General features: G+C 42.2%; 1 protein-coding gene across 1 annotated transcript; it reads left to right on the forward strand.

Moving 5' to 3' along the window:
• The first annotated feature begins 27,452 nt into the window (after positions 1 to 27,452).
• On the forward strand, positions 27,453 to 119,548 carry LOC139168626 (cytochrome P450 2J2-like). The gene is made up of 12 exons (XM_070754249.1): positions 27,453 to 27,740; positions 40,353 to 40,529; positions 47,022 to 47,163; positions 51,644 to 51,831; positions 94,612 to 94,768; positions 97,746 to 97,895; positions 99,922 to 100,082; positions 105,176 to 105,352; positions 109,469 to 109,610; positions 112,634 to 112,821; positions 115,562 to 115,703; positions 119,358 to 119,548. The coding sequence occupies exons 1-12, from the start codon at positions 27,453 to 27,455 to the stop codon at positions 119,546 to 119,548; spliced, it is 2,103 nt and encodes a 700-aa protein (XP_070610350.1).
• Positions 119,549 to 144,179: the final 24,631 nt, after the last annotated feature.

The following is a 144,179-nucleotide window of genomic DNA, read 5'->3' on the forward strand; positions in this document are numbered from 1 at the left end:
TCACTCATGCTTCCTTGGTCAGAGGAGGCTTCATCGGCAGATTCCATTGGGAGCAAAACAGGCCTGCGGCATGTGGATGTCTCCCCCATGTTCTGTCTGGGTGCCCCCAGACTTCAACACCAACTGAAAAAAGCAGCCAGACACGCTGGTAAAAGCAAAGGCACTTTATAGTTGGAAAAACAAACACAGAGAAAAACCTGTTCTTCCCAACAGACAGGCTATGAGGCTTCACAGCAGAGTCATGACGGCCAGACAATACAGCAGACTTCTTGCTGGCACACACACCACTGTAGAGAATAAGACCCACGTCTTTCCCCCCAAGGTTTCAGCCTTCAGGGCCACAAGCCAGAGTCAGAAACACCAAAGATCACAGCCAGGTCCCAGGACTCCCAAAGATAATACTCCACAATACAGGAAGGGTGGGTCTGCCTTTTCAGCCTTTCTGGGGAGAACCACACCCAAACCCAGCTGTTGCCTATTTAGGGCTGGAAATACCTGGCTAATTGTCCCCTTCGTTGTGCTGCTCTTCTCTGCCTGAGATCGATGATGGCTTGTGCATTTTCATCCAAGGACTCCAGGCTGCTTGCTGGGGAGAGCTCCACCCCGGGGGACTCAGGCTGTTCTCCCTCTCCCTCGGCCTGATATTCCTCCTCCCCGTCTGCCTGGGCCTCCTCCTCCTCCTCCTGTTCCTCATCCTCCCCCTCTGAGCATGGAGCCGGCAGAGGTTCAGCCATTCCCTGAGGAGCCTCAGACGGAATCACAACACCCCACATCCAACTTCACATTCCTTGGGGCAGGAGCTGGGCCAGAGCTAACCACAACACTCCCTAATCCTAGATTGTAAAGCTCTGTTAATGCAACTCAGGATTGTATTGCCCTTTTTGGCTGCTGCTGCACATTGCTGTCTCATATTTAAGTTGTTTGTACACCAAGACTCCATGATCCCATTCGCAGTCACTGCTATTGAGTGTGGTTTCACCCAGTTTATATGTATGACTTTGGTTTCTCTTACATAGGTGTAGGATTTTACTTTTCTCTTCATTGAATTTCGTTTTATTTGTTTGAACCCAGTGTATAAGTCTGTGAAGATCCATCTGGCTCCCGAGCCTGCCCTCTGTGGTATTGGCTAGTCCCGCCAATTTGGTGTCATCTGCAAATTTGGTTAGCTCCCCTTCTATTCCCTCATTTAACTCATTAATGAAGATATTAAAGAGTACTGGGCCTAGGACAGAACCTTGTGGTACCCCACTGCTTACTTCTCTCCATGTGGACTGGGACTTATTGAGGACTCCCTGTTGGGTAGGATTGGTCAGCCAGTTGTTAATCTATCTGGTTGTGTAGCTGTCTATCCCACTTTTTTTAGCTTGTGGAGAAGTAGGTTATGGGTCCACTTTGTCAAATACTTTGCTGAAGTCCAAATATACTATGTCCACTGCATTTCTCTGGTCTATTAATTTGGTTTCTGGAACTAATATCCATTTAGTAACTTCCTTTGCATTTTTCTCGGTCCATTTAATATTTACCTGGATATTTTGGCTCTCCAACCTGAATAGGTAGCTTGAGCCAGCCCTTATAAATTTCTGGTGTAATGTAAGAGGAAGGATTACTGAACCATGATCTTTTTCCAGTCACACAATCTTAAATTGCATTACCAAAGGGAGATACTAATACCACTCTGCAAAGCCTTGGTTAGACCACACCTAGAGTATAGCAGGAGGTTGGACTAGCTAACCTATAAGGCCCCTTCCAATTATAGTAATTTGTAATCTATAATCCATCTTCTGTGAGAACTTCAGGAGGTCATATGATATTATCCAGTAATCAACTGTGGATTTTCTTTCTGCTCCTCAATAAATATATTCTGTTGAGTAGCCGCCCCATGTGGAACCATTAAGGATCCAAAGATTTATTTATTTATTTATTGGATTTGTATGCCGCCCCTCTCCGGAGATCCAAATGTACAGTCATGTGTTTTAAAACAGAGAAGCTAGACCAATTTGTTTTAATATCTTTAAATTGTCTGGAACGCAGTACATGGTACATTCTCATCATAATGGATCTTAAAGTGATTAAATAATGCTTGATCTTTTGGGCCCATCCTAGCACTTAGGTTCCTCTCCCTATATTTATTGTTACTGTAGGGTATTTGTCTCAGTACCCAAGGATAAAATTTGTTTATTTATTTATTTATTTATTTATTTATTTATTCATTCATTGTTTGTTTGTTTGTTTGTTTGTTTGTTTATTTATTTATATGCTGCCCCTCTCTGAAGACTCGGGGCAGCTAACAGCAACCATAAAACAGCATACAATAATAATCCAATACGAAAAACGATTAAAAACCCATTAATATAAAAAACCAAACAGACATACAGACATACCATGCATAAAATTGTAAAGGCCTAGGGGGAAAGGGAATCTCAATTCCCCCATGCCTGGCGGCAGAGGTGGGTTTTAAGTAGCTTACGAAAGGCAAGGAGGGTGGGGGCAATTCTAGAGGGCCGGGGCCGCCACAGAGAAGGCTCTTCCCCTGGGTCCCGCCAAGCGGCATTGTTTAGTTGATGGGACCCGGAGAACACCCGCTTTGTGGGACCTAACTGGTTGCTGGGATTCGTGCAGCAGAAGGCGGTCGCCTATTTATATTTATATTTATATTTATATTTATATTTATATTTATATTTATATTTATATTTATATTTATATTTATATTTATATTTATATTTATATTTATATTTATATTTATATTTATATTTATATTTATATTTATATTTATATTTATATTTATATTTATATTTATATTTATATTTATATTTATATTTATATTTATATTTATATTTATATTTATATTTATATTTATATTTATATTTATATTTATATTTATATTTATATTATTTATAATGATTGATTTCTATCCTGCCCTATTCCTCGGACACAGGGCAGCTTACAACAATAGTCAATACTTAGCATATAGAAATTTACAATTAAAACCTACTAAAACCCCCATTTTTAAAAAAGCCAATCAGTCACATTCAGTCAATCAAACCTATACATTCATTCATCTGCTGGGGCAAGATGATAGACTTAATAGTCCCAAGCCTGCTGGCAGAGATATTATTATTATTATTATTGTTATTATTATTATTATTATTATTATTATTATTATTATTATTATTATTAATTGGATTTGTATGCCCCCCTCTCCACAGACTCGGGACGGCTAACAACAATGATAAAAAACAACATGTAACAATTCAATTTAATAAAACAACTAAAAACCCTTATTATAAAAACCAAACATACACACAAACATACCATACATAACTTGTAATGGCCTGGGGGAAGGAATATCCTAACTCCCCCATGCCTGGCGACAAAGGTGGGTCTTGAGTAATTTGCGAAAGACAAGGAGGATGGGGGCTGTTCTAATCTCCGGGGGGAGTTGATTCCAGAGGACTGGAGCCGCAACAGAGAAGGCTCTTCCCCTGGGACCCACCGAACGACATTGTTTGGTCAACGGAACCCGGAGAAGGCCAACTCTGTGGGACCTTATCGGCTGCTGGGAATCGTGCGGTAGAAGGCAATAGGTCTTTAAACTCTTGCGGAAGGTGGGGAAGAGGGGCAGCACAAATCTCTGGAGGGAGTTTTTTCGGCTGATTCACTGTGACTGATGTAGTAAGCTCTGTGTGTTTGACGATAGCTTTGACGTATTTGTAAGCTGTAATATCTATCTGATATGTGATTGACATGCATATAATGAACAAGTCACATCTGAGCTAGCGTCCTGTAACTGACATGCATTTTTAATTAGCACCTGAAATTTTAAGCAAGGCATCTTTTGCTATTTACTCTTCTATGCTGTGAAAGAAACCTCCCGCTCTGATCCCAATTAATTAATGATTTCTACCTTTTGTCTTATCAGCTGCCCAATTGCTACTAAAAAAAATATGTAACCGCGCTGGTGGCTCCTGTTGGTTCACACCAATTCAGAAGAACCGTATGTTAATTTTCTGAGCAGTTCGGAGAACCTGTTGTTGGAAGAAAGGTTTCCCCACTTTACAGGGCTAATCCTGGAAGGAAGGCAGAAAGGAAAGATTATACTGTGCCTGTATTTCTAACCTAATCCTTATCTTAATTCAATTCAATTCTATTCTATTTATTAGATTTGTATGCCGCCCCTCTCCGAAGACTCGGGGCGGCTCAAAACAATTAATTGCCACCTCGCTGCTTTAAGTGCTTTCAAGTTTCAAGTTTAAAGTTTTATTGGATTTATATGCCGCCCCTCTCCGAAAACTCGGGGCGGCTAACAACAATCATAAACAATGTACAATAAAATCCAATACTAAAAGCAAATTAAAACCCCTTAATATATAAAAACCAAACATACATACAAGCATACCATATATACAGTTGTAACAGCCTAGGGGGAGAAAAAGTCTTAATTCCCCCATGCCCGGTGGCAGAGGTGGGTTTTAAGTAACTTATGAAAGGCAAGGAGGGTGGGGGCAATTCTGATCTCTGGGGGGAGTTGGTTCCAGAGGGCCGGGGCTGCCACAGAGAAGGCTCTTCCCCTGGGTCCCGCCAAGTGGCATTGTTTAGTTGACAGGACCCGGAGAAGACCCACTCTGTTGGACCTAACTGGCCGCTGGGATTCGTGCGGCAGAAGGCGGTCCCTGAGATAATCTGGTCCGGTGCCATGAAGGGCTTTATAGGTCATAACCAACACTTTGAATTGTGACCGGAAACTGATCGGCAACCAATGCAGACTGCGGAGTGTTGGTGTGACATGGGCATACTTAGAGAAGCCCATAATTGCTCTCGCAGCTGCATTCTGCATGATCTGAAGTTTCTGAACACTTTTCAAAGGTAGCCCCATGTAGAGAGCGTTACAGTAGTCGAGCCTCGAGGTGATGAGGGCATGAGTGACTGTGAGCAATGACTCCCGGTCCAAAGAGGGTCACAACTGATGCACCAGGCGAGCCTGGGCGAACGCCCCCCTCGCCACAGCTGAAAGATGTTTCTCTAATGTGAGCTGTGGATCGAGGAGGACGCCCAAGTTGCGAACCTTCTCTGAGGGGGTCAATGATTCTCCCCCGAGGGTGATGGACGGACAGATGGAATTGTCCTTGGGAGGCAAGACCCACAGCCACTCTGTCTTGTCTGGGTTGAGTTTGAGTTTGTTGACACCCATCCAGGCCCCAACAGCCTCCAGGCACCGGCACATCACTTCCACTGCTTCGCTTTCATAAACTCCCAAGATTTTCTGACTGTAGCTGAGCTTCTTTCGTGCCTCTCCCGAGTTTTTTGGGGGATACTTTTATTCCTGGAGCTTGCACAGCTGTTTGCAGAAGAGTTGGCATAGCCACAGAAAAAATAGCTGATAGACAGGATGCAAACTTGACATTCTTTCTGATTTATTTACTACCTTTCTGGGGGCATTTTTCCTTAAATCTGGATGTTTACTTTAGGGGAGTGCTTCTCAATTATAGGAAAAGACTTTAGACTTACATACTGCTTCACAGTGCTTTGCAGCCCTCTCTAAGCGGTTTACGGAGAGTCAGCCTATTGCCCCCAACAATCTGGGTCCTCATTTTACTGACTTTGGAAAGATGTAAGGCTGAGTCAATCTTGAGCCTACTGAGATTCGATCAGCCAAACTGCTGGCAGCTAGTGGTCAGCAGAAGTAAGTTGCAGTACTGCACTCTAACCACTGCACCAAGTTTTCTGTCCACCTCCTCCCCAGGAAGAAGTAAACATTTCACACACACCCAAACTCTTCAATCTGGGCCCCAATGGAATTTAAGTGTTAATATTTATTATTTTACTTATTATAAGCCACAAGCAAACTATTGGCTCGGGAAGGCTGCTCCAGCCACTTACCTGGGAGTAAATAGAAACATAGAAACACAGAAGACTGACGGCAGAAAAAGACCTCATGGTCCATCTAGTCTGCCCTTGTACTACTTCCTGTATTTTATCTTACAATGGATATATGTTTATCCCAGGCATGTTTAAATTCAGTGACTGTGGATTTATCTACCATGTCTGCTGGAAGTTTGTTCCAAGGCTCTACTACTCTTTCAGTAAAATAATATTTTCTCATGTTGCTTTTGATCTTTCCCCCAACTGACCTCAGATTGTGTCCCCTTGTTCTTGGGTTCACTTTCCTATTAAAAACACTTCCCTCCTGGACCTTATTTAACCCATATTTACATGTTTCGACCATGTCCCCCCTTTTCCTTCTGTCCCCCAGACTATACAGATTGAGTTCATTAAGTCTTTCCTGATACGTTTTATGCTTGAGACCTTCCACCATTCTTGTAGCCCGTCTTTGGACCCGTTCAATTTTGTCAATATCTTTTTGTAGGTGAGGTCTCCAGAACTGAACACAGTATTCCAAATGTGGTCTCACCAACGCTCTATATAAGGGGATCACAATCTCCCTCTTCCTGCTTGTTATACCTCTAGCTATGCAGCCAAGCATCATACTTGCTTTTCCTACTGCCCGACCAAACTGCTCACCCATTTTGAGACTGTCAGAAATCACTACCCCTAAATCCTTTCCTTCTGAAGTTTTTGCTAACACAGAACTGCCAATACAATGCTCAGATTGAGGATTCCTTTTCCCCAAGTGCATTATTTTATATTTGGAAACATTAAACATTAAGTCTTCGGAGAGGGGCGGCATACAAATCTAAGTAATAAATAAATAAATAAATAAATAAACTGCAGTTTCCATTGCTTTGACCATTTATCTAGTAAAGCTAAATCATTTATCATATTACAGACACCTCCAGGAATATCAACCCTATTGCACACTTTAGAGTCATCGGCAAATAGGCAAACCTTCCCTACCAAACCTTCCCCTATATCACTCGCAAACATATAAAAAGAATTGGACCCAGAACAGACCCTTGTGGCACACCGCTTGTAACCTGTCTCTGCTCAGAATACTCGCCATTAACAATAACTCTCTAATGTCTACGCTTGAGACAACTGCAAATCCAACGAACTATCCAGGGATTAAGTGCAATCTTCACTAATTTATCTATCAGCTCTTTATTTGGAACCGTATCAAAGGCTTTGTTGAAGTCCAGATAGGCAATATCCACCGCACCACCTTCATCCAACACCTTTGTGACATAGTCAAAGAAATCAATGAGATTAGTCTGACATGATTTGCCTTCAGTAAAGCCATGCTGATTTGGGTCCAATAGGTTGTAGTTTTTTAGGTGCTGATTTATCCTCTTTTTGAGTAGAGTCTCCATCATTTTAACTATAACTGATGTCAATCTAACTGGCCTGTAGTTACCAGCTTCTTCTCTAATGCCCTTTTTGTGGATAGGCACAACACTGGCCATTCTCCAATCCTCAGGAACATCTCCTGTTAACAGGGATTGGTTAAACAAATCAGTCAGGGGGGTAGCAATGACAAATCTGAGATATTCTTTCCCCCTAGGCCTCTACAATTTATGCATGGTATGTTTGTATGTATGATTGGTTTTATAACAAGGTTTTTAGCTGTTTTAGTATTGGATTTTTACATTCTGTTTTTTGTCACTGTTGTTAGCCGCCCCGAGTCCACGGAGATGGGCGGCATACAAATCCAATAAATAATAATAATAATAACAACAACAACAATAATAATAATAATAACAATAACAACAACAACAACAATAACAACAATGACAACAATGACAATAATGACAATAATGACAATAATGACAATAATAACAATAATAACAATAATAATAATAATAATAATAACAACAACAAGTTACAATCATAAGTGGGAGAAGATGGTGATAGGAATGATGAGAAGACTAATAATAATACAGGCCTTAGTGAATAGTTTGATAGTGGTGAGGCAATTAATTTGTTTAGCAGAGTGATGGAGATTTCTCCTGATAGAGTATGGAAAAGGAGCCAGATCTTGGAAAAGTCTCAACCTAAGATGATTATATCATCTCAACTATTCTTACTTACTGTTGTGGTTAGCTCTGGCCCAGCTCCTCCCCCAGGGAATGTGGAGGTGGATGCAGGAGAAACTTCAACATGTCGCAAGCCTGTGTTATTGCCAACAGAATCAGTTCAGAGTTTAGTTTCCTCAGATGAAGAAGAAGGTGGGAGTGACTTGGAAGAGGGGGGCTTGGCACACAGACCAGGCAGTCAATCTCCCTTATCTTCCATTGATTCGGATGAAGACGTCTTGGACCCACAGAATTATGCGTAGAAGAGACCAATTGAGGAAGTATTACAGGAGATAAGAGAGACCACCTGTGTTTGGGAGGGGCTCCAGTAATTAGGGCTGCTGCTATAAATAGCAGCATGTGGGTTAGGCCTTTGTAGAAGAGTATCTGATCGCAGTTCGTCAGGAATCCTATGTTGCTGTTTTCTGGACTTGTTTGTTGATTTTTCACGCCTTTGAAACCAAAGCAAAGCAACGTGTGTGTGTGTGTGTGTGTCACTTCGTTGGGAGAAGAAGGGGTGTGAAGTTTCTTCACAGCTGCTAGCTAAGTACTTAATGACTGCTTAAGGGAAATTGTACAGGCTACCTGGTTGTTTTGGGATGCACAAATCCCAGCAACCGGTTAGGTCCGACAGAGTTGGCCTTCTCCGAGTCCCGTCGACTAAACAATGTTGTCTGGCGGGACCCAGGGGAAGAGCCTTCTCTGTGGTGGCTCCGACCCTCTGGAACCAGCTCCCCCCTGAGATAAGGATTGCCCCCACCCTCCTTGCCTTTCATAAACTGCTTAAAACCCACCTCTGCCGTCAGGCATGGGGGAATTGAAACATCTCCCCCTTGCCCATGTTGTTTTGGTGTATGATTGATTGGGTGCTTGTTTTTTATACATATTGGGGTTGTTTTTATGAATTTTTTAACCTATAACTGTAATTAGATTGGTAAATATTAGATTTGTCACTATCTACTGTTTTTGCCATTGTTGTGAGCTGTCCCGAGTCTGTGGAGAGGGGCGGCATATAAATCCAATAGATCTAATCTAATCTAATCTTTGCAATACAAAAAGAGTGCTTAGTTTATTTTGAATTTTGTGATAAAGAACATTGTTTTGAATTTTCAAACGTGTGTGTGTCTGAAATTTCTATCCTTGAATTTTCAGGAGGCTTTTACCAAAGAGCCCGGCAGAACACTTACTTACTTACTTATACTTACTTACTTACTTACTTACTTATTCATTTTTTTTAAATGCTGCCCTTCTCCTTAGACTCAGGGCAGCTTACAACATGCTAGCAACAGTACTTTTTAACAGAGCCAGCATATTGCCCCCACAATCCGGGTCCTCATTTTACCCACCTTGGAAGGATGGAAGGCTGAGTCAACCTTGAATGTTGATGAGTAAGTTAGTAAAAAAAAGAAAACAGTGGCTACAAAATGGTTACTAATATAGAATTGCACTAATCAATTCCTTCTGGCGTCTTCCCATCAACACCTAGTATCCACAATAGAAACAGAAGCTTGGACTACGTAAGCCTTTGGTTTGAATGGATACTTTGTTTTATGAAATTTATTATAATTATAATTATCCCGTCAGGCAGAGTCCATTCCTGTTAATTGACATTGGATTAGTGAGTGAAGTAAGACTCACTCCACAAGTTTGAGATATCTTTTTTGCATTGTTGCTAAATAAGCTAAATGGTCAATGAACAGGCAGTAAAGGTTATTACTACTCACTTAGATTGCAATGCCCAGAAGGGGTGGAGAAACTCAGTGAACAGCCAGTAATAGCAATGACTCTGCATCCCTCTCCTCTTAAGATCTGTGCTTGCTCTGGCACACTATAGAAGGGGGAAATGACTAAATGTTTATTTTATTTTATTTTATTTTATTTTATTTTATTTATTTATTTATTTATTCATTCATTCATTCATTCATTCATTCATTCATTCATTCATTTGTCCAATACACAATACTGTACATATGAAAGAGAATAGACATTAAGTAATATATATAAAGATAATATGTAAAAAGAGAGTAGAAGATATATGAAAGGAAGAAAATATATATGATATATGAGATAAAGGAAAGACAATTGGACAGGGGACGAAAGGCACACCAGTGCACTTATGTACGCCCCTTACTGACCTCTTAGGAACCTGGAGAGGTCAATCGTGGATAGTCTAAGGGAGAAATGTTGGGGGTTAGGGGTTGACACTATTGAGTCCGGTAATGAGTTCCACGCTTCGACAACTCGATTGTTAACACCCTTGAAAATGTCCAAAGATATTTCACCAGAAGAGCCCTTCACTCCTCCACTCGAAACAGAATATCCTAACCCCCAACATTTCTCCCTTAGATTATCCACGATTGACCTCTCCAGGTTTCTAAGAGGCCAGTAAGGGGCGTACATAAGTGCACTGGTGTGCCTTTCATCCCCTGTCCAATTGTCTTGCCTTTTTCTCACTTATCATATATATTCTCTTCTTTTCATATATCCTCTCCTCTAAGTTCACTTTACCCTTATATATATTACTACATGTCTATTTTTCTTCCTATGTATTTGTGTATTGGACAAGTGAATAAATTAAAAAATAATAATAATAATAATTGTGGAATGACCCTGGGAACTTAGTGAAACTTGAGTCATTCTAAGAGTTCTGCAAGTAGATAACAAAAATATCTGGAGCCCATGAACAAGAGCAGATGTGAGTTTTAAAAAGTCTTTCCAAGGCACTGCTTTCAGGCTATGCTCTTCAGAACGAGACATAGCAAGGCAATCTATGGTTAGGTCTTAAGGAATAAAAAAGAATAATAAAAGTTATAGAAAAGAAGAATAAAAGAATAAATTGGGTCATAAGGCAAAATACAATATCACAAAGGATGGTTAGAGGTTACTCAAGCCACCAGACCTCTATTACGTTTAATGATGCTTCAGAATTGGGCAATTTCTCTTTTAGCAAGGATCATTTCCAGGTGTAGTCAATGATTAGGCAGCTGGCTTGTTGATACTTTTAAATAGGTATTTCTATTTAAATACCTATTTAGTTCTGGACCTGTTTACTGCTTGGATTCAGGACAACTTTCTATCAATAACAGTTGTTACGGAATCTATTACAACAGTCCTTCCTTATTAGCATAGTGATTACACGGGCTTTAGTTGCAAAAGGCTGCATAGAAACCAGAGATGGTTCTCAACAATAAGAAGCCTTCATGAAGACTTTCCATAACTTCAGATCGTGCAGAATGCAGCTGCGAGAGCAGTCATGGGCTTCCCAAGGTATGCCCATGTTACACCAACACTCCGCAGTCTGCATTGGTTGCTGATCAGTTTCCGGTCACAATTCAAAGTGTTGGTTATGATCTATAAAGCCCTTCATGGCATCGGACCAGAATATCTCCGAGACCGCCTTCTGCTGCACGAATCCCAGCAACCGATTAGGTCCCACAGAGTGGGCCTTCTCCAAGTCCCGTCAACTAAACCAGGGGTCCCCAACCACCGGGCCGCGGACCAGTACCGGGCCGAGGGGCATGTTGCACCGGTCCGTGGAGTCAGCAGCTGCCGGCCCTCATGCCGCCACCCCCTCCCTCCAGCGCTTCGCCTCCCGCCGGCAAGAGGCCTCGGGAGGCAGGTTCTGCCGGCCACAGGATGATGGACGGGACAGAGGGGCGGGAAGGACCAAGAGGCTCAAGCCTCTTTTGGCTTCTGCCGCGGGGCGCTTTTGCGTTTTTGGCTGGGGGGAGGCAGGAGGGCCAGCCTGACCCCCTCTCTCCAGCGCTTAGCTCCCGCTGGGCAAGAGGGCTTGGGAGGCAGGTTCTGCCAGCCATAGAGCGATGGCGGTAAAGAGGGGTGGGGAGGACCAGCACCCCCATGCTTAATCCCGCCCCCAACCACACCCCTTTCCGCTCCCACCGGGCCATAGAAAAATTGTCTTCTTGAAACTGGTCCCTGGTGGAAAAAACGTTGGGGACCACTGAACTAAACAATGCCGGTTGGCGGGCCCCTTTTCTGTGGTGGCCCCGACTCTCTGGAACCAGCTCCCCCTAGAGATTAGAACTGCCTCTACCCTCCTTGCCTTTCGTAAACTCCTCAAAACCCACCTTTGTTGTCAGGCATGGGGGAACTGAGACATCTCCCCCGGGCCTATACAATTTATGTATGGTATGTTTGTGTGTATGTCTGCTTAATAATGGGGTTTTTTAAATATTTTAAATTGTAAATTATTAGATTTGTTATGAATTGTTTTATTGTGTTGTGAGCTGCCCCGAGTCTACGGAGAGGGGCGGCATACAAATCTAATTAATAATAATAATAATAATAATAATAATAATAATAATAATAATAATAATTTGTAAACAAAGTTGAGTGAGGTTTTTCATGGTTAATTTCCTTATGCTAAGCTTGGAAGGGTAAATATGAGATATAATCCTGGACTAGATAATATCTCTGTGGCCAAACAAGATTTTTCTGAATATTAGTTTTGATTTTATGAACAAATGGGACACCATGATTTTTATTATGATTTTCAAATAATGCTGGCACATTACCATGCAGCTGTGAGGGCAATCATGGGCTTTCCCAAATATGCCCATGTTACTCCAACACTCCGCAGTCTGCATTGGTTACCGATCAGTTTCCGGTCACAATTCAAAGTGCTGGTCATCACCTATAAAGCCCTTCATGGCACCGGACCAGGGTATCTATGAGACCGCTTTCTGCCGCACGAATCCCAGCGACCGGTTAGGTCCCACAGAGTTAGTCTCCTCCGGGTCCCGTCAACTAAACAATGTCATTTGGCGGGACCCAGAGGAAGAGCCTTCTCTGTGGCGGCTCCGACTCTCTGGAATCAGCTCCTTCCAGAGATTAGAACTGCCCCCACCCTTCTTGCCTTTCGTAAACTCCTTAAAACCCACCTCTGTCGTCAAGCGTGGGGGAACTGAAACATCTCCCCCTGCCTATGTAGTTTTCTGTGTATGATATGACTGTATGTATGTTTTTTATATATTGGGGTTTCTTGTTTTTTAGACTTTTTAAATGTATTATTGTTATTTTAGATTCTAACTATTAGATTTGTCATTATATATTGTTTTTATCATTGCTGTAAGCCGCCCCGAGTCTACGGAGAGGGGCGGCATGCAAATCTAATAAACAATAACAATAACAATAACAACAGTAACAACAGTAACAACAATAACAACAATAACAACAATAACAACAATAACAACAATAACAACAATAACAACAATAACAACAATAACAACAATAACAACAATAACAACAATAACAACAATAACAACAATAACAACAATAACAACAATAACAACAACAACAACAACAACACCCTTTTGGTAAGGTGACCAGACATCCCGTTTTCCGTGGGACAGTCCCGCTTTTGAGCAATTTTCCCCGCGTCCCGCGGCATTTTTTAAAAGTCCCAATTTTTTTTGAAACAAGCCACCGACTGGACATTGCTGGACCTCCGCATTGGTTGATTTTGGGCAGCACGGAAGCTGAGCTTCCTTCTATGCGGCTTCCAAGTTTTTTCTCTGCCAGGAAAAACCTCGGAAGCAGCAAAGAAGGGCAAACCAAACTGCAGTGCACAGAGCGATGTTTCCTTCGGCCGAGGGGCTCATAGCCGAAATGTTGGACTTGTACAACGTCGCCACCAGATTGGGCTGACTCATACAGAGGGAAGGGACCTCAGTGGCCATCTAGTCTGACCCCCAGCTCAAGCAGGAGAATGAAACAGAATCATAGAGAGGGAAGGGACCTCAGTGGCCCTTCTCATTCAGGAGACTGTTACAGAATCATAGAGAGGGAAGGAACCTCAGTGGCCATCTACTCTGACCCCCTGCTCAAGCAGGAGAATGAAACAGAATCATAGAGAGGGATGGGACCTCAATGGCCATCTAGTCTGTCCCCCAGCTCAAGCAGGAGAATGAAACAGAATCATAGAGAGGGAAGGAACCTCAGTGGCCCTTCCATCTCTATGAGTCTTTAACAGTCTCCTGAATGAGAAGGGGGTCAGACTAGATGGCCACTGAGTTCACTTCCATCTCTATGATTCTTTAACAGTCTCCTGAATGAGAAGGGGGTCAGACTAAATAGCCACTGAGGAGTTGCGCAAACTAACCCAGAGTTTCACCCTCCTCGCCAGGGCCCAGAGAGTAGCAAGGGTGCCCCGGAGGCAGCTGACCCACTGGGGGACCCCGCTTGCTGCCACCCTCCAGAGCCGCTGGGCTGGCCTTTGTGCCTGCATCTCCTCCATGAGCTGGTGACTTTGCACTGTGGGCACAACCATTACAAGTGCAGCACCCAGAGTGCCTTTGCCTCTCTGCCTGTGCCTCTCACAGCTGGCAACAGCAAAGGGGAGGAAAAGGAAAGGGAAGTGCGGCCGAGGCACTCTCCCCCCCCCTCCTCCAACAGCCGGTTCGCTGTGCTTGGGGGCAGGCAGATGGAGCGGCAGGTAGAAAAACCCATCCGCTCCTTCCAAGCAGCACCTGGCCCGGCGAATAGGCTCCATCCCGGAATTTTTCCTCCCAGATGGGCCTTTGCCCCGGCGCTGCCAATGGAGTGACTGAGTGTACTCTGCCTCTGGGTCGGCATTGCCTTGGAAGCAGGTGAGAGTGGCAGCGCAGGTGCCCACCATCGACGGAGAGGGAGAGAGAGAGAAGAAAGGAGTAATTACCGTATTTTTCGGTGTATAAGACGCACCTAGATTTTAGAGGAGGATAACATGGAAAAAAACCAAAGTGTCCTCCCAGCTTGGCGTCGTGGCTCCGCTGAAGCACTTGCAATCTGAGGTTTGATTTGTTTAATATCCCACTTTCAAATCCAAAAAAGAAACTCTTTCAACCCGGGTCTTAGTTACAGCTTTCTGGTTTCATTCATCACAATTGAACAGTTTTGGTACCAATTTAACTGCTACATTTGTAGCATTTGGAATACTGTGTTCAGTACTGGAGACCTCACCTACAAAAAGATATTGACAAAATTGAACGGGTCCAAAGACGGGCTACAAGAATGGTGGAAGGTCTTAAGCATAAAAGGAAAGACTTAATGAACTCAATCTGTATAGTCTGGAGGACAGAAGGAAAAGGGGGGACATGATCGAAACATTTAAATATGTTAAAGGGTTAAATAAGGTTCAGGAGGGAAGCGTTTTTAATAGGAAAGTGAAGTTAGTTGGGGAAAATCTGAAGTTAGTTGGGGGAAAGATCAAAGGCAACATGAGAAAATATTATTTTACTGAAGGAGTAGTAGATCCTTGGAACAAACTTCCAGCAGACGTGGTTGGTAAATCCACAGTAACTGAATTTAAACATGCCTGGGATAAACATATATCCATTGTAAGATAAAATACAGGAAATAGTATAAGGGCAGACTACATGGACCATGAGGTCTTTTTCTGCCGTCAGTCTTCTATGTTTCTATGTTTCTATGTTTCTACCTCCAGCTTCTCTGTATAATTCCGCCATTACTTAAAAGACACAGTTTTTCCCCCCTCTGGCGTAAATGCTCAGCATACCCAACAATACTCTATCTCTTCTTCCTCCAGCGCAACACTTACAGTCTCTTTTCTCTCTAGATGACTTCCATCTCTCAGATGCAATCTTCCCATTACGTAGTCACCATGGCTAAGAGCAGCTAGCTGCTTTCGCACTGCTGTCAGTGGAGGTCCTCCATGGGGTATGCTGACCCCCAAACAGACTGCCGACAGGATCCCCTTCTTCACCTCCCCTTCAGGGAGGTTCTGGACCGATTCAAAATCGAATCAGCACCCAGAAACAGTGGGGATTCAGCGTTCCCCTGCAGGAGCGAAAGGAATGCCATGTCGCTGTGGCAGATGACCACGCCCCTCTCATGAACTTTCTCAATTGAATCTATTTTAACTTCCTTTCCTTGTCATGATACTAAAATGCCATCTGGCATCCCCCATCTAAATGATTCCTTCTGTTTTATTAGTTGGGATGTTAAAAATTGATATTGTCTTCTGAGATTCCTACTCCATCTTGGAATCTGCTTTAAATACTATTATTTCTCTTCTTCTGTATGTAAACGTTTATTCCCTATACTATCTCTAATTGCTCTTTTTATGCATTTTACATATACAGTGGTACCTCTACTTAAGAACGCCTCTATTTAAGAACTTTTCTAGATAAGAACCAGATTATTTTTTTGCCTCTTCTTAAGAACCATTTTCTACTTAAGAACCCGAGCCCGGAAAAATCTCCCAGGAAATTTGAGAGCAGCATGAAGGCCCGGCCAGTTTCTTGCCATTCCCCCTTTAATCCCAGCCATCTGGGCTGCCAGAGGAGCGGTGGCAATTAAGGAGGCTTTGGCAGTCCAGAGTGAACAAAGCATTTTCATCCTTGCCACCTCAGAGTCCCTCTTTTTCTTTTTAAGCCTTAAAGTTTTGGATTTTTTTAATTCCCCTCACCTCATCTTCTTCCTTTGGCAGCGACTGCCCCCCTCCTCTTCTTCCTCCTCCTCTTCCCACCCAAATTCTAAGCTTTTATTTCTATCCTAATGGGTTTGCACGCATTTCAGCGACCAGTTAGGTCTCACAGAGTTGGCCTTCTCCGGGTCCCGTCAACTAAACAATGTCGTTTGGTGGGACCCAGAGGAAGAGCCTTCTCTGTGGCGGCCCCGACCCTTTGGAACCAACTCCCCCCAGATATCAGAGTTGCCCCCACCCTCCTTGCCTTTCGTAAGCTCCTAAAAACCCACCTCTGTCATCAGGCATGGGGGAATTGAGACTTTCCCTTCCCCCTAGGCTTATAAAATGTATGCATGGTATGTCAGTATGTATGATTGGTTTCTAAATTGGGTTTTTTTAATTAACTTAATATTAGATTTGTTTACATTGTATTATTATTGTTGTTAGCCGCCCCAAGTCTACGGAGAGGGGCGGCATACAAATCTGATAAATAAATAAATAAATAAATAAATAAACAAAGAAACAAAGAAACAAAGAAACAAAGAAACAAACAAACAAACAAATAAATAAATAAATAAATAAATAAATAAATAAATAAATAAATAAATAAATAAATAAATAAATAAATAAATAAATAAATAAATTTCTTGCTTTTAGATTGATTCCTATGGGAAAAATTGCTTCTACTTAAGAACGTTTCTACTTAAGAACCCGGTCACAGAACGAATTAAGTTCTTTTTTAAAAAAAAATTTAATTGATTTTTCAAGACAAAACAAAACAAAACGAAGAGGTACACAGAAACATACAACATTAAAAAAAAGGAGCCCATACTGCTCTGCTCTTTTCAGAAGTCAAAAAATGGAAATAAAAATCCTATAGATCGTGTTAAGAAAAGATAGGAGAACAAGTAAAGGTAAAAAAAAAGAAAAGAAATATATACTATATATATTATTGCTATTTACAAGGATTTACATAGTTTTGTACCATCTAATAAACAGTATAATATTTATGGTGATATTCTTTTATTCAGCCACTCGTACAACGTATACATAATTTTATAATAGTCGGATTCTTCTTGTCCCTTTAACCGCCTTGTCATCATATCCATTTCATCACAGTCAATAATCTTATTATTTCTTCTTCTTTTGGGATTTCAGCCTCTTTCCATTTTTGTGCATAGGCTATCCTGGCAGCCATTAAGATATATGTATTATATCTTATATGGTATGTAAAAATTGTACATGGTTTTAAAAAGTATACATGGTTGTAAAATGTATTCTGCTAGACTGGTATTTTATTTAAAAATATAATATTACACCATTTGGTTAGAAACATAGAAACAGAGAAACATAGAAGACTGACGGCAGAAAAAGACCTCATGGTCCATCCAGTCTGCCCTTATACTCTTTCCTGTATTTTATCTTACAATTGATATATGTTTATCCCAGGCATGTTTAAATTCAGTTACTGTGGATTTACCATCCACGTCTGCTGGAAGTTTGTTCCAAGGATCTACTACTCTTACAGTAAAATAATATTTTCTCATGTTGCCTTTGATCATTCCCCCAACTAACTTCAGATTGTGTCCCCTTGTTCTTGTGTTCACTTTCCTATTAAAAACACTTCCCTCCTGAACCTTATTTAACCCTTTAACATATTTAAATGTTTCGATCATGTCCCCCCTTTTCCTTCTGTCCTCCAGACTATACAGATTGAGTTCATTAAATCTTTCCTGATACATTTTATGCTTAAGACCTTCCACCATTCTTGTAGTCCGTCTTTGGACCCGTTCAATTTTGTCAATATCTTTTTGTAGGTGAGGTCTCCAGAACTGAACACAGTATTCCAAATGTGGTCTCACCAGCACTCTATATAAGGGGATCACAATCTCCCTCTTCCTGCTTGTTATACCTCTAGCTATGCAGCCAAGCATCCTACTTGCTTTTCCTACCGCCCGACCACACTGCTCACCCATTTTGAGACTGTCAGAAATCACTACCCCTAAATCCTTCTCTTCTGAAGTTTTTGCTAACTCAGAACTGCCAATACAATACTCAGATTGAGGATTCCTTTTCCCCAAGTGCATTATTTGACATTTGGAAACATTAAACTGCAGTTTCCATTGCTTTGTCCATTTATCTAGTAAAGCTAAATCATTTACCATATTACAGACCCCTCCAGGAATATCAACCCTATTGCACACTTTAGAGTCATCGTCAAATAGGCAAACCTTCCCTACCAAACCTTCCCCTATGTCACTCACAAACATATTAAAAAGAATAGGACACAGAACAGACCCTTGTGACACACGGCTTGCAACCTGTCTCTGCTCAGAATACTCGCCATTAACAATAACTCTTTTCTAGAATACTTTTCTATTCTATTCTATTCTATTCTGTTCTGTTCTGTTCTGTTCTATTCTATTCTATTCCATCCCATCCTCTATTCTATTCTATTCTATTCTATTCTAAAGGCTGTTAACAGTATTCGGTCAGATTCAGAGTTACTGATTCTCCATCCTCACTCCAGACGCCTCTTTTGGTGCTTCATCTCCTGGAGTTACTCATTGAACCAAGGAGCTCTCCTGGATCCTCCGCCACGGAGAGGTCACAAAGGCGCAACCTGGTCTAGACCCCCTGATGAAGCCTTATTCCAGGCAGCCACCAGAGACTCAGCCAGCCTGTGGGCAAGCAATTCAGGTATTTCCCCCAAGCTCCCTCTGGAACCCTTCGGTGTCCATTAGGCCAGTGTTTCCCAACTGGTGTGCCGTGAGATATAGTCAGGTGTGCCGCGAAGAAAGAAGCTCAGTTTCTAGTCTCGCAACTTTTTGCGAAGAGCAAAAAGTTGTGAGACCGGAAGCTGAGCTTCCTTCTTTGCGCCTTCCAAGTTTTCCGGCAGCTGCAGTGCCCCGCCCGGCTGGAGCTTCCCTGGCGACGGCAGCAGGTGAGCTTTGGGGCCTGGTGGGAGGGCGGCGGCAGCGGCAGTGGGTAGTAGCCGTGGGGCGGCACCAGGGTGGTCAGCTGTAAGGCAGAGCTCCAGAACGGAGGCACCAACCAGCAGCGGCTGGTCATGCTGGAATTGCGTGACTGGCACTTGCCTGCTGGCTGGGCCGGGACGGAGGCTCCAGCCCCACATCCATGCCCAGCGCAACGCCAGCATGTATGGCATCTAGCAACACATCTAGCCGCCTCCGTCAGTGCCTCCGTTCCGGAGCTCCGCCTCACAGCTGATCACCCTGCCGCAGCCCCACGGCTACTGCCCAATGCCGCTGCTGAGAGAGAGAGGGAGAGAGGGGGGAGAGAAAGAGAAAGAGAGAGGGAGAGGGGGGAGAGAAAGAGAGAAAGCAAAAAAGAGAGAAAAAGAGAGATAGCAAGAGAGAAAGAGAGAGGAGAGAGAGGGGGGGAGAGAAAGAGAAAGACAGCAAGAGAGAGAGAGAAAGCGAGAGAGAGAGAGAAAGAGGGGGAAAGGAGGGTGAGGGAAAGACATAGAGGGAGGGAAGGAGGGAGAGAGAAGGAGGACAAAAAAGAGGAAAGGAGAAACAAAGAGAGATGGAGAGAGAGGGGGAAAGAAAGAGGAAGGAAGGAAGAGAGAGAAAGAAAGAGGGAGAGAGAGCGAAATAGAGCGAAAGGGAAGAAGAAAGATATTTTTTTGTCCAAACTTTTTTTTAGCGCCCCCCCCCCTCAATGTTCCCCAGGATTTTGTAAATGTGAATAATGTGCCGCGGCTCAAAAAAGGTTGGGAAACACTGCATTAGGCATCTGGGGCAGAACCACTTAATCAGCTCTCCCTCTCTGTGGTGTAGATTGCTATCTTAAAGTCCATCCTCAACAGGAAATGATATGACTATGACATGGGAAAATTATCTATACTGCTTAACACCAGATCATTACCCCACTGCCCCACTTCTATAAGATGCAGTCCATTAACTATAATTTTCAAAATGGTGGGTTATGTCCTAGTCTGCATTGGTTGCCGATCAGTTTCCGGTCACAATTCAAAGTGTTGGTTATGACCTATAAAGCCCTTCATGGCACCGGACCAGATTATCTCTGGGATTGCCTTCTGCTGCACGAATCCCAGCGACCAGTTAGGTCCCACAGAGTGGGCCTTCTCCGGGTCCTGTCAACTAAACAATGCCGTTTGGCGGGACCCAGGGGAAGAGCCTTCTCTGGGGCAGCCCCGGCCCTTTGGAACCAACTCCCTCCAGAGATCAGAATTGCCCCCGCCCTCCTCGCCTTTCGTAAGCTACTTAAAACCCACCTCTGCCATCATGCATGGGGGAACTGAGATGTTCTTTCCCCCTGGGCCTCTACAGTTTATGCATGGTATGTCTGTATGTATGTCTAGTTTTTATAATAAGGGTTTTTAGTTGTTTTATTATTGGATTGCTACATGTTGTTTTTATCACTGTTGTTAGCCGCCCCGAGTCCATGGAGAGGGCGGCATACAAATCCAATGAATGAATGAATGAATGAATGAATGAATGAATGAATGAATGAATAAATAAATAAATAAATAAATAAATAAATAAATAAATAGTCTCTGTTCATTTCTCCACCCAAATAACTTAGATCCTAAACATCAACTCCACCCAAGGTCCAGTTTTTTTCAAGCAATTCAAATATTTCTGTCTCCAAGCTCCTCTACCTAATCTCAGAACCATAAATAAGAACCCAGTTCTGAGAATGTATTTTCATCTATCCCTACTATTCTTCTGTATCTATACTGTGATTTTGATAGACCTGGGGGGGGCAGGGGAATTGGAAAGGACATGCCATCATTTTCACCCATAAGGCCATGGTTGTCCACAATACTCACAAAACATAATAGATCTTCTGCAATATTAATGTTTCACCATAGGGATTTTACACAACATACAATCCATCTCAACTTCAGACCAACAATTATATTTGTTTCATAAATTAGAGGCGGGCATATCTCATAGATAATTTGACAGGGTTTTAATTAGCAGAGTATAAAAGGGGAACAGTAGCAGAAAATAGTTGGAAACCAAGAGGGGAAAGCTCACTACCCCAAGTCTTTACAGAAGACGTTCAAAGTTGGAAAAAGTTGGAAGGATAATGTTGATGCTATTATTTTTTATAATCGTCATACTATGCTTGATTCTTTTCTTCCTGAAACAGGCCAGGAAACACAGAGACCAACCCCCAGGACCTTCTTTGATTTCTTTAATAGCCAGAGGACTATTAAAAGGGACTTTATCAGAGAAGACATTTAGAGAGGTATGTCTTTTAAAAATCTTCCATGTTAATAAGAATTTGAGAGGAGAATATTTTGACAAACAAGGTATTTTGGGCCATTGATCGGACTTTGTACCATCGAGATGCAGCCATAAATGGTGTGTATGCTTTTTAGTGGTTGGACTTAAAATTGTTTTTAAATTATATTTAGAAGTTTTAATATTACAGTGTTCCCTCGAATTCCGCGGGGGATGCGTTCCGAGACCGCCCGCGAAAGTCGAATTTCCGCGAAGTAGAGATGCGGAAGTAAATACACTATTTTTGGCTATGGACAGTATCCCAAGCCTTCCCTTAACACTTTAAACCCCTAAATTACCATTTCCCATTCCCTTAACAACCATTTACTCACCATTACTACTGGTACTCACCATTGAATAAGACACTTAGTGATCCTGATATTTATAAACATAATTACTTATTAACAATAATTATTTTTTTTGTTATTTATTTGCAAAAAATATTAGTTTGGCAATGATGTATGACGTCATCGGACGGGAAAAACCGTGGTATAGAAAAAACCTGCAAAGTATTTTTAATTAATATTTTTTGAAAAACCGTGGTATAGGCTATTCGCAAAGTTCAAACCCGCGAAAATTGAGGGAACACTGTATCTGTATGTTTTAATTTTTGGTTGTGAGCTGCCTAGAGTCCCTACGGAGATGGATGGCATAAAAAATTGAATGGATGGATGGATGGATGGATGGATGGATGGATGGATGGATGGATGGATGGATGGATGGACGAATGAACGAAGGAACGAACGAACGAAGGAACGAACGAAGGAAGGAAGGAACGAATGAAGGAACGAATTTTTATGTAGTGGTTAGAGTGCAGTACTGCAGGCTACTTCTGATGATTGCCGGCTGCCTGTAATTTGGCAGTTCAAATCTCAATAGGCTCAAGGTTGACTCAGCCTTCCATCTTTTGGAGGTGAGTAAAATGAGGACCAAATTGTTGGGGACAAGAGGCTGACTCTGTAAACCACTTAGAGAGGGCTGTAAAGCACTGCAAAACGGTATATAAGGGCTATTGCTATTCACAAAATAACAAGGGATTTTGTGTAAGATTTTGTGGCCAGAAGAAAATCCCAGCAACCAGTTAGGTCTCACAGAGTTGGCCTTCTCCGGGTCCCGTCAACTAAACAATGTCGTTTGGCGGGACCCAGGGGAAGAGCCTTCTCTGTGGCGGCCCCAACCCTTTGGAACCAACTCCCCCCAGATATCAGAGTTGCCCCCACCATCCTAGCCTTTCGTAAGCTCCTTAAAACCCACCTCTGTCGTCAGGCATGGGGGAATTGACATTTTCCCTCCCCCTAGGCTTATAAAATGTATGTATGGTAATGCTAGTATGTATGATTGGTTTCTAAATTGGGGTTTTTTAAATTAACTTAAATATTAGATTTGTTTACATTGTATTATTATTGCTGTGAGCCGCCCCGAGTCTGCGGAGAGGGGCGGCATACAAATCTGATTAAATAAAATAAATAATAAAATAAATAAAATAACAGATTAAGGAGGGAAACTCCCTTCTTGTCTAAATGATGGAGTGCACTGGCAACTAAATATTGGGGAGAAGAAGTTAAGAGAGGCGATTATAGGAGTGCACTGTGACGTAGTATATAAGACTAAGTGCTATTGGTATTGCTACGCAGTAATAAGGGCAGCAGAACCTGGTTTAGTAGTAGTGAGAGGGACATAAGTGTGCTGGTAGATCAGGGCCCACCACTTTTCTGCAACACTCCGTGGCCTGCACTGGCTGCCGATCGGTTTCCAGTCACAATTCAAAGTGTTGGTAATGACCTTTAAAGCCCTACATGGCATTGGGCCAGAATACATCCGGAACCGCCTTCTACCGCACGAATCACAGCGGCCGATAAGGTCCCACAGAGTTGGCCTTCTCCGGGTCCCGTCAACTAAACAATGTCGGTTGGCAGGCCCCAGGGGAAGAGCCTTCTCTGTGGTGGCCCCGACTCTCTGGAACCAACTCCCCCCAGAGATTAGAACTGCCCCTACTCTCCCCGCCTTCCGTAAACTCCTTAAAACCCACCTTTGTCGTCAGGCATGGGGGAATTGAAACACCTCCCCCGGGCATGTACAATTTATATATGGTATGCTTGTGTGTGTGTATGTTAGTAAATGGGGTTCTTTTTAAATCTTTTTAAATATTTTAAATTTATTTGGATTTGTCATGATTTGTTGTATTTTGCTGTGAGCCGCCCCGAGTCTGCGGAGAGGGGCGGCATACAAATCTAAATAATAAATAAATAAATAAAAATAAAATGTCGTTTGGCGGGCCCCAGGGGAAGAGCCTTCTCTGTGGCGGCCCCGGCCCTATGGAATCAACTCCCCCCAGAGATTAGAACAGCCCCCACCCTTCTTATCTTTGGCAAATTACTCAAGACCCACCTTTGTCGCCAGGCATGGGGGAGTTAGGATATTCCTTCTCCTAGGCTATTACAAGTTATGTATGGTATGTTTGTGTGTATGTTTGGTTTTTATAATAAGGGTTTTTTAGTTGTTTTATTAAATTGGATTGTTACATGTTGTTTTTTATCATTGTTGTTAGCCGCCCCGAGTCTGCGGAGAGGGGCGGCATACAAATAAATAAATAAATAAATAAATAAATAAATAAATAAATAAATAAATAAATAAATAAATAAATAAATAAATAAATAAATAAATAAATAAAATAAAATAAAATAAAATAAAATAAAATAAAATAAAATAAAATAAAATAAAATAAAATAAAATAAAATAAAATAAAATAAAATAAAATAAAATAAAATAAAATAAAATAAAATAAAATAAAATAAAATAAAATAAAATAAAATAAAATAAAATAAAATAAAATAAAATAAAATAAAATAAAATAAAATAAAATAAAATAAAATAAAATAAAATAAAATAAAATAAACCTCCGGGCCACAATCCACAACTGGGCTATGACCTATTTACAACTGGATCTTAGCCCAGCATGCATGAGTACAGAGTTCAGCTCAGTTTACTACCACACTGTGGGTGTGGCTTATTTTATGAGTGTGGCTTGCCAGCCATGTGACCAGGTGGGAGTGGCTTGATGATCATGTGACTGGGTGTGGCCTAAAGGTCATGTAACTGGCTTAAAGGTGGCCAACTTGATATCACTCACGTCAAGGGTGCCTCCTGGCCTCTCCTTGCCTCAAAGAGTTACAATTTCCCTATCTATTTATTATTACTGGACATCCAAAATATACTATTTAATTCTATGTATATATGCCATATGTGTACATTCATATTACACAGAGGCACATAAAAATATGCATTATCTACTATCTAAATTCTATGTGTATGTACACACACACACGCACGCACAGGTCTTCTAAAATTATACACATTCAACCTCATTTACTGTGATAGACAAAACATACCCAAAGCCCAGAAGCAAATTTTGAACAAAATTTTTCTACTGGTATTGCAAACCTGACCATACCCATAGGAGCCCATCACTGTTTCAGCGACATATGCATTCATGTGCATTGCAGCTCACCACTTGTGCAACTTGAGCTGCATGCATGCACATTTATGCCGACCCGCTGTTCATGCGTTGGTTATGACCTATAAAGCCCTTCATGACATCGGACCAGAATATCTCCGGAATCCCAGCGACCGGTTAGGTCCCACAGACTTGGCCTTCTCCAGGTCCCGTTGACAAAACAATGTCGTCTGGCGGGACCCAGGGGAAGAGCCTTTTCTGTGGCAGCCCCGACTCTCTGCAATCAACTCCGCCTGGAGATTAGGATTGCCCCCACCCTCCTTGCCTTTTGCAAACTCCTTAAAACCCACCTCTGCTGTCAGGCATGGGGAAATTGATTCCCCTGGGCCGTTTCCGCTTTATGTATGGTTAGTATGAGATGTATGATTGTTTTTATATTAATGGGTTTTAAATTGTTTTAATTTTGGATTTGTGTTGTTTCTGTTGTTGTAAGCCGCCCCGAGACTTCGGAGAGGGGCGGCATACAAATCTAATTAATAATAATACTAATAATAATTATGATAATAATAATGATGATAATGATAATAATAATAATAATAATAATAATAATAATAATAATAATAATAATAACTACAAGCATAAACACGATGCTGTGGCACAGATGATCCACTGGGACTTGTGCCGGAACTATCATTTACCAGTGGCAAAGAACTGGTGGGATTATAAGCTCGAAAAAGTGGTCGAAAATGAGCAAGCAAAACTACTGTGGGACTTCCAACTTCAGACTGACCGAATTCTGAAGAATAACACACCAGACATCCTGATTGTGAAGAAAAAGAAAGTATGGATCATCAACATCGCAATCCCAGGAGACAGCAGAATTGAGGAGAAGCAGCTAGAGAAATTAGTGAAATACGAAGATCTAAAAATCGAGCTGCAACGACTCTGGCATAAGCCAGTGAAAGTGGTCCCAGTGGTACTTGGCACGCTGGGCACAGGGCCAAAGGATCTCAGCGGACATTTGAAAGCCATCGGAATTGACAAAATCTCCATCTGTCAATTGCAAAAGGCCGCTTTACTGGGATCGGCAAACATAACTCGCCGCTCCATCACGCAGTCCTAGGTGCTTGGGAAGCGCCCGACTGGTGATGAAATACGAAATCCAGCATAGTGATCTCGTTTGCTGTGTTGCACTGACATTATTATTATTGTTGTTGTTGTTGTTGTTGTTGTTGTTATTAATTAGATTTGTATGCCGCCCCTCTCCAAGTAAAAGTTTGCATATTAATATGCAATTAGACATAATAACATAGGATATTTTTCTTCTCTACTTTGTTCATATTGCAGTTGGCAAAACAATATGGGAGCATTTATTCTCTATGGGGAGGAAATATTATAGTCTTATCTGCATATGAAACTGTGAAAGAAGCTTTGGTTGACCATCCAGAAGCCTTTGCTGATCGCCCACTCTCAGCTTTCCTATTGGCTGTCATCAAAAGAAAGGGTACGTTTTGTCTAAACCGTGTGCATTTACTATACCCGTTAAAGTTATGTTAAGCAGCTGCACATCCATGGTCAAAGTCAGCACAAACACTGGATATTAATGTTGGTAATGACCTTTAAAACCCTACATGGCATTGGGCCAGAATACATCCGGAACCGCCTTCTACCACACGAATCCCAGCGGCCGATAAGGTCCCACAGAGTTGGCCTTCTCCGGGTCCCGTCGACCAAACAATGTTGTTTGGCACGCCCCAGGGGAAGAGCCTTCTCTGTGGTGGCCCTGGCCCTCTGGAATCAACTCCCCCCAGAGATTAGAATGGCCCCCACCCTCCTTGTCTTTCGCAAATTACCGTATTTTTCGCTCCATAAGACGCAGTTTTTTTCCTCCCAAAGTAGGATGAAAAATCAGCAGCGTCTTATGGAGCGAAGATGCAGGCAGGGAGGGGGGGGGGCGCAAGCCCAAAAAGCAGCCGCAGCGGAGGCCAAGTCTCGCTCCGGGCTGTGCCCCCTCCGAGCGCTCGCCGCCTGTCCCTGTCAGCGGCCCAGCCACCTTCACCCGTCTTCGCGTCACTTCGGAAGCCGCTCTGCATCAGCGGGAAGGAAGGCGGAAGGCAAGCTGCAAAGCGGCACTTGGCGAGCGGAGAGGCGCTTCGCTGGCTGCAGGCATTTCGGAAGAGAAAAGAGCCCGCAACATCGGGGGAGGCAGGGGGTCCCGCGCCGCAAAGCAGCCAGAGAGGCTCCCGCGGGGGAAGAAGAGACTAGGGGCCTCCCCTCGGAGGCGGGCGGGGGAGGGGCAGGTAACGCGCACCGCTGCAGGAGGGATGAGGAGCCGAAGCAGCCCCCCGTCCGCCCAGCTGCCCGTCCGGGGATTTGGCAGCGCAGGCCGCTGGGCCCTCCCGCCTGCAGGATCAGCCTCGACAGCCCCCCCCACTCGCCTAAAGGCCTGGCCGGGAGCCCGCGGGCTCGCCCCAAAAGCGCCTTCGCCCCGGAGAGCAGCCGCCGCCGACCTCTTCCTCGCCCGCAGAGTGGCAGGAGCAGGCCGAGCAGAAGCGCCCCCGCCCAGCGCTGGAGAAGTCGCCCCTCCGAGCCCGACGTTCCGGGCAGATGCGGTTGGCGCGCTCCCTATCTCCCTGCTAGCCCACTCGGAATATTCAAAATAAGAAAAGCCTTTGCCGGCGAAGGTTTTTCTTATTTTGAATATTCCGAGTGGGCTAGCAGGGAGATAGGGAACGCGTGCAAACGCCCGTTCTCCCCCGACATTCAATATCACCTTTGCCGCCGGCCCCGCCTCTCCTACAACCCCCTTGCTGAGAGCTCTCAGCAAAGGTGAGGCGGGCAGGGCGTGCGCGCGTCACCGCTAAGAAGAACGGAGAACGAGAGTGAGTGAGAGCAACAGACAGCAAGATAGTGAGAAAGAGAGAGTGAGAGAAAGGGGGGGGAGAGAGAGAAAGAGAGAGGGGGAGAGAGAGAAAGAGAGGGAGAGGGAGAAAGAGAGTGGGAGAGGGGGGAGAGCTAGCAAGAGAGGGAGAGAGAGAAAGAGAGAGGGAAAGGGGGAGAGAGGGGGGAGAGAAAGAGAGGGAGGGAGAGAGGAGATAAAGGAAGAGGAGAGAGAGAAAGGAAGAGAAAGAAAGAAAGAGGGATAGAAAGAGAGAGAGAGTGAGAGATGCTCAGTGAGCCTTTCTTTGAAGTTGCCTTTCTTTCTTTCTTTCTTTCCTTTTCTCTCTTGCTCTCTTGCTCTTTCATTCTTTTTTCTTTCTCTTGCTTTCTTTCTTTCTCTTTCTTTCTCTCCTTCCTTCCCTCCTTCCATTTCTTTCATTCCCCCTCTCTATTTTTATTTCTCTTTCATTTTCTTTCTCTCTTTCTTGCTTTCTTTCTTGCTCTTTTTCTTTCTCTCTTTTACCTTCCCTTCCTCTATTTCTTCTTTTCTTTCTCCTTCCTACCTTCTTCCCTCCATCCCTCCCTTCAGTCCTTCCTCTCTTACTCTCCCCTTTCATAAGTTTCCTTGCTTCCTTCCTCTGTTCCTGTTCCTTCCCCCTTTCTTTCTTTCTTTCTTTCTTTCTTTCTTTCCTTCCTTCCTTTCCTCCCTCCATTTCTTGCTTTCCTTTTCCTTCCTCCCTTCTTTCCTCCCTCACTCCCTTCTTTCACTCCTTCCTCTCTTCCTCTCCCCTTTTTGGCTCAAAATATTTTTTTTCTATTTTCCTCCTCTAAAATCTAGGTGCGTCTTATCAGCAGGTGCGTCTTATAGAGCGAAAAATACGGTACTCAAGACCCATCTTTGTCGCTAGGCATGGGGGAGTTAGGATATTCCATCCCCCAGGCCATTACAAGTTATGTATGGTATGTTTGTGTGTATGTTTGGTTTTTTATAATAAGGGTTTTTAGTTGTTTTATTAAATTGGATTGTTACATGTTGTTTTTTATCATTGTTGTTAGCCGCCCCGAGTCTGCGGAGAGGGGCGGCATACAAATCCAATAAATAATAATAAAATAAATAATAATAATTACAGTCAAAAAGAGGGCTGTGGAAATAATTACTGCCCCTCGCATCCTGAACATAAACTGTTTCAACTCCTACCCTCAAATCGTCACTACGCTAACTTGTTGCTTGTCGTCACTACGCTAACTTTTTTGTGCTTGTATCCTAAGATTTTTATTAATATTGATTGTTTCTTCATTGCTTATTTGACCCCTATGACAATCATTACGTGTTGGTATCTTTTTCTTTTATGTACGCTGAGAGCATCTGCACCAAGACAAATTCCTTGTGTGTCCAATCACACTTGGCCAATAAAATTCTATTCTATTCAATATACAAGATAGCAGATATTGGTATAAACATAAACAAAGTAAATACAGATAAATGAGGACAGTAAGACAGGAACGGGAGGCACAACAGTGCGCTTATGCATACCCCTTACAAACCTCTTAGGAATGGGGCGAGGTCGACAGTAGACAGTATAAGATTAAAGTTTTGGGGGTTTGGGGAAGAAACCCCAGAGTCAGGTAGTGAATTCCAGGCATTGATCACTCTGTTGCTGAAGTCATATTTTCTGCAGTCGAGTTTCAAGTGGTTTACATTGAGTTTGAATCCCGAGTGTGCTCCAGTGGCGGGTTCTTGGAAAAAACTTCCAGAAGACGTGGTTGGTAAATCCACAGTCACTGAATTTAAACATGTCTAGGATAAACATATATCCATCCTAAGATAAAATACAAAAAATAGTATAAGGGCAGACTAGATGGGTCATGAGGTCTTTTTCTGCCATCAGTCTTCTATGTTTCTATGTTTCTATGTTCCACTTATGTGCATACCAATGTGCTGGACACGCATCATGCTGATTTGGGCACTCACACATGTGACCTGCATGCACCCATGCACACATCTCCATGATTTTACTTCCATGCATGCTCAGGAAGCAAAAACACACCAACATCTCACAAGGAGATGCTCGCGCGCATGTGATTTCAGTGGGTTTTTGCTTCTGCGCATATGCAGAAGCAAAAAAATTCCAAACTCTCATGCACACGAGCATCCCCTTACGAGATTTTGCTTCTGCACATGGGCAGGAAACTAAAAAGGCCCAAAAATTAAGAAAAAATGATGGCGTAGCCCGCCAGACTGGCGAAGACGTCACCCTAGCGGTAACGCGCAAATTGCGCAATCTGTCAGCCGCTACCGAAATGGAGTTCCAGGGCATACTGGGAGCAACCCACCATTGCCGTGCTCCTATATTGTTGCAGTTGAAGCTGAAGAAATCATTGAAAGGTAGGACATTGGGGTAGATGATTTTATGAACTACATTTAGATGAGATCAAAGGCAACGTTGCTCTAAGCCAGTGTTTCCCAGCCTTGGCAACTTGAAGAGATCTGGACTTGAACTCCCAGAATTGAAGTTGAAGTCCAGATCTCTTCAAGTAGCCAAGGTTGGGAAACACTGCTCTAAGCCATCTAAGCCCAAAATTTCAAGTCTGGTGGAAGTCTTTTGTATTATGATTGATTATGATTATGATTTATTAGACTTGTATGCCACCCCTCTCCGGAGACTCGGGGCGGCTCACAACAGTGATAAAAACAGTACATGATGACAAATCTAATAATTAAAATCTAAAAATAACGATAATACATTTAAAAGTCTAAAAACAAGGAACCCCAATATATAAAAACATACATACAATCCTATCATACACAAATACTACATAGGCAGGGGGAGATGTCTCAGTTTCCCCACACTTGATGACAGAGGTGGGTTTTGAGGAGTTTACGAAAGGCAAGGAGGGTGGCGGCAGTCCTAATCTCTGGAGGGAGCTGATTCCAGAGGGCCGGGCCGCCACAGAGAAGGCTCTTCCCCTGGGTCCCTCCAGACAGCATTGTTTAGTCGACGGGACCCGGAGAAGGCCGACTCTGTGGGACCTAACTGGTCGCTGGGATTTGTGCGGCAGAAGGCGGTCTCGCAGGTATCCTGGTCCAGTGCTATGAAGGGCTTTATAGGTGATGGCCAACACTTTGAATTGTGACCGGAAACTGGTCTGCAACCAATGCAGACTGCGGAGTGTTGGTGTAACATGGGCATTTTTGGGAAAGCCCATGATTGCTCTCGCAGCTGCATTCTGCATGATCTGAAGTTTCTGAACACTCTTCAAAGGTAGCCCCATGTAGAGAGCATTACAGTAGTCGAGCCTCGAGGTGATGAGGGCATGAGTGGCTGTGAGCAGTGAGTCCCGGTCCAGGTAGAGCCGCAACTGGTGCACCAGGCGAACCTGGGCAAACGCCCCCCTCGCCACAGCTGAAAGATGTTTCTCTAATGTGAGCTGTGGATCGAGGAGGATGCCCAGGTAGCGGACCCTCTCTGAGGGGGTCAGTAATTCTCCCCCCCCCAGGGTGATGGACAGACAGATGGAATTGTCCTTGGGAGGCAATTGTTATGAGCCATTCTTTCTTTTTGATCCTTTTGGTGCAGGTATTGTGTTTTCGAATGGTCACACCTGGTTGCAGCAAAGGAGGATGACTGTTGTTACCATGAGGAAGTTAGGCCTGGGGAAAAGAAGTCTGGAATCCCAAATACAAGCAGAGGTCGAGAGATTTTTGGAGGACCTTGGACAAACAAAAGGTATTTTGACGTGATGTTGGCATAAGTCTAAGTCTGCATACTTTATTCACTAGTTTACAGCTGTTCATTCATCAGGCACCAGTGATGGGCTACCAACATTTTTACTGCCACACTGTGGGCGTAGCTTATGCATTTTGTTTCAACATCTTTCAGTGCAAATTGGGTGCTCTGGGGTGGAGCTCCATTTTTCCTACCCCACTGCATCCCCCCCACCGGTCCGGGCATTGTATTATCCCTGTAGATAATACAATGCATTTACAGTATTGTCAAGACATTTGTTTCACATCTATAGCTATATATATGGTTAATAAACTGCTTATCCTATTTGATGGTGTATAATATACACCGTCAAATAGGATAAGCAGTTTATTAACCATATATTTAGCTGTATATCATCCATAATTTATTTTCAATTTATAGAGAAGGGAATTAGATTGACTGTAGTGTTTGCATGGTTCTTTTAGGATATTATGGTTTTATTATATTATTGGTTTTATTGCGGGTTTTGATGTAGTTTACTATTGTTGTATTTATGTCACTTGTTAGCCCCTCTGAGTCCATTTTGGAATGAGCAGCATAAAAATTAAATGAATGAATGAATGAATGAATGAACGAACGAACGAACGAACGAACGAACGAATGAATGAATGAATGAATGAATGAACATTTATGGATATTTCAAAATTTTTTAAAACTTCCAACGTTAGAGCATTCATAACTGTAACTGTCAGGAAATTTCTCCTTAGTTCTAATCAGTGATGGGCTACCAAAATATTTACTACCACACTGTGGGCGTGGCTTATGCATTTTGTTTCAACATCTGGCAGTGCAAATTGGGTGCTCTGGGTGGAGCACCAAAGTTTGCTACTGGAACTGCGTTCCTGACCGTTCCCATAGGAGCCCATCACTGTTAGGCACCTTAGGGGGTGTTCAGAAGATCACAGTTCAAAGTGTTGGTTATGACCTATAAAGCCCTTCATGGCATCGGATCAGAATATCTCCGAGACCGCCTTCTGCCGCACGAATCCCAGCGACCGGTTAGGTCCCACAGAGTTGGCCTTCTCCGGGTCCCCTCGACTAAGCAATGTCATTTGGCGGGACCCAGGAGAAGAGCCTTCTCTGTGGCGGGCCCAACCCTCTGGAACCAGCTCCCCCCAGATACAGAGTTGCCCCCACCCTCCTTGCCTTTCGCAAGCTCCTTAAAACCCACCTCTGTCATCAAGCATGGGGGAATGGAAATTTCCCTTCCCCCTAGGCTTATAGAATTTATACATGGTATGCTTGTATGTATGAATGGTTCTTTAAATTGGGGTTTTTTAGATTATTTTTAATATTAGATTTGTTTACATTGTCTTTTTATATTGTTGTTAGCCGCCCCGAGTCTTCAGAGAGGGGCGGTATACAAACAAACAAACAAACAAACAAACAAACAAATAAATAAATAAACAAACAAACAAACAAACAAATAAATAAACAAACAAACAAATAAATAAATAAATAAAGCTTTCCTCCACTTTATTCCCTAATCATAGAGTAAATAAACCTCTGATCTTTTTAGAAGCTTTCAGAAAAACCTGTGGTACTAGTGGAAGTTATATCTTCATTGAAGGGCTACCAAAATTTTTACTACCACACTGTGGGCGTGGCTTATGCAGGACACCCTGTATTTTCATTCAACATCTTTCAGTGCAAATTGGTTGCTCTGGGGTGGAGCTCCATTTTCGCTACCCCACTGCATCCCGCCCCCATCCAGGCAGTAGCCCACCGTTGCATATCGTCTATGATATTTGACAACTTGGTTGGTTTATTGGGTCGTTGGTTTATGGAATTCACTTCCAGAAGAGGTCATGACAGCTGTCAGCCTTGATAGCTTCAAGGCAGGATTAGACAGATTCATGGATGCCAAGTGTATTGGTGGTTATTGAAAGGGATAAGGTGCATCTTATATTCCGGTGTGTCTTATACTCTGAAAAATACGGTATGTTGGGTCTACCAGTGCTCATTCGCTTTTTACTCTTAGCATCACTTAATTATCTTTAGTAAGCTCTGTTAGACTTGCTTTTATGTATAACAAGACATTCAGAATTAATATGAATGTTAATGAGAGTTTTATGTTATCAGGACAGCCGTTTGACCCTTCACTGTACATGACACATTTTGCTGGCCGTGTGATCTCTATGGTAGTTTTTGGACAGAGCTTTTCCACTGAAGACAAGGAGTTTGCGAAATTGATAGAAGCCATGCACGTTTTTGAAAATTTTTTAATCCGCTTCCCCCATCTTGTGAGTATCATAATTCTTCGCTTCTTACAACATTTGTTTTATAATCCAACTAATCGCTTTGTCTAAGAAATAAAGCAAAAGAAATACAGTGATACCTTGTCTTAATTGGTTCCGGGGCAAGGTTCTTAAGGTGAAAAGTTTGTAAGACGAAACAATGTTTCCCATAGGAATCAATGGAAAAGCGATTAATGTGTGCAAGCCCAAAATTCACCCCTTTTGCCAGCCGAAGCGCCCTTTTTGCGCTGCTGGGATTCCCCTGAGATTCCCCTCCATAGGAAACCCCACCGCTGGACTTCTGTGTTTTTGTGATGCTGCAGGGGAATCCCAGCATTGCAAAAAACAAGTGCTTCGCTGTCAATGGAAGTCCGGAGGTGGGGTATCCCAGCGGCAGCGGTGGGTTTGTAAGGTGAAAATAGTTTGTAAGAAGAGGCAAAAAAATCTTAAACCCGGGGTTTGTATCTCGAAAAGTTTGTATGACGAGGCGTTTGTAAGATGAGGTATCACTGTATCTCTGCATTGATAAAGAAATATTTATTGATAAAGGCTCATCGTTTATTTCTGGTCAAAAAGGAATTCCATTAATACTAATCAGAAACCACAAGTTCAGTTTAAAATCCCTCCAGTTTAATTTTTCTGATTTTTAATCCCTTCAAAAATACCCCATGACATGACTTCTATTTCTGTTTGTCCCCTTCTCTGGAACAGCTTCATTGATTTAACATGTCCCTTTTGTACATTCAAAATAAGAAGACTTCCAAGTCAGTTTATTTTTTAATTGTTTTTATTTCTAAGATAAGATATTACATAAACAGAAAGGTTTCCCCAGTCCCATGTCCAGTCATGTCCAAAGGTAAGCAATTGCAATAAACTCAATCTCCTTCTTAGTCAAGGGAATTCAAAGTGTTGGTTATGACCTTTAAAGCCCTTCATGGCATCGGACCAGAATATCTCCGAGACCGCCTTTTGCCGCATGAATCCTAGTGACTGATTAGGTCCCACAGAGTTGGCCTTCTCTGGGTCCCGTCAACTAAACAATGTTGGTTGGCGGGCCCCAGGGGAAGAGCCTTCTCTGTGGTGGCCCCGACTCTCTGGAACCAGCTCCCCCCAGAGATTAGAACTGCCCCTACCCTCCTTGCCTTTCGTAAACTCCTCAAAACCCACCTTTGTCGTCAGGCATGGGGGAATTGAGATATCTCCCCCGGGCCTATACAATTTATGTATGGTATGTTTGTACGTATGTCTGCTTAATAATGGGGTTTTTAATATTTTAAATTGTAAATTATTAGATTTGTAATGAACTGTTTTATTGTGTTGTGAGCCACCCCGAGTCCATGGAAAGGGGCGACATACAAATCTAATAATAAATAATAATAATAATAACCAGCATTATCCAAAGACAATTTATGTGGTCATGTTACTTTCTCATTGAAGTGGTGCCTTATAGTAGTGGTTCTCAACCTGGGGGTCAGAACCCTTTTGGGGGGTCAAACCACCATTTCACAGGGGTCACTTAAGAGCCTTGGAAAAGACAAATTTCCCCTGGTGTTAGGAACTAAAGCTTCTATTCTGGTGCATTGGAACATATTTTTACAATCAGACCAATCAGGTGTTTACAGTGGGGTGTCCCTCTGAACTTCCTGCCAATCAACTTAAAGCTCTGTTGTGAGAATCGGGGCTAGACTTATGGTTGGGGGTCACCATAACATGAGGAACTGTATTAAGGGGTCGCGGAATTAGAAAGGTTGAGAACCACTGCCTTATAGGTACCTACCTATAAGAGCCAAAGTGGCACAGTGGTTAGAATGCAGTACTGCAGCCTACATTAGATCACCAGCTGTTAGCAGTTTGGCAGTTCAAATCTCACTAGCTCAAGGTTGACTCAGCCTTCCATCCTTTTGAAGTGAGTAAAATGAGGAGTCAGATTGTTGGGGAAAATACACTGACATTGTAAACCACTTAGAGAGAGCTGTAAAGCACTGCGAAGTGGTATATAAGTCTAAGCTCTATTGCTAAATATTGCTACCCATTTATCTGCTTTCACTTTATTTATTTATAGAAACATAGAAGACTGATGGCAGAAAAAGACCTCATGGTCCATCTAGTCTGCCCATATACTATTTCCTGTATTTTATCTTAGGATGGATATATGTTTATCCCAGGCATGTTTAAATTCAGCCACTGTGGATTTATCTACCACGTCTTTCAGTAAAATAATATTTTCTCATGTTGCTTTTGATCTTTCCCCCAACTAACTTCACATTGTGTCCCCTTGTCCTTGAGTTCACTTTCCTATTAAAAACACTTCCCTCCTGAACCTTATTTAACCCTTTAACATATTTAAATGTTTCGATCATGTCCCCCCTTTCCCTTCTGTCCTCCAGACTATACAGATTGAGTTCATGAAGTCTTTCCTGATACATTTTATGCTTATGACCTTCCACCCTTTTTGTAGCCCGTCTTTGGACCCGTTCAATTTTGTCAATATCTTTTTGTAGGTGATGTCTCCAGAACTGAACACAGTATTCCAAATGTGGTCTCACCAGTGCTCTATATAGCGGGATCATAATCTCCCTCTTCCTGCTTGTTATACCTCTAGCTATGCAGCAAAGCATTCTACTTGCTTTTCCTACCGCCCAACCACACTGCTCACCCATTTTGAGACTGTCAGAAATCACTACCCCTAAATCCTTCTCTTCTGAAGTTTTTGCTAACACCGAACTGCCAGTGCAATTATTTACTTACTTACTTACTTACTTACTTACTTACTTACTTACTTACTTACTTACTTACTTACTTACTTACTTACTTACTTACTTACTTATTCATTCATTCATTCATTTTTTCATTTGTTCATTCATTTGTTCATTCGTTTGTTCATTTATTCATTTATTGGACTTATATGCCGCCCTTCTCCGAAGACTCATGGCGGCTCGCAACATATAAAAAACAATATAAAAAAGTTCTAAGCCCAGTTATAAAACAATAAAAAAAACCAAGTCATAAATCATAAAACCACATTCATTCGCATTACAGTCACACTGAAAGCCAGAGCAAGGTGTTAGAGCTCCACAGCCCCAGGCCTGCCGTCGAAGGTGAGTTTTAAAAGCTTGCATGATTTTGAGCTGCTAGGTAGGCAGGATTTGGAGCAAATAACAGGAGCTCACCCCATTGGCCAGAGTTTGGGTCTCGAACCGGGGCTGACAGTTTTCCAGGTGACAAGCTCAGCATTTTAACTATTGAGCCATTACATCCCCTAAGATATTACGGCAGACCCGGCCCTATGGAACAACCTCCCCCCCAGAGATCCATACTGCGCCCACTCTCCCTGCCTTCTGTAAAGCTTAAAAGACCCATCTTTGCCTGCAGGCCTGGGTCCATTGAAATTTTTATACCTTGCCCAGGCCAATGAATGAATTCAGTTCGTGTGGATTTACCAACCACGTCTGCTGAAAGTTTGTTCCAAGCCTCTACTACTCTTTCAGTAAAATAATATTTTCTCACGTTGCTTCTGATCTTTCCCCCAACTAACCTCAGATTGGGCCCCCTTGTTCTTGTGTTCACTTTCCTATTAGAAACACTTCCCTCCTGGACCTTATTTAACCCTTTAACATATTTAAATCTTTCGATCATGTCCCCCCTTTTCCTTCTGTCCTCCAGACTATACAGATGGAGTTCATGAAGTCTTTCCTGATACGTTTTATGCTTAAGACCTTCCACCATTCTTGTAGCCCGTCTTTGGACCCGTTCAATTTTGTCAATATCTTTTTGTAGGTGAGGTCTCCAGAACTGAACACAGTCTTCCAAATGTGGTCTCACCAGCGCTCTATATAAGGGGATCACAATCTCCCTCTTCCTGCTTGTTATACCTCTAGCTATGCAGCCAAGCATCCTACTTGGTTTTCCTTCCGCACGACCACACTGTTCATCCATTTTGAGACTGTCAGAAATCACGACCCCTCAATCCTTCTCTTCTGAAGTTTTTGCTAACCCAGAACTGCCAATACAATACTCAGATTGAGGATTGCAGATTGAGAAGGCAGAATCAGCACAGGGCAACCTGACAACTCAGGAGGAGGGTGCCTCCACCCCTCTTCACAAGGCCCACCTGTGGAATGAGATCTAAAGAGACTCTCTTGGGAGGAGTGTTTCAGGGGAACAAGTGGTGCCTTTTCCAGTCTCACATGCTGCTACCAAGGTCTGGATACTTGGTAGTGCTTGTCTTGTTTACCTTCTTGTTTGCCCTACTGGCCTGCTCTGGTTACGTGCGAGGTCACAGTGACACAATTATACACCAGGTGCTGCTACAGTCCAAGGGAACTCTTTCTGTGACAAGTAGTGATGGGCGAACCAAACCCGCACAATTCGGGTCCGTACCAAATTTTGCGGTGTTCAGTATGCCGAACACCAAGCCAAAATTTTTTCAAACTTCGGGCAAAGTTTGGGGTCGTGTTCGGCGTTCGGAGCTTTGACATCACCGGCAGGTTGCTAAGGACGCCAAGGTGATCACTTCCTGGATTCCATCAAAGCTCCACCCCCGGAATCTCTTCCTGGGAGGGATTCCTCATTCGGGTTCGGGTTCAGTTCGGGTTCGGGTTCGGCTGAATTTTGCATAAAGTTCGTCCGAACTTGCCAAACCCAAACACCATTGGGTTCGTCCATCGCTAGTGACAAGGGTTCTCTGCAGCCAAATTCCCTGAACTTTATTTTTATTTATTTTACCTTGTTTATTTGTTTTGTCAAGTATGTATTGGTGGTATACAAAGATATAATAATATTTCTATATATGATGCTAGTAAAAGGGAAAATATTATTTTACTGAACGAATAGTAGATGCTTGGAACAAACTTCCAGCAGACGTGGCTGGGAAATTCACAGGAACTGAATTTAAACATGCCTGGGATAAACATAGATCCGTCCTAAGATAAAATACAGGAAATAATATAAGGGCAGACTAGATGGGCCATGAGGTCTTTTTCTGCCGTCAATCTTCTATATTTCTAAGAGAAACGTTAGGACAGGGGACGGAAGCCACTCTGGTGCACTTATGCACACCCCTTACTGACCTCTTAGGAATCAGGAGAGTGGATAGTCTAAGGGTAAAGTTTTGGGAGTTAGTTGAGGATACTATAGAGTCGGGTATTGAGTTCCATGCATCAGCTACTCGGTTACTAAAGTCGTATTTCCTGCAGTCGAGTTTAGAGCAGTTTACTTTAATTTTGTATCTGGTTTTTGCTCGTGTGTTGTTGTGGTTGATGCTGAAGTAGTCATTAACAGGAAGGATGTTGTAGCAGATGATTTTATGGGCTGTATTTAAGTCGTATTTCAGGCAAAGTAGTTCTAAGCTTTCTAAACCTAGGGTGGTAAATCTAGTTGCGTAGGGTATTATGTTGTGAACGGAGGGCTTTTCTAGTAAAGTATCTCTGGACATTTTCTAGAGTATTTATGTCCGAAATTCAGTGTGGGTTCCTGACAGCTGAGCTGTATTCGAGGATTGGTCTGGTGAAAGTTTTGTATGCTTTGGTTAGTAGTGTGAGATTGCTGGAGCAGAAGCTATGTAGGATTAAGTTAACAACTCTTGAAGCCTTTTTGGCGATGTTGTTGCAGTGGACTCTGGCAATTAGGTCTTTTGACGTGCATATTCCAAGGTCTTTTACGGAGTGAGGGTTGTCTGTAAGGTCTTATTCAGCTTGTATTTGGTGTTCTGATTCTTTTTTGCCAATGTGTAGGACAGAACATTTCTTGGTTGAGATTTGCAGTTGCCAGATGTTTGACCATTCAGACACAAAGTCAAGGTCTTCTTGGAAAGTAGCTGTGTTATTGATGGTGTTGAAAGATTATTATATTATAATGTTGAAAAGTTTTCTAAAGTTTTATATCATGATTCTTGATGAATGTATCTTTTCTTTAATGTACCCTGATGCACCAAAGACAAATTCCTTGTTTGTCCAATCACACTTGGCATATAAAGAATTCCATTCTATTCTATGCTATTCTATTCTATTCTATTCTATTCACAGTGCTGAATTATGGCTATACTTGTGGGTAATCTTTGTCCTCTCCTTAATTTGGAAAACAGTTCTGAAGAGCTAATTTATTTAAAGTAGTGTAGGGTTTGACCCCTATGACAATCATTAAGTGTTGTACCACATGATTCTTGACAAATGTATCTTTTTCTTTTATGTACATTGAGAGCATCTGCACCAAGACAAATTCCTTGTATGTCCAATCACACTTGGACAATAAAATTCTCTTCCATTCTAATTTATGAGAATTGATTTATGGTTTCGTGTGATCTTCTGGTTTTGTAATAGGATTTTTTTTTTCTTTCTGATAGATTTATGAAATATTCCCATTTATCATGAAATATCTCCCGGGGCCTCACCAGAAAGCCCTTTCTGCTGCAGAGTTTATCCTTAATTTTGCAAAGAAGGAGATTGTACAGCATAAGGAAGCGCAAAGTCTGCATAATCCACGCGATTTCATTGATTTTTATCTATTTGAAATGGAAAAAGTAAGTGTCTATTTTTAATTATTTATTATGTATATGTAAAATGTTACAACATTAAAAATCTGTCAGAATGATACCTGGAAAAACAACAGAACAGGAGAAAAACATAACTCGGTCTCTTCAGCCTTGAAAGACGGCGTTTAAGGGATGACTTGATCGAAATGTATAAAATCACGCATGGGATAGAAAAGGTGGATAGAGAAAAATTATTGTCTCTATCACACAATACTAGGACGAGGGGGCACTCCTTAAAACTCATAGGTAAGAAAGTGAGGACAAATAAAAGGAAATATTTCTTCACCCAGAGGGTCCTTGGTTTATGGAATTCACTTCCAGAAGAGGTCGTGACAGCTGTCAGCCTTGATAGCTTCCAGGCAGGATTAGACAGATTCATGGATGCCAAGTGTATCGGTGGTTATTGAAACGGATGTCCATGTGCCGCCTCTATGTGGGTTGAGGCAGGCAGGGTTCCCTTGAGTACCATTTGTTGGGGGTCAAGGGAAAGGGAGGGTCTTGCCTTCTCTTTCTGCTCAAGATCCCCATGGACAATTGGTGGGCCACTGTGTGACACAGAATGCTGGACGCGATGGGCTTTGGCCTGATTCTGCATGGCTCTTCTTATGTTCTTAGGGGAAATGATGTTCCACAGCAAAGCAGCCACCTCACCGAAGCCATTTCTGGCAGTTCCATCAGATGTACATCCCTAATAGATGGGGCCAAGGGTGGGGTTCTGGGTTCTGGTACTGGCAGTTTGCTCAGGGACATGCTGCACACTGGGTGCACATTGCATGCGTGTTCATGCGCAGTACTAAAAACAAAATGGCAGCACCTATGGCATAGCCAAGAGAACTGGTTTGGGGGCATGGCAGTCCAGTGACCCAGGCCCTCAAGTTACTAAGAGTTCTATAGAATCGATTCAAACTGGTAGGAATCCACCTCTGGATGGGACCAGTGGCGGGGAACAGCCAGTGAGGTCAGGTGCTCCGTCCTGGTAGGAAATTCCGGGATGCGTGCGCAGCTGTGCGCTCCCGGTGTGCCACCACATGAGATTTTGTTTCTGTGTATGCGCATTTGATTTCAGCAAATTTCACTGGGGTTTTGCTTTTGCGCATGCAGAAGGGCGCACCAGTAAGAGGTAAGAAGAACGGCCCTTCCCTGGATGGGACCTGATAATAATAATAATAATAATAATAATAATAATAATAATAAGAAGAAGAAGAAGAAGAAGAAGAAGAAGAAGAAGAAGAAGAGGAAGAGGAAGAAGAGGAGGAAGAAGAAGAAGAGGAAGAGGAGGAAGAAGAAGAAGAGGAAGAGGAGGAAGAAGAGGAAGAAGAAGAAGAGGAAGAGGAAGAGGCGGAAGAAGAAGAAGAAGAAGAAGAAGAAGAAGAAGAAGAAGAAGAAGAAGAAGAAGAAGAAGAAGAAGAAGAAGTGGCAACAACAACAAGAACAACAACAGCACTGACTGGTATTATTGTTGCTATTTATTTTATTCACAAAAACAGTTAATAATAATAATAATAATAATAATAATAATAATAATAATAATAAGTACTACTACAACAACAACAACGACAACAACAGTCAATGGTATTTGTGACACATTCTTTTTCAATGTTCAGTTGACTGTCATGTTTAATGAATAAAAAATAATAATAACAATAATAACAGAGTTGGGAGGGACCTTGGAAATCTTCTAGTCCAACCCCCTGGTGAGGCAGGAAACCCTACACTACTTCAGACAGATGGTTATCCAACATCTAGCTGTCAGGTCATTTCTCCTTAGTTCTAGGCTGCTTCTCTCCTTGATTTGTTTCCAGCCATTGCTTCTTGTTCTACCTTCAGGTGCTTTGGAGAATAGGTTGACTCCCTCTTCTCTGTGGCAATCCCTGAGATATTGGAACACTGCTATCCTGTCTCATCTGGTCCTTCTTTTCATTAAACTTTTAATTTAGATTCTGCATTTCTGTCCTGGTGGACTGGGTGTTGTTGGGGAGAAGAGGGCCTTCAAATAATTTGGCCCCAAGTCATATAGAGCTTTAATCAGAATCTAGAATTGTATCTACTAGGACAGTGTTTCCCAACCTTGGCAACTTGAAGATATTCTGGGAGTTGAAGTCCAGATATCTTCAAGTTGCCAAGGTTGGGAAACACTGTACTAGGAGACTGGCAGCCAGGATTGCTCCCACAAAAGAAGTGAAACATATTTAAGTCTGGGCTTGTGCAAAATTGTGCGGATTGCTGCACTCTGAACCAATTAAAGCTTCTGGATACGCCTTAAGAAAAAAACCCATATAAAGCACATGACACACAGGAGGTAACCAGAACATGGGCGACTGTGAGAACATCTAATGTGTTTGTTTGTTTGTTTAGTTGGTTAGTTAGTTAGTTATTGTTTATTTTATTTAAATATTTATTTCTTTAATATTTATTTATATATTGATCTAAGAGTGGGCGTAACTGGCACACAATTGACAGTATGTATGATGTAGCAATAGTGCTTCGTGGAGGAATCTAGACCATCTATGTTGTGGTTGGCTCTGGCCCAGCTCCTGCCCCAAGGAATGTGGAGGTGGATGCAGGGGAAACATCAACATGTCATAGGCCTGTTTTATTGTCGACAGAGTCAGGGAGTGCAGTTTCCTCGGACGAAGAAGAAGTTGGGGGTTGAGGAAGCTGGGCTTTGCTTTGATATCATTTTATATTGCATCTCTTGCTGAATTCTGTTTTTTTCTGATATATGACCTTTGTCCTACATATCTGCTGTACTCTTAGCATTCTTAAAGTGCTGAGAGCTGGGCAAAAGGATCTTTCCGTTTTCACACCTCTGTTTCCTCTGTGCCCGGGTGGGGTGCAGCTCCTGCTTGAACGCGTAACCACGAAATGTACTCAGGAAGGAGCCACCTGCTCTCAAGGCACATAGCTCCATGCAGGAACCCACAATCTAACCGCAAGTGCCTCTTTGCTGTACATTCTGTACATTCTGTATCTCCTACATTGTATAACCTCTTTTTACTTTCTGTATAAGGAAACGTTGACAACTAGTATCTGATTGGCTGATACTGTGTGGTTTTTGTACTCCTTTGGAAATGTATAAAGAGCCCTGAAAATCAATCCACGTTGTTCAGACATTGCTTTTATATCTTCTGAACCTGATGCATGCACCAAATAAACCTGTATCCTGTATCCTGTATCCTCCTGTGGTCTCTGGTCCCTTATTGGCATCAAACATCTGTGTTTCTGCAACATTTTCTGGCGACCACGAAGGGACTAGACGGGACTTTGGATCCCTCTGGACGCCCACCTCAGTGGTGTCTGCCCCAGGTGTGAAAGAGGAACAGTCCAGGCGCCATCGGAAATCTTTCTCCGAGGACCTTCCTGTTGACACCAGGGCAGCCACGCTGACGGTTTGCGATCCAAGAACCACTCTTGAGAGGAAACCAGAGATCAGGACATCTGTACGCCGGCCTGGAAGAGTAACCGAGTCTCCAAGATAAAAGGCAAGTTCTAAGGCGAGGCCTCTGTAGTAGACACTTTTTAGAGACTGGTACGAGTCTATCTCTCCCTATGTAGAGGGACAGAGGCGAGGACTGATCACCCTCGTTTTGGCTCGTTCTTCACTGAGGGACCTCCAAGGTGGGTGGCCTGTGTTTTCTGAGAGAAAACGTTGTGTGTGTGATTGCCTACCGCGGTTCCCACAGGTGGCTGTGAGCTCCAGGACCTTGGGCCGGTAGAGATTGTGTGAAGTGAATAAAATTCCTTTTGTGTCTCAAGGGAAGGACCCCTTACCTCCCTTGTATACTCCCTCCCCTTTTCTGTCTGGTGCCCCGGGTGGAATATGGGAGGGAAACCAAGTGTGCCCAAGACCCCCCTTGAGTGTGTAATGAAACATTTCAACCAGGTCTATAATAATCAAACTCGAGAGTATAGTATAAAATGACCTGTGTACGTCAGAATGGCCCTCTTTTAACTTGGGATGGCCCGATATAGGAACCTTCGATATTCCCACTAGACTTGTATTTGATCCTGCCTTGGGCCATCCTGACCAAGAGCCATACATTGATATTTGGTTGAAACTAGCTCAAAATCCACCTCCATGGGTCACCAAATGTAGGACCCAACAGTGTAAAGTCCTGGCCATGGACCCCATTCCTTCAGGGGCCACGCTCAGGAGAAGGACCCCTAGGAGAGGGGGAGGTAACTCATCCCCTCCCTGGCGGCCCCAGAGAAGTTCACATTGTTCCATCTCCCACACCAAAAGGGGCAAAGGACTCAGTCAGCCCCCCCCACGGAGATGGAAAAAATTTTCTTGCCCGCACTCTTGTTTACCATACGACTCCTCCTCCGTCTTGTGAAACTTTTAATCTTCCCCCTTGCACCGTGAATGCCACTACCTACCAGCGATGCAATGGGTCTCGGGGTATTCTGTGCTATGACCCTAAACAGGCCACTAAAATCACTGAATATCATGTTATTCTATGCCACATTACATACGGTCGGAGAGAGGAGATTCGCCATACCTCTATTCCCACTCTCAATCTCCCTGTTAATTTTACTTTTGATGCCTGCTATTATATTGACCGCAATGTCCACCCCCAAGGCGGGTGTGGCAGCCTGAGTTGGGAGCGCTTCTATTCATCCCAAATTCCAAAATTATCAATAAACCTAAAAAAAATTCACAAAAACGGGGGGGAGGCACATTTATGTGCAAAATAAACCAATAAGGATTAATTTTTTCCATTCAATTTTCATTTCATTGTGTGCAGAAATGTTCAAACATGTTTCCAGGTGAAAAAAGCTTTCAAAAAGACCAAATATAAGTACCTAAAATGATCAATTTGCAGTCCGGGTCAAATAGACCCGGGAACATAACATTAGGGAGTTTTTTTTTTCAGCAAGAAAGAAACCCCCCACCCCCCAAAAAAAATTCTCATAGAGAGAACCCCTGAAATGATGAAAACTCAGGGAATTTCAAGTTTCAGATATGCAGGGGAAATTTTTTACATGGACTCAAACTTGGCTTCGTGTCACATACGACCCGAACAGAACAGCAGGGTTAAGTGTAGTAGAAATGATTTAACATACCTATAAAGCCCTACATGGCATCGGACCAGAATATCTCCGAGACCACCTTCTGCCACACGAATCCCAGTGACCGATTAGATCCCACAGAGTCGGCCTTCTCCGGGTTCCATCGACAAAACAATGTCGCTTGGTGGGACCCAGGGGAAGAGCCTTCTCTGTGATGGCCCCGGCCCTCTGGAATCAGCTCCCCCCGGAGATTAGGACTGCCCCCATCCTCCTTGCCTTCCACGAACTCTTGAAAACCCACTTATGTCACCAGGCATAGGGAAATTGATTCCCCCAGCTGTCCCGCATTATGTATGGTCTGCTGAATTGTGTGACTGTTTTTAATAAGGGTTTCTTAATATGTTCTGGTTTTAATATTGGATTTATAAATTGTACTGTTGTTGGAAGCCGCTCCGAGTCCTTGGAGAGGGTGGCATACAAATTGAATTAATAATAATAATAATAATAATAATAATAATAATAATAATAAATGTCATAGGAACAGTTGGCGGAACAAAGCATTGCATGGCCAGTTCTTGGAGAAGATTGAAGGCAAAGTGGATAAAGAAAAAACCTGGTCATGGCTTACAAGTGGAACACTCAAAAAGGAGACAGAAGGACTAATACTGGCAGCACAAGAACAGGCCATTAGAACAAATGCTGTCAAAGCCAGAATTGAAAAATCAACTGACGATCCAAAGTGCAGACTTTGTAAAGAAACAGATGAAACAATTGATCACATACTCAGTTGCTGCAAAAAGATCGCACAGACTGACTACAAGCATAGACATGATGCTGTGGCACAGATGATCCACTTGAACTTGTGCCAGAACTACCAATTACCGGTGGCAAAGAACAGGGGGGATCACAAAAAAGTGGTTGAAAATGAGCAAGCAAAACTACTGTGGGACTTCCAACTTCAGACTGACCGAATTCTGAAGCATAACACACCAGACATCCTGATTGTGGAGAAAAAGAAAGTATGGATCATTGACATCGCAATCCCAGGAGACAGCAGAATTGAGGAGAAGCAGCTAGAGAAATTAGTGAAATACGAAGATCTAAGAATCAAGCTGCAACGACTCTGGCATAAGCCCGTGAAAATGGTCCCAGTGGTACTTGGCACGCTGGGCGCAGTGCCAAAGGATCTTAGCGGACATTTGAAAACCATCGGAATTGACAAAATCTCCATCTGTCAATTGCAAAAGGCCACTTTACTGGGATCGGCAAACATAATTCGCCGTTACATCACGCAGTCCTAGGTGCTTGGGAAGCACCCGACTGGTGATGAAATACGACATCCACCATAGTGATCTCATTTGCTGTGTTGTACTGACATAATAATAATAATAATAATAATAATAATAATAATAATAATAATATACCAATATATCATTTCTATTTAACCTTTCTCACTGTTAACTACAGAGCAAGAATGACCCAAATTCTACCTTCGATGAGGACAACTTGACCCATTGCATCTCTGACCTCTTTTTCACTGGGGCAGATACGACTGCTGTTTCTTTAAAATGGGCATTGCTACTCATGGCAATTCATCTGGATATCCAAGGTGACCGTAAAGTAGAATTTTTAGTGGGGAAGCAAAACGTCTCAAAAACCAGGCTAAAATAAAATAAGTAACAGCCACCCATTTGCTCGGCTGCCCCACCACTCTTCTACACCGCTCACGGCAGCTCCACCACAAGCAGTCGGTCTGCTCATCCGTCCCGCCGCTCAGGGCGGCTCCACCACTAGCAGCCTGCCCACTCCGCTACACCACGAGTGGCACTCTGACACAAGCGGGCCGCCCGCCGCCCGTTCCACCGTGCCTCGCTCCCGTGCTTCTTCAGTCTCCTGCAGGGGTATCAAGAAGAGGGGTAGTGATTTCTGACAGTCTCAAAATGGGCGAGCAGTATGGTCGGGCAGTAGGAAAAGCAAGTAGGATGCTTGGCTGCATAGCTAGAGGTATAACAAGCAGGAAGAGGGAGATTGTGATCCCCTTATATAGAGCGCTGGTGAGACCACATTTGGAATACTGTGTCCAGTTCTGGAGACCTCACCTACAAAAAGATATTGACAAAATTGAACGGGTCCAAAGATGGGCTACAAGAATGGTGGAAGGTCTTAAGCATAAAATGTATCAGGGAAGACTTAATGAACTCAATCTGTATAGTCTGGAGGACAGAAGGAAAAGGGGGGACATGATGGAAACATTTAAATATGTCAAAGGGTTAAATAAGGTTCAGGAGGGAAGTGTTTTTAATAGGAAAGTGAACACAAGAACAAGGGGACACAATCTGAAGTTAGTTGGGGGAAAGATCAAAAGCAACATGAGAAAATATTATTTTACTGAAAGAGTAGTAGATCCTTGGAACAAACTTCCAGCAGACGTGGTTGGTAAATCCACAGTAACTGAATTTAAACATGCCTGGGATAAACATATATCCATCCTAAGATAAAATACAGAAAATAGCATAAGGGCAGACTAGATGGACCATGAGGTCTTTTTCTGCCGTCAGTCTTCTATGTTTCTATGTTTCAGTTTACGTCCAGGATGTGAGAGGTCTGTAGATATTTTCACAAGTCTGCGGAGAGGGGCGGCATACAAATCTAATAAATTATTATGATTATGATTATGATTGTGATTGTGATTGTGATTGTGATTGTGATGATGATGATGATGATGATGATGATTATTATTATTATCATCATCATCATCATCATCATCATCATCATCATTATTATTATTATTATTATTATTATTATTATTATCTGCCACTTTAGATGCCACAGTGAGATTTGGGTGCTGCGCATAAGCAGCAGCTGAAATCTAGAAACATAGAAAAAAGATTGACGGCAGAAAAAGACCTCAAGGTCCATCTAGTCTGCCCTTATACTATTTCCTGTATTTTATCTTAGAATAGATCTATGTTTATCCCAGGCATGTCTAAATTAAGTTACTGTCGATTTACCACCCATGTCTGCTGGAAGTTTGTTCCAAGCATCTACTACTATTTCGGTCAAATAATATTTTCTCACGTTGCTTCTGATCTTTCCCCCAACTCACCTCAGATTGTGCCCCCTTGTTCTTGGGTTCACTTTCCTATTAAAAACACTTCCCTCCTGAACCTTATTTAACCCTTTAGATGTTTCGATCATATCCCCGCTATCCCTTCTGTCCTCCAGACTATACAGATTGAGTTTATTAAGTTTTTCCTGATAAGTTTTCATGTGAATGTTCTTTCCTGATAAGCAAATCTCCTTCCGGCAGTGAGATTTGGGCAAAAATTGCCGATTTTTTTACTGGAAACACACCAGTTGCATGGGCACGGCATATGCATGCCTGGCGGTAAAGGAGCTGTGCATGCTACCAGAACAGCATTCCCCCCTGTTCTGGGCTGGGACCATCCCTGCCCTTGCCTCTCTACAACAACTTCTATTATGTCACCCTTAGTCCTTTTCTTCCTTAGACCTTGTTATACCGTGCTAACGCTCCAATGAAGTCAGGAATGCAAATTCAAACCACATGCTGATGCATAGTAAACAGAAAAGCCATTTATCCAAAAATAATAATGCTGGCAATTTATCAGCAGCCCCATTAGCCTAATTGCCCCAGCCACAGGTGTTCTCCCTTATTGTCTATGATACCTGCGCAGTTGTTCCCTTCTCGTCATAAACCTGCGCCTAAGAGCATCTATTAACCTATCTTATCCTACAAATATATTAAAAAGAATAGGACCCAGAACAGACCCCGGTGTGCCACAAGGGTCTGTTCTGGGTCCTATTCTTTTTAATATATTTGTGAGTGACATAGGGGAAGGTTTGGTAGGGAAGGTTTGCCTATTTGCCGATGACTCTAAAGTGTGCAATAGGGTTGATATTCCTGGAGGCGTCTGTAATATGGTAAATGATTTAGCTTTACTAGATAAATGGTCTAAGCAATGGAAACTGCAGTTTAATGTTTCCAAATGTAAAATAATGCACTTGGGGAAAAGGAATCCTCAATCTGAGTATTGTATTGGCAGTTCAGTGTTGGCAAATACTTCAAAAGAAAAGGATTTAGGGGTAGTGATTTCTGACAGTCTCAAAATGGGTGAACAGTGCAGTCAGGCGGTAGGGAAAGCAAGTAGGATGCTTGGCTGCATAGCTAGAGGTATAACAAGCAGGAAGAGGGAGATTATGATCCCACTATATAGAATGCTGGTGAGACCACATTTGGAATACTGTGTTCAGTTCTGGAGACCTCACCTACAAAAAGATATTGACAAAATTGAACGGGTCCAAAGACGGGCTACAAGAATGGTGGAAGGTCTTAAGCATAAAACGTATCAGGAAAGACTTCATGAACTCAATCTGTATAGTCTGGAGGACAGAAGGAAAAGGGGGGACATGATCGAAACATTTAAATATATTAAAGTGTTAAATAAGGTCCAGGAGGGAAGTGTTTTTAATAGGAAAGTGAACACAAGAACAAGGGGACACAATCTGAAGTTAGTTGGGGGAAAGATCAAAAGCAACATGAGAAAATATTATTTTACTGAAAGAGTAGTAGATCCTTGGAACAAACTTCCAGCAGACGTGGTAGATAAATCCACAGTAACTGAATTTAAACATGCCTGGGATAAACATATATCCATCCTAAGATAAAATACAGAAAATAGTATAAGGGCAGACTAGATGGACCATGAGGTCTTTTTCTGCCGTCAGACTTCTATGTTTCTATGTTTCTATCTTCCTCTGAGTCTGATGACTCACTAATGGGGTCATTAGCTAATGGGCTGCCTGCATCTACCTCACCTTCCAATTCTGCTTCACCCCCAGCGTCTGCCCTTGACAAAGAATCTTCACTGTCCGAAGCTGTTGGCAGTAAGACAAGTCTCTGGGAACCTGAGGATTCTCCCAAACCAACGTCCACAGTTCTCGTTCCAGGAGCTTCCCCAAAGCCAACCACAACAGACTTAAACAGTCCACATTCCCGCAACCATTTATCGTAAGGTTGGCTTCCATTCCCCAATCATTGCTCTTCTCTGCACTCTTTCTAGAGTATCAATATTATTTTTATATCATGATAACCAAACTGGATGCAATATCCCAAGGACGGTGTTACCAGTGCAGTTTAGAGCACATTCATTTCACATTATCTTGATACTATCCCTGAGTTGATGCAGCCTAGGACTGCATGGGCTTTTTTGGCACAAAAAAGGTCTCCTAAATCCCTCCTACGTGTTGTGGTTAGCTCTGGCCCAGCTCCTGCCCCAAGGACTGTGGATGTGGGGGAGACATCCACACGCTGCAGGCCTGTTTTGCCCCCGGTGGAATCTGCTGATGAAGGCTCCTCTGACCAAGAAGACATGAGTGACAAGGAGGAGGAGAGTGTGGCAGACAGCTCCGAAGGAGATCAATTATCTATCTCCTCCTTGGATTCAGAACAAGAGTTAATGACACAGCCACGCACGCGGAGAGCGATGCATAGGCAACAACAACTGAGAGATTATTATCAAAGAAAATGAGGCCACCTGTGGTTGGATGGGGCTGTGATAATTAGTGAGGCTGCTATAAATAGCAGCCTGTGGGTTTGGCCATTGTGGAGGATTATCTGATCGTTTGTTGTGTTTCGTGACTGCTTTACTGACTTTTAATTTTCGTGTGCTGATTTTTCCCCGCTTTGAAACTAAACCAGGGCAAAGTGTGTTTCACTTTGTGAAAGAAGAAGGGCTGTGAATTGCCTCACAGCTGCAAGCTAAGTATCACAGAACTGATAAGGGACTTGTACCAATTACCAGTTTGTTTGGAGACCAATGCTCTTTGCTATACCAAAAGAGGGCTTGGTTTAAGTGAATTTTCATTATAAAGAACATTGTTTTGAATTTTCAAACGTGTGTGTGTCTGAAATTTGTACCTGTGAATTTTTGGGAGGAGTTTACCAGAGAGCCCGACAGAACACTTCGGTTACTGTTGTTGAGCATGTTCTACACCCTGTGCATTTTGTTTTTTCTTGCCTACGGTGTAACCTATGGGATTTTCAATAAACGTTTCTTTTTTCCCCCCAGATAAGGTCCACAAGGAGATCCAAGATGTTTTGTGTTCCTCTCGCTCCATCTGTTATGGAGATCGGAAGAATCTGCCCTATACCAATGCTGTGATTCATGAGATCTTGAGATACAAATACATCTCGTTATTTGGAGTACCAAGACAATGTACAAAGGATGTTTACCTCCATGGGTTTCTCATTCCCAAGGTGTGAATTCCAAGATTTGCATTCTTAGAGCTAGATCTAGATATGAGAGATCCATTGAACTTCACTTTATGCTAAAAGGTGGTGAGATTACTAATAGTCCTTCCTTCTATTTTTACCACAATACAACCATGTGAAGTGGATTAGGCTGATAGAGTGGGATTGACTCAAAATCACCCACCTAAGTGACCAGAAGCCGCAGTCTTTATTAGAAACATAGAAACATAGAAGATTGATGGCAGAAAAAGACCTCATGGTCCATCTAGTCTGCCCTTATACTATTTTTTGTATTTTATCTTAGGATGGATCTATTTTTATCCCAGGCATGTTTAAATTCAGTTACTGTGGATTTATCAACCATGTCTGCTGGAAGTTTGTTCCAAGGATCTACTACTCTTTCAGTAAAATAATATTTTCTCATGTTGCTTTTGATCTTTTCCCCAACTAACTTCAGATTGTGTCCCCTTGTTCTTGTGTTCACTTTCCTATTAAAAACACTTCCCTCCCGAACCTTATTTAACCCTTTGACATATTTAAATGTTTTGATCACATCCCCCCTTTTCCTTCTGTCCTCCAGACTATACAGATTGACTTCATTAAGTCTTTCCTGATATGTTTTATGCTTAAGACCTTCCACCATTCTTGTAGCCCGTCTTTGGACCCATTCAATTTTGTCAATATCTTTTTGTAGGTGAGGTCTCCATAACTGAACACAGTATTCCAAATGTGGTCTCACCAGCGCTCTATATAGCGGGATCACAATCTCCCTCTTCCTGCTTGTTATATCTCTAGCTATGCAGCCAAGCATCCTACTTGCTTTTCCTACCGTCTGACCACATTGCTCACCCATTTTGAGACTGTCAGAAATCACTACCCCTAAATCCTCCTCTTCTGAAGTTTTTGCTAACACACATCTGCCAATACAATACTCAGATTGAGGATTCCTTTTCCCCAAGTGCATTATTTTACATTTGGAAATATTAAACTGCAGTTTCCATTGCTTTCACCATTTATCTAGTAAAGCTAAATCGTTTACCATATTACAGATGCCTCCAGGAATATCAACCCTATTGCACACTTTAGAGTCATCGGCAAATAGGCAAACCTTCCCCTATGTCACTCACAAACCTATTAAAAAGAATAGGACCCAGAACAGACCCTTGTGGCACACTGCTTGTAACCTGTCTCTACTCAGAATACTTGCCATTAACAATAACTCTCTGATGTCTACGCTTCAGCCAGCTGCAAATCCACTGAACTATTCAGGGATTAAGTCCAATCTTCACTAATTTATCTATCAGCTCTTTATGTGGAACCGTATCAAAGGCTTTGCTGAAGTCTAGATAGGCAATATCCACGGCACCACCTTCATCCAACACCTTTGTGACATAGTCAAAGAAATCATTTATTTATTAGAGGGATACAATCCAGGATTAGGGAGGTACTAATACTCCCTAGTTGTTGACAGGAAGGACATTGTAGCAGATGATTTGATGTGCTATGCTTAGGTTGTGTTTAAGGCGACATAGTTCTAAGCTTTCTAAACCTAGGATTGTAAATCTAGTTCAGTGATGGGCTCCTACAGGAACGGTCAGGAACGCAGTTCCGGTAGCAAAATTTGGAGCTCCAGCCCAGAGCGCCCAATTTGCACTGAAAGATGTTGAAACAAATGCATAAGCCACGCCCAATGTATGGTAGTAAAATCTTTGGTAGTCTATCACTGGTCTAGTTGCATAGGTAATAGGTAGTGATTTCTGACAGTCTCAAAATGGGTGAGCAGTGCGGTCGGGCGGTACGAAAAGCAAGTAGGATGCTTGGCTACATAGCTAGAGGTATAACAAGCAGGAAGAGGGAGATTGTGATCCCCTTATATAGAGCGCTGGTGAGACCACATTTGGAATACTGTGTTCAGTTCTGGAGACCTCACCTACAAAAAGATATTGACAAAAATGAACGTGTCCAAATACGGGCTACAAGAATGGTGGAAGGTCTTAAGCATAAAACGTATCAGGAAAGACTTAATGAACTCAATCTGTATAGTCTGGAGGACAGAAGGAAAAGGGGGGACATGATCGAAACATTTAAATATGTCAAAGGGTTAAATAAGGTTCAGGAGGGAAGTGTTTTTAATAGGAAAGTGAACACAAGAACAACGGGACACAATCTGAAGTTAGTTGGGGGAAAGATCAAAAGCAACATGAGAAAATATTATTTTACTGAAAGAGTAGTAGATCCTTGGAACAAACTTCCAGCAGTCGTGGTTGGGAAATCCACAGTAACTGAATTTAAACATGCCTGGGATAAACATATATCTATCCTAAGATAAAGTACAAAAAATAGCATAAGGGCAGACTAGATGGATCATGAGGTCTTTTTCTGCCGTCAGTCTTCTATGTTTCTATGTAATTCTATTTTGTCACCATGATGCAAAAAGTATATTGAGACTCTAGAAAGAGTGCTCAGAAGAGCAACAAAAATGATTAGGGGACTGGAGGCTAAAACATATGAAGAACGGTTGCAGGAACTGTGCATGTCTAGTTTAATGAAAAGAAGGACCAGGGGAGACATGATAGCAATCTTCCGATATCTCAGGAGTTGCCACAGAGAAGAGTGAGTCAAACTGTTCTCCAAAGCACCTTAGGGTAACACAAGAAACAATGGGTGGAAACTAAACAAGGAGAAAAGTAACTTAGAACTAAGGAGAAATTTCCTGACAACAATTAATAATTGGAACAGCTTGCCTCCAGAAGTTGCAAATGCTCCAACACTGGGAGTATTTAAGAAGATGTTGGATAGCCATTTGTCCAAAGTAGTGTAAGGTTTCCTGCCTAGGCATGGGGTTGGGCTAGAAGACCTTCAAGGTCCCTTCCAATTATTATTATTATTTTATTCACACAAAAAAACAGTACTACAGAGCAAACATGATTGATATGCTGGATTTCGTATCACAATTTCACCAGTTGAACACTTCCCAAGCATCTAGGACTGTGTGATTTTCTTTTTCGTATGATGTGCACAAATCCAAGTATGGTGGCCTTTTGCGACTGACAGATCATGATTTTGTCAATGTTTATTGTTTTCAAATTATGTCTGAGGTCTTTTGGCACAGCACCCATTGTGCCAATTACTACTGGGACCACCTGTACTGGTTTATGCCAGAGTCATTGTAGTTCTATTTTAAGATCATGATATCGGCTAAGTTTTTCTTGTTGTTTTTCATCAATTCGACTGTCACCTGGTATGGCGACATCAGTGATGCACACTTTTATCTTTTCCACAATCAGGTCCGGTGTATTGTGTTTCAAAACCTTGTCAATTTGAATTCAAATGTCTCAAAGTATTTTGACATGTTTGCTTTCAACTACTTTCTCAGGTTTATGATAAATGGTCAAAGCAATGGAAACTGCAGTTTAATGTTTCCAAATGTAAAATAATGCACTTGGGGAAAAGGAATCCTCAGTCTGAGTATTGCATTGGCAGTTCTGTGTTAGCAAAAACTTCAGAAGAGAAGGATTTAGGGGTAGTGATTTCTGACAGTCTCAAAATGAGTGAGCAGTGTGGTCGGGCGGTCGGAAAAGCAAGTATGATGCTTGGCTGCATAGCTAGAGGTGTAACAAGCAGGAAGAGGGAGATTGTGATCCCCTTATATAGAGCGCTGATGAGACCACATTTGGAATACTGTGTTCAGTTCTGGAGACCTCACCTACAAAAAGATATTGACAAAATTGAACGGGTCCAAAGACGGGCTACAAGAATGGTGGAAGGTCTTAAGCATAAAACGTATCAGGAAAGACTTCATGAACTCAATCTGTATAGTCTGGAAGACAGAAGGGAAAGGGGGGACATGATCGAAACATTTAAATATGTTAAAGGGTTAAATAAGGTTCAGGAGGGAAGTGTTTTTAATAGGAAAGTGAACACAAGAACAAGGGGACACAATCTGAAGTTAGTTGGGGGAAAGATCAAAAGCAACGTGAGAAAATATTATTTCACTGAAAGAGTAGTAGATCCTTGGAACAAACTTCCAGCAGACGTGGTTGGTAAATTCACAGTCACTGAATGTAAACATGCCTGGGATAAACATATATCCATTGTAAGATAAAATACAGGAAATAGTATAAGGGCAGACTAGATGGACCATGAAGTCTTTTTCTGCCGTCAGTCTTCTATGTTTCTATGTTTCTCTGATCCCACCAATTCTTTACCACTGGTAGATGGTAGTTGTGGCACAGGTTCCAATGGAGCATCTGGGCCACGTACAGTAGTTGTGCCTCTGTTTGTAGTCCGACTGTACGATTTTCTGGCAGCCGCTGAGGATATGATCAATTGTTTCATCAGCCTCCTTGCCAAATCTGCATTGTAGGTCACATTATTATTGTTGTTGTTATATGCAATATGATATAAACAGAGAATCTCAAGTTTATTTATTTTTTTAATTTTATTTTAGGGAACTATTATTTTACCAGACCTGCCCTCTCTTCTCAATGATTCTGAACAATGGGAAACACCTGAAAAATTCAACCCCAACCATTTTCTGGACAAAGAAGGACAGTTTGTCACAAAAGAAGCATTTTTGCCCTTTGGAGCAGGTAATGTGCAGGATTTAGAAACATAGAAACATAGAAAACTGACGGCAGAAAAAGACCTCATGGTCCATCTAGTCTGCCCTTATACTATTTTCTGTATTTTATCTTAGGATGGATCTATGTTTATCCCAGGCATGTTTAAATTCAGTTACTGTGGATTTACCAACCACGTCTGCTGGAAGTTTGTTCCAAGCCTCTACTACTCTTTCAGTAAAATAATATTTTCTCACGTTGCTTCTGATCTTTTCCCCAACTAACCTCAGATTGTGTCCCCTTGTTCTTGTGTTCACTTTCCTATTAAAAACACTTCCCTCCTGAACCTTATTTAACCCTTTGACATATTTAAATGTTTCGATCAGGTCCCCCCTTTTCCTTCTGTCCTCCAGACTATACAGATTGAGTTCATTAAGTCTTTCCTGATAAGTTTTATGCTTAAAACCTTCCACCATTCTTGTAGCCCGTCTTTGGACCCGTTCAATTTTGTCAATATCTTTTTGTAGGTAATGTCTCCAGAACTGAACACAGTATTCCAAATGTGGTCTCACCAGCATTCTATATAGCGGGATCATAATCTCCCTCTTCCTGCTTGTTATACCTCTAGCTATGCAGCCAAGCATCCTACTTGCTTTCCCTACCGCCTGACTGCACTGTTCACCCATTTTGAGACTGTCAGAAATCACTACCCCTAAATCCTTTTCTTCTGAAGTATTTGCTAACACAGAACTGCCAATACAGATTTCTTTTGCTTCTAAGGGAAGTGATTGGAATTCTCTCTCCAACTGTTCATTTGAAAATGCAGATTAAAGAGCAAAATTACGTTTTCTTTATATCTTCTGGGCATTTGAGCAATGGTAAAAATGAAGGAACTGTTCCCCACAATGTGTAACTGCATCAATGGAGAGGAAAATTGTAAGAAATGTTTAATGATGCAAATCCCCATGATATCAGATTAACCTTGGTTAAAGTCAATATAGGCTGATTGTAAGTATGTGTGTTTTTTATATTATTGTTGTTATTGATTTTTGTTATTAGATTTTAACTTTTTATTGTTGTTGTACTTATGCTGTAATTAGTTAGCAGCATATAAATTAAGTGTTTATATGCTGCTAAGTGTTCAGAAACTTCAGATCGTGCAGAATGCAGCTGCAAGAGCAATCATGAGCTTCCCTAGGTATGCCCATGTTACACCAACACTCCGCAGTCTGCATTGGTTGCCGATCAATTTCCGGTCACAATTCAAAGTGTTGGTTATGACCTATAAAGCCCTTCATGGCATCGGACCAGAATATCTCCGGGACCGCCTTCTGCCGCACGAATCCCAGCGACTGATTAGGTCCTACAGAGTTGCCCTTCTCTGGGTCCTGTCAACTAAACAATGTTGTTTGGCGGGACCTAGGGGAAGAGCCTTCTCTGTGGCGGCCCCAACCCTCTGGAACCAACTCCCCCAAGAGATTAGAACTGCCCCCACCCTCCTTGCCTTCCGTAAACTCCTTAAAACTCACCTCTGTCATCAGGCATGGGGGAATTGAGACATTCCCCCCTCCCCCGGGCCTATACAATTTATGTATGGTATGTCTGTGTGTATGTCTGGTTTAATAATGGGGGGTTTTAAGTTTTTAAAAATTTATTATATTTGTTGTGAATTGTTTTATGTTATGTTGTGAGCCGCCCCGAGTCTATGGAGAGGGGTGGCATACAAATCTAATAAATAGATAGCTAGATAGATAGATAGCTAGATCGATAGATAGATAGATAGATAGATAGATAGATAGATAGATAGATAGATAGATAGATAGATAGATAGATAGATAGATAGATAGATCGATCGATCGATCGATCGATCGATCGATCGATCGATAGATAGATAGATAGATAGATAGATAGATAGATAGATAGATAGATGATAGATAGATAGATGATAGATAGATAGATAGATAGATAGATAGATAGATAGATAGATAGATAGAAGATAGATAGATAGATGATAGATAGATAGATAGATCGATAGATAGAAGATAGATAGATAGATAGATAGATAGATAGATAGATAGATAGATAGATAGATGATAGATAGATAGATAGATAGATAGATAGATAGATGATTGATAGATAGATAGATAGATAGATAGATAGATAGATAGATAGATAGATAGAAGATAGATAGATAGATAGATAGATGATTGATAGATAGATAGATAGATAGAAAGATAGATAGATAGATAGATAGATAGAAGATAGATAGATAGATAGAAGATAGATAGATAGATAGATAGATAGATAGATGATAGATAGATAGATAGATAGATAGATAGATAGATAGATAGATAGATAGATAGATAGAAGATAGATAGATAGGTAGATAGATGATTGATAGATAGATAGATAGAAGATAGATAGATAGATAGATAGATAGATAGATAGATAGATGATAGATAGATAGATAGATAGATGATAGATAGATAGATAGATAGATAGATAGATAGATAGAAGATAGATAGATAGATAGATGATTGATAGATAGATAGATAGATAGATAGATAGATAGATGATAGATAGATAGATGATAGATAGATAGATAGATAGATAGATAGATAGATAGATAGATTGATAGAAGATAGATAGATAGATAGATAGAAGATAGATAGATAGATGATTGATAGATAGATAGATAGATAGATAGATAGATAGAAGATAGATAGAAGATAGATAGAAGATAGATAGATAGATAGATAGATAGATAGATAGATAGATAGATAGATAGATAGATAGAAGATAGATAGATGATTGATAGATAGATAGATAGATAGATAGATAGATAGATAGATAGATAGATAGATAGATAGATAGAAGATGATAGATAGATAGATAGATAGATAGATAGATAGATAGATAGATAGATAGATAGATAGATAGATAGATAGATAGATAGATAGATATGTTCCGAAGGTCTTCTGGCATTTCCAACATATTCCTGATATATTTTGCTTCATTTTGGCCAGCCTTTCTGGAGGAACATGCCACCTATAAAACATTTTATAGAGTTTTCTTTATAAAAGGTGGCCAATGTTAATTTTCTGTTTCTTTGCCATAAATCTTGCCAAACATCTAAATGTATGTTGAATCCAAAATCTCTGCAACATTTTATCATGGTCTCTTTAACTTGTTCCTCCCATAATGCCTGTTCTAATACATAATGATATACACGTATTTTTCTCATCATTTTTTCTTCTGTTCTTAATAGTATTTTGTCCAGTCCGGTTGTCTCTATCTTTATACCTGATTCCTTTTATCCTTCATGTATTTTGTTTGTATTTGCAAATATGCCCACTACTCTAGTTTTATACCTTCTTCATTTAATACTTTCCTTGTTTTTAAATCTCCTTTTACGTCTAACAGTTGTTTATTATTATGCTATTATTGCATGAAATTTGGGTGTACAAATATCTCCAGTATAGATAAAAATCACACATAAATTCATAAAATTATACATCATAATGTACTCCCTATCAGTGACTACTTCACCTTTAACAACAACAACACAAGAGCACGTAATAGATATAAACTGAATGTAAATCGCTCCAAACTTGACTGCAGAATATATGATTTCAGCAATAGAGTGGTCAGCGCCTGGAACACATTACCTGACTCTGTTGTTGCTTCCCCCAACCCCAAAATCTTCAACCTTACATTATCTACAATCAACCTCTCACCTTTTCGAAGAGGTCTGTAAGGGGCGTGCATATGTCCCTGTCCTACTGTCTTATTATCCTTTCTATTACTACATTCTACTTATGTTATGTTAGGTTATGTTAATATGTACTATAATACTATACTTGTTTGACAAATAAATAAATGAATGAATGAATGAATGAATGAATGAATGAATGAATGAATAAATAAATAAATAAATAAAATAGATAACCATTTAGGGGTCTATGTAACCACACCCAGCTTTAAGCTTCAGTTTTCAGTTTTGAGTCTCTGCACAGACTCAGAAGTGTTTACAGTACCTCCCATTAGCTGACTTAGTTGCTATGCATATTCATTGGCTGACCTTGTCAACATTGGCTCTCCCAGTTCAAGAATCTCCTAACAGTTTATTTCATGAAATTTATACTAACTACCGATGGATTCTATTACTGTTATTTGATAGGGGTTACAGAATGAAGGAGGCCTTGCTCCACCAATACACATTTTTTAGATTCATTTTTAGATTGTTCCTGAAAAGGCACTGATTGGGGCACAAAGGACAGGAATACTTAATAATTTTTTTTATTGTCCTTCCTTCTCTAGTACCTTAGTATGATCCTTAATTACTTTTAAAATAGGAAATAATTAAATAGTATGTTTTAACCCATAAATGCTTTAATCACTTTAATCATTATCTAGAACTGAACTTTTATAGCAATGACAGAAAATTGAGCTACTTGCCTAATGTGTTATCATACTGAACCTTGTGGGTTCAGTACAAAACCTTAAAATGTTAACGTGCTCCTCAACAAATAATGCTGTCTATAATTTGTCCTTTTTGTTTCTCTTCAAATAATGTGGCTTAATGAACTGAAAAAGAGTCCAGGCACCTATTTGAAAACGTATCTTGGTTGGTAAGCCACTCCCACCCAGTCACATGACCTTTAAGCCACTCCCACCTGGTCACATGGTCGGCAAGCCACTCCTACCCGATCACATGATCACCAAGCCACATCCTCACAATAAGCTATACCCACAGTGTGGTAGTAAAAAATTTTGCAGCCCTACACTGTACACATATCTCTATACCTAATGTTCTGTTTTTTATTTTATTTTCACCATAGGTGCTCGGATCTGCTTGGGAGAACTCTTCACAAGGACTGAGTTCTTCATTTTTTTCACCAACCTGCTGAGGAAATTTAGGGTGCAGCCCCCAGAAGGAGTGGAGAAGCTCAGTGAAAAACCCATAATAGGAGCGACGGTGTATCCGTCTCCTTACAAGATCTGTCTTGTCCCTCGCTCTGCTACCTCATAGTAGGGAAGAACAACAGCATGGTTTGTTTATTTTTCCACATCTTACTATATTTTTCTATTTCAACAAATTGTCAGACCACCATTGAAAAGTTTATAGTTTGAAACAATTGTTCTCACTAAGCTCAATTTTTGAATTGGGACTGGAAGCGAACTGTATTCTGTAAAAGTGAGAAAATATTGATATGACAGTGTTAAAAATATAGAATTAAGAGGGAGCATTGGGTTGCTATTCAATTGAACCCTCTTTATATTATTTCTTTGTTTTGTCAAGTATGTATTGGTGGTCTACAAAGATATAATAATATCTGTATGCATTATACATTCCCTGGGGCAGGAGCTGGGCCAGAGCCAACCACAACAGAATAGAAATTACAAGAAATTTGGGGGGAAATGACCTTGTCATATTTGAATTCACCATAATGCAAACAGAGGTAACTGGACCAAGTCAGATTACTGCATTAGACTTTAAGTGAGCTTCAAAAAGCTAAGAGAGAAACTAGGAAGGATTCCATTGATGGAAATTTTAAAAGGAAAAACAGATCAAGATGGCTCAGGAAACCCTGAAAGATGAGAAGAAGGCCCAAGCGGAACAATACTACAAAGAAAGAAAAATAAGAGATACCACATAAGCCACTGAATGGAAAGAGCCTGCAGCCATGATTTCATATTGTTGGGCACATAGTTATATAAACAAAAATAACACCAATATTAATACATAGCAACTTTGCAATTCAAAAATATCTGTCGAGATCTTTGGAACACCATCATGATTGGCAAAATCACCATTCAGAGAATTGAAAAAGGCAGCTTTTCATGGAACATTTGATTCTCTGGAATAGAATAGAATAGAATAGAATAGAATAGAATTTTTATTGGCCAAGTGTGATTGGACACACAAGGAATTTGTCTTGGTGCATATGCTCTCAGCGTACATAAAATAAAATATACATTTGTCAAGAATCATGTGGTACAACACTTAATGATTGTCATAGGGGTCAAATAAGCAATGAAAGAAGCAATATTAATAAAAATCTTAGGATACAAGCAACAAGTTACAGTCATACAGTCTACATGGGAGGAAATGGGTGATAGGAATGATGAGAAAACTAGTAGAATAGAAGAAAGTCTGACAGTGTTGAGGGAATTATTTGTTAAGTAGAGTGATGGCATAGTACATCTCAAATTAAAATGTCGATCTTAAACAACCTGCACCTATCCCAGCACTGAATAGATACATAAAAATGTCAAATCTAGTCTAAACATCTGGCTGTGCCACCAGCTAGCTAGACAAATTCAGGACAGTATGAGGAACTTGAAGTAACCCAAGACACGGGGTTAGGTGAGAACGGTACCTTTATTTCAGCTCAGCATGGAAAGTGACTTTCAGCTAGTACCGTCTGCCCTGCCTGGGAGAAACCGCTTCTTTTATACATTTGCGGTTCCCGCCAAAGCAAAGAGCAGCCGCGTCTGAGCCAATCAGGAGCGACTTCCTGATTTAGCTCAGACAGCGCCTCAAAAGAGGAACAAACTATTTACAGAGATACAAGGTAGCCATTACAGGATACAACACCCCTCCCTCCTTAGTTGGAAACATCCATCACGAAAGCCATGTGACAAAATCGTCCAATCTGTTGGGTCTTCGTGAGACTCGCTCCGACCTGCGCAGTTCAGTTGCTTCCTCGCTACCGACGGTGGAGGACGGTTCGCTGTTGCTCTCTCGGCGCGGCTGAGGCCTGGTTTGGGCTCCGGCCTGTTGACTCGGCCTGGCAGGCATAACGCTGACTTCGGAGGAGGACGATGGTTCGGCGTCGCTGGAAAACTCTCCCTGACCCGATAAGTCCATTTGAATGTCTATTAAATCGGGTTGCGTGTTAAAGTCTGTTGAAATAGGAGAGCCTGTGTCAGCGGTTTGCTCCAAGGGGTTTTCCATGCGTTTCCAAATGTGGTCAATGTGCCGTTTCCACATTCGACCATCCTCTAGTTTCACCATATATGTTTTTGGAGCATTTTGTTTAACAATAATTCCCTTCATCCAGTTTACACCTCCATCAAAAATTTTTACAAACACATTTTGTCCCAAATACATTTCTCTTTCAGGTTTTACATACATAGGGTTATTAGTACAAAACCTTGGGTGTAACCTATCCAGTGGGGACCTTAATTTCCTCCCCATTAGTAACTCCGCAGGGCTTACGTGCGTGTGAGAGTTTGGGGTAATGTGCTGGGTTAGCAAGAACTGGTCCAAATTCTGTTGTACATCTCCAGGGCCTGACCTGCGCAATGCTTCCTTAGCCACACGAACATAACGTTCTGACAAACCATTAGCCCAGGGCGAGTAAGGCGAGATGAGTGCATGTCTGACTCCTAGACTGTCTAGGAACAATTCAAACTGCCTGGCCATTAATTGTGGCCCATTGTCAGACACTAGGATATCAGGGCAACCATGGGTAGCAAACAGTCTGCGCAGCACCTTGATGGTGGCACTTGTGGTTATGTTGTTCATTGCTATGATTTCCACCCATTTGGAGAATGCATCAACCACTATCAGGAAGTATTGTGATCCCACTGACCCTGCAAAATCAATATGGACCCTGGACCTTGGCCCCGCTGGCTGCTCCCACTCTGCTGGAGTTGTTTTGGGGGGGTTGGGCCGTGATTCTTGGCATGGATCACATTTGGTTACACAGTTTTCAATATCAGCATCCAACCCTGGCCACCATAAATGCCCTCTAGCTAGGCCTTTCATCATGACAATCCCAGGATGGCCCACATGTAACATTTTGAGTACCTTGACCCTTAGGCTTTTAGGAATGATCACTCTATCCCCCCACAACAGACAACCTTTTACATATGACAATTCTAGTCTTTTGGTTTTGAAGTCACACAATTCAGGTTTCACAGAGTCATTTTGCCATCCCTTAAGTACACAGTTTACCACTTGTTTTAGGATTGGATCTTGCTGCGTATGTGCAGCCACCTCCCTTGCAGTAGTTAGTGGGTTGTCTTCGAGTTCTATCATTAGGACATCAGCAGATGGGGCAGGGTCCTCCACTAACTCTGCCATGGGGCACCTACTGAGACCATCTGCGTGGTTGATGGTTTTACCCCCTTTATGAATGAGCTCGTACTGGTATCCTGAGAGGAAAAGGGCCCATCTGATTAATCTTGGGGACATAAATGGAGGAGTAGGCTTGTTGGGGGCTAAGAGACCTAGTAAAGGCTTGTGGTCGGTAACCAATTCAAAACTTCTCCCAAAAAGGTAATTATGAAACTTCTTCACCCCTGCCACTAAAGCTAGAGCCTCCTTATCTAGCTGGCTATAATTCCTTTCAGTATTGGTCATTGTTTTGGAAAAGAAAGCAATTGGGGCCTCTGTATTATTAGGTAAAACGTGAGCCAAGACTCCTCCCACGCCGTACGGGGAAGCGTCGCACGTAAGCCTGATGGGTAGCGAAGTACTATACTGGACTACCACACTTTTAGAAGTTAATAATTGTTTTACTTGCACAAAGGCTTCGTGTTCAGTTCTCCCCCATGTCCAAGGGGTTTCGTTCTGGAGTAAGCGGTGTAGAGGCTCTGCTGCTGTTGCCTTCTGTTTTAAGAAAACGGAGTAAAAATTGAGAAGGCCTAAAAAGGCTTGCAATTCAGTCTTGTTTTGTGGCTCTGGGGCCTCTCTAATGGCTCTCAGTTTCTCAGTCGTGGGGTGGATACCCTCCTTGTCAATTTTATAACCTAGGAACTCTACACTGTTGGTTCCCCAGACGCATTTATCAGGCTTAATTCTTAACCCTTTATCCTGAAGTCTCTTAAGTACTTCCCTTATCCTTTTGTTGAGTTGCTCTTGGTTTTCCCCTGCAATTAAGATGTCATCAAAATACGGAATGGCCCCATTTATCCCTGATAACAATCGTTCCATTATGCTTTGGAATATCCCTGGGGCTATGCTTACTCCAAACTGTAATCTGGTACATTTAAAGGCACCCCTGTGGGTCACAATTGTTTGCGCTTTTGCTGTTGGTTCATCGACAGGCAACTGCTGATAAGCTTGTGCGAGATCGATCTTTGCAAACCTTTTCCCTTCCCCCAGGGAGTGCAGGAGTTGTTGTACCACCGGAATGGGGTAAGGGTGATGTTGGAGAGCCTTATTTAGCGTGGATTTATAGTCAGTGCAAACCCTTAAAGAGCCATCTGGTTTTAGAGGCGTGACTATGGGTGTTTCCCATGGCCCCTGTTCCACAGGGACTAAAATGCCTTGGCTTATGAGCTTATCTAGCTGCAGGTCTAGTTTGGGGAGGAGCGGGAGGGGTACCCTGCGAGGTTTGAGCCGGACAGGCGGGACCTTGGGGTCAATAGAAAATGAGATAGGGGGCCCTTTATACGATCCCAAGGTGGGGCTAAACACTTCAGGGAACTCTTGCAAAAAGTTAGGCATGCTATCACTGTTAACAGTACAAATACCAGAAATTTCAATTCCCAAAGGTTCCATCCAAGCCAACCCCAGGAGAGAGTGCTTAGCCCCTGTAACAACAATCATAGGCAGGGTACATTTAACATTCTTAAATACAATAGGTACATTCACTTTGCCCAGAACAGAGATTATCCCCCCTTGAAAATCTCTGATTACCAACGAGGTTTGCAATAGCTCAGATTTAGACAGGTTAGGCATGTACAATTTAAGCTTTTCCCATGGCATGATGGTGTATTTAGACCCCATGTCAAGTTCCATAGAACATGGCTTGTTGTTAAGTAATAGTGAAATTACAATCTTGCCCCCATTCTTTGTTGCCGTGTTATTCACGGAAAATTGAGTGTTACCTCTTGAGTAGTCGCGGTTAGAGGTTGAGTAGTTCTTTCGGCCCGAAAAACGGAAAGGTCGGTTTTCGCGCGGTTTGGGCATTTGATTCTGGGGTCGTTGATGGCGCGGAGTGGAGAAGGTTTCCTCCGGTGTAGATGCTCTGCAGGCTTCGGCGATGTGGCCGCGTCGGTTGCAGCGGCGGCATATGGCGTCCCGGAAAGGGCATCGTTGGCGCTGATGGTTTCCTCAGCAGCCGGCGCAGGGGGCGGCGGGGTGAGGAAATCTGTGTTGTCTCGGCTGGTCTTGCAGCAGGAAACAGCTGTCCTCGTTGCGAGCTGGTGGGCTGAGGTCGTCTGGGTCCTCGGCGCGGAAAAACGTGGAGTCTATCTTGGCGATGACTTCTTTCTTTTCATGTTCCATCAGCTCTTTAGCGGCGGCGGCGGCGACCTCTGTGGTTTGTGCTAGCTTAATCACTGTTTGTAGGGTCGGTTCGTCTTCGGTGAGGAGTTTGTTCCTGACCGAGGCGTTTCTCATGCCGAAGACTAAGACATCGGTGAGGCGAGCTTCCGGGTTGTCAAACTTGCATTTCGCAAGCACCGTTCGAAGTCGCATTGCAAATTGGTTGATTGATTCCGTTTCGCGCTGAGCCATTCTGGAGAACTGGTGCCGGAAAACCATGGCTGGTTTTGTTGGCTTGAAGTGGCTCATGAGCTTGGCTTGCAGGACGTCCCAAGCGATGGATCTTGCTGGCAGCGGGTCGGTGAGAGTCTGGGTGAGGGCGCAGATTTCTGGACCGCAGTAGTTTAGAAAGATGGCCCGTCTCCGATCGGCGTCGGCGTCCCGTATTCCTGCTGCCTCGAGGAATATTTCGAAGTCGGCCAAGTAGACGTCCCAGGAAGTCTTTTCGGGATCAAAGAACTCAGGAGCCCGGCCGATTTGGAGGTTGTCCATGTTGCACGCGTGGTTTCTTCCGTCCGTCGTCGCCAGTGAAGTAACCCAAGACACAGGGTTAGGTGAGAACGGTACCTTTATTTCAGCTCAGCATGGAAAGTGACTTTCAGCTAGTACCGTCTGCCCTGCCTGGGAGAAACCGCTTCTTTTATTTGCGGTTCCCGCCAAAGCAAAGAGCAGCCGCGTCTGAGCCAATCAGGAGCGACTTCCTGATTTAGCTCAGACAGCGCCTCAAAAGAGGAACAAACTATTTACAGAGATACAAGGTAGCCATTACAGGATACAACAGAACTCAGTAAGATTTTCAAGGATTTTGACTAAATGACTTGACACTAAAGTGGATTAGAGTAAGAGAAAATCCAAATAACAAACAGCTTTTTTGCTGGGGAAAATGGAACTGGATGATTTGTAGTATCCCTGATTTCTGATAGCTTTGATTGCCATCAAAGTTACCCAAAATGGTGTAATATTTGTTTGTTTGTTTGTTTGTTTGTTTGTTTGTTTGTTTGTTTGGTTGTTTGGTTGGTTGGTTGGTTGGTTGGTTGGTTGGTTGGTTGGTTGGTTGGTTGGTTGGTTGGTTGGTTGGTTGGTTAGTTAGTTAGTTAGTTCAATACACAATGAGGGTTTTAGTGGGTATATATCTATATACACATAGTAAAATACATAATGAAGGTTATAGAGGAGATACTCATAGTAAAATATATCTAAGAAATAATAGAAACGAAGATATAGTAATAGAACATATCAATGACAGAATAGAAGAAGAGATATAGGAATAGAAGAAAGGTATAGGAGATATAGGAGAGCAATAGGACAGGGGATTGAAGGCACTCTAGTGCACTTGTACTCGCCCCTTACTGACCTCTTAGGAATCTGGATAGGTCAACCGTAGATAATCTAAGGGTAAAGTGTTGGGGGTTTGGGGATGACACAAAGGAGTCTGGTAATGAGTTCCACGCTTCGACAACTCGGTTACTGAAGTCATATTTTTTACAGTCAAGTTTGGAGCGGTTAATATTAAGTTTAAATCTGTTGTGTGCTCTTTTGTTGTTGTGATTGATATAATAAAAAAATGGGAAGAAAAAGTAGGAAGAAAAAAAGCCCCGGCCCTCTGGAACCAACTCCCCCCAGAGATTAGAACGGCCCCCACCCTCCTTGTCTTTCGTAACTTACTTAAGACCCACCTTTGTCGCCAGGCATGGGGGAGTTAAGTTATCCTTTCCCCCTAGGCTATTACAAGTTATGCATGGTATGTTTGTGTGTATGTTTGGTTTTTTATAATAAGGGGGTTTTAGTTGTTTTTATTAATTGGATTGTTCATGTTGTTTTACCACTCTTGCTAGCCGCCCCGAGTCTGCGGAGAGGGGCGGCATACAAATCCAATAAATGAATGAATGAATGAATGAATGAATGAATGAATGAATGAATGAATGAATGAATAGGGATGTAAGTGGAATGAAATAAAGAGCATTAATATGGGATAAAAGGGATTTGTTTTGTTCCCACTTAATGATTGCTTAAAAACTGTTAAAATTCTGTCTCTTTTCCCAGGCTTTATTATCAGATGCAGCAACTCCAGAGGAAACAAGAGTTCAGATTTCTAAAAAGAAATGTTTGCTTCTGAGGGGGTCTAGGAGATCTGAAATAATGGACAGCAGTCTATCATAGCCGCATGTCTGAGCTCTCCCTTATTGTCTGAGGGCCTCCGAGCTAAACTCACCGGAAGAGAACCAGCCTGCAAAGTTTCTGGCTTGACCTCATAGTAGGTTGAGTATTTGCTTGCTACACAAAAGCAGCACTTTAAACTTGATTCAGAGGTATGGCGTTTAAGTGGCGCAAGATAGCAATCGCACTTAGAATGATGAACCACTTCATAATGTTTTACAGCAAAGCAGTTTACAGAACCAGCCTCTTACATTCTCGATCCTTGTGTTTTTTTTATAAAAGTTTTTATTTACAAGTATACAAAACATAAAAGGCAATCATAACAATTGACAATTGAGACCTAATACGTTACAATACGTCTGGATGTAAAAATATAACAATTAATAAACATATAGACTTACAGAAAAAGGGATAGAGAGAAAGGAGAGAGGAGAAGAAGGGAAAAGAAAAAGAGGAGAAGCAAAGAAGAGAAAGGAAAAAGAGAAAGAAAGAAGGGTGGGCGAGTGTACAGTGGAGTTGTGTTAAGAATATGAACTAATTTTAGATTTATTAGCTCATTACCTTAGACGGTCCTTGTTTTGTCAACATCAGAAGGATGGAAAGCCGCGTCGACCTTGAGCTGCAGAGAATCAAACTCCTGACAGTCAACAGAGTTAGCCCTGCAATACCGCCTTCTAACCACTGCACCACCATGGCTCCTAGGATCTAGTTAGATGTTGAAAGGCTCATCAGTAAATAAAGATGTCTCCTTTTCCTTTTCTGAGGACAGAGATCTCTTGTCTGCGCCAATTTGTATGATTTCTCCAGCATTCTGCGGAAGCCATAACTAGGGATAGGCTGTACACTCCAGTGGTGGGATTCAATTTTATTTTTACTACCAGATTTTTTAAAAACTTAAAATCACCGTAAGGGTATGGCTAGCTGATGAAAGCTAAATAGCTTGAAATAAATCTATACTAGCCTCCCTTCATTTTCATTATCAGCAAAAATATGTTTTACATACACACACACACAACTTCCTTTCCTCCAGACAAGTATAAACAATTTCAGTAACTTAGCGCCTTCTCTATTAAAAACTACGCTATTTTTATTAAAACATTAAAATTACTAATTGAAAGATCTGTGTCTGTGATATTTGAACCTACATTGTCGTTCCCCCCCCCCCATTTTTAGACTTCTCAGAAAAAAAAGACTTTGTTTTTATTTAGCTCTCCACAAATTATTTGGGTGTATCAACAAATGTAATTAGAAGGCCACTCTGGTTTTGGCTCCCTCTATTTTTAAAAAAAACTTTCCAGGGCACCAGTGCCCCAGATGAGGAACAACGGATGGAAGGTGACCAAGGAGAGATTCAACCTGAAAATAAGGAAGAACGCCCAGAGCGATCAACCAATGGAACGGCCTGCCAGCGGAGGTTGTGAACGCCCCAACTCTTGACATATTCAAGAGGAGATTGGACTGCCATCTGGCTGGGGAGGTGTAGGGTTTCCTGCTTGAGCAGGGGGTTGGATTTGATGACCCACAGGGTCCCTTTCAACAGAAAGAAAGAAAAAAGAAAGAAAGAAAGAAAAAGAAAGAAAGAAAGGGGGGAAGTAGGGAGAGGGAAGGAGAGGGAGGGAGAGAAAGAAAGAAAGAAAGAAAGAGAGGGGGAGGTAGGGAGAGGGAAGGAGAGGGAGGAAGAGAAAGAAAGAAGGAGAGAGGGGGGAAGTAGGGAGAGGGAAGAGGAGGGAGAGAGAGAAAGAAAGTAAGAAAGAAAGAGGGGGGAGGAGGTAGGGAGAGGGAGGGAGAGAAAGAAAGAAAGAGAGGGGGAGGTGGTAGGGAGAGGGAAGGAGGAGGAGGGAGAGAAAGAGAGAGAGGGGAGGAGGTAGGGAGAGGGAAGGAGAGGGAGGGAGAGAAAGAAAGAAAGAAATAGGGGGAGGAGGTAGGGAGAGGGAGGGAGAGAAAGAAAGAGAGAGAGGGGGAGGAGGTAGGGAGAGGGAAGGAGAGGGAGGGAGAGAAAGAAAGAAAGAGAGGGGGAGGGAGGGAGAGGGAAGGAGAGGGAGGGAGGGAGAGAAAGAAAGAGAGAGGGGGGAAGAGGTAGGGAGAGTGAGGGAGGGAGAGAAAGAAAGAAAGAAAGAAAGAGAGGGGGAGGAGGTAGGGAGAGGGAAGGAAAGAAAGAAAGAGAGAGGGGGGAGGAGGTATGGAGAGGGAAGGAGAGGGAGGGAGAGAAAGAAAGAGAGAGGGGGAAGAGGTAGGGAGAGTGAGGGAGGGAGAGAAAGAAAGAAAGAAAGAAAGAGAGGGGGAGGAGGTAGGGAGAGGGAAGGAAAGAAAGAAAGAGAGAGGGGGGAGGAGGTATGGAGAGGGAAGGAGAGGGAGGGAGAGAAAGAAAGAGAGAGGGGGAAGAGGTAGGGAGAGGGAAGGAGAGGGAGGGAGAGAGAGAAATAAAGAAAGAAAGAAAGAAAGAAAGAGGGGGGAGGAGGTAGGGAGAGGGAGGGAGAGAAAGAAAGAGAAAGGGGGGAGGAGGTAGGGAGAGGGAAGGAGAGGGAGAGAAAGAAAGAAAGAGAGAGGGGGAGGAGGGAGGGGGAGGAAAGGAGAGGGAGGGAGAGAAAGAAAGAAAGAAAGAAAGGGGGAGGAGGGAGGGAGAGGGAGGGAGAGAGAGAAAGAGAGGGGGGAGGTGGTAGGGAGAGGGAAGGAGAGGGAGGGAGAGAAAGAAAGAAAGAGAGAGGGGGGAGGAGGTAGGGAGAGGGAAGGAGAGGGAGGGAGAGAAAGAAAGAAAGAAAGAGGGGGAGGAGGGAGGGAGGGGGAAGGAGAGGGAGGGAGAGGAAGAAAGAAAGAGAGGGGGAGGGAAGGAGAGGGAAGGAGAGGGAGGGAGGGAGGGAGAGAAAGAAAGAAAGAAAGAAAGAGGGGGGAGGAGGGAGGGAGAGGGAAGGAGAGGGAGGGAGAGGAAGAAATAAAGAGAGGGGGAGGGAAGGAGAGGGAAGGAGAGGGAGGCAGAGAAAGAAAGAAAGAAAGGGGGAGGAGGGAGGGAGTGGGAGGGAGAGAGAGAAAGAAAGAAAGAGAGGGGGAGGAGGTAGGGAGAGGAAAGGAGAGGGAGGGAGAGAAAGAAAGAAAGAAAGGGGGAGGAGGGAAGGAGAGGGAGGGAGAGAAAGAAAGAAAGAAAGAAAGGGGGGAGGAGGGAGGGAGAGGGAAGGAGAGGGAGGGAGAGGAAGAAAGAAACAGAGGGGGAGGGAAGGAGAGGGAAGGAGAGGGAGGGAGGGAGAGAAAGAAAGAAAGAAAGAGGGAGAGGAGGTAGGGAGAGGGAAGGAGAGGGAGGGAGAGAAAGAAAGAAAGAAAGGGGGGAGGAGGTAGGGAGAGGTAAGGAGAGGGAGGGAGGGAGAGAAAGAAAGAAAGGAAGGAAGGAAGGAAGAGCGGGGGAAGAGGTAGGGAGAATGAAGGGGAGGGAGGGAGAGAAAGAAAGAAAGAAAGAAAGAGGGGGGAGGAAGTAGGGAGAGGGAGGGAGAGAAAGAAAGAGAAAGGGGGGGAGGAGGTAGGGAGAGGGAAGGAGAGGGAGGGAGAGAAAGAAAGAAAGAAAGAAAGGGGGGAGGAGGGAGGGAGAGGGAGGGAGAGAGAGAAGAAAGAAAGAGAGGGGGGAGGTGGTAGGGAGAGGGAAGGTGAGGGAGGAAGAGAACGAGAGAGAGGGGGGAGGAGGTAGGGAGAGGGAGGGAGGGAGAGAAAGAAAGAAAGAGAGGGGGAGGGAAGGAGAGGGAAGGAGATGGAGGGAGGGAGAGAAAGAAAGAAAGAGAGAGGGGGAAGAGGGAGGGAGAGGGAAGGAGAGGGAGGGAGAGAAAGAAAGAAAGAAAGAAAGAAAGAAAGAGAGGGGGGAGGAGGTAGGGAGAGGGAAGGAGAGGGAGGGAGGGAGAGGGAGAGAAAGAAAGAAAGAAAGAAAGAAAGAGAGGGGGAAGAGGTAGGGAGAGGGAAGGAGAGGGAGGGAGGGAGAGAAAGAAAGAAAGAAAGAGAGGGGGAGGAGGTAGGGAGAGGGAAGGAGAGGGAGGGAGGGAGAGAGAGAAAGAAAGAAAGAGAGGGGGGAAGAGGTAGGGAGAGGGAAGGAGAGGGGGAGGGAGAGAAAGAAAGAAAGAAAGAAAGAAAGAAAGAAAGAGGGGGGAAGAGATAGGGAGAGGGAAGGAGGGAGAGAGAGGGAGAGAAAGAAAGAGAAAGAAAAAGAAAAGAAAGAGAGAGGGAGGGAGGGAGAGGGAGGGAGAGGGAAGGAGAGAAAGAAAGAAAGAAAGAAAGAAAGAGAGGGGGAGAGGGAGGTAGAGAAAGAAAGAGAAAGAAAAGAAAGAAGGAAAGAAAGAAAGAAAGAACGAACAGATAATAAAGACAACATTAGGAAGTAACTAGGAAAGCTGTCTGACCATCATGACTTGTGAGTGACTACAGGTAATGACTGCAAGGGAAAACATTTGACCAGATGACTGGGTTGGGCTAAAGGCTATACACACCTGGCCTGATAGAAGAGTTGCCAGAAAAATATTTTGAGATGCATCGATTAACAAAGTGTGACCTAAAGAGGAACAAATGAGTCATTGAAAAGCTTATACCTTCAATGAAAGAAATTACCTACTGTGAGCAAAGCAAATTACAGAGTCAATGTCTAAGCAAATCAGACGTCGAACCGAAGAGATGGTTTGATCTGAATCACAAAACTGTAAATCAATTCCCATGTAGAGTCCCAGGCAGTGATTCATACACAGGGCAGATTAAGGCATGAGTGCCGCGGTGGGCTACTAGACAGAACGCTAAATTGGGCTCACCGTCACAGCTCTTAAGTTCTTGCCGGGCCAGCGCGATTTTTCTTCTGTACTTGTGGAGGTAGCAAAATTGCACACGGAGCCGCAGGTGCGCCCGTTTTTTGGCAAGGTTTTTTTTGCTTCCGCGCATGCCGAAAGACAGGCGCACTTGAGGATCCGTGTGTGATTTTGCTACCTCCACAGGTGCAGAAGCAAAATCGCGTTGGTCGCGCAAGCATTCACGAGTCACGGCGGAAAGCCCAATTTAGCGTTCCAGCTAGTAGCCCACCGCTGCGTGAGTGATATGGGTAGGGCCTCCCAATGCAAGGAAGAATGCAATTGACATATCATATAAATCTGTGAAAAAAATCTTCCTGGCTACAGCTGGCACATGTTTCTTGAACAGTGCAGTCTCACACGGAACTACAAAAAAAATGTGCTACTCGGAACATCATCAATGTATTTTATTTTTTATTTATTTATTTATTTGTTTGTTTGTTTGTTTGTTTGTTTGTATATTGGATTTGTATGCCACCCCTCTCCAGAGACTCGGGGCAGCTAACAGCAACAATAAAACAGTGTACAATAGTAATCTGATATTAGAAATGATTAAAAATCCATTACAGTGATCCCTCGGTTAGCGCGGGGGTTACGTTCCAAGACCTCCCGCGCTAACCGATTTCCGCGTTATACTGGATGCGGAAGTAAAAACACCATCTGCGCATGTGCACCATTTTTTTCATGGCCGCACATGCGCAGATGGTGGAGTTTGCGTGTGGGCGGCGGGGAAGACCAAGGGAAGGTTCCTTCAGCCGCCCAACAGCTGATCTGCTCCGCAGCGCGGAAGCAGCGAGGAGCCGAAGATGGGGTTTCCCCGTTGCCGCGCTGCGGAGCGGATCAGGTGTTGGGCGGCTGAAGGAACCTTCCCTTGGTCTTCCCGCCGCCCAGGCAAAGGGGAAACCCCAAGATCACTTGCCGCTTGCCGCTTGCCACTTGCTGTGCGGAGCCGCTCATCTAGGGGGGCGTGGACCGGCAAGGTGCCCTCCGCTCTCTCTCTTTCTCTCCCTGTTACCGGTGTGGTATAAGAGAGAGAAAGAAAGAGAAAGGAGGGCGACTTGCCAGTCCACGCCCCCCTGGATGAGTGGCCCCGCATGGCCCCAGCGCCGGACTCCGTTGCCGAACGCCGAAACCGGAAGGGGCGAGGTGGGGGGGGAGAACGGGAGGCTCAGCATTCCGTCAGTCGCAGCGCTGGCTGTCAACTTTTCTTTTTAGCACTGGGGAGGCAAGTCAGCTCCTGCCCAGTTTTAAAAAGAAAAGTTGACAGCCAGCGATTGTTCCGCTGCCGCCAGCATGGCCTGGCTGGCAGCGGAAGATGTAACGGAGCCCACGGGGGATTCGCCTTCCTCCCACCCGCAGCCGAGACCGATCGTGGGCTCCTTCGCAACCTCGGAGAGCTTCCAGGGCATGAAAGCTCACGAAAACCAGGAAGCTCTCCGAGGTTGCGAAGGAGCCCACGATCAGTCGGCTGCGGGCGGGAGGAAAGCGAATGCCACGGGGCTGGGCTCGGCTCCCCCCTCGGCTCCCCCCCTTACCAGCCCCGCCGCGGAAGGCTCCATTCTGTTCCCTGCCGGCCCGATTGAGCGGCCGGCGGTCTCCATTCAGGGAACAGAATGGAGCCTTCCGCGGCGGGGCTGGTAAGGGGGGGAGCCGAGGGGGGAGCCGAGCCCAGCCCCGTGGCATTCGCTTTCCTCCCGCCCGCAGTTGACGTCCACCCCCTCCTCGGTGTCCCCGGCACCCAGCGTCCCCACGCCGCCTCCACCTCCCGGTAATGCGCCCGACCTCTGCCTCTCTCTTTCTCTCTCATATACCACGCCGGCAACAGGGAGAGAAAGAGAGAGAGAACTAGCGTGGACTTATTTTTTATTTTTTAATTTTTTATTTTTTTAATTAATATTTTTTGAAAAACCGCGTTGCAGCGTTTCGCGCTAATCAAGGCCGTGCTAATTGAGGGATCACTGTAATATAAAAACCAAACATACATACAGTAGTCCCTCGCTATACCGCGCTTCACCTACTGCGGCTTCACTTCATCGCGGGTTTCTGAGGAAGTCGATCGACAGATTTAAACAGCCCGCCGAACTCGATCGGCAGGTTTTTCCAAAAAAAAAATATCTAAAATTGTAAATACTGTATTTAATTACTGTCTCTAAAATAAATACTGTGTGGGAAGGGTTTATAAACACTTAAAACAATGAAAACTTACCAAACAATTACAATATAAATACTGAAATAAGTACTATCAGTCGATAAATTCCCCATCGCGGATTTCACCTATCGCGGCCAGGTCTGGAACATAACACCAGCGATAGGTGAGGATCTACTGTACATACATACCATGCATAGAATTGTAAAGGCCTAGGGGGAAAGAGGATCTCAATTCCCCCAAACCTGGCGGCAGAGGTGGGTTTTAAGTTGCTTACGAAAGGCAAGGAGGGTGGGGGCAGTTCTAATCTCTGGGGGGAGTTGGTTCCAGAGGGCCGGGGCTCTTCCCCTGGGTCCCGCCAGGCGACATTGCTTAGTTGACGGGACCCGGAGAAGATCCACTCTGTGGGACCTAACTGGTTGCTGGGATTTTATTTATTTTATTTATTTATTTTATTTATTTATTTTGTCCAATACACAATGAGAGTTTTAGTGGGTATATATATATATATACACATAGTAAAATACATGATGAAGGTTATAGAGGAGATACTCATAGTAAAATATATCTAAGAAATAATAGAAAAGAAGATATAGGACTAGAACGTATCAATGAAAGAATAGAAGAAGAGATATAGGAATAGAAGAAAGGTAAAGGAGATATAGGAGAGCAATAGGACAGGGGACGGAAGGCACTCTAGTGCACTTGTACTCACCCCTTACTGACCTCTTAGGAATCTGGATAGGTCAACCGTAGATAATTTAAGGGTAAAGTGTTGGGGGTTTGGGGATGACACTATGGAGTGTGGTAATGAGTTTGTGACACTTTTTAAAAGGTTCAATTGACTGAGTTTCATGTTTAATGAATAAAAGAGATAAAAATAAAAATAAAATCTCGTATTCATTAAACATATTTAAAAATGTGTCACAAATACCACTGAATAGCACTGTTTTTTTGCAGTTCTGCTGGTGTTATTTATTACTTAGATTTGTTATTGCAGGGAGCTGCAATTTTTGGATGTGTTTTGTGAAATTCTTGGATATGGTACCAAGTACCCGAGGACAATGGGTATCACTGTTACATATTTCATCCCTAGCCATGTAGTTTCAATGGCCAGGTCTCAATATTTTGTAATTTTTTCCAGTTCTATTTCTTCCACTCTGGCATCTCCTGGTACAGCGATATCAACAAACTGTACTATTCAGTCCTCAAAAACCATGATTTGAAAACTCATCTATGTCGCCAGGCATGGAGGAATTGATATGTCCTTAGCTGCCTTTGATTTTATGCATGGTGTGTTTGGGCTGTATGGCTGTTTTTAATAGGGGGGTTTTAAAGACTGTTTTAACATTGGATGGGTGGCATACAAATCTAATAAAATTATCTAATAAAATTATTATTATTATTATTGTTGTTGTTGTTGTTATTATTATTGTTGTTGTTATTATTATTATTATTATTGTTATTATTATTATGATATTTGGCGTGTTATTTTCCAAATGACGATCTGTCTGTATTCAAAAGTCCCGCAAGACCTTCACCGTCTCATTTTCAGTAATTTTTTCCACTTTGTGCTCCCGTGATCCCATGACTTTTCCCATTGTTTTTGTTTTTCCATCTATTTCTTTGTTTTTACCTTTGTTTTTCAATCTATTTCTCAACTGCAGGAAATACATAGAAACATAGAAGTCTGACGGCAGAAAAAGACCCCATGGTCCATCTAGTCTGCCCTTATACTATTTCCTGTATTTTATCTTAGGATGGAACTATGTTTATCCCAGGCATGTTTATATTCAGTTACTGTGGATTTACCAACCACATCTGCTGGAAGTTTGTTCCAAGGATCTACTACTCTTTCAGTAAAATAATATTTTCTCATGTTGCTTTTGATCTTTCCCCCAACTAACTTCAGATTGTGGCCCCTTGTCCTTGTGTTCACTTTCCTATTAAAAACACTTTATTTATTTATTTATTTATTTATTACTTAGATTTGTATGCCGCCCCTCTCCGAAGACTCGGGGCGGCTCACAACATGTAAAAACAAATCATAAGCAATCAGACAAATTTAAAATATTTAAATATTTTAAAAACCCCATATGCTAACAGTCACACACACAGACATACCATGCATAAATTAAACGTGCCCAGGGGGAGATGTTTCAGTTCCCCCATGCCTGACGGCAAAGGTGGGTTTTAAGGAGTTTACGGAAGGCAGGAAGAGTAGGGGCAGTTCTAATCTCCGGGGGGAGTTGGTTCCAGAGGGCCGGGGCCGCCACAGAGAAGGCTCTTCCCCTGGGGCCCGCCAACCGACATTGTTTAGTTGACGGGACCCGGAGAAGGCCCACTCTGTGGGACCTAATCGGTCGCTGGGATTCGTGCGGCAGGAGGCGGTCTCGGAGATATTCTGGTCCGATGCCATGAAGGGCTTTAAAGGTCATAACCAACACTTTGAATTGTGACCGGAAATTGATCGGCAACCAATGCAGACTGCGGAGTGATGGTGAAACATGGGCATACCTAGGTAGGCCCATGACTGCTCTCGCAGCTGCATTTTGCACGATCTGAAGTTTCCGAACACTTTTCAAAGGTAGCCCCATGTAGAGAGCATTACAGTAGTCGAACCTCGAGGTGATGAGGGCATGAGTGACTGTGAGCAATGAGTCCCGGTCCAGATAGGGCCGCAACTGGTGCACCAGGCGAACCTGGGCAAACGCCCCCCTCGCCACAGCTGAAAGATGTTGTTCTAATGTGAGCTGTGGATCGAGGAGGACGCCCAAGTTGCGGACCCTCTCTGAGGGGGTCAATAATTCCCCCCCCAGGGTGATGGACGGACAGATGGGATTGTCCTTGGGAGGCAGAACCCACAGCCACTCCGTCTTATCCGGGTTGAGCTTGAGTCTGTTGACACCCATCCAGGCCCCAACAGCCTCCAGGCACCGGCACATCACTTCCACCGCTTCGTTGACTGGGCATGGGGTGGAGATGTAAAGCTGGGTATCATCCGCATATTGATGATACCTCACCCCATGTCCTTGGATGATCTCGCCCAGCGGTTTCATGTAGATGTTGAATAGCAGGGGGGAGAGGACCGACCCCTGAGGCACCCCACAAGGGAGAAACCTAGGAGTCGACCTCTGGCCCCCCACTAACACCTACTGCGACCGGCCAGAGAGGTAGGAGGAGAACCACTGAAGGACAGTGCCTCCCACTCCCAACCCCTCCAGCCGGTGCAGAAGGATACCATGGTCGATGGTATCGAAAGCCGCTGAGAGGTCAAGGAGCACCAGGACAGAGGATAAACCCCTGTCCCGAGCCCGCCAGAGATCATCCATCAACGCGACCAAAGCGGTTTCCGTGCTGTAACCGGCCCTGAAACCCGACTGCTGGGGACCTAGATAATCGGCTTCTTCCAAGGACCGCTGGAGCTGGAGTGCCACCACCTTCTCGACAACCTTCCCCATAAAGGGAAGGTTGGAGACTGGACGATAGTTGTTAAGTACGGCTGGGTCCAGGGAGGGCCTCTTGAGGAGGGGGCGCACAAGCGCTTCTTTATAGAGTGATGGAAAAACTCCCCTCCCCAAGGAAGCGTTGGTAATCTCCTGGGCCCAGCTCCGTGTCACCTCCCTGCTGGCCGAAACCAACCAGGAGGGACACGGATCCAGTAAACAGGTGGCGGAACTCACAGCTCCAATGGCCTTGTCCACTTCATCAGGTGTCACCAGATCAAACTCTTCCCAGACAGGTGGACAAGTACGTGCCCCAGTCACCTCGCCTGACTCGTTGTCAGTCGACTCTGTTTTACAATTGGAGTCGAGGTCGGCCCGAATCCGAGCGACTTTATCAGCGAAAAACGTGTTAAAGTCCTCGGCACTACTCTGCAAGGGCTCCCCAACTCCCCCCTGATTAAGAAGGGAGCGGGTCACCCTAAACAGAGCGGCCGGGTGGGATTCCGCTGATGCAATCAAGGCGGCATGGTACGCGCATCTTGCCGCCTTGAGCGCCACTTTGTAAGTCTTAATAAAAGCTCTTACAAGTGTTCGATCAGATTCAGACCTACTCTTCCTCCATCGCTTCTCTAGACGTCTCTTCTGGCGTTTCAACTCCCGGAGCTCCTCGTTGAACCATGGAGCTCTACGGGGTCTAGCGCCACGGAGAGGTCGCAAAGGCGCAATCCGGTCAAGAGCCTCTGCTGCAGCCTCGTTCCAGGCTTTCGCAAGAGACTCTGCCGAACTGTGGACAAGTGCCTCTGGAATAACCCCAAGCGCCGTCTGAAAGCCCTCTGGGTCCATCAGGCGTCTGGGGCGGAACATCTTAATTGGTTCCGCCTCCCTGCGGGGAAGGATTGGAGCCAGGAAGTCAAGCCGTAGTAGAAAATGGTCTGACCATGACAAAGGCACTGCTTCTAAGCCCCTTAGTCTCAGACCATTACTCAATTGCTCGGAAAGGAATACCATGTCGGGTGCGTGCCCCCCTTCATGAGTCGGACCCTGTACTACTTGAGTCAGGTCCATGGCTGTCATGGTGGCCATGAACTCCTGTGCCAGTCCAGAGGTTTCGCCGAGTGACGGCAGGTTGAAGTCCCCCAAGACAATAAGTCTTGGGAACTCCACCGCCAACCCGGCTACCTCCTCGAGTAGCACAGGCAGGGCTTTTGACACGCAGCTGGGAGGCAGGTACGTGAGAAATAAGCCCACCTGAACCCCTAAGTCCAACTTCATCAAGAGTGACTCGCAACCCGCAATTTCCGGAGCAATGAGTCCACGTAGGCAAAGGCTCTCCCTGGCTATAATAGCCACTCCTCCCCCCCTTCCCTGGGGTCGAGGTTGATGCCATATCTGAAACCCAGCTGGGCAGATTTCAGAGAGAGGAACACCTCCCTCTGGGCCCAGCCAGGTTTCAGTAATACATGCCAGGTCGGCCTCCTCATCCAGGATCAGATCCCGGATGAGGAGAGCTTTATTTACCACCGACCTGGCATTAAGCAGCAGCAACCTGAGCCCAGGGCCAGAGTTACACTCATCACCAGTACCCAAGATTGGGCTCACGGAGCCAGAACAAGGGATCGTTATTAAGCAACGGTCCCTCGTTCCCCTGGAACGGCTAACTCCGCGGCCCCCGCCATATCTGCCTCTCCCCAGCAACACAGGAATATTCTGACCCTCTGTCTCCCCAGAGATTAGTGCCCCCTCCCCTCCCGCCTCTCCGGCGTCAGGTGGGCAAAGTCTATCATTCATACTGCTTCCATTTATCACATTCATACCATAATCCCACCCGCCCCAACCATTGCATTCATACCAATCATTCGTCCCATATTTACCCCAATCATCCATTAATTACAAAACCCCCTAGTGATATTAAAATGAATTAAATTAGTAATAATTAAAATACTAATAATATATATCACAATATAAAATAGGAATAAAAAGTTCATAGATTAATAGTTAATAATATAAAATCAGAGCTTCCCTCCTGGACCTTATTTAACCCTTTAATATATTTAAATGTTTCGATCATGTCCCCCCTTTTCCTTCTGTCCTCTAGTCTAGACTATACAGATTGAGTTCATGAAGTCTTTCCTGATACGTTTTATGCTTAAGACCTTCCACCATTCTTGTAGCCCGTCTTTGGACCCGTTCAATTTTGTCAATATCTTTTTGTAGGTGAGGTCTCCAGACCCTAACACAGTATTCCAAATGTGGTCTCACCAGCATTCTATATAGCGGGATCATAATCTCCCTCTTCCTGCTTGTTATACCTCTAGCTATGCAGCCAAGCATCCTACTTGCTTTCCCTACCACCTGACTGCACTGTTCACCCATTTTGAGACTCTCAGAAATCACTACCCCTAAATCCTTCTCTTCTGAAGTTTTTGCTAACACAGAACTGCCAATACAATACTCAGATTGAGGATTCCTTTTCCCCAAGTGCATTATTCTATTCTATTCTATTCTATTCTACTATTACTATTTAATACAACACCATTTGGTTCACCATTTTCCTCCTCTAAATTCTAGGTGCGTCCTATACGCTGGTGCTTCTTATACACCGAAAAATACGGTATTTTTCTAGTTGAAAGGCTATTTTGTTCTTGGCTAGCCATTTCAGTGACCTGCACTTAGCAAGTGCCTCAATATCTGTTTGTGCATTAACATCTAAGATTCTTTGTTTAAATATTGCCTTGGCTAAGATAAGTAATATACTGCTTCTAAACTTTCTCTTTTTCGCATATACTATTTTATATGTATTATATACACATTTGAATATGGATTTATCATACTCAGTATGGTGATATAATAATTAACTGAGATTAAATATGGAGTAATTACCGTATTTTTCGGTGTATAAGACGCACCTAGATTTTACAGGAGGAAAACATGGGGAAAACCTCCCATCCTCCCAGCTTGACGTCGTGGCTCCGCTGAAGCCCTTGCAATCTGAGGCTGACCAGCATGTATAACTTGGACCCCTTCCACGCCAACCCTCCTCTCGTGGTTAGGCTTTCCTTGTTATCTTTTAAATCCCACTTCCTTTTAAATTCCATTTTGATTTGTTTAAAATATCCACTTTCAAATCCAAAAAAGAAACTCTTTCAATCTGGGTTTTAGTTACAGCTTTCTGGTTTCATTCATCACAATTGAACAGTTTTGGTACCAATTTAACTGCTACCTCCAGCTTCTATTTGTATTTCTATATTTATTTCTATTTCTATTTCTTTTTCTATTTCTATTTCTATTTTTTCTCTTTCTCTTTCTCTTTCTCTTTCTATTTCTTTTTCTTTTTCTATTTCTTTTTCTATTTCTATTTCTTTTTTTTCTCTTTCTCTTTCTCTTTCTCTTTCTATTTCTCTTTCTCTTTCTATTTCTATTTCTATTTTTTCTCTTTCTCTTTCTCTTTCTCTTTCTATTTCACTTTCTTTTTCTATTTCTATTTCTATTTCTATTTTTTCTCTTTCTCTTTCTCTTTCTCTTTCTCTTTCTCTTTCTCTTTCTCTTTCTCTTTCTCTTTCTATTTCTATTTCTATTTCGTGTTCGGAAACTTCAGATCGTGCAGAATGCAGCTGCGAGAGCTATCATGGGCTTTTCCAAATATGCCCATGTTTCACCAACACTCCGCAGTCTGCATTGGCTGCCGATCAATTTCCGGTCACAATTCAAAGTGTTGGTTATGACCTTTAAAGCCCTTCATGGCACTGGACCAGAATATCTCCGAGACCGCCTTCTGCCGCACGAATCCCAGCGACCGATTAGGTCCACAGAGTTGGCCTTCTCTGGGTCCCGTCGACTAAACAATGTCGGTTGGCGGGCCCCAGGGGAAGAGCCTTCTCTGTGGCGGCCCCAACTCTCTGGAACCAACTCCCCCCAGAGATTAGAACTGCCTCTGCTCTCCCTGCCTTCCGTAAACTCCTTAAAACCCACCTTTGCTGTCAGGCATGGGGGAACTGAATCACCTCTCACGGGCATGTACAATTTATGCATGGTATGTTTGTGTGTATGTTCGTTTAGTAAATGGAGTTTTTTAAATATTTTAAATTATATTTAGATTTGTTATGAATTGTTGTATCCTGCTAGCCGCCCCAAGTCTGCGGAGAGGGGCGGCATACAAATCTAAATAATAAAATAAATAAATAAAATTTCTATTTCTATTTCTATTTCTATTTCTTTTTCTATTTCTATTTCTATTTCTATTTCTTTTTCTTTTTCTATTTCTTTTTCCTTTTCTTTTTCTTTCTCTTTTTCTATTTCTTTTTCTATTTCTATTTCTTTTTCCTTTTCTTTTTCTTTTTCTATTTCTATTTCTTTTTCTTTTTCTTTTTCTATTTCTATTTCTATTTCTATTTCTTTTTCTTTTTCTATTTCTATTTCTATTTCTATTTCTTTTTCTATTTCTTTTTCTATTTCTATTTCTGTTCTGTCTGGGTTTTCCCAGACCTCCACACCCACTGAAAAAACAGCCAGACACTCTGGTAAAATCCAAAAGTATTTTATAGCAGGAAAAAATAAGCACAAAGGAAAACCTGTCTTCACAGCAGACAGGTTACAATACGTTACAACAGGGTCCTGATGTCCAGTCAATTCCACAAGCTTCTTGCTGGCACACCCCCCCAAGGTTTCAATAGTCCAAAGCACAAACCAGGATTGTAGCCACCAGAGTTCACAGACAGGTCTCACGAATCTCCAAGATAAAACTCCACAAGCCAGGAAGGGTGGGGCCGCCTTTTATCCTTTCCCAAGAGCACCACACCCAAACCCAGCTGTGACCTCTAATGCTGGAAATACCTAGCCAATTGAGTTCGTCTCTGATTAGCTCTCCTTTGTCGCATATCTATGATGTCATGAGCATCTTCCCCCAGGGAATCCAGGCTGCTTGCTGGGGAGAGCTCCCCCTGGTGGAACTCTGGCTGTCCTTCTTCTTCAGCCTGGGATTCCGCTTCCTCGTCAGTCTGCACCTCCTGGTCCTCAGCCTCTCCCTCTGAGCTGGCAGCCGACAGCAAGTCAGCCATTCCCGGAGGGGTCCCAGGCTGAACCACAACAATTTCTATTTCTTTTTCTATTTCTATTTCCTTTTCTTTTTCTTTTTCTTTTTCTATTTCTATTTCTATTTCTATTTCTTTTTCTATTTCTATTTCTTTTTCTATTTCTTTTTCTATTTCTATTTCTTTTTCTTTTTCTATTTCTTTCTCTTTTTCTATTTCTTTTTCTATTTCTATTTCTATTTCTTTTTCTTTTTCTTTTTCTTTTTCCTTTTCTATTTCTATTTCTATTTCTTTTTCTATTTCTATTTCTATTTCTATTTCTTTTTCTATTTCTTTTTCTTTTTCTTTTTCTATTTCTATTTCTATTTCTTTTTCTATTTCTTTTTCTTTTTCTATTTCTTTTTCTTTTTCTATTTCTTTTTCTTTTTCTATTTCTTTTTCTATTTCTATTTCTTTTTCTTTTTCTTTTTCTATTTCTTTTTCTTTTTCTATTTCTATTTCTTTTTCTATTTCTATTTCTATTTCTATTTCTATTTCTTTTTCTTTTTCTATTTGTTTTTCTATTTCTATTTCTATTTCTTTTTCTATTTATTTTTTCTATTTCTATTTCTATTTCTATTTCTTTTTCTTTTTCTATTTCTATTTCTTTTTCCTTTTCTTTTCCTTTTTCTATTTCTATTTCTTTTTCTTTTTCTTTTTCTATTTCTATTTCTATTTCTTTTTCTTTTTCTTTTTCTTTTTCTATTTCTATTTCTATTATTTCTATTTCTATTTCTATTTCTTTTTTTCTATTTCTATTATTTCTATTTCTATTTCTTTTTCTTTTTCTTTTTCTTTTTCTATTTCTATTTCTATTTCTATTTCTTTTTCTATTTCTATTTCTTTTTCTATTTCTTTTTCTATTTCTATTTCTATTTCTTTTTCTTTTTCTATTTCTATTTCTTTTTCTATTTCTATTTCTATTTCTATTTCTTTTTCTTTTTCTATTTCTATTTCTATTTCTTTTTCTTTTTCTATTTATTTTTCTATTTCTATTTCTATTTCTTTTTCTTTTTCTTTTTCTATTTCTATTTCTTTTTCTATTTCTATTTCTTTTTCTTTTTCTTTTTCTATTTCTATTTCTTTTTCTTTTTCTTTTTCTTTTTCTTTTTCTATTTCTATTTCTATTTCTTTTTCTATTTCTATTTCTATTTCTATTTCTATTTCTTTTTCTATTTCTATTTCTATTTCTATTTCTATTTCTTTTTCTTTTTCTATTTCTATTTCTATTTCTTTTTCTTTTTCTTTTTCTATTTCTATTTCTATTTCTATTTCTATTTCTTTTTCTTTCTCTTTCTCTTTCTCTTTCTCTTTCTCTTTTTCTACTTCTATTCTACTCCATCCCATCCTCTATTCTATTCTATTCTATTCTAAAGGCTGTTAACAGTATTCGGTCAGATTCAGAGTTATTGATTCTCCATCCTCATTCCAGGCGCCTCTTTTGGTGCTTCATCTCCTGGAGTTACTCGTTGAACCAAGGAGCTCTCCTGCCACGGAGAGGTCGCAAAGGCGCCATCCGGTCTAGACCCCTTGATGAAGCCTTATTCCAGGCAGCCACCAGAGACTCAGCCAGACTGTGGGCAAGCAATTCAGGTATTTCCCCCAAGCTCCCTCTGGAGCCCTTCGGTGTCCATTAGGCATCTGGGGCAGAACCACTTCATCAGCTCCGCCTCCTTGTGATGTGGATTGCTATCTTAAAGTCCATCCTCAACAGGAAATGATCTGACTATGACATGGGAAAATTATCTATACTGCTTAACACCAGATCATTACACCACTGCCCCACTTCTATAAGATACAGCTCATTAACTATAATTTTCAAAATGGTGGGTTATGTCCTAGTCTGCATTGGTTGCCGATCAGTTTCCGGTCACAATTCAAAGTGTTGGTTATGACCTATAAAGCCCTTCATGGCACCGGACCAGATTATCTCCATGATCGCCTTCTGCTGCACGAATCCCAGCGACCAGTTGGGTCCCACAGAGTGGGCCTTCTCTGGGTCCTGTCAACTAAACAATGCCGTTTGGCGGGCCCCAGGGGAAGAGCCTTCTCTGTGGCGGCCCCGGCCCTTTGGAACCAACTCCCTCCAGAGATCAGAATTGCCCCCACCCTCCTCGCCTTTCGTAAGCTCCTTAAAACCCACCTCTGACATCAGGCATGGGGGAACTGAGATGTTCTTTTCCCCTGGGCCTCTACAATTTATGCATGGTATGTCAGTATGTATGTCTGGTTTTTATAATAAGGGTTTTTAGTTGTTTTATTATTGGATTGCTACATATTGTTTTTATCACTGTTGTTAGCCGCCCCGAGTCCACGGAGAGGGGCGGCATACAAATCCAATAAATGAATGAATGAATGAATGAATGAATGAATGAATGAATAAATAGTCTCTGTTCATTTCTCCACCCAAATAACTTAGATCCTAAACATCAATTCCACCCAAGATCCAGTTTTTTTCAAGCAGTTCAAATACTTCTGGCTCCAAGCCCCTCTACCTAATCTCAGAACCATAAATAAGAACCCAGTTCTGAGAATGTATTTTCATCTATCCCTACTATTCTTCAGTATCTATACTGTGATTTTGATAGACCTGGGTGGGGGCAGGGGGATTGGAAAGGACATGCCATCATTTTCACCCATAAGGCCATGGTTGTCCACAATACTCACAAAACATAATAGATCTTCTGCAATATTAATGTTTCACCATAGGGATGTTACACAACATACAATCCATCTCAACTTCAGACCAACAATTATATTTGTTTCATAAATTAGAGGCGGGCATATCTCATAGATAATTTGACAGGGTTTTAATTAGCAGAGTATAAAAGGGGAACAGTAGCAGAAAATAGTTGGAAACCAAGAGGGGAAAGCTCACTACCCCAAGTCTTTACAGAAGACGTTCAAAGTTGGAAAAAGTTGGAAGGATAATGTTGATGCTATTATTTTTTATAATCGTCATACTATGCTTGATTCTTTTCTTCCTGAAACAGGCCAGGAAACACAAAGACCAACCCCCAGGACCTTCTTTGATTTCTTTAATAGCCAAAGGACTATTAAAAGGGACTTTATCAGAGAAGACATTTAGAGAGGTATGTCTTTTAAAAATCTTCCATGTTAATAAGAATTTGAGAGGAGAATATTTTGACAAACAAGGTATTTTGGGCCATTGATCGGACGGTGTACCATTGAGATGCAGCCATAAATGGTGTGTATGCTTTTTAGTGGTTGGACTTAAAATTGTTTTAAAATTATATTTAGAAGTTTTAATATTACAGTGTTCCCTCGAATTCTGCGGGGGATGCGTTCCGAGACCGCCCGCGAAAGTCGAATTTCCGCGAAGTAGAGATGCGGAAGTAAATACACTATTTTTGGCTATGGACAGTATCACAAGCCTTCCCGTAACACTTTAAACCCCTAAATTGCAATTTCCCATTCCCTTAACAACCATTTACTCACCATTACTACTGGTACTCACCATTGAATAAGACACTTAGTGATCCTGATATTTATAAACATAATTACTTATTAACAATAATTATTTTTTTTGTTATTTATTTGAAAAAAATATTAGTTTGGCAATGATGTATGACGTCATCGGACGGGAAAAACCGTAGTATAGAAAAAACCTGCAAAGTATTTTTAATTAATATTTTTTGAAAAACCGTGGTATAGGCTATTCGCAAAGTTCAAACCCGCGAAAATTGAGGGAACACTGTATCTGTATGTTTTAATTTTTGGTTGTGAGCTGCCTAGAGTCCCTAGGGAGATGGATGGCATAAAAAATTGAATGGATGGATGCATGGATGGATGGACGGACGAATGAACAAATGAATGAATGAATGAAGGAACGAAGGAACGAAGGAATGAACGAACGAACGAACGAACGAATTTTTATGTAGTGGTTAGAGTGCAGTACTGCAGGCTACTTCTGATGATTGCCAGCTGCCTGTAATTTGGCAGTTCAAATCTCAATAGGCTCAAGGTTGACTCAGCCTTCCATCTTTTGGAGGTGAGTAAAATGAGGACCAAATTGTTGGGGACAAGAGGCTGACTCTGTAAACCACTTAGAGAGGGCTGTAAAGCACTGCGAAATGGTATATAAGGGCTATTGCTATTCACAAAATAACAAGGGATTTTGTGTAAGATTTTGTGGCCAGAAGAAAATCCCAGCAACCAGTTAGGTCTCACAGAGTTGGCCTTCTCCGGGTCCCGTCAACTAAACAATGTCGTTTGGCGGGACCCAAAGGAAGAGCCTTCTCTGTGGTGGCCCCAACCCTTTGGAACCAACTCCCCCCAGATATCAGAGTTGCCCCCACCCTCCTAGCCTTTTATAAGCTCCTTAAAACCCACCTCTGTCGTCAGGCATGGGAGAATTGACATTTTCCCTCCCCCTAGGCTTATAAAATTTATGCATGGTAATGCTAGTATGTATGATTGGTTTCTAAATTGTGGTTTTTTAAAATTAACTTAAATATTAGATTTGTTTACATTGTATTATTATTGCTGTGAGCCGCCCCGAGTCTGCGGAGAGGGGCGGCATACAAATCTGATTAAATAAAATAAATAATAAAATAAATAAAATAACAGATTAAGGAGGGAAACTCCCTTCTTGTCTAAATGATGGAGTGCACTGGCAACTAAATATTGGGGAGAAGAAGTTAAGAGAGGCGATTATAGGAGTGCACTGTGACGCAGTATATAAGACTAAGTGCTATTGGTATTGCTACGCAGTAATAAGGGCAGCAGAACCTGGTTTAGTAGTAGTGAGAGGGACATAAGTGTGCTGGTAGATCAGGGCCCACCACTTTTCTGCAACACTCCGTGGCCTGCACTGGCTGCCGATCGGTTTCCGGTCACAATTCAAAGTGTTGGTAATGACCTTTAAAGCCCTACATGGCATTGGGCCAGAATACATCCGGAACCGCCTTCTACCGCACGAATCCCAGCGGCCGATAAGGTCCCACAGAGTTGGCCTTCTCCGGGTCCCGTCAACTAAACAATGTCGGTTGGCGGGCCCCAGGGGAAGAGCCTTCTCTGTGGTGGCCCCGACTCTCTGGAACCAACTCCCCCCAGAGATTAGAACTGCCCCTACTCTCCCCGCCTTCCGTAAACTCCTTAAAACCCACCTTTGTCGTCAGGCATGGGGGAACTGAAACACCTCCCCCGGGCATGTACAATTTATATATGGTATGCTTGTGTGTGTGTATGTTAGTAAATGGGGTTCTTTTTAAATCTTTTTAAATATTTTAAATTTATTTGGATTTGTCATGATTTGTTGTATTTTGCTGTGAGCCGCCCCGAGTCTGCGGAGAGGGACGGCATACAAATCTAAATAATAAATAAATAAATAAAAATAAAATGTCGTTTGGCGGGCCCCAGGGGAAGAGCCTTCTCTGTGGTGGCCCCGGCCCTCTGGAATCAACTCCCCCCAGAGATTAGATCAGCCCCCACCCTTCTTATCTTTTGCAAATTACTCAAGACCCACCTTTGTCGCCAGGCATGGGGGAGTTAGGAGATTCCTTCTCCTAGGCTATTACAAGTTATGTATGGTATGTTTGTGTGTATGTTTGGTTTTTATAATAAGGGGTTTTTAGTTGTTTTATTAAATTGGATTGTTACATGTTGTTTTTTATCATTGTTGTTAGCCGCCCCGAGTCTGCGGAGAGGGCGGCATACAAATCCAATCAATCAATCAATCAATAAATAAATAAATAAATAAATAAACAAACAAACAAACAAACCACAACTGGGCCATGACCTATTTACAACTGGATCTTAGCCCAGAATGCATGAGTACAGAGTTCAGCTCAGTTTACTACCACACTGTGGGTGTGGCTTATTTTATGAGTGTGGCTTGCCAGCCATGTGACCAGGTGGGAGTGGCTTGATGATCATGTGACTGGGCGTGGCCTAAAGGTCATGTAACTGGCTTAAAGGTGGCCAACTTGATATCACTCACGTCAAGGGTGCCTCCTGGCCTCTCCTTGCCTCAAAGAGTTACAATTTCCCTATCTATTTATTATTACTGGACATCCAAAATGTACTATTTAATTCTATGTATATATGCCATAAGGGTATATTCATATTACACAGAGGCACATAAAAATATGCATTATCTACTATCTAAATTCTATGTGTATGTACACACACACACGCACGCACAGGTCTTCTAAAATTATACACATTCAACCTCATTTACTGTGATAGACAAAAACATACCCAAAGCCCAGAAGCAAATTTTGAACAAAATTTTTCTACTGGTATTGCAAACCTGACCATACCCATAGGAGCCCATCACTGTTTCAGCGACATATGCATTCATGTGCATTGCAGCTCACCACTTGTGCAACTCGAGCTGCATGCATGCACATTTATGCCGACCCGCTGTTCATGCGTTGGTTATGACCTATAAAGCCCTTCATGACATCGGACCAGAATATCTCCGGGACCGCCTTCTGCCGCACGAATCCCAGCGACCGGTTAGGTCCCACAGACTTGGCCTTCTCCAGGTCCCGTTGACAAAACAATGTCATCTGGCGGGACCCAGGGGAAGAGCCTTCTCTGTGGCGGCCCCGGTCGTCTGGAATCAACTCCCCCCAGAGATTAGAACGGCCCCTACCCTTCTTATCTTTTGCAAATTACTCAAGACCCACCTTTGTCACCAGGCATAGGGGAGTTAGGATATTCCTTCTCCTAGGCTATTACAAGTTATGTATGGTATGTTTGTGTGTATGTTTGGTTTTTATAATAAGGGGTTTTTAGTTGTTTTATTAAATTGGATTGTTACATGTTGTTTTTTATCATTGTTGTTAGCCGCCCCAAGTCTGCGGAGAGGGGCGGCATACAAATCCAATAAATAAATAAATGAATGAATGAATGAATGAATGAATGAATGAATGAATGAATGCATGAATTAATTAATTAAAATAAACCTCCCGGCCACAATCCACAACTGGGCCATGACCTATTTACAACTGGATCTTAGCCCAGCATGCATGAGTACAGAGTTCAGCTCAGTTTACTACCACACTGTGGGTGTGGCTTATTTTATGAGTGTGGCTTGCCAGCCATGTGACCAGGTGGGAGTGGCTTGATGATCATGTGACTGGGTGTGGCCTAAAGGTCATGTAACTGGCTTAAAGGTGGCCAACTTGATATCACTCACGTCAAGGGTGCCTCCTGGCCTCTCCTTGCCTCAAAGAGTTACAATTTCCCTATCTATTTATTATTACTGGACATCCAAAATATACTATTTAATTCTATGTATATATGCCATATGTGTACATTCATATTACACAGAGGCACATAAAAATATGCATTATCTACTATCTAAATTCTATGTGTATGTACACACACACACGCACGCACAGGTCTTCTAAAATTATACACATTCAACCTCATTTACTGTGATAGACAAAAACATACCCAAAGCCCAGAAGCAAATTTTGAACAAAAGTTTTCTACTGGTATTGCAAACCTGACCATACCCATAGGAGCCCATCACTGTTTCAGCGACATATGCATTCATGTGCATTGCAGCTCACCACTTGTGCAACTTGAGCTGCATGCATGCACATTTATGCCGACCCGCTGTTCATGCGTTGGTTATGACCTATAAAGCCCTTCATGACATCGGACCAGAATATCTCCGGAATCCCAGCGACCGGTTAGGTCCCACAGACTTGGCCTTCTCCGGGTCCCGTTGACAAAACAATGTCGTCTGGTGGGACCCAGGGGAAGAGCCTTTTCTGTGGCAGCCCCGACCCTCTGGAATCAACTCTCCCCGGAGATTAGGATTGCCCCCACCCTCCTTGCCTTTTGCAAACTCCTTAAAACCCACCTCTGCTGTCAGGCATGGGGAAATTGATTCCCCTGGGCCGTTTCCGCTTTATGAATGGTTAGTATGAGATGTATGATTGTTTTTATATTAATGGGTTTTAAATTGTTTTAATTTTGGATTTGTGTTGTTTCTGTTGTTGTAAGCCGCCCCGAGACTTCGGAGAGGGGAGGCATACAAATCTAATTAATAATAATACTAATAATAATTATGATAATAATAATGATAATAATAATAATAATAATAATAATAATAATAATAATAATAATAATAACTACAAGCATAAACACGATGCTGTGGCACAGATGATCCACTGGGACTTGTGCCGGAACTACCATTTACCAGTGGCAAAGAACTGGTGGGATTATAAGCTCGAAAAAGTGGTCGAAAATGAGCAAGCAAAACTACTGTGGGACTTCCAACTTCAGACTGACCGAATTCTGAAGCATAACACACCAGACATCCTGATTGTGAAGAAAAAGAAAGTATGGATCATCAACATCGCAATCCCAGGGGACAGCAGAATTGAGGAGAAGCAGCTAGAGAAATTAGTGAAATACGAAGATCTAAAAATCGAGCTGCAACGACTCTGGCATAAGCCAGTGAAAGTGGTCCCAGTGGTACTTGGCACGCTGGGCGCAGTGCCAAAGGATCTCAGCGGACATTTGAAAACCATCGGAATTAACAAAATCTCCATCTGTCAATTGCAAAAGGCCGCTTTACTGGGATCAACAAACATAATTCGCCGCTACATCACGCAGTCCTAGGTGCTTGGGAAGCACCCGACTGGTGATGAAATACGAAATTCAGCATAGTGATCTCGTTTGCTGTGTTGTACTGACATAATAATAACAACAACAACAACAACAACAACAACAACAATAATAATAATAATAATAATAATAATAATAATAATAAATGCAGCCCAATTTCCCCTCCTTCCCCAGCAGCCGGGCCACCAAGTGGCAAAGGTCAGGGACTGCTATAGTAGATCACAGATTAAGCATGAACTGAAGTTGCCAAAAGAAGTGATAATACTGCTCGATGCTGCATTGGTCAGACCACCTGGAATGCAGTGCCCACAATACAGAAAGACTCAGAAAGAGGGCAGAGAAAAGCAGCAAAGACAATGAGGGTCTTGAAGTCTTGCAAAGAGCAGTTACATATTTTCTGACAACGTTTTCACTATCAAAAGAATCCAACGAGAAAAGAGTTGTACAATTGTTGCTGTTGTTTCTTTTACAGTTACACTGTCAATGTCATTCAATCATTAATTTAAAAAAAAAGATCTTGAGGAGCCACAAATATCAAGCTACCTAAACAATAGCAATAGCACTTAGACTTGTGTACCACTTCGTATTGCTTTACAGCCGTCTCCAAATGGTTTTCAGAGTCAGCATTTTGCTCCCGAAAATCTGGGTCCTCATTTTACTGACCTTGGAAGGATGGAAGGCTGAGTCAACTTGAGCCGGTGAGACCTAAACTGCCAAACTAATGGCAGACGGTGATCAGCAGAAGTAATAATAATAATAATAATAATAATAATAATAATAATAATAATAATAATAATAATGGCTTACAAGTGGAACACTCAAAAAGGAGACAGAAGGACTAATACTGGCGGCACAAGAACAGGCCATTCAAAGCCAGAATTGAAAAAATCAACAGATGATCCAAAGTGCAGACTCTGTAAAGAAACAGATGAAACCATCAATCACATACTCAGCTGCTGCAAAAAGATTGCACAGACTGACTACAAGCATAGACATGATGCTGTGGCACAGATGATCCACTGGAACTTGTGCCGGAACTACCATTTACCAGTGGCAAAGAACTGATGGGATCATAAGCCTGAAAAAGTGGTCGAAAATGAGCAAGCAAAACTACTGTGGGACTTCCGACTTCCGACTGCCCGAATTCTGAAGCATAACACACCAGACATTGTGATTGTGGAGAAAAAGAAAGTATGGATCATCGACATCGCAATCCCAGGAGACAGCAGAATTGAGGAGAAGCAGCTAGAAAAATTAGTGAAATACGAAGATCTAAAAATTGAGCTGCAACGACTCTGGCGTAAGCCAGTGAAAGTGGTCCCAGTGGTACTTGGCACGCTGGGCACAGGGCCAAAGGATCTCAGTGGACATTTGAAAACCATCGGAATTGACAAAATCTCCACCTGTCAATTGCAAAAGGCTGCTTTACCGGGATCGGCAAACATAATTCGCCGCTACATCACGCAGTCCTAGGTGCTTGGGAAGCGCCCGACTGGTGATGAAATACGAAATCCAGCATATTGCTCTTGTTTGCTGTGTTGCACTGACATTATTATTATTGTTGTTGTTGTTGTTGTTGTTGTTGTTGTTGTTGTTGTTGTTAATTAGATTTGTATGCCGCCCCTCTCCAAGTAAAAGTTTGCATATTAATATGCAATTAGACATAATAACATAGGATATTTTTCTTCTCTACTTTGTTCATATTGCAGTTGGCAAAACAATATGGGAGCATTTATTCTCTATGGGGAGGAAATATTATAGTCTTATCTGCATATGAAACTGTGAAAGAAGCTTTGGTTGACCATCCAGAAGCCTTTGCTGATCGCCCACTCTCAGCTTTCCTATTGGCTATCATCAAAAGAAAGGGTACGTTTTGTCTAAACCGTGTGCATTTACTATACCCGTTAAAGTTATGTTAAGCAGCTGCACATCCATGGTCAAAGTCAGCACAAACACTGGATATTAGTGTTGGTAATGACCTTTAAAGCCCTACATGGCATTGGGCCAGAATACATCCGGAACCGCCTTCTACCACACGAATCCCAGCGGCCGATAAGGTCTCACAGAGTTGGCCTTCTCCGGGTCCCGTCGACCAAACAATGTTGTTTGGCGGGCCCCAGGGGAAGAGCCTTCTCTGTGGCGGCCCCGGCCCTCTGGAATCAACTCCCCCCAGAGATTAGAACGGCCCCCACCCTCCTTGTCTTTCGCAAATTACTCAAGACCCACCTTTGTCGCTAGGCATGGGGGAGTTAGGATATTCCTTCCCCTAGGCCATTACAAGTTATGTATGGTATGTTTGGTTTTTTATAATAAGGGTTTTTAGTTGTTTTATTAAATTGGATTGTTACATGTTGTTTTTTATCATTGTTGTTAGCCGCCCCGAGTCTGCAGAGAGGGGCGGCATACAAATCCAATAAATAATAATAAAATAAATAATACAAAAAACAGCCAAAAAGAGGGCTGTGGAAATATTTACTGCCCCTCGCATCCTGAACATAAACTGTTTCAACTCCTACCCTCAAATCGTCACTACGCTAACTTGTTGCTTGTCGTCACTACGCTAACTGTTTTGTGCTTGTATCCTAAGATTTTTATTAATATTGATTGTTTCTTCGTTGCTTATTTGACCTCTATGACAATCGTTACGTGTTGGTATCTTTTTCTTTTATGTACGCTGAGAGCATCTGCACCAAGACAAATTCCTTGTGTGTCCAATCACACTTGGCCAATAAAATTCTATTCTATTCAATATACAAGATAGCAGATATTGGTATAAACATAAACAAAGTAAATACAGATAAATGAGGACAGTAAGACAGGAACGGGAGGCACAACAGTGCGCTTATGCACACCCCTTACAAACCTCTTAGGAATGGGGCGAGGTCGACAGTAGACAGTATAAGATTAAAGTTTTGGGGGTTTGGGGAAGAAACCCCAGAGTCAGGTAGTGAATTCCAGGCATTGATCACTCTGTTGCTGAAGTCGTATTTTCTGCAGTCGAGTTTCAAGTGGTTTACATTGAGTTTGAATCCCGAGTGTGCTCCAGTGGCGGGTTCTTGGAAAAAACTTCCAGAAGACGTGGTTGGTAAATCCACAGTCACTGAATTTAAACATGTCTAGGATAAGCATATATCCATCCTAAGATAAAATACAAAAAATAGTATAAGGGCAGACTAGATGGGTCATGAGGTCTTTTTCTGCCATCAGTCTTCTATGTTTCTATGTTTCTATGTTCCACTTATGTGCATACCAATGTGCTGGACACGCATCATGCTGATTTGGGCACTCACACATGTGACCTGCACGCACCCATGCACACATCTCCATGATTTTACTTCCATGCATGCTCAGGAAGCAAAAACACACCAGCATCTCACAAGGGGATGCTCGTGCACATGTGAGTTCAGTGGTTTTTTGCTTCTGCGCATAAACAGAAGCAAAAAAATTCCAAACTCTCATGCATACGAGCATTCCCTTATGAGATTTTGCTTCTGCACATGGGCAGGAAACTAAAAAGGCCCAAAAATTAGGAAAAAATGATGGCGTAGCCCGCCAGACTGGCGAAGATGTCACCCTAGCGGTCACGCGCAAATTGCGCAATCTGTCAGCGGCTACCGGAATGGAGTTCCAGGGCATACTGGGAGCAACCCACTATTGCCGTGTTGCAGTTGAAGCTGAAGAAATCATTGAAAGGTAGGACATTGGGGTAGATGATTTTATGAACTACATTTAGATGAGATCAAAGGCAACGTTGCTCTAAGCCAGTGTTTCCCAGCCTTGGCAACTTGAAGGGATCTGGACTTGAACTCCCAGAATTGAAGTTGAAGTCCAGATCTCTTCAAGTAGCCAAGGTTGGGAAACACTGCTTTAAGCCATCTAAGCCCAAAATTTCAAGTCTGGTGGAAGTCTTTTGTATTATGATTGATTATGATTATGATTTATTAGACTTGTATGCCACCCCTCTCCGGAGACTCGGGGCGGCTCACAACAGTGATAAAAACAGTACATGATGACAAATCTAATAATTAAAATCTAAAAATAACGATAATACATTTAAAAGTCTAAAAACAAGGAACCCCAATATATAAAAACATACATACAATCCTATCATACACAAATACTACATAGGCAGGGGGAGATGTCTCAGTTCCCCCACACTTGATGACAGAGGTGGGTTTTGAGGAGTTTACGAAAGGCAAGGAGGGTGGCGGCAGTCCTAATCTCTGGAGGGAGCTGATTCCAGAGGGCCGGGCCGCCACAGAGAAGGCTCTTCCCCTGGGTCCCTCCAGACAGCATTGTTTAGTCGACGGGACCCGGAGAAGGCCGACTCTGTGGGACCTAACTGGTCGCTGGGATTTGTGTGGCAGAAGGCGGTCTCGCAGGTATCCGGGTCCAGTGCCATGAAGGGCTTTATAGGTGATGGCCAACACTTTGAATTGTGACCGGAAACTGGTCTGCAACCAATGCAGACTGCGGAGTGTTGGTGTAACATGGGCATTTTTGGGAAAGCCCATGATTGCTCTCGCAGCTGCATTCTGCACGATCTGAAGTTTCTGAACACTCTTCAAAGGTAGCCCCATGTAGAGAGCATTACAGTAGTCGAGCCTCGAGGTGATGAGGGCATGAGTGACTGTGAGCAGTGAGTCCCGGTCCAGGTAGAGCCGCATCTGGTGCACCAGGCGAACCTGGGCAAACTCCCCCCTCGCCACAGCTGAAAGATGTTTCTCTAATGTAATTCTCAGTAATTCTCCCCCCCCCCCCAGGGTGATGGACAGACAGATGGAATTGTCCTTGGGAGGCAATTGTTATGAGCCATTCTTTCTTTTTGATCCTTTTGGTGCAGGTATTGTGTTTTCAAATGGTCACACCTGGTTCCAGCAAAGGCGGTTGACTGTTGTTACCATGAGGAAGTTAGGCCTGGGGAAAAAAAGTCTGGAATCCCAAATACAAGCAGAGGTCGAGAGATTTTTGGAGGACCTTGGACAAACAAAAGGTATTTTGACGTGATGTTGGCATAAGTCTAAGTCTGCATGCTTTATTCACTAGTTTACAGCTGTTCATTCATTAGGCACCAGTGATGGGCTACCAAAATTTTTACTGCCACACTGTGGCTGTGGTTTATGCATTTTGTTTCAACATCTTTCAGTGCAAATTGGGTGCTCTGGGGTGGAGCTCCATTTTTCCTACCCCACTGCATCCCCCCCCCCCGGTCCGGGCATTGTATTATCCCTGTAGATAATACAATGCATTTACAGTATTGTCAAGACATTTGTTTCACATCTATAGCTATATATATGGTTAATAAACTGCTTATCCTATTTGATGGTGTATAATATACACCGTCAAATAGGATAAGCAGTTTATTAACCATATATATAGCTGTATATCATCCGTAATTTATTTTCAATTTATAGAGAAGGGAATTAGATTGACTGTAGTGTTTGCATGGTTCTTTTAGGATATTATGGTTTTATTATATTATTGGTTTTATTGCGTGTTTTGATGTGTTTACTATTGTTGTATTTATGTCACTTGTTAGCCCCTCTGAGTCCATTTTGGAATGAGTGGCATAAAAATTAAATGAATGAACAAACGAACGAATGAATGAATGAATGAACATTTATGGATATTTCAAATTTTTTAAAAACTTCCAACGTTAGAGCATTCATAACTGTAACTGTCAGGAAATTTCTCCTTAGTTCTAATCAGTGATGGGCTACCAAAATTTTTACTACCACACTGTGGGCGTGGCTTATGCATTTTGTTTCAACATCTGGCAGTGCAAATTGGGTGCTCTGGGGTGGAGCTCCAAATTTTGCTACTGGAACTGCGTTCCTGACCGTTCCCATAGGAGCCCATCACTGTTAGGCACCTTAGGGGGTGTTCAGAAGATCACAGTTCAAAGTGTTGGTTATGACCTATAAAGCCCTTCATGGCATCGGATCAGAATATCTCCGAGACCGCCTTCTGCCGCACGAATCGCAGCGACCGGTTAGGTCCCACAGAGTTGGCCTTCTCCGGGTCCCCTCGACTAAGCAATGTCGTTTGGCGGGACCCAGGAGAAGAGCCTTCTCTGTGGCGGGCCCAACCCTCTGGAACCAGCTCCCCCCAGATACAGAGTTGCCCCCACCCTCCTTGCCTTTCGCAAGCTCCTTAAAACCCACCTCTGTCATCAGGCATGGGGGAATTGAAATTTCCCTTCCCCCTAGGCTTATAGAATTTATACATGGTATGCTTGTATGTATGAATGGTTCTTTAAATTGGGGTTTTTTAGATTATTTTTAATATTAGATTTGTTTACATTGTCTTTTTATATTGTTGTTAGCCGCCCCGAGTCTTCAGAGAGGGGCGGTATACAAATCTAATAAATAAATAATAAATAAATAAATAAATAAATATAGCTTTCCTCCACTTTATTCCCTAATCATAGAGTAAATAAACCTCTGATCTTTTTAGAAGCTTTCAGAAAAACCTGTGGTACTAGTGGAAGTTATATCTTCATTGAAGGGCTACCAAAATTTTTACTACCACACTGTGGGCGTGGCTTATGCAGGACACCCTGTATTTTCATTCAACATCTTTCAGTGCAAATTGGTTGCTCTGGGGTGGAGCTCCATTTTCGCTACCCCACTGCATCCCGCCCCCATCCAGGCAGTAGCCCACTGCTGTATATCCTCTATGATATTTGACAACTTGGTTGGTTTATTGGGTCGTTGGTTTATGGAATTCACTTCCAGAAGAGGTCATGACAACTGTCAGCCTTGATAGCTTCAAGGCAGGATTAGACAGATTCATGGATGCCAAGTGTATTGGTGGTTATTGAAAGGGATAAAGTGCATCTTATATTCCGGTGTCTCTTATACTCTGAAAAATACGGTATGTTGGGTCTACCAGTGCTCATTCGCTTTTTACTCTCTACATCACTTAATTATCTTTAGTAAGCTCTGTTAGACTTGCTTTTATTTATAACAAGACATTCAGAATTAATATGAATGTTAATGAGAGTTTTATGTTATCAGGACAGCCGTTTGACCCTTCACTGTACATGACACATTTTGCTGGCAATGTGATCTCTATGGTAGTTTTTGGACAGAGCTTTCCCACTGAAGACAAGGAGTTTGCGAAATTGATGGAAGCCATGCACGTTTTTGAAAGATTTTTAATCAGCTTCCCCCATCTTGTGAGTATCATAAATTCTTCTTCTCTTGCAACAATGGTTTTGTAATCCAACTAATCGCTTTGTCTAAGAAATAAAGCAAAAGAAATATCTCTGCATTGATAAAGGCATATTTAGTTTAGTTTAATTTAGTTTATTTAGATTTGTATGCTGCCCCTCTCCAAAGACTCGGGGCGGCTAACAACAATAAAAAACAATGTAACAAATCTAATATTAAAAAGTAATCTAAAAAACCCCAATTTAAGAGACCAATCATACCAACAAACATACCATGTATAAATTCTATAAGCCTAGGGGGAAGGGAGAAAAAAATTCAATTCCCCCATGCCTGACGACAGAGGTGGGTTTTAAGGAGCTTGCGAAAGGCAAGGAGGGTGGGGGCAACTCTGATATCTGGGGGGAGCTGGTTCCAGAGGGTCGGGGCCGCCACAGAGAAGGCTCTTCTCCTGGGTCCCGCCAAATGACATTGTTTAGTTGACGGGCCCCGGAGAAGGCCAACTCTGTGGGATATTTATTGATAAAGGCTCATCGTTTATTCCTGGTCAAAAAGGAATTCCATTAATACTAATCAGAAACCACAAGTTCAGTTTAAAATCCCTCCAGTTTACCTTTTCTGATTTTTAATCCCTTCAAAAATACCCCAAAACATGACTTCTATTTCTGTTTGTCCCCTTCTCTGGAACAGCTTCATTGATTTAACATGTCCCTTTTGTACATTCAAAATAAGACGACTTTCCAAGTCAGTTTATTTTTTAATTGTTTTTATTTCTAAGATAAGATATTACATAAACAGAAAGGTTTCCCCTATCCCATGTCCAGTCATGTCCAAAGGTAAGCAATTGCAATAAGCTCACTCTCCTTCTTAGTCAAGGGAACCAGCATTATCTAAAGACAATGTATGGGGTCATGTTACTTTCTCATTGAAGTGGTGCCTTATAGTAGTGGTTCTCAACCTGTGGGTCAGAACCACTTTGGGGGTTGAACTACCAATACACAGGGGTCACCTAAGACCATGGGAAAAGCCACCTTTGTCATCAGGGGAACTGAGACATCTACCCCGGGCATAGACAATTTATGCATGGTATGTTTGTAGGTATGTTTGTTTAGTAAATGGGGTTTTTTAAATATTTTAAATTATAATTTAGATTTGTCACGAATTGTTTTGTTTTGCTGTGAGCCGCCCCGAGTCTGCGGAGAGGGGCGGCATACAAATCTAAATAATAAATAATAATTAATAAATAAATAATAAAAGATAATTTCCCCTGGTGTTAGGAACTAAAGCTTCTATTCTGGCGCCTTGGAACATATTTTTACAATCAGACCAATCAGGTGTTTACAGTGGGCGTGTCCCTCTGAACTTCCTGCCAATCAGCTTAAAGCTCTGTTGGGAGAATCGGGGCTAGACTTATGGTTGGGGGTCACCATAACATGAGGAACTGTATTAAGGGGTCGCGGAATTAGAAAGGATGAGAACCACTGCCTTATAGGTTCCTACCTATAAGAGCCAAAGTGGGGCAGTGGTTAGAATGCAGTACTGCAGCCTACATCAGATCACCAGTTGCTAGCAGTTTGGCAGTTCAAATCTCACTAGCACAAGGTTGACTCCACCTTCCATCCTTTTGAAGTGAGTAAAATGAGGAGTCAGATTGTTGGGGAAAATACACTGAAATTGGAAACCACTTAGAGAGGGCTGTAAAGCACTGTGAAGTGGTATATAAGTCTAAGCTCTATTGCTAAATATTACTACCCATTTATCTGCTTTCACTTTATTTATTTATTTATTCATTCATTTATTCATTTGTTCGTTCGTTCATTTATTCATTTATTGGACTTATATGCTGCCCTTCTCCGAAGACTCACAACATATAAAAAGCAATATAAAAAAGTTCTAAGCCCAGTTATAAAACAATCAAAAAACCCAAGTCATACATCATACAACCACACTCATTTGCATCCACATCAGGAAAAAGAATCCAAACTGCACATATGAACTGAATAAACAATCTCTCACTGCTAACCCACACTCAGTAAAAGACCTTGAAATACTAATATCAAATGATCTAAGTGCCAAAGCCCACTGCAACAATATTGCCAAAAAAGCCTCTAGAGTTGTTAACCTGATCCTACGCAGCTTCTGCTCAGGCAATCTCACACTACTCACAAAAGCCTACAAAACTTTTGCCAGACCCATCTTAGACTACTGCTCATCTGTCTGGAACCCATACCACATCTCAGACATCAACACCCTTGAAAATGTCCAAAGATATTTCACCAGAAGAGCCCTTCACTCCTCCACTCGAAACAAAATATCCTACAAAAATAGACTAACAATCCTGGGCCTAGAAAGCCTAGAACTACGGCGCCTAAAACACAATTTGAGTACAGTGATCCCTCGATTAGCACGGTCTCGATTAGCGCGAAACGCTGCAACGCGGTTTTTCAAAAAATATTAATTAAAAAATAAGTCCGCGCTAGTTCTCTCTCTCTTTCTCTCCCTGTTGCCGGCGTGGTATATGAGAGAGAAAGAGAGAGGCAGAGGTCGGGCGCATTACTGGGAGGTGGAGGCGGCGTGGGGACGCTGGGTGCCGGGGACACCGAGGAGGGGGTGGACGTGGCCTCTCAGCTGCAGAGCCGAACAAGGGCGGAGGCAACGGCGGAGTCCGGCGCTGGGGCCATGCGGGGCCGCTCATCCAGGGGGGCGTGGACTGACAAGTCGCCCTCCTTTCTCTTTCTTTCTATCTCTTATACCACACCGGTAACAGGGAGAGAAAGAGAGAGAGCGGAGGGCACCTTGCCGGTCCACGCCCCCCTAGATGAGCGGCTCCGCATGGCCCCAGCGCCGCCCAGGCAAAGGGGAAACCCCAAGATCGCTTGCCGCTTGCCGTATTGCAGCGAAGGAGGCGAAGCAAGGCTCCAAGCTGCAATACGGCAAGCGGCAAGCGGCAAGCGATCTTGGGGTTTCCCCTTTGCCTGGGCGGCGGGAAGACCAAGGGAAGGTTCCTTCAGCCGCCCAACACCTGATCCGCTCCGCAGCGCGGCAGCAGCGAGGAGCCGAAGATGGGGTTTCCCCTTTGCCTTTACCCCATCTTCGGCTCCTCGCTGCTTCCGCGCTGCGGAGCAGATCAGCTGTTGGGCGGCTGAAGGAACCTTCCCTTGGTCTTCCCCGCCGCCCACACACAAACTCCACCATCTGCGCATGTGCGGCCATGAAAAAAATGGCGCGCATGCGTAGATGGTGTTTTTTACTTCCGCACCACTATAACACGGAAATCGATTAGCGCGGGAGGTCTTGGAACGTAACCCCCGCGCTAATCGAGAGATCACTGTATTGCCCACAAGATCATATGCTGCAACGTCCTACCGGTCAATGACTACTTCAGCTTCAACTGCAACAACACAAGAGCACGCAACAGATTCAAACTTAATACGAACCGCTCCAAACTTGACTGTAAAAAATATGATTTCAACAATCAAGTTGTCGAAGCATGGAACTCATTACTGGACTCAATTGTGTCAACCCCTAACCCCCAACACTTCTCCCTTAGACTCTCCACGATTGACCTCTCCAGGTTCCTAAGAGGCCAGTAAGGGGCGTACATAAGTGCACTGGTGTGCCTTTCGTCCCCTGTCCAATTATCTTTCCTTTCTCTCACTTATCATATATATTTTCTTTTTTTCATATATCCTCTCCTCTAAGTTCACTTTTACCCTTATATATATTACTACATGTCTATTTTTCTTCCTATGTATTTGTGTATTGGACAAATGAATAAATAAATAACTAAATTACAGTCATACTGACAGTTAGAGCTCAACGGCCCCAGGCCTGCCGTCAAAGGTGAGTTTTAAAAGCTTACATGATTTTGAGCTGCTAGGTAGGCAGGATCTGGAGCAAATAACAGGAGCTCGCCCCATTGGCCAGAGTTTGGGTCTCGAACCGGGGCTGACAGTTTTCCAGGTGACAAGCTCAGCATTTTAACTATTGAGCCATTACATCCCCTAAGAAATTAGGGCAGCCCTGGCCCTATAGAACAACCCAGAGATCCATACTGCGCCCACTCTCCCTGACTTCTGTAAAGCTTTTAAGACCCATCTTTGCCTGCAGGCCTGGGTCCATTGAAATTTTTATACCTTGCCCAGGCCAATGAATGAATTCAGTTCGTGTGGATTTACCAACCACGTCTGCTGGAAGTTTGTTCCAAGCATCTACTACTCTTTCAGTAAAATAATATTTTTTCACGTTGCTTGTGATCTTTCCCCCAACTAACCTCAGATTGGGCCCCCTTGTTCTTGTGTTCACTTTCCTATTAAAAACACTTCCCTCCTGAACTTTATTTAACCCTTTAACATATTTAAATATTTTGATTATGTCCCTCCCTTTCCCTGGAGATAGCAGGCCTACACCTCCCACGGGTCTTCCACACTGCTGGGCCACAAGCCAGGAACAGAGACGCCGAGAAACAAGACTGGATAACGCAACTCCAAACTGATAACACTCCACATGGCTTCAAGGGCCTGCCTGCCTTTTAAAACCCTGCTAAGGAGGACCACACCCAAGCCCAGCTGTTCCTAATTCAGTGCTGATAATACTTCTTTAATTGCTCCTTTCTTTGATCTGAACGTCTCTGTCGCATGTCAATGACGGCTTGTGCTTCATCACCTAATGACTCCAAGCTACTGGCTGGGGAGAGCCCCCCCCCCCCGGGGCTCTCATGCTGTTCTTCCTCGTCCCATTCCTGACTTTCCTCTCCCCCGTCTGACTGTTCAGCCCCCTCCTCTTCGCTGTCATCCTCCTCCGGGCATGGAGCCAGCAAAGACGCAGCTGGACCCTGATCGGCCTCAGGCTGAACCATAACAAAAGTAGTGTAGGGTTTGACCCCTATGACAATCATTAAGTGTTGTACCACATGATTCTTGACAAATGTATCTTTTTCTTTTATGTACATTGAGAGCATCTGCACCAAGACAAATTCCTTGTGTGTCCAATCACACTTGGACAATAAAATTCTATTCTATTCTAATTTATGAGAATTGATTTATGGTTTCATGTGATCTTCTGGTTTTGTAATAGGATTTATTTTTTTTCTTTCTGATAGATTTATGAAATATTCCCATTTATCATGAAATATCTCCCGGGGCCTCACCAGAAAGCCCTTTCTGCTGCAGAGTTTATCCTTAATTTTGCAAAGAAGGAGATTGTACAGCATAAGGAAGCGCAGAATCTGCAGAATCCACGTGATTTCATTGATTTTTATCTATTGGAAATGGAAAAAGTAAGTGTCTATTTTTAATTATTTATTATGTATATGTAAAACGTTACAACATTAAAAATCTGGCAGAATGATACCTGGAAAAACAACAGAGCAGGAGAAAAACATAACGTGGTCTCTTCAGCCTTGAAAGACGGCGTTTAAGAGGTGACTTGATCAAAGTGTATAAAATCATGCACGGGATAGAAAAGGTGGATAGAGAAAAATTCTTTTCTCTATCACACAATACTAGGACGAGGGGGCCCTCCCTAAAGCTCATAGGGAAGAAAGTGAGGACAAATCAAGGGAAATATTTCTTCACCCAGAGGGTCCTTGGTTGATGGAATTCACTTCCGGAAGAGGTCGTGACAACTGTCAGCCTGCATAGCTTCAAGGCAGGATTAGACAGATTCATGGATGCCAAGTGTATCGGTGGTTATTGAAACGGAGGTCCATGTACCACCTCTATGTTGGTTGAGACAGGCAGGATTCCCTTGGGTACCATTTGTTGGGGGTCAGGGGAAAGGGAGGGTCTTGCCTTCTCTTTCTGCTCAAGATCCCATGGACAATTGGTGGACCACTGTGTGACCCAGAATGCTGGACGCGATGGGCTTTGGCCTGATTCTGCATGGCTCTTCTTATGTTCTTATGTTCTTAGGGGAAATGATGTTCCACAGCAAAGCAGCCACCTCACAGAAGCCATTTCTGGCAGTCCCGTCAGATGTACATCCCTAATAGATGGTCTCGCAGTCCTAGGTGCTTGGGAAGCGCCCGACTGGTGATGAAATACGAAATCCAGCATATAGTGATCTCGTTTGCTGTGTTGCATAATAATAATAATAATAATAATAATAATAATAATAATAATAATAATAATAATAATAATAATAACAACAACAATAACAATAACAATAACAATAACAACAACAACAACAACAACATTAATAATAATAACATTAATAACATTAATAACAATAACAATAACAATAACAATAACAATAACAATAACAATAACAATAACAATAACAATAACAATAACAATAACAATAACAATAACAATAACAATAACAATAACAATCCAGAAAGCCACTGCATGGGATAGTTAAAACACCTTTTGTTGAGATTAGTTATAATATCAAAGTCTGTGATGGCAAGTCTGATTGTGCTGAACCTCTGGTTCCTCCTACTCTAATGAATCAGGGGGTGTCTGACAGAGCCACTTTCAAATATAATTTCGTTTTCCCCTGCAATTCCCAAGACTCCAAGGGCATCTTGTACAGTTTTGTCAATTCTTTGCGTTAAAGAAAGTTGATGTCTCACTTGTTCCAAATATAGAAACATAGAAACATAGAAGTCTGACGGCAGAAAAAGACCTCCTGGTCCATCTAGTCTGCCCTTATACTATTTTCTGTATTTTATCTTAGGATGGATATGTGTTTATCCCAGGCATGTTTAAATTCAGTTACTGTGGATTTATCTACCACGTCTGCTGGAAGTTTGTTCCAAGGATCTACTACTCTTTCAGTAAATTAATATTTTCTCATGTTGCTTTTGATCTTTCCCCCAACTAACTTCAGATTGTGTCCCCTTGTTCTTGTGTTCACTTTCCTATTAAAAACACTTCCCTCCTGGACCTTATTTAACCCTTTGACATATTTAAATGTTTCAATCATGTCCCCCCTTTTCCTTCTGTCCTCCAGACTATACAGATTGAGTTAATGAAGTCTTTCCTGATACGTTTTATACTTAAGACCTTCCACCATTCTTGTAGCCCGTCTTTGGACCCGTTCAATTTTGTCTATCTCTTTTTGTAGGTGAGGTCTCCAGAACTGAACACAGGATTCCAGTATATTTATTTCCACTGAAATTATCAAAAATAGGATGCACATTTCACAAAATGTCTCGCTTTTATATTCACTTTCTCTAGCCTTGTTTCATCCTGATGCTTTTGATCACAGCTTCAATCACCATGGAGAAAATGAATCGTGAACCAGAAAAGGGAGGCATTAGGTTTGTGGAGGAAGACATAACAATAGGAAAATGTCTACAAATTACATTTTACCTTTCTCACTGGGTTTTTTTTGGTACAGTGATACCTTGTCTTACAAACCTAATTGGTTCCCGGATGAGGTTCTTAAGGTGAAAGGTTTGTAAGATGAAACAATGTTTCCCATAAGAATCAATGGAAAAGCGATTAATGCGTGCAAGTCCAAAATTCACCCCTTTTGCCGGCTGAAGCGCCCATTTTTGCGATGCTGTGATTTCACTGAGGCTCCCCTCCATGGGAAACCCCACCTCCGGACTTCCATTGCCAGCAAAGCACCCGTTTTTGTGATGCTGGGATTTCTCTGCTGGGATTCCCCTGCAGCATCGCAAAAACACGGAAGTCCAGAGGTTGGGTTTCCCATGGAGGGGAGCCTCAGGGGAATCGCAGCAGCGCAAAAACGGGTGCTTCGCTGGCAACAGAAGTCCGGAGGCGGGGCATCCCAGTGGCGGCGGTGGGTTTGTAAGGTGAAAATAGTTTGTAAGAAGAGGCAAAAAAATCTTAAACCCCGGGTTTATATCTCAAAAAGTTTGTATGATGAGGGGTTTGTAAGATGAGGTATCACTGTATTAAGTTTTATTGTTTTTCCTCACTTTACAGAGAATCAAATTCACATACCTCAAATTAGAATACAATACAATATAATATCAAATGTCAAATTCTTAATCCAAATTTCTGAATTATTTGTCCAATTTATTCTGGTACATATCATTCATCCTGTGCTACCTCCTTTTCAAATCCTATCATCCGGATTTCAGATATTCTCCTTCGCCCTGATTTGAATTCAAACTGCCTTTAGCTGTCTCAATTTCTCGTGGCTATTTATTTATTTATTTATTTATTTATTTATTTATTTATTATTTAGATTTGTATGCCGCCCCTCTCCAAAGACTCGGGGCGGCTCACAACAAGATAGAACAAATCATAAATAATCCAAATAGCTTTAAAATATTTAAAGATTTAAAAGAACCCCATATACTAACAGACACACACACAAGCATACCATGTATAAATTGAACATGCCCGGGGGAGGTGTTTCAATTCCCCCATCCTGACGGCAAAGGTGGGTTTTAAGGAGTTTACGGAAGGCAGGAAGAGTAGGGGCAGTTCTAATCCGTTGGGGGAGTTGGTTCCAGAGAGCCGGTGCCACCACAGAGAAGGCTCTTCCCCTTTATTTGCTATTTATCTGCCAAAACTGTGGCGTCATGCTACAATCCATTTCTTATATTCTTAAACTCATTCTTACTTTTTAAAACCGTCATTTTACCATAACTGCCCTTAACAAAATAAATTTTATTTATTTATTTTAATTATCTATCTATCTATCTATTTATTAGATTTGTATGCCGCCCCTCTCCGCAGACTCGGGGCGGCTAACAACAATATAAAAAGACAATGTAAACAAATCTAATATTAAAAATAATCTTAAAAACCCCAATTTAAAGAACCACTCATACATACAAGCATACCGTGTATAAATTCTATAAGCCTAGGGGAAAGGGAAATTTCAATTCCCCCATGCCTGATGACAGAGGTGGGTTTTAAGGAGCTAGCGAAAGGCAAGGAGGGTGGGGGCAACTCTGATATCTGGGGGGAGTTGTTTCCAGAGGGTCGGGGCCGCCACAGAGAAGACTCTTCTCCTGGGTCCCGCCAAACGACATTGCTTAGTCGACGGGACCCAGAGAAGGCCAACTCTGTGGGACCTAACCGATCGCTGGGATTCGTGCGGCAGAAGGCGGTCCCGGAGATATTCTGGTCCGATGCCATGAAGGGCTTTATAGGTCATAACCAACATTTAACCAACACTTAACCAACACATAACCAACACAAAATTTCCAAATTTACTTATCTTTATATGCCAGGAAGGAAAGAAAAGATAAACATTCAAATCTAATAAATAAATTGATTAATTAATTAATTAATTTTTAAAAATTCATATCAAATTCTTAATCTAACTATAACAATATCAATATACATAGGAGGAAGGGTTGTTTTAAAAAACTTAAAAACGTATTTCCCATTCGTTTCATTCCTTTCGTTGCTTTCATTATACCAATATATCATTTCTATTTTACCTTTCTCACTGTTAACTACAGAGCAAGAATGATCCAAATTCTACCCTTGATGAGGACAACTTGACTCATACCATCACTGACCTCTTCTTCGCTGGGGCAGATTCAACTGCTGTTTCTTTAAAATGGGCGTTGCTACTCATGGCAATTCATCTGGATATCCAAGGTGACCATAAAGTAGAATTTTTAGTGGAGAAGCAAAACGTCTCAAAAACCCGGCTAAAATAAAATAAGTAACAGCCACCCATTTGCTCGGCTGCCACATCGCTCTTCTACACCGCTCACGGCAGCTCCACCACAAGCAGTCAGTCTGCTTATCCGTCCCGCTGCTCGGGGCGGCTCCACCACTAGCAGCCTGCCCACTCCGTGTTCTGTCGGGCTCTCTGGTAGACTCCTTCCAAAAATTCACAGGTACAAATTTCAGACACACACACATTTGAAAATTCAAAACAATGTTCTTTATAAGGAAAATTCCCTTAACCTAAGCCCTCTTTTGGTATAGCAAAGAGCACTGGTCTCCAAACAAACTGGTAATTTGTACAAGTCCCTTATCAGTCCTGTGCTACTTAGCTTGCAGCTGTGAGGCAATTCACAGTCCTTCTTCTTTCACAAAGTGAAACACACTTTGCTCTGGTTTAGATTCAAAGCGGGGGGAAATCAGCACACAAAAAGTCAAAGTCAGTAAAGCAGTCATGAAACACAACAAATGATCAGATAATCCTCCACAATGGCCAAACCCACAGGCTGCTATTTATAGCAGCCTCACTAATGACCACAGCCTCACCCAACCACAGGTGGTCTCCTTTTCTTTGATAATAATCTCTCAGTTGTTGTTGCCTATGCACCGCTCTCCGCATGCGTGGCTGTATCATTAACTCTTGTTCTGAATCCAAGGAGGAGCTAGATAATTGATCTCCTTCTGAGCTGTCTGCCACATTCTCCTCCTCCCTGTCACTCATGTCTTCTTGGTCTGAGGAGCCTTCATCAGCAGATTCCACCGGGGGCAAAACAGGCCTGCAGCATGTGGATGTCTCCCCCACATCCACAGTCCTTAGGGCAGGAGCTGGGCCAGAGCTAACCACAACAGGTGGGAGGCCAGCCACAGGATGTTGCTATGAGTCCAGAATCTAGTGAGGAAGAGACAGACATTCGCTGGGTTAATCCTCAATTCAGAAGGGTCCAAAAATGCAAGGAACAGGTGTTAGGAAAAACATATTAAGGGGAGGAATGGGTTAAACACTGGAGTGATGTATTTGGTATGTCAGGGGGCCAGTGGAGAAGAAGGGTGGAGTTTCAATGTTGTATTGCTAAAATGAAATGTGTTTCTGTTCAGCTCCCGAGCGAGCAAGTTCATTCTGTTATTTTATAGTCACTCCTGCTGTTTTTGAATCATGCTGTGAGTACATAAATCTTGGGAGACGGAGGAGGCTGAAAGGAATGTATGTGGAATGCAATTAAGAGAGATAATGGGACAAAAGGAATTTGCTAGTCTGAGTTGTATTTTGAATACGGAAGTGAAGAGAATAAAAATGAAGTTTCTTTGTTTATGAAATACTGCATTTAGTAAGAGTTATTTTTAATAGCTAAAGTTCTACCAGAAACCAGAACAGAAACGTCACAGCCAGACCTCTTCCAGTCAGTCCACAAGTTTTTACTTAGCTGTGAAATATTCCCAAGAGTCTATGAAAAACCAGGAACAAAATGCAAACACGACGTCTCCTTCTCCAAATGGATAATCTCCCACCTGCGCTCTCTGCAATGCTGGCAATTTATCAGCAGCCCCATTAGCCTAATTGCCCCAGCCACAGGTGTTCTCCCTTATTATGATACCTGTGCAGTTGTTCCCTTCTCATCATAAACCTGCGCCTACGAGCATCTATTAACCTATCTTCCTCTGAGTCTGATGACTCACTAATGGGGTCATTAGCTAATGGGCTGCCTGCATCTACCTCACCTTCCAATTCTGTTTCACTCCCAGCGTCTGCCCTTGACAAAGAATCTTCACTGTCCGAAGCTGTTGGCAGTAAGACAAGTCTCTGGGAACCTGAGGATTCTCCCAAACCAACGTCCACAGTCCTCATTCCAGGAGCTGGCCCAAAGCCAACCACAACAGACTTAAACAGACCACATTCCCGCAACCATTTATCGTAAGGTTGGCTTCCATTCCCCAATCATTGCTCTTCTCTGCACTCTTTCTAGAGTATCAATATTATTTTTATATCATGATAACCAAACTGGATGCAATATCCCAGGGACGGTCTTACCAGTGCAGTTTAGAGCACATTCATTTCACATTATCTTGATACTATCCCTGAGTTGATGCAGCCTAGGACTGCATGGGCTTTTTTGGCACAAAAATCCCTCCTACGTGTTGTGGTTAGCTCTGGCCCAGCTGCTGCCCCAATTACTGTGGATGTGGGGGAGACATCCACATGCTGCAGGCCTGTTTTGCCCCCGGTGGAATCTGATGGTGAAGGCTCCTCTGACCAAGAAGACATGAGTGACAGGGAGGAGGAGAGTGTGGCAGACAGCTCAGAAGGAGATCAATTATCTAGCTCCTCCTTAGATTCAGAACAAGAGTTAATGATACAGCCACGCATGCGGAGAGCGATGCATAGGCAACAACAACTGAGAGATTATTATCAAAGAAAATGAGGCCACCTGTGGTTGGGTGGGGCTGTGGTCATTAGTGAGGCTGCTATAAATAGCAGCCTGTGGGTTTGGCCATTGTGGAGGATTATCTGATCCTTGTGTTTCGTGACTGCTTTACTGACTTTGACCTTTTGTGTACTGATTTTTCCCACTTTGAAACTAAACCAGGGCAAAGTGTGTTTCACTTTGTAAAAGAAGAAGGGCTGTGAATTGCCTCACAGCTGCAAGCTAAGTATCACAGGACTGATAAGGGACTTGTATAAATTACCAGTTTGTTTGGAGACCAATGCTCTTTGCTATACCAAAAGAGGGCTTGGTTTAAGGGAATTTTCATTATAAAGAACATTGTTTTGAATTTTCAAATGTGTGTGTGTCTGAAATTGGTACCTGTGAATTTTTGGGAGGAGTTTACCAGAGAGCCCGACAGAACACTTCGGTTACTGTTGTTGAGCATGTTCTACACCCGTGCATTTTGTTTTTTCTTGCCTACGGTGTAACCTATGGGATTTTCAATAAACGTTTCTTTTTTCCCCCCAGATAAGGTCCACAAGGAGATCCAAGATGTTTTGTGTTCCTCTCGCTCCATCTGTTATGGAGATCGGAAGAATCTGCCCTACACCAATGCTGTGATTCATGAGATCATGAGATACAAATACATCTCGTTATTTGGAGTACCAAGACAATGTACAAAGGATGTTTACCTCCATGGGTTTCTCATTCCCAAGGTGTGAATTCCAAGATTTGCATTCTTAGAGCTAGATCTAGATATGAGAGATCCATTGAACTACACTTTATGCTAAAAGGTGGTGAGATTACTAATAGTCCTTCCTTCTATTTTTACCACAATACAACCATGTGAAGTGGATTAGGCTGATAGAATAGGATTGGCTCAAAGTCACCCACCTAAGTGACCAGAAGCCGCAGTCTTTATTAGAAACATAGAAACATAGAAGATTGACGGCAGAAAAAGACCTCATGGTCCATCTAGTCTGCCCTTATACTATTTTTTGTATTTTATATTAGGATGGATCTAGGTTTATCCCAGGCATGTTTAAATTCAGTTACTGTGGATTTACCAACCACGTCTGCTGGAAGTTTGTTCCAAGGATCTACTAATCTTTCAGTAAAATAATATTTTCTCATGTTGCTTTTGATCTTTCCCCCAACTAACAGATTGTGTCCCCTTGTTCTTGTGTTCACTTTCCTATTAAAAACACCCCCCTCCTGAACCTTATTTAACCCTTTGACATATTTAAATGTTTCGATCATGTCCCCCCTTTTCCTTCTGTCTTCCAGACTATACAGATTGAGTTCATTAAGTCTTTCCTGATACGTTTTATGCTTAAGACCTTCCACCATTCTTGCAGCCCATCTTTGGACCCATTCAATTTTATCAATATCTTTTTGTAGGTGAGGTCTCCAGAACTGAACACAGTATTCCAAATTTGGTCTCACCAGCGCTCTATACAGCGGGATCACAAACTCCCTCTTCCTGAAGTTAGTTGGTCTTTGAGGTCTTTTTCTGCCATCAGTCTTCTATGTTTCTATGTTTCTATGTAATTCTATTTTGTCACCATGATGCAAAAAGTATATTGAGACTCTAGAAAGAGTGCTCAGAAGAGCAACAAAAATGATTAGGGGACTGGAGGCTAAAACATACAAAGAACGGTTGCAGGAACTGTGTATGTCTAGTTTAATGAAAAGAAGGACTAGGGGAGACATGATAGCAATCTTCCCATATCTCAGGAGTTGCCACAAAGAAGAGTGAGTCAAACTATTCTCCAAAGCACCTGAGGGTAAAACAAGAAACAATGGGTGGAAACTAAACAAGGAGAAAAGTAACTTAGAACTAAGGAGAAATTTCCTGACAACAATTAATCATTGGAACAGCTTGCCTCCAGAAGTTGCTCCAAAACTGGGAGTTTTTAAGAAGATGTTGGATAACCATTTGTCCAAAGTAGTGTAAGGTTTCCTGCCTAGGCATGGGGTTGGGCTAGAAGACCTTCAAGGTCCCTTCCAATTATTATTATTATTTTATTCACACACAAAAACAGTACTACGGAGCAAACACGGTTGATATGCTGGATTTTGTATCACAATATCACCAGTCGAACACTTCCCAAGCTTCTAGGACTGTGTGATTTTTTTTTTCTGTATGATGTGCACAAATCCAAGTGTGGTGGCCTTTTGCAACTGACAGATCATGATTTTGTCAATGTTTATTGTTTTCAAATTATGGCTGAGGTCTTTTGGCACAGCACCCAGTGTGCCAATTACTACTGGGACCACCTGTACTGGTTTATGCCAGAGTCATTGTAGTTCTATTTTAAGATCATGATATCCGCTAAGTTTTTCTTGTTGTTTTTCATCAATTCGACTGTCACCTGGTATGGCGACATCAGTGATCCACACTTTTATCTTTTCCACAATCATGAGATCCAGTGTATTGTGTTTCAAAACCTTGTCAATTTGAATTTGAATGTCTCAAAGTATTTTGACATGTTTGTTTTCAACTACTTTCTCAGGTTTATGATCCCACTGGTAGATGGTAGTTGTGGCACAGGTTCCAATGGAGCATCTGGGCCACGTACAGTAGTTGTGCCTCTGTTTGTAGTCCGACTGTACGATTTTCTGGCAACTGCTGAGGATATGATCAATTGTTTCATCAGCCTCCTTGCTGTTGTGGTTCAGCCTGAGGCTGCTCAGGGACCGGCTGCGTCTCTGCTGGCTCCATGCCCGGAGGAGGAGGACAGCGAAGAGGAGGGGGCTGAGCAGTCAGACGGGGGAGGGGACAGTCAGGAATGGGACGAAGAAGAACAGCATGAGAGCCCCGGGGGGGGGGCCTCTCCCCAGCCAGTAGCTTGGAATCATTAGGTGATGATGCACAAGCTGTCATTGACATGCGACAGAGACAGTCAGAGCAAAGAAAGCAACAGTTAAAGAAATATTATCAACATTGAATGAGAAACAGCCGGGCTGGGTGTGTGGTCCTCATCAGCAGGGTTTAAAAGGCAGGCAAGCCCTTGAAGCCATGTGGAGTGTTATCAGTTGGAGTTGCGGTGACCTGCTTTGATTCTCAGCGTCTCTGATCTTGGCTTGTGGCCTAGCAGTCTGGAAGACTCGTGGGAGGCGTATGTTTGCTATCTACAGCTTCGTCTTGGCAGCAAGAATCTGGTATTGCTTCATGGACTATTGCCTTCATGGATATATTTGAAGTTCCAGTGTTTTTCCTGTTTGTAAGGACATTTTCTGTTACCTGTGTTTTCCTTGAATTATATAAACTGCCTTTGCCTTTTACCGGTGTGTCTGGCTTATCTTTTTGGGTTGGTTTTGGCTTCCGGAGTGACCCAGACAGAACACTTGCCAAATCTGCATTGTAGGTCATATTATTGTTGTTGTTGTTATATGCAATATGATATAAACAGAGAATCTGAAGTTTAATTTTTTTTATTTCTTTTATTTTAGGGAACTATTATTTTACAAAACATGCTCTCTCTTCTCTTTGATTCTGAACAATGGGAAACACCTGAAAAATTCAACCCCAACCATTTTCTGGACAAAGAAGGACACTTTGTCACAAAAGAAGCATTTTTGCCCTTTGGAGCAGGTAATGTGCAGGATTTAGAAACATAGAAACATAGAAGATTGACGGCAGAAAAAGACCTCATGGTCCATCTAGTCTGCCCTTATACTATTTTCTGTATTTTATCTTAGGATGGATATATGTTTATCCCAGGCATATTTAAATTCAGTTCCTGTGGATTGACCAACCACGTCTGCTGGAAGTTTGTTCCAAGCCTCTACTACTCTTTCAGTCAAATAATATTTTCTCAAGTTGCTTCTGATCTTTTCCCCAACTAACCTCAGATTGTGTCCCCTTGTTCTTGTGTTCACTTTCCTATTAAAAACACTTCCCTCCTGAACCTTATTTAACCCTTTGACATATTTAAATGTTTCGATCATGTTCCCCCTTTTCCTTCTGTCCTCCAGACTATACAGATTGAGTTCATGAAGTCTTTCCTGATACGTTTTATGCTTAAGACCTTCCACCATTCTTGTAGCCCGTCTTTGGACCCATTCAATTTTGTCAATATCTTTTTGTAGGTGAGGTCTCCAGAACTGAACACAGTACTCCAAATGTGGTCTCACCAGCGCTCTTTATAAGGGGATCACAATCTCCCTCTTCCTGCTTGTTATACCTCTAGCTATGCAGCCAAGCATCCTACTTGCTTTCCCTACCGCCTGACTGCACTGTTCACCCGTTTTGAGACTGTCAGAAATCACTACCCCTAAATCCTTCTCTTCTGAAGTATTTGCTAACACAGAACTGCCAATACAGATTTCTTCTGCTTCTAAGGAAAGTGATTGGAATTCTCTCTCCAACTGTTCATTTGAAAACGCAGATTAAAGAGCAAAATTACATTTTCTTTATATCTTCTGGGCATTTGAGCAATGGTAAAAATGAAGGAACTGTTCCCCACAATGTGTAACTGCATCAATGGAGAGGAAAATTGTAAGAAATGTTTAATGATGCAAATCCCCATGATATCAGATTAACCTTGGTTAAAGTCAATATAGGCTGATTGTAAGTAGGTGTGTTTTTTATATTATTGTTGTTATTGATTTTTGTTATTAGATTTTAACTGTTTTTATTGTTGTTGTACTTATGCTGTATTTAATTAGCAGCATATAAATTAAGTGTTTATATGCTGCTAAGTGTTCGGAAACTTCAGATCGTGCAGAATACAGCTGCGAGAGCAGTCATGGGCTTCCCCAAATATGCCCATGTTACACCAACACTCTGCAGTCTGCATTGGTTGCCGATCAATTTCCGGCCACAATTCAAAGTGTTGGTTATGACCTATAAAGCCCTTCATGGCATCGGACAAGAATATCTCTGGGACCGCCTTCTGCCGCACGAATCCCAGCGACTGGTTAGTTCCCACAGAGTTGCCCTTCTCTGGGTCCCTTCAACTAAACAATGTCGTTTGGCGGGACCCAGGGGAAGAGCCTTCTCTGTGGCGGCCCCGACCCTCTGGAACCAACTCCCCCCGGAGATTAGAACTGCCCCCACCCTCCTTGCCTTCCTTAAACTCCTTAAAACTCACCTCTGCCGTCAGGCATGGGGGAATTGAGGGATTCCCCCCTCCCCCGGGCCTATACAATTTATGTATGATATGTCTGTGTGTATGTCTGGTTTAATAATGGGTTTTTTAAAGTTTTTTAAAATTTATTAGATTTGTTGTGAATTGTTTTATTGTATGTTGTGAGCCGCCCTGAGTCTATGGAGAGGGGCGGCATATAAATCTAATAGATAGATAGATAGATAGATAGATAGATAGATAGATAGATAGATAGATAGATAGATAGATAGATAGATAGATAGATAGATAGATAGATAGATAGATATGTTCCGAAGGTCTTCTGGCATTTCCAACATATTCCTGATATATTTTGCTTCGTTTTGGCCAGTCTTACTGGAGGAACATGCCACCTATAAAACATTTTATAGAGGTTTTCTTTATAAGAGGTGGCCAATGTTAATTTTCTGTTTCTTTGCATTAATCTTGCCAAACATCTAAATTTATGTTGAATCCAACATCTCTGCAACATTTTATCATGGTCTCTTTAACTTGTTCCTCCCATAATGCCTGTTCTAATACATAGCGATATACTTTTCTCATCATTTTTTCTTCTGTTCTTAATAGTGTTTTGCCCAGTCCGGTTGTCTCTATCTTTATACCTGATTCCTTTTATCCTTCATGTATTTTGTTTGTATTTGCAAATATGCCCACTACTCTAGTTTTATACCTTCTTCATTTAATACTTTCCTTGTTTTTAAATCTTCTTTTACATCTAACAGTTGTTTATTATTATGCTATTACCTTTCCTGATTGCATGAAATTTGGGTGTACAAATATCTCCAGTATAGATAAAAATCATAAATTCATAAAATCATACATCATAATGTACTCCCTATCGGTGACTACTTCACCTTTAACAACAACAACAACACAAGAGCACGTAATAGATATAAACTGAATGTAAATCACTCCAAACTTGACTGCAGAATATATGATTTCAGCAATAGAGTGGTCACCGCCTGGAACTCATTACCTGACTCTGTTGTTGCTTCCCCCAACCCCAAAATCTTCAACCTTACATTATCTACAATTGACCTCTCCCCTTTTCTAAGAGGTCTCTAAGGGGCATGCATAAGTGGACTTTTGTGCCTAATGTCCCTGTCCTACTGTCTTATTATCCTTTCTATTACTTATGTTATTAGGTTATGTTAATATGTACTATAATACTATACTTGTTTGACAAACAAACAAACAAATAAATAAATAAATAAATAAATAAAATAGATAAACAGTTCGGGGTCTATGTAACCACACCCAGCTTTAAGCTTCAGTTTTCAGTTTTGAGTCTCTGCACAGACTCAGAAGTGTTTACCTCCCATTAGCTGACTTAGTTGCTATGCATATTCATTGGCTGACCTTGTCAACATTGGCTCTCCCAGTTCGAGAATCTCCTAACAGTTTATTTCATGAAATTTATACTAACTACCGATGGATTCTATTACTGTTATTTGATAGGGGTTACAGAATGAAGGAGGCCTTGCTCCACCAATACACATTTTTTAGATTCATTTTTTAGATTCTTCCTGAAAAGGCACAGATTGGGGCACAAAGGACAGGTATACTTAGTAGTTTTTTTTATTGTCCTTCCTTCTCTAGTACCTTAGTATGATCCTTAATTACTTTTAAAATAGGAAATAATTAAATAATATGTTTTAACCCATAAATGCTTTAATCACTTTAATCATTATCTAGAACTGAACTTTTATAGCAATGACAGAAAATTGAGCTTCTTGCCTAATGTGTTATCATACTGAACCTTGTGGGTTCAGTACAAAGCCTTAAAATGTTACTGTGCTCCTCAACCAATAATGCTGTCTATAATTTGTCCCTTTTGTTTCTCTTCAAATAATGTGGCTTAATGAACTGAAAAAGAGTCCAGGCACCTATTTGAAAACGTATCTTGGTTGGTAAGCCACTCCCACCCAGTCACATGACCTTTAAGCTACTCCCACCTGGTCACATGGTCGGCAAGCCACTCCTACCCGATCACATGATCACCAAGCCACATCCTCACAATAAGCTATACCCACAGTGTGGTAGTAAAACGTTTTGCAGCCTTTCACTGTATACATGTCACTATAACTAATGTTCTGGTTTTTATTTTATTTTCACCATAGGTGCTCGGATCTGCTTGGGAGAACTCTTTACAAGGATTGAGTTCTTCACTTTTTTCACCAACCTGCTGAGGAAATTTAGGGTGCAGGCCCCAGAAGGAGTGGAGAAGCTCAGTGAAAAACCCATAATAGGAGTGACGGTGTATCCGTCTCCTTACAAAATCTGTCTTGTCCCTCGCTCTGCTACCTCATAGTAGGGAAGAACAACAGCATGGTTTGTTGTACAATTAGCACAGGTGCCCCCCAAGGCTGTGTACTCTCACCACTTCTCTTCTCTCTATACACTAATGACTGCATCTCAAACGATCCATCTGTTAAACTACTGAAGTTTGCAGATGATACAACAGTGATCGGACTCATTCGAGACAATGATGAATCTGCATACAGACGGGAAGTTGAACAACTCTCCTTGTGGTGTGACCAGAACAATCTAGAACTGAACACACTCAAAACCGTAGAAATGGTGGTAGACTTTCAGAGAAACCCTTCCACCCTTCCACCTCTCACAATACTAGACAACACAGTATCAACAGTAGAGACCTTCAAATTTCTAGGTTCTATCATATCTCAAGACCTTAAATGGTCACCTAACATCAAAAACATCATCAAAAAAGCACAACAAAGAATGTTCTTTCTGCGCCAGCTCAGGAAGCTCAAACTGCCCAAGGAGCTGCTGATCCAGTTCTACAGAGGAATCATTGAGTCTGTCATCTGCACCTCTATAACTGTCTGGTTTGGTGCTGCAACCCAACAAGACCAACACAGACTTCAGAGGAGAATCAGAACTGCAGAAAAAACAATTGCTGCCAACCTGCCTTCCATTGAGGACCTGTATACTGCACAAGTCAAAAAGAGGGCGGGGAAAATATTTACTGACCCCTCACATCCTGGATACAAATTGTTTCAACTCCTATCCTCAAAACGTCGCTACAGAGCACTGCACACCAAGACAACTAGACACAAGAACAGTTTTTTTCCGAACGCCATCACTCTGCTAAACAAATAATTCCCTCAACACTGTCAGACTTTCTACTAAATCTGCACTTCTATTCTACTAGTTTTTCTCATCATTCCTATCACCCATTTCCTCCCATGTTGACTGTATGACTGTAACTTGTTCCTTATATCCTAAGATTCTTATTAATATTGCTTCTTCATTGCTTATTTGACCCCTGTGACAATCATTAAGTGTTGTACCACATGATTCTTGACAAATGTATATTTTATTTTATGTACGCTGAGAGCATATGCACCAAGACAAATTCCTTGTGTGTCCAATCACACTTGGCCAATAAAAATCTATCTATCTATCTATTTTTCCACATCTTACTATATTTTTCTATTTCAACAAATTGTCAGACCACCATTGAAAAGTTTATAGTTTGAAACAATTGTTCTCATTAAGCTCAATTTTGGAATTGGGACTGGAAGCGAACTGTATTCTGTAAAAGTGAGAAAATATATGATAGTGTTAAAAATATAGAATTAAGAGGGAGCATTGGGTTGCTATTCAATTGAACCCTCTTTATTTTATTTGTTTGTTTTGTCAAGTATGTATTGGTGGTCTACAAAGATATAATAATATTTGTATGCATTATACTAGTAAAAAAAAAAGAAACATTAGGACAGGGGATGGAAGGCATGGGTTTACATTATATAATGTTATTTTATACTTTTTAAAAAAGAAATTATATATTAAAGGAAAAAGGTATGTCTTACCTCTTTACTATAGGTGTTTACAGAGCACCCATCCAACTAGAGGAAATACAGATGTAGATGAAGTGTTTGCTAATCAGTTAGCTAAGGGATGACAGAGGGTTCGCAACTTGGGCGTCCTCCTCGATCCACAGCTGACATTGGAACACCATCTTTCGGCTGTGGCGAGGAGGGCGTTTGCCCAGGTTCGCCTGGTGCACCAGTTGCAGTCCTGTTTGGGCAGGGAGTCATTGCTCACAGTCGCTCATGCCCTCGTTACCCCGAGGTTCGATTACTGCAATGCTCTCTTCATGGGGCTGCCTTTGAAAAGTGTTCGGAAACTTCAGATCGTGCAGAATGCGGCCGTGAGAGCCATCGTGGGGCTTCCCAGATTCGCCCACATTTCTACAACACGCTGTGGCCTGCACTGGTTGCCGATCAGCCAGGTTTGGAGCGGTTAAAAATAATTTAATATTGGATTTGTCTTGTATTGCTGTTGCTGTGAGCCGCCCCGAGTCTGCGGAGAGGGGCGGCATACAAATCTGATTAAACTTAAACTTAAACTTAAACTTAATATTAAGTTTGAATCTGTGGTGTGCTCTTGTGTTGTTGTGGTTGATATAATATAAAAATGGGAAGAAAAAGTAGGAAGAAAAAAAGCGTTTTGAGATAAAGGGGGATGTTATACCACTTGCACTGCTTCGGAGAGTCCAGCATGGGATGTACCCAAGCTTAACCAATTAGGGAGGGAGAAGGCTGGACCAGGGACGCAGTATCGTTGCAAACTCTCTGCAGTACTCTGCGTCCAAAGGCTGCTTCAGCTGAAGCGAAAGTGTCCAAACGATAGTGTTTGATGAATGTATTAGGGGCAGCCCAGGTCGCTGCACGGCAAATATCTTCAATCGGGGCCTGCGTTGCCCAGGCTTGTTATACCTCTAGCTATGCAGCCAAGCATCCTACTTGCTTTCCCTACCGCCTGACTGCACTGTTCACCCATTTTGAGACTGTCAGAAATCATTACCCCTAAATCCTTTTCTTTTGAAGTATTTGCAGTTCTGTGTTGGCAAATAGTTCAAAAGAAAAGGATTTAGGGGTAATGATTTCTGACAGTCTCAAAATGGGTGAACAGTGCAGTCAGGCGGTAGGGAAAGCAAGTAGGATGCTTGGCTGCATAGCTAGAGGTATAACAAGCAGGAAGAGGGAGATTATGATCCCGCTATATAGAGCGCTGGTGAGACCACATTTGGAATACTGTGTTCAGTTCTGGAGACCTCACCTACAAAAAGATATTGACAAAATTGAACGGGTCCAAAGACGGGCTACAAGAATGGTGGAAGGTCTTAAGCATAAAACGTATCAGGAAAGACTTCATGAACTCAATCTGTATAGTCTGGAGGACAGAAGGAAAAGGGGGGACATGATCGAAACATTTAAATATGTTAAAGGGTTAAATAAGGTTCAGGAGGGAAGTGTTTTTAATAGGAAAGTGAACACAAGAACAAGGGGACACAATCTGAAGTTAGTTGGGGAAAAGATCAAAAGCAACATGAGAAAATATTATTTTACTGAAAGAGTAGTAGATCCTTGGAACAAACTTCCAGCAGACGTGGTAGATAAATCCACAGTAACTGAATTTAAACATGTCTGGGATAAACATAGATCCATCCTAAGATAAAATACAGAAAATAGTATAAGGGCAGACTAGATGGACCATGAGGTCTTTTTCTGCCGTCAGTCTTCTATGTTTCTATGTTTCTATGTTTCTATGTTTCTATGTTTCTATGTTTCTATGTTTCTATGTTTCTATGTTTCTATGTTTCTATGTTTCTATGTTTCTATGTTTCTATGTTTCTATGTTTCTATGTTTCTATGTTTCTATGTTTCTATGTTTCTATGTTTCTATGTTTCTATGTTTCTATGTTTCTATGTTTCTATGTTTCTATGTTTCTATGTTTCTATGTTTCTATGTTTCTATGTTTCTATGTTTCTATGTTTCTATGTTTCTATGTTTCTATGTAAGTGGAATGAAATAAAGAGCATTAATGTGGGATAAAAGGGATTTATTTTGTTCCCACTTAATGATTGCTTAAAAACTGTTAAAATTCTGTCTCTTTCCCCAGGCTTTATTATCAGATGCAGCAACTACAGAGGAAACAAGAGTTCGGATTTCTAAAAAGTAATGTTTCCTTCTGAGGTGGTCTAGGACTGTGTTTCCCAACCTTGGCAACATGAAGATATTTGGACTTCAATTCCCAGAATTCCCCAGCCAGCGAATGCTGGCTGGGGAATTCTGGGAGTTGAAGTCCAGATATCTTCAAGTTGCCAAGGTTGGGAAACACTGGTCTAGGAGATCTGAAATAATGGACAGCAGTCCATAATAGCCGCATCTCTGAGCTCTCCTTTATTATCTGAGGGCCTCCAAGGTTAAACTCACCGGAAGAGAACCAGCCTGCAAAGTGTCCAACTTGACCTCATAGTAGGTTGAGTATTTGCTTGCTACACAAATGCAGCACTTTAAACTTGATTCAGAGGTATGGCATTTAAGTGGCGCAAGACAGCAATCGCACTTAGAATTATATACCACTTCATCATGTTTTACAGCAAAGCAGTTTACAGAATCAGCCTCTTACATTCCGGATCCTTGTTTTGTCAATATCAGAAGGATGGAAAGCCGCGTCGACCTTGAGCTGCAGAGAATCAAACCCCTGACAGTCAGCAGAGTTAGCCCTGCAATACCGCCTTCTAACCACTGCACCACCATGGCTCCTAGGGTCCAGTTAGATGTTGAAAGGCTCATCCGTAAAGAAAGATGCCTCCTTTTCCTTTTCTGAGGACAGAGATCTCTTGTCTGCGCCAATTTGTATGAGTTCTCCAGAATTCTGTGGAAGCCTTAACTAGGGATAAGGATCAGCTGTACACTCCAGTGGTGGGATTCAATTTTATTTTTACTACCAGATTTTTTTAAAAACTTAAAATCACCGTAAGAGTATGGCTAGCTGATGAAAGCTAAATAGCTTGAAATAAATCTATACTAGCCTCCCTTCATTTTCATTATCAGCAAAAATATGTTTTACATACACACACACACAACTTCCTTTCCTCCAGACAAGTATAAACAATTTCAGTAACTTAGCACCTTCTCTATTAAAAACTACGCTGTTTTTATTAAAACATTAAAATTACTAATTGAAAGATCTGTGTCTGTGATATTTGAACCTGCATTGTCGTTTCCCCCCCCCCTCCCATTTTTAGACTTCTCAGAAAACAAGACTTTTTTTTTATTTAGCTCTCCACGAATTATTTGGGTGTATCAGCAAATGTAATTAGAAGGCCGCTCTGGTTTTGGCTCCCTCTATTTTTTTTTAAAAAAATTTCCAGGGCACCAGTGGGCCAGACGATGAACAACGGATGGAAGGTGACTAAGGAGAGATTCAACCTGAAAATAAGGAAGAACGCCCAGAGCGATCAACCAATGGAACAGCCTGCCAGCGGAGGTTGTGAACGCCCCAACTCTTGACATATTCAAGAGGAGATTGGACTGCCATCTGGCTAGGGAGGTATAGGGTTTCCTGCTTGAGCAGGGGGTTGGATTTGATGACCCACAGGGTCCCTTGAAAGAAAGAAAGAAAGAAAGAAAGAAAGAAAGAAAGAAAGAAAGAAAGAAAGATAGATAGATAGATAGATAGATAGATAGATAGATAGATAGATAGATAGATAGAAAGAAAGAAAGATAGATAGAAAGAAAGAAAGAAAGAAAGAAAGAAAGAGAGGGGGGAGGTAGGGAGAGGGAAGGAGAGGGAGGGAGAGAAAGAAAGAAAGAAAGAAAGAAAGAAAGAGAGGGGGGAGGTAGGGAGAGGGAAGGAGAGGAAGAGAAAGAAAGAAAGAGAGAGGGGGGAGGAGGTAGGGAGAGGGAAGGGGAGGGAGGGAGAGAAAGAAAGAAAGAAAGAAAGAGAGGGGGAGGAGGGAGGGAGAGGGAAGGAGAGGGAGGGAGGGAGAGAAAGAAAGAAAGAATGAAAGGAAGAAAGAGAGGAGGGAGGAGGGAGGGAGAGGGAAGGAGAGGGAGGGAGAGAGAGAAAGAAAGAAAGAGAGGAGGGAGGAGGTAGGGAGAGGGAAGGAGAGGGAGGGAGAGAAAGAAAGAAAGAAAGAAAGAGAGAGAGAAAGAGCGAAAGGGGGGAGGAGGTAGGGAGAGGGAAGGAGAGGGAGGGAGGGAGAGAAAGAAAGAAAGAAAGAAAGAAAGAAAGATAGAAAAAAAACAGATAAAAAAGACCACATTAGGAAGTAACTAGGAAAGCTATCTGACCATCATGACTTGTGAGTGACTACAGGTAATGATTGCAAGGGAAAACATTTGACCAGATGACTGGGTTGGGCCAAAGGCTATTCACCTGGCCTGATTAGAAGAGTTGCCAGAAAAATATTTTGAGATGTATCGATTAACAAAGTGTGATCTAAAGAGGAACAAATGAGTCATTGAAAAGCTTATACCTTCAACGAAAGAAATTACCTATTACATATTTCATCCCTAGCCATGTAGTTTCAATGGCCAGGTCTCAATATTTTGTAATTTTTTTCCAGTTCTATTTCTTCTACTCTGGCATCTCCTGGTACAGCGATATCAACAAACTGTACTCTTCAGCCCTCAACAACCATGATTTGAAAACACATCCATGTCGCCAGGCATGGAGGAATTGATATGTCCTTAGCTGCCTTTGATTTTATGGATGGTGTGTTTGGGCTGTATGGCTGTTCTTAATAGGGGGTTTTAAAAGACTGTTTTAACATTGGATTTGTATATGATGTTTTATTGTTGTGAGCCGCTCCGAGTCCTTGGAGAGGGGCGGCTTACAAATCTAGTAAATGATGATGATGATGATGATGATGATGATGATGATGATGATGGTGGTGGTGATGATGATGATGATATTTGGCATGTTGTTTTCCAAATGACGATCTGTCTGTATACGAAAGTCCCACAAGACCTTCATCGTCTCATTTTCAGTAACTTTTTCCACTTTGTTCTCCCGTGATCCGATGACTTTTCCGATACAGGAATATCATATTTTTTTACATAATGACCAGTGTACTAATTTGGCAACTCGATCAAAAAAGACAAAAAAGACTTCAAAAAAGACATCGAAACTCTGGAGAAGGTGCAGAAAAGAGCAACCGAAATGATCAGGGGTCTAGAAACCAAGACTTACGAAGAGAGACCGAGGGAACTGGGCATGGGTAGCCTAGAGAAAAGGAGGGCCAGAGCGGACATGATAGCAGTCTACAGGTATACGAGGGGATGTCACAGAGAGGAGGGGGTCACTTTATTCTCCAGGGCACCAGAGGGCCGGACAAGGAACAACGGCTGGAAGCTGACCAAGGAGAGATTCAACCTGGAAATAAGGAAGAACTTCCTGACAGTCAGAACGATCAACCAGTGGAACAACCTACCAGCGGACATTGTGAACTCCAATACTCTGGACATTTTAAAGAGGAAATTGCACTGCCATTTGGCTGGGATGCTATAGGGTTCCTGCTTAGGCAGGGGATTGGACTTGATGACCCGCATGGTCCCTTCCAACTCCAACAATAAATAAATAAATAAATGAATGAATGAATGAATGAATGAATGAATGAATGAATAAATAAAATAAATGTCTAACTTTGTAATCAGTTTGCACGATTTTGCCCTACTCACATATTAAGTGCGAAACAGTTTCAACTTCCTCGTTGCAAAGTCGGCAATTTGGATTGTCAGTGGATTTTTGTATCTTTGTTTTCATGGCATTAGTTTGTAGTGCTTGTTCTTGAGCAGCAAGTATTAAACCTTCTGTTTCTTTCTTGGCCCTTCCCATTTTAAGTCATGCCCATGTAAGGTTGTCATCACATATTCCTTCAATGTTGTCCATGCAAACCTTTGTTTTTCCATCTATTTCTCAACTGCAGAAAATACAACTTTAGTAACCGAGTAGTTGATGCATGGAACTCACTACCAGACTCTAGTATGATCACCTAACCCCCAAAACTTTACCCTAGACTATCCACTGTTGACCTCTCCCGATTTCTAAGAGGTCAGTAAGGGGCATGCATACGTGCACCAGAGTGCCTTCCGTCCCCTGTCCTAATGTTTCTCTCTTACACAAACTGTTTCCACTCCTACCCTCAAAACGTTGCTACAGAGCACTGCACACCAAGACAACACAGTTTTTCCCAAACGCCATCACTCGGCTAAACAAATAATTCCCTCAACACTATCAGACTTTTTACTAAATCTGCACTTCTATTTCTACTAGTTTTTTTATTTTTTATTTTATCATTCCTATCATCCTTTTCCTCCCACTTAGGACTGTAACTTGTTGCTTGTATCATAAGATTTTTATTAATATCGATTGCTTCCTCATTGCTTATTTGACCCCTATGACAATCATTAAGTGTTGTAGCACATGATTCTTGACAAATGTATCTTTTTCTTTTACGTACGCTGAGAGCATCTACACCAAGACAAATTTCTTGTGTGTCCAATCACACTTGGCCAATAAAATTCTATTCTATTCTAGTATGCCCATGTTACACCAACACTCCGCAGTCTGCACTGGTTGCTGATCAATTTCCGGTCACAATTCAAAGTGTTGGTTTTGACCTATAAAGCCCTTCATGACATCGGACCAGAATATCTTTGGGACCGCCTTCTGCCGCATGAATCCTAGTGACCGATTAGGTCCCACAGAGTTGGCCTTCTCCGGGTCCCGTCGACTAAACAATGTCGTCTGGCGGGTTCCAGGGGAAGAGCCTTCTCTGTGGCGGCCCCGACCCTCTGGAACCAGCTCCCCCCTGAGATTAGAATTGCCCCCACCCTCCTTGCCTTTCGTAAACTCCTTAAAACCCACCTCTGCCGTCAAGCATGGGGGAACTGAAATAACTTCCCCAGGCCTATATTGTTTATGTATGGTGTGTTGTGTGCATATTTTTAAATTATGGGTTTTTAGTTTAAATTATTAGATTTGTATTACATTGTTTTGCCACTATTGTTGTGAGTCGCCCCGACTCTATGGAGAGGGGCGGCATACAAATTTAATAAATAATAATAATACGGTAATAATAATAATAATATTCTACTCTATTCTATTCTATGTTATTGTGAGCCGCCCCGAGTCCACGGAGAGGGGCGGCATAGAAATCCAATCAATCAATTAATCAATCAATCAATCAATCAATAAGGGTATATAACAGTGAGGGCAAACCTTTTTTTTCCTCGCGTGCAAAATGCATGCGCGCATGCGCTATTTGGCATGTACGAGTGCCCACACCCATAATTCAATCTCTGAGGAGGGCAAAAGTGGCCTCCCACAATCCCCAGAGGCCCTCTTTCCCTGACTTCCGGTAGGCCCAGTAGGCCTGTTTTTTGCCCTCCCCAGGCTCTGGAGGCTTCCCTAGAGCCTGGGGAGGACAAAAAGGCCCTCCCCTGTAGGCTCTCCGGAAGCAAAAAATGCCCTCCACATGAGCCAAAAATCAGTTGGCCACTGCATATATGCACGCCGGAATTGAGCTAGGGCAACAGCTCACATGTCAGTAGATATGACTCCACATGCCACCTCTGGTACGTGTGCCATAGGTCAATCATCACTGGTATATAACTTAATTTCCTTTGCTAGCCTGGAATCAGTGAGTTTTGCCATATCCTGTCTAAATTGAGTTTCTCTGCATTTCTGGCCTGTATACCATTCATTCATTCATTCATTCATTCATTCATTCATTCATTCATTCATTCATTCATTTATTTATTTATTTATTTATTTATTAGATTTGTATGCCGCCCCTCTCCAAAGACTCGGGGCGGCTAACAACAATAAAGAAGACAATGTAACAAATCTAATATTAAAAATATTATTAAATATTAAATTAATATTAAAAAACCCCTGTTTAAGAGACCAATTACCGTATTTTCCGCTCCATAAGACGCAGTTTTTTTCCTCCCAAAGTAGGAAGAAAAATCAGCCCCGTCTTATGGAGCGAAGATGCAGGCAGGGGGGGGAGGCTGCGAACTCGGAAGCGCCATCCCGCCGGCTGGCTGGCTAGCTGCTGCCTGGCCCCCTCCCTCCCGGAGGAGGGTCTCCCTCCGCACCACCAGCGGCGCTCCCCCCGCCAGCCAGCCAGCCAAGCCCCGCGCCCGCCAGAACCGGCTCCTCGCTCTCCCCCGCCGCCCGCCGCATTTGCAGGAGGTGGGGAGGGTCGGGGGGCCCGCCAAGGCCAGGAGGGACGCCGCTGCCCCCCCCCTTCCCTCTCTCCGCCCGCCGCTGCGCCTCCTTGACGCCGAGAGGAAATGCCGGCAAAGGCTTTTCTCAGCGGAGGTCTTCAATGTCGGGGGCGCACGGGCGGTTGCGCGCGCTCCCTATCTCCCTGCTAGCTCACTCGGAATATTCAAAATAAGAAAAGCCTTTGCCGGCAAAGGTTTTTCTTATTTTGAATATTCCGAGTGGGCTAGCAGGGAGATAGGGAGCACGCGCAACCGCCCGAGCGCCCCCGACATTGAATATCACCTTCGCCGGCCCCGCCTCTCCTGCAACCCCCTTGCTGGGAGCCCGGGGCGAAAGTGCTCTCGGTAAAGGTGAGGCGGGCAGGGCGTGCGCGCGTCACCGCTGAGAAAAACGGAGAGAGAACGAGAGTGAGTGAGAGCAACAGACAGCAAGATAGAGAGAAAGTGAGAAAGAGAGAGTGAGAGAAAGGGGGGAGAGAAAGAGATAGCAAGAGCGAGAGAACAAGAGAAAGAAAGAGCATGAGAAAGAAAAAAAGAGAGAAAGAGTGAGAGAGAGAGAAAGCAAAAGAGACAGAAAGAAAACAAGAGAGAGAAAGTGAGAAGAAGAGAGAGAAAGAGGGGGAGAGAGAGAGAAAGAGAGAGGGGGAGAGAGAGAAAGAGAGGGAGAGGGAGAAAGAGATAGGGAAAGGGGGAGAGGGGGAGAGGGGGGAGAGAAAGAGAGAGGGAGAGGGGGGAGAGATAGCAAGAGAGGGAGAGAGAGAAAGAGAGAGGGAAAGGGGGAGAGAGGGAAAGGGGGAGAGAGGGGGGAGAGAAAGAGAGAGGGAGGGAGAGAGAGGAGATAAAGGAAGAGGAGAGAGAGAAAGGAAGAGAAAGAAAGAAAGAGGGATAGAAAGAGAGAGAGTGAGAGATGCTCAGTGAGCCTTTCTTTGAAGTTGCCTTTCTTTCTTTCTTTCTTTCTTTCTTTTTCTCTCTTGCTCTCTTGCTCTTTCATTCTTTTTTCTTTCTCTTGCTTTCTTTCTTTCTCTTTCTTTCTCTCCTTCCTTCCCTCCTTCCATTTCTTTCATTCCCCCTCTCTATTTTTATTTCTCTATCATTTTCTTTCTTTCTCTCTTTCTTGCTTTCTTTCTTGCTCTTTTTCTTTCTCTCTTTTACCTTCCCTTCCTCTATTTCTTCTTTTCTTTCTCATTCCTACCTTCTTCCCTCCCTCCCTCCCTTCAGTCCTTCCTCTCTTACTCTCCCCTTTCATAAGTTTCCTTGTTTCCTTCCTCTGTTCCTGTCCCTTCCCCCTTTCTTTCTTTCTTTCTTTCTTTCTTTCCTTCCTTTCCTCCCTCCATTTCTTGCTTTCCTTTTCCTTCCTCCCTTCTTTCCTCCCTCACTCCCTTCTTTCACTCCTTCCTCTCTTCCTCTCCCCTTTTTGGCTCAAAATATTTTTTTTCTATTTTCCTCCTCTAAAATCTAGGTGCGTCTTATAGAGCGAAAAATACGGTATACAGACAAGCATACCATGTATAAATTCTATAAGCCTAGGGGAAGGGAATATCTCAATTCCCCCATGCCTGACGACAGAGGTGGGTTTTTTGGAGCTTGCGAAAGGCAAGGAGGGTGGGGGAAACTCTGATATCTGGGGGGAGCTGGTTCCAGAGGGTCGGGGCTGCCACAGAGAAGGCTCTTCTCCTGGGTCCTGCCAAATGACATTGTTTAGTCAATGTGATCCGGAGAAGGCCAACTCTGTGGGACCTAACCAGTCGCTGGGATTCATGCAGCAGAAGGCGGTCCCAGAGATATTCTGGTCCAATGGCATGAAGGGCTTCATAGGTCATAACCAACACTTTGAATTGTAACCGGAAATTGATCGGCAACCAATGCAGACTGCGGAGTGTTGGTGTAACATGGGCATGTCTTGGGAAAGCCCATGATTGCTCTCGCAGCTGCATTCTGCACGATCTGAAGTTTCCAAACACTTTTCAAAGGTAGCCCCATGTAGAGAGCGTTACAGTAGTCGAACCTCAAGGTGATGAGGGCATGAGTGACTGTGAGCAGTGAGTCCCGGTCCAAATAGGGCCGCAACTGGTACACCAGGCAAACCTGGGCAAACGCCCCCCTCGCCACAGCTGAAAGATGTTTCTCTAATGTGAGCTGTGGATCGAGGAGGATGCCCAAGTTGCGGACCCTCTCTGAGGGGGTCAATGCCCCCCCCCACAGGGTGATGGACGGACAGATGGAATTGTCCTTGGGAGGTAGAATCCACAACCACTCCATCTTATCCGGGTTGATCTTGAGTCTGTTGACACCCATCCAGACCCCAACAGCCTCATGAAGACAATATTCTGGGCTTCCCATTTTTCCAAGCACATTGCACAGTTTGATATGATCAATACAATACAAAGCCTTTCCATAATCAATGAAATATATAATTTTATATCTAGTATTTCTTTGATGTTCTTAATTATCTATGGTACATCAGCAATAACATTTCTTTTCTTCAGCCTTTTCTAAAGGCTTTGTTTTGTTTTGTTTTCATATAGGATTGTAATTTATGTTGAATGATCCTTAGCATTATTTTGCTACCATCCAAAATTATTTGTAATTATAGTTTGTACATTTTTTTAAATCACCTCTCTTTGATATCGGAATGTAGATTGACCTCTTCCAATCCATTGGTCATTGTGTCATTCTTCTGATTAATTGGCATAGTATGGTTAGAAACTTGATTTAATACTTGAGATTATGTGTGTGTGTGTGTGTGGTGTATATGTATACACACACAGGCATGGATATAAATTAAGAATATCTAAAAGGACAGGTTGCAGATAGATAATCCAGAAGGATGTGGAGAGACCTGGCCCATAGAATTGCCAACAGTTGGATACTATTGAGTAGATAACATCATCACCATTAATCCAGGAAGTCTATCTATGTTGTTGCTAAGAGCTAACTTGATGGCAAGTTAGCTTTGTTGTTCTAATATTCTAAATATCTTGTTCCAGATCACCATATAGCACTCTAGTATTTTATAATATTCAGTCATCTATTCTTAATATATTTGTTTGTATAAATAATAACCACAATCAAATTCCTCTATAATGATATAAAATATGCAAATAATTCTAAGTATATGTAAATATACTCTACGGAGAGGGGAGGCATACAAATCCAATAAATAAATAAATAAATATAAATTTATAAGTGTAAATAGTAAAGTAATATAAAAAATAGTATTGTCTGAGTTATTCAGGTGTTACCCGCAATCAAATTCATCTATAATGATATAAAAATATGCAAATAATTCTAAATACAGTGTTCCCTCGATTTTCGCGGGTTCGAACTTCACAAAAATTCTATACCACGGTTTTTCAAAAATATTAATTAAAAAATACTTCACGGGTTTTTGCCCTATACCACAGTTTTTCCTGCCCGATGAGGTCATATGTCATCGCCAAACTTTCGGCTGCTTTTAGTATATATATTTTTTAATAAACTTTAATAAATAAACATGGTGAGTAATAATCTAAATGGTTGCTAAGGGAATGGAAAATTGCAATTTAGGAATTTAAAGTGTTAAGGGAAGGTTTGTGATACTGTTCATAGCCAAAAATAATGTATTTACTTCCGCATCTCTACTTCGCGGAAATTCGACTTTCGCGGGCGGTCTCGGAACGCATCCCCCACGAAAAGCGAGGGAACACTGTATAGGTAAATATATAACTAGTTTGAGATATAAATATAAATAGTAAAATAATATAATATCAATATAATAGTATTTTATCTATAAATTCTTAGCCACTCTAGATATGAATATACAATATAAATATATAATAAAAATATTAGTATAAATATATTTTATATATATAATCAGCCCTATACAATCAATATAAATTACTCCTTTTTCCCCCACTCCTTGATTGTCTCAATAGTTCCTTAATTAATTATGGGATTATATAATCAATACTAATAATGGAAAGTATTTGGTCTAATTTCATTCAGAGAAGAGGAGGAGGAAAGTGGTAAAATAATGTAGAATCCTTCTCTCTGTAACAATAACAGAGTCAGTAGCTATCACATAAATCTTAGCTGGTCTGTTCTTATTGTAAACATCCTGATGTCTTCAGATTCTCTAGTCAGGTGCTGTATTCTCCACGTGGCAGTAAAAGCCGCTCCGTTCTAATTCTGCCAAGTCATCCACCATGCACAATTAGCTGCTCTGGCGTCCAAAGTGTCATGATGAACAATAGAATACATTGCAAATAAAGTTCACATGTCATATCAATTGCTCATAGCCTATAGTTGCACATAAACAATATGACTGATAATTGATCACCTGCAAGGTCAGAGTTCAGTTAGAAACAGTAGTTCGCAATGTGGGGCCCATGCCGAGTTGGCCTTCTCCAGGTCCCACCGAACAGACAATGTGGTCTGGCGAGGCCTAGGGGAAAAGCCTTCTCTGTGGCAGCCCCGGCCCTCTGGAACCAGCTCCCTCCCAAGATTCGGACTGCCCCCACCCTCCCCGCCGTTCGCAAGAGCCTTAAGATCTATCTATGTCTCCAGGCACTCTGACCATTAAAAGTTATGTGTGGTATTTAAAAAAAATATAGAATTTGCATAACTAGACATGATGACTAAATGTTTGAATAATCAAACTGAAACAGAATTTTATAAAATATGGGACAAAGTATATGATTGGTGGAATCTTGAAAATAGAATTAATAATTAAATATATAAGAATATATAATTATTTGAAGAACTATAAGATAGAATGAAATAGTATATAGTATAACTAACTTAGAAGTGTATATCTTTTCTTTTTTCTGTATTACTAATACTTTGTTATTCCTTTTCTTTTTGTATAAGTACATAATACTTTTAAACATAAAGAAATTTAATTAATAAGTTTAATATTAAACATATAGAATTAAATTCAATAAGAATGTAATTTATACGTGTGGCATTTCTGCATTGATCTGACAACAGTTAGGGTTTTTTATATTTCTGTACTAGACTTCTACGACAAGCGGAGCAATGGCAGCTCCTTAAATGTTTAATGTTGTATGTCTTTGTCTGTCTTTTTTGAAAAACAATAAAAATATTTGGGGGGGAAAGTTATGTGTGGTTATGATTGTAATATTGATTGTTGATTGTTTACTATCGCTTGTTTTTTAAGATAATGGGTTTTAGCCATAGTTTTAATTATTAGATTTGTACTTATATTGCTTTATTGTTGTTGTGAGCCGCCCTGAGTCTCCGGAGAGGGGTGGCATACAAGTTTAATAAATTATTATTATTATTATTATTATTATTATTATTATTATTATTATTATTATTATCCTGGTTGCTTTCCTCTTGCACTTTCCCTAGAGTTTCAATGACCAAACCAGGATGCAGCAGTCTAGGTGTGGTCTAAGGCTTTATAGAGTGATTGAGATATATATATATATATACAGTAATGGGCAGCCAAAATTTTTACTGCCACACTATGGGTGTGGCTTATTTTGTGGGTGTGGCTTAATGGTCATGTGACTGGGTAGGAGTGGCTTGCCAGCCATGTGACCAGGTGGGAGTGGCTTGAACAATCAGCATCGTTCAAGTGAACTTTTAAGTCCTCGACTTACAACCTTACCAGTGTCGCTCGCTGGGGTGACAATTTGCTTCGCGTTTCCCGCGCTCCCCTTCCTGGGTCGCCTCCCCCGCCTCAGGTTGGATAGCTAGGGTGCTGCCAGAAGGATAAATGCTGCCAGCGCCGCTTCCACCCACGCTTTCTGCTTGCACCTCAGGCGGGAGGTGGCCGCGGGAGGCTGGAGGGGAGCAGAGCAGGAGGGAGGGAAGCTCGTCCGAGGCCAGGAAGGAGGAAACAGGAAAAAAGCAAGGAGCGCAGACGCAGCAGCAGCAGCATGGGAAAAAAGGAGAGCCAAGCTGAGACTCGTAATCCTGCCTGCTGCCCACCCCTGTATGTATGTATGTATGTATGTATGTATGTGTGTGTGTGTGTGTGTGTATGTATGTATATTCCAAACTTGCAAAGAACTGATAAAGAAATAAGGGGAGACTGGTATAGATCTATTTCAAGCTTATTAGCTTTCGTCAGCCAAGTCATATTCTTCTAGGATTCGAACCTGGGCTGTTATGCCTTGCTAGGCAGTTATTTTTCCTCTAAGCCACAGGCTCTACTCCTTTAGAGGCTTAGAGGAAAAATCACTTCCTAGCAAGGCATAACAGCCCAGTTTCAAATCCTAGATACCAATCTAATAAATTATTATTATTATTATTATTATTATTATTATTATTATTATTATTAGAAGGATATGGCTTGGCTGACGAAAGCTAACATGCTTGAAATAGATCTATACCAGTCTCCCTTTATTTCTTTATCAGTTCTTTGCAAGTTTGGAAAATATGGTTTGGTGTCTGGATGGCCCCTGGAGTGGGGCTGAAAAGGCAAAAGAGGAGTTCCCCTGTGATCCCAGATTACAGGATTACAGGGAACCACTAGATTAGAGTGACCTTTGGTATTGAACATCTCATCAAATGTTTCTCATGACTCTTTAACCAATAATTTTATCTCAACCCTCCATAAGAAGATCACATACCTGGGCTTCTTGATTGAGGTGTCAGAAGGTGTCTTAATAAGTAGAGATGTATAAAGGCTGGTAATAGCAGGACAACAAAAGAGAAAGAAGGAACAATATCTCAAAAGAAACCAAGACATTGACGGAGAAGAACTTTCTCCACAAAGGTGATATAGCAGACGTTCAAAGTTAGAGAGTGAGAAGGCAATATAATGTTACGACTATTATTTCGGATCGTTATGATTCCGTACAGGATTCTTTGCTTTTTGAAAAAGTCCTGCTCTAGCAAAAGCAAACAGTATCCACCAGGACCTTTTCGGCTTCCATTCATAGGAGGCCTCTGGCGGCTTGGGATTCAATTGTCGGAGAACACGTTCAGAAAGGTATGTTTTTCCAAATACTTGCTCCATCAGAAAGCAAAGGAGGAAGAGGAGGCAGTGCGAAGCATTATAAAGAAAGAATCGCTTTCATAGATTCAATGTAGAAGCTATCTTTCTTTTTTAATTTTTTTTTATTATTTTCAAAGACAAGACAAAACATACATAGATAGATAGAAAAACAACAAAACATTTATTTATTTATTTATTTATTTATTTGTTTGTTTGTTTATTTGTTTGTTTGTTTGTTTATTTGTTTATTTGTTTATTTGTTTTTTGATTTGATTTGATTTGATTTGATTTGATTTGATTTGATTTGATTTGATTTGATTTGATTTGATTTGATTTGATTTGATTTGATTTGATTTGATTTGATTTGATTTGATTTGATTTGATTTGATTTGATTTGATTTGATTTGATTTGATTTGATTTGATTTGATTTGATTTGATTTGATTTGATTTGATTGCCGCCCCTCTCCCTAGACTCGGGGCGGCTCACAGCAATAATAAACAATATATAACAAATCTAATAATTTAAAAGAAACACTAAAAGCCCCATTATTAAAAGCAAACATACACACAAACATACCATACATAAACTGTATAGGCCCGGGGGAGATGTTTCAATTCCCCCATGCCTGACGGCAAAGGTGGGTTTTAAGGAGTTTATGAAAGGCGAGGAGCGTGGGGGCAGTTCTAATCTCTGGGAGGAGCTGGTTCCAGAGGGTCGGGGCCGCCACAGAGAAGGCTCTTCCCTTGGGTCCCGCCAAATGGCATTGTTTAGTTGACGGGACCTGGAGAAGGCCAACTCTGTGGGACCTATAACAAAAAGGAGGACCTCTAATCGCTCCGCTCTTGACGGAAGTCTCTGATGACAACCTTTCGTTAATCAGATCGTATCAAAAGAAAAAAGAACATATTTCATATCTCTATTATATACAATTTTAAAATAATATATTATATAATCTTAAATTAATTAAGTATTTCTTCTGTTCAGCCAAATGTAAACCCTATCCCAGGTTTTGTAATATTCAGTCTATTGATATTTCAACCGCCTGGTCATCATGTCCAGCTCAATAATCTTCGTAATTATCTTGTCTTCTTTTGGAACATCTACATCTTTCCACCTTTGAGCAAAGACTATTCTTGTAGCTGTTAAAATGTGTTATCAAATATTGTATATCTTTTTTACATTTTGGGGGTGACATACCTAATTAAAAAAAAATCCGGGGTCTTTCTAATTTCCTGTTTTATAATTTCTTTTAACCATTTTTCAATAATATTCCAATATGATTTGGCTTTTGGACAAGTCCACCATTGATGATAATAAGTACCAATTGCTACCTGTCTATTACTAAAGGTACCAATGATTCATAAGAAAAATCATATGAAAAAGAATCAAAACCAATCAGTACAATTCCATCTGTCCATCCATCACCCGGGGGGGGGGAATTATTGACTCCCTCGAAGAGGGTCCGCAACTTGGGCGTCCTAGATCCACAGCTCGCATTAGAGAAACATCTTTCAGCTGTGGCGAGGGGGGCGTTTTCCCAGGTTCGCCTGGTGCACCAGTTGCAGCCCTATTTGGACATGGAGTCACTGCTCACAGTCACTCATGCCCTCATCACCTCGAGGCTCGACTACTGTAACGCTCTCTACATGGGGCTACCTTTGAAAAGTGTTCGGAAACTTCAGATCGTGCAGAATGCAGCTGCGGGAGCAATCATGGGCTTCCCCCAAAATGCCCATGTTACTCCAACACTCCGCAGTCTGCATTGGTTGCCGATCAGTTTCCGGTCACAATTCAAAGTGTTGGTCATCATCTATAAAGCCCTTCATGGCACCTGACCAGGGTATCTGCGAGACAGCCTTCTGCCGCATGAATCCCAGTAACTGGTTAGGTCCCACAGAGTTGGTCTCCTCCAGGTCCCGTCAACTAAACAATGTCACTTGGCGGGACCCAGGGGAAGAGCCTTCTCTGTGGCGGCTCCAACCCTCTGGAACCAGCTCCCCCCAGATATCAGAGTTGCCCCCACCCTCCTTGCCTTTCGCTAGCTCCTTAAAACCCACCTCTGTCGTCAGGCATGGGGGAATTGAAATTTCCCTTCCCCCTAGGCTTATAGAATTTATACATGGTATGTTTGTATGTATGAGTGGTTCTTTAAATTGGGGTTTTTTAGATTGTTTTAATATTAGATTTGTTTACATTGTCTTTTTATATTGTTGTTAGCCGCCCCGAGTCTTTGGGGAGGGGCGGCATACAAATCTAATAAATACAAATACAAATATGATACTACAGAGTCTGGTAGTGAGTTCCATGCATCAACTACTCGGTTACTAAAGTCGTGTTTCCTGTAGTCAAGTTTAGAGCTGTTTACTTTAAGTTTGTATCTGTTGTGTGCTCATGTGTTGTTGTGGTTGAAGCTGACGTAGTCGTTCACAAGAAGGATGATGTAGCAGATGATTTTATGGGCTATGCTTAAGTCATGTTTAAGGTGACGTAATTCTAAGCTTTCTAAACCTAGGATTGTAAGTCTAGTTGCGTAACGTATTCTGTTGCGAAAAGGGGGGACGTGATCGAAACATTTAAATATGTCAAAGGGTTAAATAAGGTTCAGGAGGGAAGTGTTTTTAATAATGCCGTCAGTCTTCTATGGTTAGTAGTGTTAGATTACCAGAGCAAAAGCTCTTAAGATTTACTGTTATAAATCTTTATAACAAGATAACAAGAAGTAACATGAGTAATTAATGTAATTGTTTTCTGTATATTCTGTGAGCCGCCCCGAGTCCTCGGAGAGGGGTGGCATACAAATCCAATTAAATAAATAAAAATAAATAAATGAATGAATAGAGCAGAGCAGAACAGAACAGAACAAGAAATGCCGTTTTGTGGGTGATGCCTCATATTATTTCATTTATATTTATTTATTTTATTAATTGGACTTATATGCCGCCCCTCTCCGTGGACTCGAGGCAGGTCACAACACATCAATAAAAAACTCAGTATATAAAATACATCTAAATCCAATTAACTTAAATAATTAGTTTAAAATATTCTTAAAAAGCTGAACATTTAAAAATCAATCATTCAAATACACATGTGGCCGCGAGAGCAATCATGGGCCTCCCCCATTATGCCCTTGTCTCATCAACACTCCGCGGCCTGCACTGGCTGCCGATCAATTTCCGGTCACAATTCAAAGTGTTGGTTATGACCTATAAAGCCTTACATGGCATCGGACCAGAATGCACGAATCCCAGTGTCCTTCTCCGGGTCCCATCGACTAAACAATGTCATCTGGCGGGACCCAGGGGAAGAGCCTTCTCTGTGGTGGCCCCAGCCCTCTGGAATCAACTCCCCCCAGAGATTAGGACTGCCCCCACCCTCCTCACCTTTCATAAGTTATTAAAAACTCATCTTTGCCGCCAGGCATGGGGAAATTAACACACACACCCAATTGTCCAGGTTTATTTATTTATTTATTTTGTCCAATACACAATACATATTAAAGAGGATAGACATGAAGTATTATATATAAAGAAAAGATATAAAAGTAGAGGAGAAGATATATGAAAGGAAGAAAAGGTATATGATATATGAGATAAGGAGAGACAATTGGACAGGGGACGAAAGGCAGACTAGTGCACTTATATGACCTCCCTTACTGACCTCTTAGGAACCTGGAGAGGTCAATCGTGGATAGTCTAATGGAGAAATGTTGGGGGTTAGGGGTTGACACTACTGAGTCCGGTAATGAGTTCCACGCTTTGACAACTCGATTGCTAAAGTTATATTTTTTACAGTCAAGCTTGGAGCGATTAATATTAAGTTTGAATCTGTTGCGCGCTCTTGTGTTGTTGCATGGTTTGATGTATGGTTTGATTGGATTGTGTGATTATTTTATTATAAGGGTTTTAAATTGTATTTTTTTTAATTGGATTTGTACACTCTTTATGTTGTTGTGAGCCGCCCCGCGGCGTACAAATCTAATAAAAACGAAAACAATGCAAACATCCTATACATTCACTGCCCAGAGGCTGAGGTCTAATGACCCCAAGCCTGGCGGCATAAATAAGTTTTCAGATTCTTACGAAAGGCATGGAGGGTGGGGGCAGTGCGAATCTCTGGGGGGAGCTGATTCCACAGGGCTGGGGCTCCCACAGAGAAGGCTCTTCCCCTAAGACCACCAAGTGACATTGTCTAGTTGATGGGACCTGGAGAAGGCCGACTCTGTGGGAACCAACCGGACGCTGGGATTCATGCGGCAGAAGGCGGTCCCATAAGTAATCAGGTCCCGTGCCTTGTAGAGCTTTAAAGATCATAACCAACACTTTGAATCAGGTCCGGACACCAATTATGTTCTCTTAAGAGCTTATTAAAGGGATTGATATCTTTGTAGGCTCATCAGTGGCTTGACTTCTGAGCCAATCAGATTTTAGGGCAGTATTAAAGGCAGGGCTTTAAAGAGAGATTTAAAAGTTATTGATCATTAGGATTTATCTCCTGTGACTTCAACCACAGAGACTATACACATATATTAATCAGTTTGTATGCATTGCCACTATTATTATGATAATAACCATTCTTACATCACATGTATTCCACATCCTTGTTTACAATTCTTCCTTTTCCTCAATTATTGGTACACTCTCCCAGAAAACTATTCTAGCGAAACAAGTTTATTTATTTATTACTTAGATTTGTATGCCGCCCCTCTCCGAAGACTTTTATAATCTATAAAAATTATGCTACAACGGTTGGAGAAGATATTTACAGTTTTGGACTTCTAATAGACATCAAAGTTTTATGCAGCAGCAGGATCTATTCTAAAGTAAAATTGTGCAATTAACAGTAATACCTTTTTTTAAAAAAAAAAAAGACTCAACTTGATATTTTAGCGCATAGATCTCTATTCTTATAGGGAATGGGCAAAAATGGAATCTGAACTTCATGAACTACATAGAAACATAGAAGATTGACGGCATCCAATTCTGTTAATCTGTTAAATCGCAAAGTTGGACATGAATGAATGAATAACATCATCATCAACCATAATTTTTAAATCCTACACAAAGGGGATCTGTGCTTGTTTCCCTTTATAGCCATAAATAACTCCGTATGCCTCTCTGAAGATGTTGACTCTATAGCACATACAGTGATAACTCGTCTTACAAACCCCTCATCATACAAACTTTTCGAGATACAAACCCGGGGTTTAAGATTTTTTTGCCTCTTCTTCCAAACTATTTTCACCTTACAAACCCAAGCCACTGCCACTGGGATGCCTCCGGACTTCTGTTGCCAGCGAAGCACCCATTTTTGCACTGCTGGGATCCCCCTGTGGCTCTCCTCCATGGGAAACACCACCTCTGGACTTCCGTGTTTTTGCGATTCTGCAGGGGAATCCCAGCAGCGCAAAAACGGGCGCTTTGCTGACAACGGAAGTCCGGAGGTGGGGTCTCCCAGCGAGGGGAGCCTCATCACAAAAACATGGAAGTCCAGAGGGGAGCCTCAGGAATCCCAGCAGTGCAAAAACGGGTGCTTCGGATGGCAAAAGGGGTGAGTTTTGGGCTTGCATGCATTAATCGCTTTTCCATTGATTCCTATGGGAAACATTGTTTCGTCTTACAAACTTTTCACCTTACAAACCTCGTCCTGGAACCAATTAAGTTCGTAAGACGAGGTATCACTGTATAGTACTATAGATTGGTTTTACTTGTTTAATAAAGGCTCATGATGGGTCTTGTTGACCATGTCCTTAGTCCTGATTCTGTCAGGCATGTGTAATTGATTTTATCTTGTTATTTATTGCCTATAGAATAGAATAGAATAGAATAGAATAGAATTCTTTATTGGCCAAGTGTGATTGGACACACAAGGAATTTGTCTCGATGCATATGCTCTCAGTGTACATACTCTAGTCTGTCTTTCTAAATGGCCTGCTGGTCAGATGTGTCACACACTGGCCGCACCCATGTCAGATTTAGCAAAAGGGAAAGAAGTCCCGATACGTCATGTGACACTACTGTGATGACGTGAGTTCTAAATGGATAGATATTGTCTCTACAGTTACTGAGTTACAGCTGAGCACTGCTATTTCATTCTAGTAGTCACCTTTTCATCTAAAAACATAGAAGACTGACGGCAGAAAAAGACCTCCTGGTCCATCTAGTCTGCCCTTATACTATTTCCTGTATTTTATCTTAGGATGAATATATGTTTATCCCAGGCAGATTTACCAACCACGTCTGCTGGAAGTTTGTTCCAAGGATCTACTACTCTTTCAGTAAAATAATATTTTCTCATGTTGCTTTTGATCTTTCCCCCAACTAACTTCAGATTGTGTCCCCTTGTTCTTGTGTTCACTTTCCTATTAAAAACACTTCCCTCCTGGACCTTATTTAACCCTTTAACATATTTAAATGTTTCGATCATGTCCCCCCTTTTCCTTCTGTCCTCCAGACTATACAGATGGAGTTCATTAAGTCTTTCTTAGGGTGGATCTCTGTTTATCCCAGGCATGTTTAAATTCAGTGACTGTGGAGTTACCAACCACGTCTGCCGGAAGTTTGTTCCAAGCATCTACTACTCTTTCAGTAAAATAATATGTTCTCATGTTGCTTCTGATCTTTCCCCCAACTAACCTCAGATTAACATATTTAAGTGTTTTGATTATGTCCCCCCTTTCCCTTCTGTCCTCCAGACTATACAGATTGATTTTATTAAGTCCTGATGGGTTTTATGCTTAAGACCTTCCACCATTTTTGTAGCCCGTCAGTTTGCTTAACCAATTTACAAAATATGATATACTCCTGTACCTTAACATTCTAGGCAATTAACCAGTAAGTACAACAAAGAGAACCAGCCAAATAATTTCTCAATATCCATCCAAAGAAACCATCTTAAAATCTCAGTTTGAAGGTAAAAAATAATTAGGCAAACTGATAAATACCTAAAACAGGACAACCCTCCCCATTGGACTCTGAGCCCCCAGGGTGTGGGGCAGTGGTGGGCTACCAAAATTTTTACTACCACACTGTGGGCTTATGAATTTTGTTTCAACATCACTCCTCCCCACATAACAAATTAACCTACTCCTCCAGACTTCGAATACTACATCTAGAAAATTTACAACTACGTCGTCTCCGAACTGATTTAAGTGTTGTTCATAAAATCATACATCATAATGTACTCCCTGTCAGTGACTACTTCGCCTTTAACAGCAACAACACAAGAGCACGTCATAGATATAAACTGAAGGTAAATCGCTCCAAACCTGACTGCAGAAAATACGATTTCAGCAATAGAGTGGTCACCGCCTAGAACTCATTACCTGACTCTGTTGTTGCTTCCCCCAACCCCAAAATCTTCAACCTTACATTATCTACCATCGACCTCTCCCCTTTTCTAAGAGGTCTGTAAGGGGTGTGCATAAGTGCACTTTTGTGCCTAATGTCCCTGTCCTACTGTCTTATTATCCTTTCTATTACTACGTTCTACTTATGTTATATTATGTTAATATGTACTATAATGCTATACTTGTTTGACAAATAGATAGATAGATAGATAGATAGATAGATAGATAGATAGATAGATAGATAGATAGATAGATAGATAGATAGATAGATAGATAGATAAAAATAAAGTATAAACTCAGGGGGGGGGGCGTTTTTCAAGCAGCAGCAGAAGAATAAAAAACTTCCAACTCACCATGGGACAATTCAACACTCCCCCAGCCCCCAAAAAGAAGTAGAAACTTGGGGGGTCTCCCTAATTTCATGGTTTATTGATAGATCGATGGAAGTTGAGGCCAGTGAATCCTTGCCAGATTTGGGTGGTGAGCTAATTATGACTCAGTTGGTGTTACACTTTAGTCTGTGATGGAATATGGATTTGATTGAAAAACTGGGAAGGACATCTCAGAAGGTATATCCAAGTTCTGCGAA

This window comes from Erythrolamprus reginae, chromosome 5, assembly GCF_031021105.1.
Source record: "Erythrolamprus reginae isolate rEryReg1 chromosome 5, rEryReg1.hap1, whole genome shotgun sequence".
NCBI lineage: Eukaryota > Metazoa > Chordata > Lepidosauria > Squamata > Dipsadidae > Erythrolamprus > Erythrolamprus reginae.

What these genes read in the sequence shown, in the direction of transcription:
- LOC139168626 (XM_070754249.1), top strand. Translation starts at nt 27,453, where the DNA reads ATGAGGAGCCGAAGCAGCCCCCCGTCCGCCCAGCTGCCCGTCCGGGGA. An exon ending in ATCTATTTGAAATGGAAAAA is followed by an intron (nt 40,530 to 47,021) that starts GTAAGTGTCTAT and finishes TGTTAACTACAG; the next exon opens with AGCAAGAATGACCCAAATTC. An exon ending in ATGGGTTTCTCATTCCCAAG is followed by an intron (nt 51,832 to 94,611) that starts GTGTGAATTCCA and finishes TTCATATTGCAG; the next exon opens with TTGGCAAAACAATATGGGAG.